Below are 141,844 nucleotides of genomic sequence, written 5' to 3' on the forward strand. Positions count from 1 at the left end.
CTGACGTCACATCTGTGAGACTTTGTCGTTACAAGTTAGGTTTCACACACACTGCCTGATATCCTAGAAACCTGTTCTAGCCTTCTGCCATTTTACATGATCGTACACACTTGCAGGAGGAAGGATGAGGGCGACTTAGATTTTACCCTGAATCTTCGGTCAAACTTCACCACGACGTCAGCGAAGTCGATCCTCTCTCGGCGGCCGACAAACTGTCTGATCTCTGGGTGGGTGTCCATCCCGAGGTAGTCGCCAACAAAGTTCCTGTTGATGCTGTTTCTGCGGCGCTCCTTCTTGTTCAGCAGGACGTCAGAGGCTGGAAGAAACAAAAAATCACTTAGTAGAGAGGAAGACATAACGTCCGCGACAGACTCACTTAACCCACTTATGGAAGACAGTCTTACCTTCCTCCCTCATCTTGACGTACTTGCGGACAGCAATGTGTTTACGCCACGCCTTCTGGATGATCCGAGCGTAACCGTTATACTTCCTCTCCCTCATCTCCTCCAACAAGAAGAGCTGCAGAGAGGAAAATAACACCCAGTTCCTGACAACAGAAAACTTTACTTTTGAAAGTTTACAGCGGGATGAACCACTTCCTGTGTGGGAGTGTTTCGTACCGACTCTGGAGCTTTGATGAAGACTTTGGTCTTGCCCAGCTGGTACTGGTCTTGGTCCATGTGGACGGAGTTGAGGAGGTGCAGGACTCCCTGACGCTCCTCGCCCTTCCAACGAGGCCAGCTCTCCTTTGTCAGGATGGCGTACCTGCAGCACACAAATCTCAGTGAGCATGTTTGAAGAAACAGTGTACAGGATGTTACCCTGTTTGACCTCTGACCTGTGCAGGAACTTGTTGAAGACTCGTCTGTAGGCGTATCCAGCCCGGCGGACTCTGATGTTCTCTTGGAGGCCCAGGTACTCCACCTGGTGTTTGACCCGGTTATCCTCCCAGTCCCGGGGACGTTTGGTCTCGTTGGGTTTGATGCAGCGGATGTAGTGGGGGGTGCACTTCATCAGAGTCTGGACCAGAGTGTTCGCTTGTTTCTAAAAGGAGGGGGGAGAGTTTTACCCTTTGTACCTTACTGCTGTGAGACATCATTGTGACAACCAAAACACCCAAACATCAGCAATCTAAAGCAATTTAAGTCAGAACATCAGGGAACGTCCTGATGAGGTCCTGCCATCCCTCTGCCTTTGTTTTCTGTCATCTAATAAAATGCCCCAAAAAACACATACAAATCTGCAATCTCTAATGCTGATACATGAGCAGTGTAGCTCAGTGACTGCAGGGATGTTTAAATGTGTAAAAGTACAACACACTTTGACCAAACATTGTGAACTAAATGTACCACAACATTGCCCTCTAGTGGAGGCTCTGGTTGAACCTGAACACTGCAGGTGGTAACAAAGCGTTGGAGGATTAAAGGCGTTTACACACCAGGGGCGTGGCGAATAAAGGCACGGCCACACATGCGTGAATGCAGGCAAGTGACCATCGTCTACCGAGGCGATTTTCAAACTAAACGTTCACCATGAGAATTTGCTTCGCAACCGGAAGGGAATGTTTTTTCGCCCCTTCGCTCACATAGAATGGAAGTGAACTGGAGGCGAATATTAATTTTGTGCATGTGCGACGGTGCCTTGATGCCTCGGTTTGAAAGCTCAGAAAATTGACCTTGTTCCAAATAAAAAAAAAAAAAAGATGCGTTGCGAGAAACACGTCCCCCGCAAAACCATTGTTTTCCTATGGCACGGCGCGCCTACCACACGCTCCTGTTTTGTGCCATGCATTGTTTTTCTAGTGCTTTTAAGGCGAGCATAAAAGTTAAAATAATCCCAACTTTTCAGCGCCAGGTACGTAGTCGCACCACTCATCAATGTCACACGTAGCCGAACTTTACACTTCCCTCCTGTTTTTGATGCTGGTAGTTGTGGCTAGCTAGTTAGCTAGTTAGCTGTTGGACTGTGAGAGGGGGAATTCATATCTCATGTCGTGATAGTTTCATGTAGGCTATGGTCTTGAGAGAGACCATATTTTCCTGCTAATCACATTCGGTTGCAAGCACACAGTCACGCTCCACAGGCCACTTCGCTGTTTTGCCCACCGCACTTTGCCTAGGCTTTTTGAAGCGGCCTCGCCTGTAGCGACGCGCCTCTGTGTGATTAGCCCCTGACAGTCTACAGTCTGTTAACGGCCCCTACCGGCTGCAGTCGTCATTACAGCCACAGTCTGAACCAGCCTCCTGATGGTTTCTTACAGTCTGAACAGTAGAGGAGCTAAACGTTTGTCCTGAGGGCGGCGCCAGAGGAAAGATGGTGTTGTCCAATATCCACCAGTCAATCACAATGTCTCTCTCACCTTGATCTTAATGCTGGCGGTGGACGGACGCCCTCTCTTCTCCGCATCCAGGTTCTCAGGGAACAAAGCTCTGATGAACGCACTGACCACAAACACACCACAGACAGGGGTCACTGTGAGGTCATCACGCACGCGCACACACACACACACACACACACACACACACACACACACACACACACACACACACACACACACACACACACACACACACACACACACACACACACACACACACACACACACACACACACACACACACACACACAACTTACAACTCGCTGCTCTGCATCAGCTCGATGATGTCATTAAACAAGACGTCTCTGTTCCTCTCACAGAAACCGTTGACATCATACGACACCTAGTAAGACAGACAGATAGACAGACAGACGAGTGAACACCTGGACGGGTAGACGGGTGAACACCTGGATAGATAGATAGACAGACAGGTGAACACCTGGACAGACAGACAGGTCAACACCTGGACACAGACAGACAGGTGAACACCTGGACACAGACAGACAGGTGAACACCTGGACACAGACAGGTGAACACCTGGACAGACAGACAGGTGAACACCTGGACAGAGAGAGAGGTGTGCTGCGTACCTTCCCGGCGTAGTGATGGACGATGAATCCTTTATTCCAGCTGCTGAAGTGTTCGTGGGATCCAATCTGTCCCTGAAGCTTCTGCAGTAGTGTCTGATCTGCTCCCTCACCTTTAGCGTGCATCGTAGCGCACACGTCATCCAGGATGCTCATGATCCCAGGAGGATTCTGGGTAACGACCAGAGAAATGATGCGATAAAAAACAGGAGCTGTATTTATAGTTATTTATGTTTAACTCTTGTAGTTTGTTGACGTTCGTGATAACTTGGTCTTGTTTTTAACTTTATGTGGTGAAGACAGCTGATTGGCTGACTCACCAGTTTGGACTCGATGAGGTCACAGACCACCTTGTTGTTGAAATACTCGATGGGCTTCCATTGGATCCCCTCCTGGACGTATTCTTCCTGCAGAGATTCAGTTTTCCTGTTAAATCTTTTTATTTTGAAACATTTGTGATAACAGAAGAGAATCAGCCGAGGACCAGAGATAGGAAGTAGAAAGGATAACTGAAAATAATACAGGAAATAACCATTGAAGAAGAAAGAAGTCAGGTCTCATAACACTGATGGAGTCACAGGTTCAGTCAGAATAAGAGGGATAAGTAATGTGATGATGTCATGCTGTGATGATGTCATGCCGTGATGTCATGATGCATCACCTGTTCTGCCTTCAGTGTGAGCTCAATAAAAATCTGCTGCAGCTTCTCGTTCACGAAGTTGATGCAGAACTGCTCAAAGCCGTTTTTCTGGTAAAGAAGAAACCCAAGAGTTATTGAACTAATAATCGGATCAGTCAGTCAATCAATCAATCAATCAATCAATCAATCAATCAAACTGTCAGTCAGTGAATAACAGAAAATATCCCACAGAGAATCTTCTCATCTGTAAAACAGATCTGTATGGCGAGCAATTAAAAAAAAAGTAATTTGTATATATCCCACAAAAAAAATTCGTATGTTATCCACGTAATCGTGAACCAGGAAGTATAAAGAGTGACAAACGCTGTGTAGGGAGGAGGTCGGGGTGGATGGGTCGGTTAAAAAAATACAGACTTTCACCAGGAGACCGCTGTTGGTGCCCCGTGTGAAGACAGAAGTCAACTTTGATTTGTTTGTCATGTCTTATTTTCACCCAAACCACCATCTTTACCTAAACTTAACCGAGTTGCTTCCTGTGAAAACGGAAGCTTAATTTGAAAAGACTGTATGCAGAACGAGCAGAAATTTACACGTGTTGCTGGACATTCGTAGGAAAACGCACAAAAAATGAGGAATAACTTTTCGTAAGATATCATACAAACAGCTGTATGAGGATACGTTGCACTTTTTCAAAGTTCTGTCTGGTGGTTTATTCTTGTTTCAGGGTTCAGAATCGGGTTTACGTTCACTGTTAGAGAACTCATTACGTCAATGAGGATCCTCAGAAGTATAGAAGAACAAATGTGTGTGTGTTTATACCTGGAAGATCTCGAAGCCGTAGATATCGAGGACACCGATGTTGAACTCCTCCTGGTCCTTCTCCATGGCTTTATTAACACACTGTCACACACACACAAACACACATCAAATAATCAATACAGAATCAAACGAAGTTTGAAATCAAATGTGTGCGTGAAGCGTTGAAGTGGACTGACGTCGACGAGGAAGTCGAAGAGTCGGGTGTACAGAGCTTTGGACAGGGCGTCTCTGGAGAAACAGGCCTGCTCGGTGTTCAGGGTGACGGAGATGGACTCGGTCTTCCCGCCCCACTTACTGTCCATAACCCTGCTGGTCAGTTTACTGCAGAGACCGTCCTGAGGGATCCCCAACAGGAAGGACGGGAACGCCAGGACTGACAGGAAGACGGACAGAGACAGTTTCACCATCAGGGACCCAACAGAAAGTCTGTTTACAGACAGTTAAACTGATCAACCCGAGATCTTCAGTACGTTTAAATTCCCTCTTCACGGTTCATATCAATATGTGTTTCATGTTTCGTGATATTGTTTAGTGTGTATTGTGAAGTGTATATTGTGTGGTAACTTACAGTCCTGGCTTTCGACCACAGCGTAATTGTTTTCCTCTCTGAAGCCGATGTTTCCCAGATGAAGAATTCCTGCAACAAGCTGAAGAACTGAATCCTGTTCCTCCACAGATAGACCGACCACTGACATCGCCTCCTGAGAGACAGACAGATAGAGAGACAGTCAGTCAGACAGACAGTCAGATATAGACAGTCAGTCAGTCAGACAGACAGACAGACAGATATAGACAGACAGTTACAGACCATAGTATCAGCGAACTCCTTCTTGTCATTGATGTCCTCCACAATGTAGGTTCCTGATTGGTTGAGGTAGAAATAATAGTCGGGGGTCGTGACCCCGAGGTTCTCCCTCTGCTCCGAACTTGCCCCTTCCAACAGCTGAAGACAGAGTTCAAAAAGAAAAGAAGCGACGGGATTGGCAGAGGAAGGGACGGGATCGGTAGAAGAAGCCACGGGATAGGGAGAGGAAGGGATGGGATCGGGAGAAGAAGCCACGGGATAGGGAGAGGAAGGGATGGGATCGGGAGAAGAAGCGATAAGATTGGGAGAGGAAGTGACGGATCAGGAAAGAAGCGATGGGATCGGGAGAGGAAGCGACGAGATCAGGAGAAGGAACGACGGGATCGGGAGAAGGAATGGGTACCAAATAAATCAGGATTGGGCAAAATGTGAACACGTATTGTAGTACTTATTATAGTACACATTGCAGTACATGATAGTACACATTGCAGTACATGTTGCAGTACCTGGTAGTAGATGTGGAAGCCTCTCTCTTCAGAATTCTGTGAAACTACTCGACTCTTCTCCAATAGAAAGTTGGAGATTTTTCCTCCATCAGGAGCTCCTCCTCGACTGAACTGGATCTCAAAGTATTTACCCTGACAGGAGGAGAGTGTACATGTGTTAGTAGTATACATTAGTAGTATACAGTTTACTACTGCATATACTGTGTATAAATCTGTCTGAATATATTTATACTCACAAATCTGCTGGAGTTGTTGTTGCGGACAGTTTTGGCGTTACCAAAGGCCTCCAGCAGAGGGTTGGACTGCAGGATGATGTCTTTAACATGCTGCACACAAAAGTAACCATGGTAACAGTAGTAATAACAGTAGTACTACCGGTAGTAATAACAGTAGTACTACACCAGTCCAAATCTCTCCTGATTCTAATTCAAACATCTAAACTCTGAGTAACTGGTACACAAGCACAAGCAGTACCATGACTAGTACCACGAGTAGTACATGAGCAGTATCACAAGCAGGACCACGAACAGTACCACGAACAGTACCATAAGCAGTAGCAGTACCACGAACACTACCAGGAGCGGTACATTATGTACTGACCTGGACTTTGTCTCCTCCTCCGGACACTTTGGACACGTAGCTCATGATGTATTTGGCAGCGACAGTTTTTCCAGCTCCGCTCTCACCGCTAACAGGAAACAGGAAACAGCGTCAGTCTCAACACATTCATTTACCTTCAGAAGGTGTGAAGACAGAAAGAAGGATAGTTATCAATAACTGTTAATGATATTTAATAATATTCAGGAGGGCTAACGTTAGCCAGCTTTATGGCACCAATCTGGACTTTTATAGCGGTAGAATGGCGTCACGATGACGTCATGACCCGTTCTCCTTGTTTTCTCGGAGCTCGCTGAAGTGGGCGGGGCTCAGGTGGAACAACATGTGACTCTGAGGTCTAAGTCCCGCCTACCTGATGATGACACACTGGTTCTCGCTGTCAATCATCATGTTTCTGTACACATGGTCAGCCAGAGCGTAGACGTGGGGGGGGTTCTCATACTGAGCCTGGAGGACAAAGAGGATCGAGGATCAATAATCAATAATCAATAATCAGTTATGTAAAGTGTGTATCGTGTGTATTATGTATTATCTCACCGCTCCCTGGTACAGCTCGACTTCTCTGTCTGTGAAATATGGAAGCTGTTTGAACGGATTCACAGAGATCAGAACTGGACCAATGTAGGTCTGACAGAACTGGGTCAAGGACCAGAACTAGAACGAGAACCAGGACCAGGACCAGGACCGGGACCGGAATATATCATACACATTCTCTCAGTTAGTCTTATTTCTGACTCATAATGTGGTTTAAAAAGTATTATAATTAAATATATAATAATGATTATTACAATAATCATTATTATAATTAAATAAATACTGTATATATAATTATAATAATGATCATTAAAAGTGTTTGAGGATACGAAGATGTAGTCGTCCATGTATCTCTTCTTCAGGTTCTCCGTGATGGCGTCTTCGCTGATCTTGGACAGCAGCACCATGTCGTCCACGCCGCTCACCTTCACGTTCTGAGCCAGCCAATGGTAACGCTCCTTACTACCCTGAGGGGTGGGGCATAAACACAGAGACGGTCAGCTGATCACGTCAATCACATCATGGTCATCACCGCTGACCTCTGACCTCTCACTTCTGAGTAGCTCCACCTTTACCAGCTGCTACATTAAAGTGATGACCAAATTAAATATCCCCAAAATATTAGCAATATAACAGAACATTTTTAGTAAAGTATCAAACAAAAATTTGTAAAATATCCAAAATAATTTGAGTAAAACATCAAAGAAATAAGAGTTAAATATATATTATGTAAAAATATAAATATTAATAAATTATCAGACACAAATTTATAAAATCTGTGAAATATTCATAAAATATTCCACAATGTAATTAAAAGTAGCTCCACCTTTACCAGCCGCAACATTAAAGTGATGAACACATTAATGCATCAATAACTAAATCATTTAATATAATATATATTATTCTGCATATTGAGTACTTTTTCTTTTTGTACTTTGGTACATTTTGATGCTGATACTTTTGTACTTTTACTACAGTAACTGTTTACTGAGTACTTCTTCCCCCAAGGACACACACACACACACACACACACACACACTGTGTGTGTATTATCAGCTGATTGGTCGTCTCTCCCTCCTGAAGAATTCCCAGCATTCCTTCTGTCCTGTGGGATCTTGTTGAGGAGCGGCGACACCCCGGCGTGCTCGCCTCGACACGCCTCACTCTGTGTGTGTGTGTGTGTGTGTGTGTGCGTGTAGTCAGATTAAAGTCACAGTTCGTAAACTAATAAATACAATACATAAAATAAAACATAAAATACGTAAAATACATAAAACTGAGCTTCACTTTAAAACTAAACACAGGAAAGAGGTTAAATAATGCTCAAAACTTACGCTAAATTTTGGCGAGGAATACTGTCATGGACATTTTCAAAGGGGTCCCTTGACCTCTGACCTCCAGATATGTGAATGAAAATGTGTTCTATGGGTACCCACGAGTCTCCCCTTCACAGACATGCCCACTTTATGATAATCACATGCAGTTTGGGGCAAGTCATAGTCAAGTCAGCACACTGACAGCTGTTGTTGCCTGTTGGGCTGCAGTTTGCCACGTTATTACATTTGAGTATATGTTTTATGCTAAATGCAGTACCTGTGAGGTTTTCTGGACAATATTTGTCATTGTTTTGTGTTGTTAATTGATTTTCAATAATAAATATATACATACATTTTGCATAAAGCAGCATATTTGTCCACTCCCATGTTGATAAGAGTATTAAATACTTGACCAATCTCCCTTTATTAATATGATGCGAGTTTAAACTGAAGTAATTCAGACGTTAAAATGTCTTTAAAACATCATAAAGTTCATCAAATTATGTAACACCTGCGATTACACCTGCAGTCAAACCTGGAGCTTTGTGGCCCCTGAGGGCCAATATAATAATAATTATTATTATTATTATTATTATTATTATTATTATTATATAAGAACAATAATAATATAATATTAAATAATAAGAAAAAAGTAATCCTTCATATTGCACATAAACACCTGCTGTAAATATATACAGTTTATTATCTTTTACTATATTTACAGTAAACACTTCATATATAAATACAGGAATGACATTATATTATAAATACAGGAAATAAAGTCAGATGAAAAATGATTTGTTTTGTTTTGTTTACAAATTAATTCTATATATTTTTTTCATTTTATTTAATTCAATAAGTTATTTTCTTTAGGTGCTGATTTATAAATAAATTTAAATTATATTTTATTTTTATTCATTAAAGCTCTTAAAAAAAAAACTTGGGATCAGGAAGTTTCAGCAGCGCAGTTCTGATCAGGGATCTGGTCCTGCAGGAGTCTCACAGTTTACCTGAACCCTGCAGGACCAGGACCAGGACCAGGACCAGGACCAGGACTCAAACAGTGTAAAGTCAGATATAAGGTAACTCACCATGTCTGCTGCTCCTCCTGCTTCACTTCCTGCTTCAGAGAAAAGTTGAGAAATCTTCAATCAGTCTCAGGTGGATCCGGATCCAGGTAGACTTGCACTGATCCCGGATCAGCTCAGTCCGGATCAGATGGGTTCAGATCAGTGAATCAGACGGATTCTGTTGATCTCAGCAACATTTTCTTCTCACTTTGATTCCAGTGTTTTTCTTCCTTCAGTCTTCAGTCTCTCAAACTCTCTGCAGGTGTGGGCAGGTAGAGCCCCGCCTCCTCCTCCTCCTGCTGCCGGTGGAACTCTGGGTAATGTAGTCCTGACAACAGACCAGCTGGAGCTCTGCTGACACCAAGTGTCCAGAACCAGGACTACACTCTCTATGTCTGCACACTTCACAACTTCTATCCTGAAATCTATTCATAAAAATGTTCAATTTAAAGAGTTGTTATTTTTTTATTATTATTATATATATTTGTATTATTATTTTAAGAGATATTATTTATATTTTAAATGAATAACAACCTTATATTTTTATGGAATTTATGAGATTCTGTATTTAATGTTTATTGATTGGATGTTAAATGTTTTCTTCAGTTTAATCTGTTAAATATGATTCTGTGATGTTTACATGAGTTATTTTGTGTTAAATAAAAGCAGAAATAAAAGATGTATCTGTTTATATGTAATATTTACATTTGAATTATCTCTCTTTGTATATTTATATATTCATAATATTTGTTTCATTGTCAGCTGTAGGTGTCGAGAGATGCTTTACAGATAAATATCGATTGATCGATTGATTATTGACAGTACAGATACTATAAATAAAGAAACTCAGATTTGATCAGATTCCAGTAAAAACAATATGATCACAGAAATTATATTTTTAATTCATAAGATTCCATTTGAGGAACATGATGAATATTTTCGGTGTTTTCTATTGAATGTCTTTATTTTATTAGTTCATCTGACGGATGTTAGGCCGCCTTGTTTTCTTCTTAATCTGCATTGTTTGTTTGTTATTTCATATATTTAGTTTTATATACATTTAGTTTTTGTTTATATATTTAGTTTTATTATTTAGTTTTATTTTATATTTAGTTTTTATATATTTAGTTTTTGTGTTTATATATTTATTTTGTTTTTATATAATTAGTTTTAGTTTGTATTTATTAAGTCTAGTTTCTATCCATTTAATTTGATTTATTTAGTTTTACTTTGTATTTAGCTTTAGTTTTTATTTTTATTAGTTTCTGCTTCTTGTTATTTAATTCTACAAGACTACACTGCTTGTGAAAAACAACAGGGATTAACTGTGAATCTTTTGTGGTTCAACTCAGCAGAGTTGACTGAAGTTCATTCTGTCTCCTTTTTTTGTTCGTGATATACAGGTGCAGCTCAAAATTAGAATATCACGAAAAAGTTCAATATTCTTTGTCAGTTGTTTAAGAAAGTGAAAATGTAATATATTATAGACTCATTGCACATAAACTAAAATGTTTCAAGCATTTTTTCATTTTAATTTCGATAATTACAGCCTACAGCTCAAAAAAGAAAGAAAAAGGTATCTCAAAATATTAGAATATTTCATTTTGAGTTTTAGTAAATTGCTATTCATACAGAATAAATACCTTGTATCTCTCAGTCTAGTTCAGTACACACAACCACAATCATGGGGAAGGCTGCTGACTTGACAGTTGTCCAGGAGACAATCATTGACACCCTCCACAAGGAGGGTCAGCCACAGAAGGTCATCACTGAAATGGCCGGCTGTTTGCAGAGTGCTGTATCGAAGCATGTTCAGGGAAAGTTGACTGGAAGGGAAAAGCATGGTAGGAAAAGGTGCAGAAGAAACAGGGTTGACCGCAGCCTTGAGAAGATTGTCAAGCAAAGCCAATTCAAGAACTTGGGAGAGCTTCACAATGAGTGGACTGAGGCTGGAGTCAGAGCATCAAGAGCCACCACTCACAGACGTCTTCAGGAGATGGAGACAGCTGTCACATTCCTAGTATCAAGCCACTCCTGAACCAGAGACAACGTCAGAACCATCTTACCTGGGCTAAGGAGATGAAGAACTGGACCATTGCTCATCGAAAAGTCCTCTCTTCAGATGAAAGTAAATTTTGCATTTCATTTGGAAATCAAGGTCCCAGAGTCTGGAGGCAGAGTGGAGAGGTACATAATCCAAATTGCTTGAAGTTCAGTGTGAAGTTTCCGCAGTCGGTGATGATTTGGGGTGCCATGTCATCTGCTGGTGTTGGTCCACTGTGTTTTATCAAGTTCAAAGTCAACGCAGCCGTCTACCAGGACATTTTAGAGCACTTCATGCTTTCGTCTGCTGACAAGCTTTATGGAGATGCCGATTTCCTTTTCCAGCAGGACTTAGCACCTGCCCACAGTGCCAAAACTACTGCTAACTGGTTTGCTGACCATGATATTACTGTGCTTGATTGGCCAGCCAACTTGCCTGACCTGAAGCCCGTAGAGAATCTACGGGGTTTTGTCAAGAGGAAGATGAGAAACATCCAACCCAACAATACCGATGAGATGAAGGCCGCTATCAAAGCAACCTGGGCTTCAATAACACCTCAGCAGTGCCACAGGCTGACCGCCTCCATGCCACGCCGCATTGATGCAGTAATGTGTACATTTATACACTCAATACCAAGTATTGAGTGTATAAATGTACATACTTTACAGAAGTTGGACATTTCTGTATTTTAAATCCTTTTTTTAATTGATCTTATGAAATATTCTAATATTTTTGAGATACCTTTTTCTTTCTTTTTTGAGCTGTAGGCTGTAATTATCAAAATTAAAATGAAAAAATGCTTGAAACATTTTAGTTTATGTGTAATGAGTCCAAAATATATACAATTTTCACTTTTTTAAATAACTGATGAATATTGAACTTTTTTGCGATATTCTATTTCTTTGAGCTGCACCTGTATTATATAGATAGATATCTCATAGATATACATTTTCAAAATAGGATCAGACATCTGGAAAGATCATCTTTAGATCCATCAAACAATCAGGACTTTACTGACGATAGTTTCCGCTTGATTGTGGTAGTGTGGACGCGGCATTAAGATGGAAACACAGTTCGTGTTGGAGACTTTTTCAGACCGTCTTCTTCTTGCTTTCTGCTTTTTTTTTTCTTTCCGTTGGCTTATCATGTCTGAATATTGAGAAATCTTCAGGACCAGGACTCAAACAGTTTAAAGTCATAATGTGAACTCACCATGTCTGCTGCTCCTCCTGTTTCAGAGAAAAGGTGAGAAATCTTCAGTCAGTCTCAGGTGGATCCAGATCCAGGTGAACTTGGACTGATCCTGGATCAGCTGAGTCTGGATCAGGTGGGTTCAGATCAGTGAATCAGACGGATCCTGTTGATTTCGGCAACATGGGTAGCACTTCATTTTACAGGTCCGCACATTTCATGGTAATTAGGTGATAATTAGCAAGGAACCGATTTGAAATTTCTTTGGAATTACTGCCAAATTACCCCAATATTTACCTAAATTTATAAAAAATTACTTTATTATTAACATGATTTAATAATTATACTCCGCTATTTCACAACAGCTGGTAATTTATTTAATACATTTACAGGAAAATAATACAATGTTAATTGATCTGCTTTATTACAATGTCTGCTTATAAATAGATAATAAATGAATCATGATATCAGCTACCAGGTTACATCTGTGTAGACAATCAGTCACAATGGTGATCAGAAGTGTCTTCTATTAGTTTTGGTTTTCCACATCCGATAAAGAGCAGCCACTTCTCAGCCTCAGGTCCCTATTTTGACCTTTAGATGATATTTTAGCATATAATTATTGAATCATGTTTATAATAAAGTAATTTTTGATACATTTTGAGGTAAACATTGGGGTAATTTGGCAGTAATTCCAAAGAAATTTCAAATAGGTTACTAATTATAACCTAATTACCAGGAAATTTGTGGACCTGTAAAATTAAGTGTTACCAACATTTTCTTTCACTTTGTGAAGTTCGTCGGCTGAAAGGTTTTCAAGATCTTAAACATCCATAAATATGCGGAACCAGCAGGTGTGAACTCCCTCCAGGTCTCTGAAACCCACCAGATCCTGGAAAACACTGAGAACGGACCTCAGCATGAATCTGAGGCATCAACGATGATTATTATTATTATATATTATATTATTATTAGGGCTGTTTTCACATTCAAAGCTTCTATTGACGGTTATGTTTTAATGTTCTCTGTGCTGATGAAACATTATCAGATAATATAATCTTCAAAAACTTTAAAAAAACTTTAAATTCCAAAAATCCAAACTAAGAATCGAGTCAGGCTGAAAGTAAAACAATAAAACAGAGATTGGTTGATGATCAGTCATGAAACTGGTTTGTTTTAATGGGTCAGAGGACAAACTGGTCTGGGATCAGTGGTCTACAGTTAGTTAAAACACCACCATGGTCCACCTATCCTCCATCAGCTTCAGTTCCCACGGTAACAGGCTCTTTCTACCTGTAAAAACTGTCCACCTGCTGAGCGTTCACAGTTCAAACTAAAAACCGGGCTGCTCTCTGATTGGCTAAGAGTCCGGCTGAGCAGCCAATCAGGGGCGTCTGCCCAAATATGGAAAATAGGAGAGAAGAAGAAACCAAACAAGACAAACAGGAAACAGAATTCTTCCAAAGAAAAGACAAAAAGATTCAAGAGCGAAGAAGAAGAAGAAGAAAAGAAGCTGGAATAAAAGAAGAAAAGGAGGAGGAGGAGGACTAACAGAGGGAGGCTCATCGTCTCTGCGGTCCAGATATAAAACAGGAGGATCATCAGTCTGAAGACAGTCTGTGCATTTGTTCATGGCAGCTCACACACACACACACACACACACACACACGCACGCTCACACACGCACACACACAGACACACACACACACACACAGAGGGAGGGTGGGGGGGGGGGTCACATGATCCCGTTGGTGAGGTACTGGAAGCCGTCGTACAGCTTGGTAGTCAGCGACCTCATGGATCCGTCCACCAGCTGGTCCACCAGCAGCTGCAGCTGCTCCTCCGTCAGACTCATGTGGAAACGTTCCTTCAGACCCCTCAGGGTGCTGGAGCCGTGGAAGCAGGGAAGCTGGGTGCCTGGGGGGGACGGGACAGGTAAACAACATGTTAACATGTAAACGACATGTAAATAACATGGAAACACCTGACAGGTGTGTGTGTGTGTGTGTGTGTGTGTGTTACCTTGCTGCATGATCTCCACTACCTGCAGCACCCTGTCCATGTGTTTCCTGGCTCCTATCAGACCCTGCAGCATCAACATCTTGTAGTAGTTAAACATGTCGCCGTCTGAACCGCCCATCACCTGACACACACAGAGTACCACGATACAGGGGTTACCATTCATTATATTGCGATACTGTAAGAAAGGCGATATATTTTGATTTTTTTAATCTGATTTTAGGAAAACTGACATAGTATAAAGAACACAACCATATGGATAAAAATCAGAGTAAAAAAAAGTAGTTTTTTTATGCTATCAGAACAGTCGGATCTGCATTTGCATTTATCACAGTCCCTGTAACATCCAACATCATAGCGCTACTTTGAGAGGACACATCTCCTTGCAAATGAAATGAAGTATTGACTGAGTTAATATTTGCATGAAAACTATTAATTAAAAATCAGTATCACAAAACATAATATTGCAATACTCAATATTTTCGATATTTTCTTACACCCCTACTGTGAAGTGAACCAAAACCTCTTCAATGTTTTTTTTGTGTAATTAATTTAAAAAATAATTATGCTGGTTAATATTAAGTTATTCCTTTGACGACTACAACCTTCTAAACGACGACCACAACCTCCTAAAGGACAACCAGAACCTCCTAAACGACGACTACAACCTCCTAGAGGACGACCACAACCTCCTAAACGACGACTACAACCTCCTAGAAGACGACTACAACCTCCTAAAGGACGACCACAACCTCCTAAACGACGACTACAACCTCCTAGAGGACGACTACAATCTCCTAAAGGACAACCACAACCTCCTAAACGACGACTACAACCTCCTAGAAGATGACTACAACCTCCTAAACGACGACTACAACCTCCTAGAGGACGACTACAACCTTCTAAACAACGACCACAACCTCCTAAAGGACAACCAGAACCTCCTAAACGACGACTACAACCTCCTAGAAGACGACTACAACCTCCTAGAGGACGACTACAACCTCCTAGAAGACGACTACAACCTCCTAAAGGATGACCACAACCTCCTAAAGGACAACCACAACCTCCTAAACGACGACTACAACCTCCTGGAGGACGACTACAACCTCTTAGAGGACGACTACAACCTCCTAAAGGACAACCACAATCTCCTAAACGACGACTACAACCTCCTAGAGGACGACTACAACCTCCTAAACGACGACCACAACCTCCTAAACGACGACTACAACCTCCTAGAGGACGACTACAATCTCCTAAAGGACAACCACAACCTCCTAAACGACGACTACAACCTCCTAGAAGATGACTACAACCTCCTAAACGACGACTACAACCTCCTAGAGGACGACTACAACCTTCTAAACAACGACCACAACCTCCTAAAGGACAACCAGAACCTCCTAAACGACGACTACAACCTCCTAGAAGACGACTACAACCTCCTAGAGGACGACTACAACCTCCTAGAAGACTACTACAACCTCCTAAAGGATGACCACAACCTCCTAAAGGACAACCACAACCTCCTAAACGACGACTACAACCTCCTGGAGGACGACTACAACCTCCTAGAGGACGACTACAACCTCCTAAAGGACAACCACAATCTCCTAAACGACGACTACAACCTCCTAGAGGACGACTACAACCTTCTAAACGACGACCACAACCTCCTAAAGGACAACCACAACCTCCTAAATGACGACTACAACCTCCTAAAGGACGACCACAACCTCCTAAAGGACAACCACAACCTCCTAGAGGACGAATACAACCCTCTAAACGACGACCACAACCTTCTAAACGACGACCACAACCTCCTAGAGGACGACTACAACCTCCTAAAGGACAACCACAACCTCCTAAACGACGACTACAACCTCCTAGAAGACTACTACAACCTCCTAGAGGAAGACTACAACCTTCTAAACGACGACCACAACCTCCTAAAGGACAACCACAACCTCCTAAACGACGACTACAACCTCCTAGAAGACGACTACAACCTCCTAGAGGACGACTACAACCTCCTAGAGGACGACTATAACCTCCTAAAGGACAACCACAACCTCCTAGAGGACGACTACAACCGCCTTAAGGACGACCACAACCTCCTAAAGGATGACCACAACCTCCTAGAGGACGACCACAACCTCATAGAGGACAATACAACCTCCTAAAGGACGACTACAACCTCCTAAAGGACGACCACAACCTCCTAAAGGATGACCACAACCTCCTAGAGGACGACTACAACCTCCTTAAGGACGACCACAACCTCCTGAAGGACCACTACAACGTCCTCACGAGGACCCTCTGAAGGAGCCTTAGAACCTCCTCGGTGACCACTAGAACCCCCTAAAGGAACCTTAAAACCTCCTCAGTGATCATTATCTGATCTTACGACTGATGAAAACCTGCTGAAGATGAACTCACATCTACAAACTCTGTGGTGAGTTTGAAGGCGGACGTTTCGAAGCCGAGGTTTTTGGGGGAGCTGGACAGGATGAAGCCGAAGTCGATGTGGATGATGTGACCTTCAGCGTCCAATAGGATGTTTCCATTGTGCCTGAGAGGACAGAGTCAGGGAGGTTAAAAGACTTAATGATCCAGTGTAGCTCTGAGAACCAGCTGTGAGGCTCTGAGTGAATAGGAGGTGGCAGGAGGACATGTGATATCATCACCTCACCTGTCTTTGACCTGCAGCAGGTAACAGATGAGGCTGTATCCGGCGCAGCTCTGGACGAAGTTCCTCTGAGCGGACAGGAAGGCCTCGGTGGTCGGAGCGCCGTGTTCCTGCAGGAAGTAGTCCAGCAGAGACAGCTGGCTCTGTTTCTTCACCTGGTGGAGGGATACGGCGTTCATCACGGGCTCAATCATCCCGCTGTCCGACGACAACACCAGGATCTTATAGGGCTTTATCCAGAGGGGGTTGCGCTCCTGCTCCCAGATAGACTGCACCAGGAAGTGAACAAACAGTTTTATTACTTATACTATATTTCTTTAATGGCAGTAATATTGTTGGTCTCCCTGAACAATAATTGCCAGATTTAGAGGAAGGGAGGTTTGAAGGAAGATGGGGAAGAGGAGGAGGAGGAGTTTACTGTGTTTCATATGGGTGTTTTGATCATGTGCTGTTGGTGATGTCACAGCGTTACCTTGAGCTGCTGCAGCACCTGGGAAGCGAGCAGCTCCTGTCTCAGGTCGTCTCCACATTTCACAATAACAGACAGAAGCCTCCAGTGAGGGAGGTGACCGTAAGGAGATCCTTCTCTGATCCTCCTGCAGGGAAACACACATGAATCAACACTATATTAGTACAGTACAGGAGTAGTAGTACTAGTATAGTAGTAGTACAGTCAGAAATATAAACTACAGTCAGAAATAGGTCAAAGGTTTTCCTGTGAAAAGAGTCACATATTCCTGGGAATTTATAGGAAAAGGACGACTTTCACCACCCTGAGCTTCACTTACCGGACCTTTTCCTCCCAGGGCTCCTTCAGGGCCACAGCTGACGGGTCCTCAGGGTCTCGTTTAAACGTGGTCGGGGCCTGAGCCAACTGCTCCGACAGGCGCCGCCTAAAACATACAGAGAGGACGGCATTAAATACATATTCATTATCTGCTGCAGATGAGGTGGATATTCATTAACTTAAAGTATCTACAGAAAGAAACTGAGAAACAACCTGACAGAGGTTATGTTCACCTCATGTGAATGACTGTAAGCTAACAGAACCGAGACCACCTAAAAAAAACATCTGTAAATATCTGAATCCGGTAGACTGTACTGTGATTTGTATTTAAATTTAATATTAATGAAAGTGTGTGTTCAGTAGGTACTGTGTATATTTCTGACTACTAACTGTACATTACGGATTGTAGTTTATATTTCTGAATGTTTATTTCTAACTGCAGTTTATATTTCTGACTGTATATTTCTTACTGTAGTGTATATTTCAGACTATGTTTTAAACTCTATTTTATATTTCTGACTGAAGTGTATATTTCTAACTGTAGTTTATATTTCTGACTGTAGTGATTTGTGGATTAATATTAAATATCAAAGAATGTGTGTACTTTATCTACTGTATGTACTGTGAGTACTGTGAATATATAGACCTGATGTCTCCAGCAGCGATGAACACTGGCTCTTTGCTCTCCAGACTTGTGATACTGTCCACTGAGAACTGACTGATGTTATCACAGCTGTTGGTGTGGATCTCTGGGAGCTGCAGGGAGGAAAGACAGACAGTCAGTCAGACAGCCAGTTAGACAGACTGACAGACAGACATGAAGCTGATGGTCATGTGGGGTCTGCCAGTCTCTCACTGTTATTAGTGGTTATTAGTTGTGGTGTTCCTCAAGGCTCCGTCCTCGGCCCCCTTTTGTTCTCTCTATAAATTTGTCTACCAGGACATTTAATCATTAATGTTAAAGTGTTCCCACCAGGTTCTAGTTCTCCAGGTCTCTATCAGTTTTCCCGCCCCTCACCTCCACCTGCAGCTCTCCGATGTCGTCCACCGACCACGCCTCGTCATCGTTGTCGTAGTTGGGCACCGTGGAGAAGCTGCCGGCTCTCTGATCCGCTGTCATGCCGCAGTCCGGCAGGTTCTCCACGGAACGAGTGCTCCTGATCCGGTTCTCCGGGATCCGGATAGGGACGCTTGACGTCTCAAAGTTCTCACACTCCAGAACCTCCACATAGATCAGGTACGGAGCCTGAGGGGTCACAGAGGCCAACACAGGTCACGTTACCGTCTGAGTGTGTGATGTCATGTCATTGTTTGGATTCATAACAGAAGCTGATAGGAATATTACACACACACACATACAGTATACATATATATATATACATAGCGTCTCTAACCTTGTCTTTGGAGTTTAAGACGACGGCCTGTGTGTGCGGCACTCGGACCACGTGGTGGTCGAAGGCGGCGGTGGGCAGCCAGACTCGAGCCGGCATCTTGTGGTTGAGCAGCGACAGCTCTGAGATCAGCCGCTGAGTCTTCTGCTCTTTGGTGGGCAGCGTGGCCAGACGCTTACCGATACCCATCAGAGACTTTATGAACTCCCTCTGAGGAGCCAGACGCACCGGCTGAGAGAGAGAGAGGGAGGGAGAGAGACAGACAGAGATAGGGAGGGAGGGAGGGAGAGGGAGAGAGAGGGAGAGAGAGGGAGGGAGGGAGAGAGAGAGAGAGAGAGAGAGAGAGAGAGGGAGGGAGAGAGACAGACAGAGAGAGGGAGGGAGGGAGGGAGGGAGAGAGAGAGAGAGAGGGAGGGAGAGAGAGAGGGAGCGAGGGAGGGAGAGAGAGAGAGAGAGGGAGAGAGAGAGAGAGATAGCCATGAAAACACCTTAGTAGGAATATTGTCTTTTTTGGAATGCGGTCAAAAACCCGAATATTTGATACTGAGAGATCTGCTGATGCATCTGTTGGTTTCTACTGAACACATTAATATTAATAATGTACATAGTGACACACAAACCTGACAAACAAACACAGAGTGAATCAGTGAGAGGAAACCTGACGTCCTGATTGGTTCACCACAACATCACACAGCTGATTGGATCCAACAGAAACATGAAGAATCACTGAAGGGAGTCCACAGACGAGCAGCTCCTCCAGGTGTTCATTTATTCACACCTGAGCTGAACGTCTGTGGACTGAACAAGAACCAGAACCAGAACCCACAGCCTCCATCACAGACTTCATTTCCCATAATGCACCCTGGAGGGAGAACATGACGCTGGTGAACTTACGGGACCAGTCTTAAACTCCAGACTGTCTGAGCTGGAGCTGCTGTCCTGAGGATGTCAGAGGTCAGAGGGTTTAGAGGATGAGGATTCACTTATTTTTTTTGTTTCATTAAAAACTCTGATTTAAGCCGGACATACACTGTACCATTTTAGAAATGTTGTTGTGTACTTCCTACTCCTACTGTACAAGTACTGTAATTTGCGTTAACGCCTTATTATCTCATTTACTTTGACAGACTTAAAAAAAACTTATGATAACATGTTCAGTCATATCGTCCAGCCCTAATGTTTCTGTATCAGAATCCTCAAGACTTGTACTTTTATGGACTTCAGGAGTTCAAACCACTTCTGACACTTAACACTTTATTTATCTTTGTATCAATTCCCTTATTTGTTTACTCTTCTGCTTAATTTTCTCTTTTATTATGCATTTTGTTTTTTGCATTTATTTTTATTTACTTTTTTACTATATTTATTTTTAAATATATATGTCTGTTTATTTATTCACGTTGAATGACAGCCCCCTCATTTGTATAATGAGGCAGAAATGTGTAAAGAAAAGAATACACAAATAAATAAGGGGTGAAATGCAAAGGGAAAACTGTGCAGAAATAAATATTAAAAATATTATTAAATTATATTATTAAATAAATTAAAACAAATATTTTTGCATTTATTTTTAAATGTATATATTTAATTATGTATTAATTTATTTATGCACCCGTTATTATCACATTATCACATGGTGATAACATGTTTGGTCATATTGAAGAAAAAGTGATTGGGACCACATTACCCCCCCTCAGTGACCTATACACTGGCCAGCTCTGTAAGAAAGCCAGCTGTATTTCCAAAGACCCCACCCACCCTGGACATGTACTGTTTGCTCCCCTTCCCTCCGGAAGGAGATACAGGACAATTAAAACACACACAAACAGACTACGAAACAGCTTTTACCCACAGGCTGTCAAGTGTGTAGAACCCCCCCCCCCCCAAAGGCTGAGGACACTAGCTGCTGAACCATAATTTGCACTTTATGATGATCCACTTATTTATTGTTCTACTTGTGACTGAATGTTTTTAATGTTTGTTTTTCACTGCAAAGAGCTGCTAAACTGTTTTTCGTTGTTTTCAATGACAATGACAATAAAGTCTATCTATCTATCTATCTATCTATCTATCTATCTATCTATCTATCTATCTATTGTTCGAACCCCAATGTTTGTATATCAAACTCCTCAAGACTTGTAGTTTTTTACTAAAAACATTTAAATAACAAAGATGAAAAACAAGGCTACTTTATATTTAGTGTCGTCATGGTGAAGAAAATGTTTTTTTGTCGACTAAATTAAACCTATTTAATGAACTCTGGTTTGAACTCAGTTGAGACTCATGTCTACAGGCTGCTACCAGATTTACACCTGAACCATTAAAGAACCAGTGGGTTGAACTGGTCGTAACCTCGTCTCTGTCGTCTCATGTCTATAAACTGCTACCAGATTAACCAGTAAAGAACCAGTGGGTTGAACTGGTCGTAACCTCGTCTCTGTCGTCTCATGTCTACAGGCTGCTACCAGATTAACCAGTAAAGAACCAGTGGGTTGAACTGGTCGTTACCTCGTCTCTGTCGTCTCATGTCTATAGGCTGCTACCAGATTAACCAGTAAAGAACCAGTGGGTTGAACTGGTCGTTACCTCGTCTCTGTCGTCTCATGTCTATAGGCTGCTACCAGATTAACCAGTAAAGACCCAGTGGGTTGAACTGGTCGTTACCTCGTCTCTGTCGTCTCATGTCTATAGGCTGCTACCAGATTAACCAGTAAAGACCCAGTGGGTTGAACTGGTCGTTACCTTGTCTCTGTCGTCTCATGTCTATAGGCTGCTACCAGATTAACCAGTAAAAAACCAGTGGGTTGAACTGGTCGTTACCTCGTCCTGGCTGCTCTCCACCTTCGGGTTGCTGGCCGTCCTCTTCAGGTTGCTGCTCAGACTGATGCTGACTGTAGCGTCGGACTTGGAGCGCTGATGTGTGCGTTTGGAAGGCGACAGGCCGTGCTCTCCTCCAAGGGTCCCGGGGCCGGCGACGGGGGACGCCAAGGGACAGAACGGCGTCAGAGTCAGAGGGTCTCTGCGAGCTCGAGGCCCCGCGGGTTTGAGTTCGTCAGACAGGATGATTTTCCTCAATTTGGTCCCTCGAGAGTGACGCTGGGTGGAGATGTGCATGTCAGAGGAGTAGGCTCCCAGCAGCCAGGCACACTGCAGGCTGAAGGAGATGCTCTGTCTGCAGCGGTACACCTGAACACAACACGCAGGGGTCAAAGGTCACATTACAGTAGAATAGGAGAGCACTTAACTTAACTCACTCAACTTAATCTTTATTTTGGTTTTGAGGAGCTGCAGTGTTTATTCATGGACAAACTGAAACCTACACTGAATATTTTGTTCCAATAACTCCAGAGCGTTGTAAAGTCCAACAGTCAAAATCTATTAAAAAAATATAGATGTAATCATTTAAAAAACTCTTAACATGTTTTAGCCTTTCAAAAACAACATTTCAAAGTTTGCTCTCCAACCTGCTGCACATACACAAAGATAGGCAGCACCTGTATTAACGAGGCGGTTCAGGAGCAATCTAACTATGGAGGACGGAACCTGGCAAAATAAATAAAATAAATGAATAAATAAATATGTCATTAAATGTAGCAAAAATAATATTAAAATAAATGTAGCTATTTATTAATTGATAAAATGTGCCATAAATTGATATTTCTGTTTTAATTTGCTTCTTTATTTATTTACCTTTGTATTAATTCCCTTATTTTTTTATTTACTCTTATGTTTAATTTCCTCCTTTATTTATTTATGCATTTATTTTTATTATTTTTTAAATGTATTTATGCAATTTATATTTATTTTTTAAATGTATGTATTTATTTGTTTACGTTGAATGATAACCCCCTCATTTGCATAATGAGGCAGAAATATATTTTTAAAAAATGTGCCTCATTATGCAATTGCCATTCAACATAAATAAATAAATAAATACATACATTTAAAAAATAAATATAAAATGCAAAAATAAACAAATACATTTAAAACATAATAAAAAATAAATAAATAAAAGAGAAAATTAAACAGAAGAGTAAATAAATGAAGGAATTAATACAAAGATAAATAAATAAAAAAGCAAATTAAAACTTTAAAACAAAATGTTCCTATATTGTGTTACTGTACTACTGTGCCTCGGGGACAAAGTGTTTTGAATTGAATGAGAAACTTTTTGTCACTACTCGCTACAGAATGACCTTTAACACTCAACATAATAGAGCAGTCTGACTGAACAAGCAGATTCAAAGCTGGATGCTGATCACATGCTGTGAAGCCCCGCCCCCTGCTCAGGCCACACCCACCACATATGGCTTGATGGCGTCCCCAACGTCCTCGTCCATGTGGATGTACATGTTGAGCAGCTGCGGCAGGTAGAAGTCCACCTCCTCGTGGGGGAAGCTGAAGAGCCGATTCCCGATGTACGCCTGGACGCCGGGCTCCTTCGAGTTGTGCAGGTAGGAGATCGCCATGGAAACGTCGAACAGCTTGGACTCGAACAGGCGCAGCAGCCACGACTGTTTGGAGGGATTGTGTCTCTGCCGCCGTCGGGCGCTCTTTACCGAGCCGGGTGCTGGGCCCTCAGGGTCGTCCGCCACCTCCTCGCGGATCTTCAACGGTTTCACAGCGACGCTCAGAGCGGCGGCAGGGGATGCGGGGGGCTCCGGGTCTGGCCCCGTCCCGTTATGCAGGTCGGTGACGTCACCGTCCACCTGATTCAGCTTCACCTTCTGCAGCACCTCCTGACACGCCCGGTCGGCCACCTCAGCATCGATCACCAGGCTGAGCTCGCCCACGACCTCACTGATCACACCCAGAGGGGGCGTGACGGCCTGGGGGGCGCCGCCGGAGGACGAGGGGGTGGAGGGGAGGGAGAGGGAAGGGGAGGAGGGGATGGAGGCGCAGGGGCTGTTCTGATCAGAGGGGGCGGGGGAAAGATCCGGCTCTGTGTCCTCCATCATGACCGCTGGGATGCTCCGCCCTCCTCCGCTGAAACAGAGACAGAGGAAAGGTCAAAGGTCATTGTAGGTCAAAAGCCTCTCTGCTCAGTAACACCTGAACATTTCTTTCTGTAGGCTACATATCAGGAGTCATCAACTTCATTTGTCAGGGGCTCCAGACTAATAGCGTACCGTCATCCTGTGTGTGTGTGTGTGTGTGTGTGTGTGTGTGTGTGTGTGTGTGTGTGTGTGTGTGTGTGTGTGTGTGTGTGTGTGTGTGTGTGTGTGTGTGTGTGTGTGTTGAACACAGTCCAGTCAGACAGGCTGTAATCCCACTGAGCAGATTACACAGAGGAGGAAGAGGAGGAAAAGGAGAGTAAAAACATCCAGACTGAGTAGACTGTTTGATGTTCAGATCCGACAACATTCACTAGTTCACAGAGGTTAACTAATCACCATTTTCACTGTTGAATCAATCAATCAATCAATCAGTGTGTCAATAACTGACCTGAATGTGACTAAAGTCCTTCTCAGTTTCTCAGACGTCTCACAAACATATAAACCAGTGAAACAACACCAGAATGTTTTTATGTTAAAAACAGACAGAAACAGTTTCCAGTTTATTGTTTCTGGATGTGTTTTAACACTGCAACACTTTGACTGTCTCACATCATTCAGCATTAAACAGTTACTGAAACGGTTAAACAGCTGCAGAAATGATGCTATACCAATACATATTATTATTATTAGAATAAATTATTTTAATTAAAGCCCGACCGATACAGGATTATTGAGGCCAAAAACAATGTTGATATTTGAGGGTTTAAAGAATCAGTGAATTATATATCGGCTGTTATTAATTCTTTACACAACCCATAACATAAATAATTATTTTGATAAAGTTTCCTTATATTAGTTTTGTGTTTTTTAACAATTGAGGCAGAGAAATGTGCTGATTTGACATTTTACAGTGAAAATAAACTTGTCTCTCTGGTGGACAAACTATATAATGAAGAAACTGTTTCTAAACATTCCTTTACTTCAGTTTGTTGTCAGGTGACATAAACACAGATAAGATATATGTTATATACAGTATACATCCAGGGAATGAAATTAGCACCTACCAAATACAGAGTAAATGTTGGCTGTGGCGGGTAATTTTGAGGTACTTGTTACTTTACTTGAGTATTTCCATTTTTTACTACTAGTCTTATTCTACTACTACTTTCTACTTCTACTCCACTACAATTATCTGACAGCTTTACATACTTTACGGATTCAGATTATTAAAACTAAATCTAATCAACTAATAAATGCTGATGTATTATTATAGATTAAACTACCAGCAGTATATAGTCATTACAAGTAGCTCCACTTTTACCAGCTGCAACAACAAAGTGATGAACAAATAAAATATCACAAAAATATTAGTAAAATAGCAGAAAAATATAAGTTAAATATAAAAATATTAATAAATTATCAGACACACACACATGGAAATTCTTTCATAAAATATGCCAAAAATAATTATAAGTAGCTCCACCTTTACCAGCTGCTACAAGGTATGAACACATTAACGCATCAATAATATAATATTTATTATTCTGAATAATAAGCAGGCCTACTTTTAATGTTGGAACTTACTTTTGTACTTTTTACTACAGTAATTCAGTTTGAATGCAGGACTTTTACTTGTACCAGAGTATTTCTTCACTGTAGTATTACTGCCCTTACTGTTACTGTAGTAAAAGATGTGAGCACTTCTTTAATGTAAACACTTATAGTTTAGAGATGCGCTTTGTTAGCCGACGGACCAGGAGTCAGCTGATGTTAGCCTAGCCTAGCACAGAGCTAACTCTCACAGACAGTAAAGCTCATGAGCTCTTTATTTACAGCTAACCAGCTGTTAGCATTAGCTTAGCCTCTCATACTGTTACTTGGGCTCACTGTAGAGGAACTCAGTTGACTAAGGTGAGTAGAGACGCAGGTACCGTTAACCAGCTAACTAGCCGTTAGCATCGTCCTGTAGCCGGTTAGCTTAGAGATTAGACGGACTACACAGAAGCTAACTAGCTAACGCTACAAGCTAACCCAAACCTCCGTCCACCAAGGCCTATTGAAGGAGGCTTAGAAACGCGTCATAGCTGCGGTGGTATTACGCATGCGCAGTAGAGTCTGGTCTGCCCTCGCTGAAATTGAGCCAATCGCAATGCAGGACCGCAGCTTCAGTCACACTGCGCATGCGTATCACCCATCAAAACAAGACCTATCACCCAGCCTCCTCTCCATAGGCCGTGCCGTCCACTCCACGGTGTTAGCCCGTTAGCATTAGCCGGCAGCTATCAGGCCAACTGTTGCTAACAACTCCGCTCAGCTTGTTTTGAAGCTGCATGCTAAGCTAAGGTTGGCTCCGGTACAACCACAGGTGAGCTCTCCTCGGTGTTTACAGGTGAGTCCGTCTTACCTGGTGACACTTTAGTGGGTTTGAAATGATGTTTTATTCCCAGTTAGTCTCCTCCATTGATCCTCTCTGACCGTCATGTCAGCAGCAGCTAACATCCAGCAGGGGGCGCTGCTGGCTGCCGGCTGCTGCTGCTCTTCTTCTGCTGATGATGATGGTTCTCATGTCGGCTTCTGGCGCAGTAGCTCTACCTGGTGGTCTGGAGGGTAGTCAGGCTAACCACAGCTGGAAGAAGTACTCACATCTTTTACTACAGTAAAAGTACTAATACCTCAATGCAGAAATAATCTGTTACAAGTAAAAGGTAAAAGTACAAAAGTATTACCATCAAAATATACTTAAAGGGACTATTTGTAACTTTCAGAAATGCTTCTTAACAGCGACACCTGTGGCCGTGAAATCAACGAAAGTCAGCGTCGGGCTCGCGCTTGCTCGCTCTAAATATACCTGAACGAGCATCACTCAAAACAGTGAGGAGACACACGTCAGCTAAAACCACAATATCACTCTATATTTCAGCTGCTTGGCAGTAATGTTAGCTGACCAGACCAAGGTCTCTCCATGAACATGATTTAGATCTGATCCTAGTGTTGGCTTTTCCTGCCTAAATGCAGGCTGAGGCAGCGGGGCTCTCCAGCGTGTCTCCCTGCTCTCTCCGCCCGCAGCCGGAGAGCAGAGGAGACACCGGCACCCGGTCGGTAACGAGAAGACAACGTAAATCTCTGTAGAGCTCCGTCACTTCACAAGACACGGGAAAGCTCTGTTGGTCTGGAGGAGCTGCAGCAGTTATTTCTGCACAAACGTCCCCTGTACATTCACTAGATATTCTCAGAGCTAAACTAACTCTTCTGCAGTGTGGAGTGAGCGCGCGTTCACGTCTAGAGGTGGAGCGAGCTGAGCTGTCTGAGTGAAGGCGAGCAGGCAGAGGAGGAGGGTACAGCGGCTACACGCGAACGCGCATATGCGAGCGCGCATGTGTGACGACCCGCTACATTTATGCGCGTACAAAGTTCCAAATAGTCCCTTTAACGTACCAAAGTACCAGTTCAGTATATAGTCAGAGGTGCTGTAATGTAAGGATAGTTTATTTCTTTTTTTAAAGGGACTGTTTGTAAGAATCAGAAACGCTTGTTAATAGCAACACCTGTGGCCGTTAAGTCAACGAAAGTCAGCGTCGGGCTCGTCAGCTAAAACCACAATATCACTCTATATTTCAGCTGCTTGGCAGTAATGTTAGCTGACCAGACCAAGGTCTCTCCATGAATCACTGCTGATCCTAGTGTTGGCTTTTCCTGCCTCAGCCTCCGGGGCTGAAGCAGGAAGAGAAACCTTATTGTCTCCGACCCCAGTCGGAGACGATAACGTTTCTCTCTGTGGAGCCCCGTCACTTCACAAGACACGGGAAACCTCTGTTGGTCTGGAGGAGCTGTAGCAGTTTTTTCTGCACAAACGTCCACTGTACATTCACTAGATATTCTCAGAGCTAAACTAACTCTCCTGCAGTGTGTCATGTGCGCGCATGAACGTGAGGTGGAGCGAGAACGAGCGCAGTGTGTGAGTGAAGGCAAGCAGACAGAAGAGCAGAGTACAGCAGAGACGCCGGTCCTGGAGACCAAAGCTACGGTCTCCCCCGCGTACTATGACCGCCGCCAACACTGTTTAACAGACGGGCTTCACTAGATACAACCAAGAGGTTTTGGTGCTTCCGTGTAGTTTGTGTTGGACAACATTACTGCAGACCAGGTCAGGGGTGAGCTGCGTAGCTGTGGTCGGGGTGGAGGATGCAGTCCTCTACCTCCTACACCGGGCCCACTTGCACCTTGACAAGGGAGGCAGCACAGTCACAATCCTGTTTCTTGACTTCTCCAGCGCCTTCAACACCATCCAGCCCCTTGTACTACAGGACAAGCTGGCCAGGATGCAAGTGGACCCACACCTGGTGACCTGGGTCACGGACTACCTCACCGGCAGACCACAGTATGTCAGGTTGAAGGACATCACATCTGACACTGCGGTCAGCAACACCGGTGTTCCACAGGGGACTGTACTGGCCCCCCTTATCTTCACCCTCTACACGGCGGACTTCAACTACATCTCGGAGTCATGTCACATTTAGAAGTTCGCCGACGACACGGCAATTATGGGATGTGTTAAGGGTGATCAGGAGGAGGAGTACAGGAGGCTGGTGGGGGACTTCGTCGCCTGGTGTCACTCCAACCACCTTCAGCTCAACACCTCAAAAACCAAAGAGATGGTCATAGACTTCAGGAAGTCTAGACCACCCCCACGACCAGTCCAGATCGATGGGGACGAGGTGGAGATCGTGGGTACCTACAAGTACCTCGGGCTGCAGCTGGACAACAAACTGGACTGGACAATAAACACTGAACACCTCTACAGGAAGGGCCAAAGCAGACTGTACTTCCTGAGGAGGCTGGGATCATTTAACATCTGCACAAAACTCCTGTGGATGTTCTACCAATCTGTGGTAGCCAGCACCCTTTTCTACGCTGTGGTGTGCTGGGGGGGCAGCACAACTAAGAGGGACACCTCAAGGCTGGACAAGCTGATCAGGCGGGCCGGCTTTGTGGTCGGCATGGAGCTCGACTCTCTGGTGACGGTTGCAGAGGAAAGAACACTCAACAGACTGGCCATACTGGACAACGCCAACCATCCTCTGCACGCCGTCATCACAAAACAGAGGAGCTTGTTTAGCGGCAGGCTGCTGCTCCCCAAGTGCTCCACAGACAGACTCAGGAAATCCTTTGTCCCCTGAGCCATCAAACTGTACAACACCTCTCTAGGGAGGGGGGACAAAGGTGGACGGTCTGCGGGACAGATAATAATGAACACAGTGCACTTTCATAGACTAAGCTACTGGAGTTACCCTGCACTATATTAATTTTTAACAGTCTCCTCTGCAATATATTCACTTTTTTTAATAGTCGTGTATCACAGCTGTTACCCTGCACTATATTCACTTTTAACAGTTTTCTTCATCTCCTTGTAATTTTATATCTGGTATATTGTTTTGTACTTTGTACTTTGCACTACTAACTTTTTTACTACCTTTTTACAAACATTTGCACTATGGAACTGTGATGCTGGAAACTTAAATTTCCCTCGGGATCAATAAAGTTACTATCTATCTATCTATCTATCTATCTATCTATCTATATTATTACTATAGTATTCTATTTCATCCCTACTGACCGCCAGAGGCAGTGCTTCAACACTAAATATCTTTTCGTTCCGCGCATGCGCAGGTCGAGTATTAATATCAACAAAGTCACGTGTGACCTCGGATGACCCTGGTTAGGTATAAGTTCCGGTGTCATCCACGAGATCAGTCCTATTTCATCTTCTCGCTTGCGCAGTTTAACTACTGTGGTAGCATTAGCTAAAAGCTAAATTACCTATAACTAAACCTAATTGAGCTCGTCGCCGGTAGCCTTGTGACCACCGGTCGGAGTTGCGGAGTTTCGCCCTCCAAAGGCTGCGACGAGCTGCCCATCAAACTGTGTTGTTCGCCGTTCGGTCCTCCGACGGAGGAGACGGCGGACGCACCTATCCTGGTCATCACCAGCGTGATAAGGACATCTTCCCATGTGTACATCACCCGGTGAGATCGATTTACATTGTTTTCTATAACGATAACGTTACTATGCACAGTTAGCAGAGCGTTAGCTCATGCTAAACTAGTGGACAGCGTGCTGTCAGTGAGGAAGCGTCCCAGCTCTCCCCTCGGTGTAGCACTATAACGAACATTGCTTATAGCTTCTGTGTTACGGTTAGCAGCGCATCCTCGCTCAGGCTAACTTGGCGCGACACCAGCAACAGTTAAGTATATTGGTAACAGTTACTGTGCTAGTGAAGACAGTGTGCTCGCTCTCCTCTCACTACACAGGTTGTTTTTTCTGCACGTTCTCTCCAGTTACTACTGTCCTCGCATTAGCAGAGTGCTCTCGCTCAGGCTAATCGGGTAGAATCAGACATCGACAGTTACTGTGCTAGTGAAGACAGTGTGCTCGCTCTCCTCTCACTACACAGACTGTTTCCTGCACGTTATCTTCAGTCAGCAGAGTGCTCTCGCTCAGGCTAATCGGGTAGAATCAGACATCGACAGTTACTGTGCTAGTGAAGACAGTGTGCTTGCTCTCCTCTCACTACACAGACTGTTTCCTGCACGTTATCTTCAGTCAGCAGAGTGCTCTCGCTCAGGCTAATCGGGTAGAATCAGACATCGACAGTTACTGTGCTAGTGAAGAGAGTGTCCTTGCTCTCCTCTCACTACACAGACTGTTTCCTGCACGTTATCTTCAGTCAGCAGAGTGCTCTCGCTCAGACTGACTTCAGCAGCAACTGACAGGGCAGAGTTTCTCCGTGGTTGTCACGATGCTCAACTCTCCAGGCTGCAACACCTGTATAGCTCCTCTTCAACCTGAGGATGGCCATGACCTTTGCCCCTCTTGTCTTGGCCTTGAACATCTGAGGGAGGGCCTCTCGGAGGACCCGTGCATGAACTGCAGCATCATGCCTCGTGCAGTGAGGGCCGCTAGGCTGGCTGAGGTAGAACTCCTGATGGGTTACGCTGGCCTCCCCTCATGGCAGCTGGCCCCAGCCCAAACTACCCGTTCCAAGCGGCGGGCCACAGAGGCTGCGGGTGCGCCATCCAAGAAGCAGGCTAAGTCTGTCAAGCTGTCTTCTAAGGTGGATCTGCTTACGGCTGAGCTGGCCCAGATGAAGTCGCTCCTCCTGGCCCTCCATTCTAGTGCGGGTATGGAGGACGCAGGTACACCAACTTCGCCCATGGCTGAGTCATATTCGGAAGAAGATGCTGTCTCGATGGCGGCTTCAGCCACCCTCTTTAACGAATACAACGTTAACGGGAGCCTCTGGGCGCGGCTCCCGTTCCTCGGCCCATAGTTCTTCGGATGGGATGGGAGACAGTTCCATGGGAGCCATCATTCGCATGGCCTTGGCTCGCCTGCAGCTGGATATACGGCAGCCAGAATCGGCGCCTGCTAGCGCTTTCTTTAGGCGCGCGCCAGCCTCCACCACCTTTACTGTCCCTCCCTCCAAAGAGTATCTTAGGGAGTTACAGGCATGCTGGAGGGATACTAGGGCTTTCTCCCGTCTCCCGTCTGATGGCCGAACCCTGGCAGCAATGCAGGATGCGGCGAAATTTGGCCTTGACCACATGCCAGCTATTGAGCCTGCCATTGCTTCCCTCATAGTCTCCCCTGACGAGGCTCTGAGACCAGAGGCCAGGTGCCCTCGACCCCAATGTCGGGTCACAGACGACCTCCTCTCTAAAGCCTATGATACAGCGGCTCGCATGGGCCGCATCAGCAACTCCCTCTCTCACTTCATGCTTGCCCTCTCAGCCTCTCTACAGCAGGCTGCTCCTGACGTTTCCTCCACCAGCCTCAGTGACGCGTCATTGCAGGCGTTTGCCCTGATGTCGATGGAACTTGGACGTCTGATGTCCATGCTGGTTCAGACTCGTCGCCAGGTTTGGCTGGCGCAGTCGCCCTTGTCTGAGACATGTCGGAGGACCCTCCGTACTGTACCAGTAGAACCAGGGCACCTGTTCGGGACAGCTGCCCTACAGGTACTTGAGCGGACTGTCAAAGCTGACCAGACCAGGCAGCAGTTCTCTGGTCTTCGAAGGGACATGCCCCCCCCCCGCCAGGCCTAGGGGCTCCATGTCTGCCCCCCGAAGCCGCTCCCGGCCACCGGCTCAGCCTAGTGGCCACCACGGACCTCAGCGCTCCACCGAGAGGCAGGTCCGCTACCGTGACAACCCCGCCCACTTGCCCTCCAGGCAACCCTGGGCCGTGGAGCCTAACCGCCGCCCCCCCAGAGCCTTCAGAGGTCGGGGGGCCGGTACTGAGCCCCTAGGGCCGGCTGTCGGTTATTTCTCCCAGCAGCAGCTCAACTGCTGGGCAGCTCACACTTCAGACCCCTGGGTGGTGTCCACCCTAACCCAGGGGTACAAACTTCAATTCCGGCGCCGGCCCCCATCCTCCAGCCGGGTCATAATGACCATCATCAACGACCCGGCAAAAGTCCTAGCCCTGAACCAGGAGCTATCCACACTTCTGGCCAAGGGCGCAATCGAGCCTGTGGACCCCCTGTCACAACCCGGGGGGTTCTACTCAACTTATTTTCTCGTCAAGAAGAAGGGCGGTGGACTTCGCCCAGTCCTAGACTTGAGGGGACTCAACAAGTTCCTGAAAGTCTTGCCATTCCATATGCTGAGCACAGCGGACACTCTTCGTGCTGTCACCAGGTGGGAATGGTTCACATCTGTCGACTTGAAGGATGCTTATTTCCATGTTCCCATTGTGCCTCACCACAGGAGGTTTCTTCGTTTTGTTTTCCAAAACCGTCATTTTCAGTTCAGGGTGCTTCCATTTGGACTCTCCCTGTCCCCACGAGTATTCACCAGGTGCGTTGCGGCGGCCCTCGCCCCTGCAGTCACGCGGCATGAAGATCCTGCCGTATCTAGACGATTGGCTGATCTGTGCGCCATCCCCGCTTCAGGCGGCCCGGGACACGGCCCTCCTTCTCTCCCACATGGCCCAGCTGGGTCTCAGGGTGAACTTGGAGAAGAGCTCTCTGAACCCCTCCCAGAGCATAACCTTTATTGGTATGGCTCTGGACACAGTCACTATGAGGGCTTGTCCGTCACTTCAGCGTGTGGACGACATCCTCCACCACCTTCACATCTTCCAAGGGGGCAGGTCGTTGCCCCACATTCTGTTTCTTCGCCTGCTGGGCAAACTGGCAGCTGCCTCAGCTGTCGTTCCCTTGGGCTTGCTTTCACTGCGCCCTCTGCAGAGATGGTTGAACGGCCTCCACTTGGACGCCAAGCGGCACAGGCACAAGAAGATAAAGGTGTCTCAACAGTGCCTTCTCGCTCTATCCCCATGGAGGGAGAGAGCGTACTTGGAAAGGGGCGTGCCCATGGGCTCCGTTCCATCCCGCAGAGAGACCGTCACAACAGATGCCTGCCTCTCTGGGTGGGGTGCAGTGTGGCAGAACAAGACTGCTCGGGTACAGTGGTCTGCTCTGGACAGCACAGAGCATGTCAATGTGCTGGAGCTACACGCAGTGCACCTAGCACTCAAGCACTTCCTGCCATACCTGAGAGGGAAACATGTGCTCGTCCGGTCGGACAACACCTCGACCGTCTTTTATATAAACCACCAAGGGGGCACCAAATCTGCGAGGTTGCTGCAGACATCCCAGGCTCTCCTGACATGGGCAGCCTCTCGCCTGACCAGCCTACGGGCAATGTATTTACCAGGGGAACGGAACCTTGTTGCAGATTTCCTCTCCCGTCACAAACCCCCACCGGGGGAGTGGCGCCTTCACCCACAGGTGGTACACAAAATATGGAGTCTCTTTAGCAGATTAGAGGTGGATCTCTTTGCCTCAGAGATGTCAACCCACTGCCCCCTCTGGTTCTCCTTGAGGGAGAAGACCAGCCCTCTAGGTCAAGATGCTCTGGCTCACACGTGGCCAGAGGGTCTCCTCTATGCCTTCCCACCGTTCCCTCTGATCCTACCAACGCTTCTCAGAGTGTTTCAGCAGGGCCACAGACTTCTTCTGGTGGCCCCCTTCTGGCCAGCAAGGACATGGTTCTCACTGCTGCACAGGCTCTGCTGCGGGATGCCATGGCGCCTCCCCAGCAGGACAGACCTCTTATCTCAGCTGGGGGGTCAGATCTGGCACCCCGACCCCTGCCGCCTTCAGCTGTGGGTTTGGCCGCTGGAGGGCCCGACCCAATGCTGACTGATTGCATAGAGCCCGTCCGAAAGACTATTCTGAATGCCAGAGCACCATCTACCCACCTGCAGTACGAGAACAGGTGGAAATTGTTCTCTGACTGGTGTACAGTTCAGAAAGAGGACCCAGTACATTGCTCGGTGCCTACAATTCTGAAGTTTCTGCAGTCCCTCCTGGAAGGTGGCCGGTCTCCATCTACACTGAGGGTGTATGTGGCTGCTATTTCATCGCAGCACGATAGGGTCGATAATAACACTGTGGGGAGCAACAGGCTTGTGTCTCTCTTCTTAAAAGGGGCTCTGCGGCTGCGTCCCCCGAGCACTCCGAGGGCTCCCGCATGGGACCTGCCCCTGGTGCTGGACGCTCTATGCTTGCCTCCCTTTGAACCCTTAGTACAGGCAGAGCTGAGGTGGCTGTCGGCCAAAACTTAATTTCTCCTTGCCATCACTTCTGCAAAGCGTGTAGGCGAGCTACATGCCTTGTCAGTGAACAATTCATGTCTGAGGTGGAACTCAGATGTCTCAGGTGTCACTTTGTGGCCAAATACAGCGTTCCTCCCTAAGGTGCTGTCACGCTCACATCACAATCAGCCTATTCGGCTTGCCCAGTTTCAACCCCCTAAAGGAGATGGGGAGGAGAGGGCAAGGCTGTTATGCCCAGTAAGCCTATGTAGAAGCCACCGCATGCATACGGCAGTCAGAGCAACTCTTTATCTGTTACGGCGGTCCCAAGAAGGGCTGTGCTCTCTCAAAGCAGCGCCTGTCCCACTGGATCGTGGAAGTCATTGCCCACGCATACAGGGTGAATGACCGTTCTCCTCCATCTGCAGTAAGGTGCCACTCTACCAGGAGTGTTTCCACATCATGGGCAACCCTGAGAGGGGTCCCCTTGGAGGACATATGTGCCGCGGCCTCATGGACGTCACCGAGCACATTCTCCAGATACTATGGAGTCAATGTGGCCACCCCCCATCCATTGGGCGTGGTCCTTCAGCCGAGTTCATCTGCTTCATCTTTATGAGGTATGTACTCAGGGATTCCTCATGACTCTGTTGTTATAAGTCATCCAGTGTTGAAGCACTGCCTCTGGCGGTCAGTAGGGATGAAATAGAACGATAGTTACGAATGTAACTACGGTTCTATGAATCCTGGATGACCGCCAGAGTTCTTAGTCACTCAGAATCTCGTGATCCCGCGAGAAGATTCTGTAAGACTGATCTCGTGGATGACACCGGAACTTATACCTAACCAGGGTCATCCGAGGTCACACGTGACTTTGTTGATATTAATACTCGACCTGCGCATGCGCGAGACGAAGATATTCAGTGTCGAAGCACTGCCTCTGGCGGTCATCCAGGATTCATAGAACCGTAGTTACATTCGTAACTATCGTTTTATTTATACTTTTCACTCATGTTTTATATTTCTATTATTGTGTTTATATATATATATATATATATATATATATATATATATGTGTGTGTATGTTATTGTATATAGTGTATGTTATTAATGTCCAATAAAGAAATTTGTTGTTGGTTGTGTTAAAGGGACTGTTTGTAACTTCTTACACGTATTGGTCGCAGTCGGAGGACGCGGGGGAGACTGTAGCTTTGGTCTCCAGGGCCGGAGTCTCTGCTCCTCTGCTCCTCTGCCTGCCTGCCTGCCTTCACTCAGCTCGCTCCACCTCACGTGCATGCCGCACACTACACACTGCAGAAGACTTTGTAGCTCTGAGAATATCTAGTGAATGTACAGTGGACGTTTGTGCAGAGATAAATGCTGCAGCTCCTCCAGACCAACAGAGGTTTTCCGTGTCTTGTGAAGTGACGGGGCTCCGCAGCGAGAAACGTTATCGTCTCTGACTGGGTGCCGGTGTCTCCCTCCGGCCGCGGTCGGGAGGCTGAAGCAGGAAAAGCCAACACTAGGATCAGCAGTGATTCATGGAGAGACCTTCGTCTGGTCAGCTAACATTACTGCCAAGCAGGTGAAATATAGAGCGATACTGTGGTTTTAGCTGATGTGTGTCGCCTCACGGTTTTGAGCGATGCTTGTTCATGTCTATTTAGAGCGAGCCCGACGCCGACTTTCGTTGACTTAATGGCCACAGGTGTCGCTGTTAACAAGCATTTCTGATTCTTACAAACAGTCCCTTTAACTTTGTTGTCCCGTTTTTAGCTGTATGTCTATTTCTGTCTATTTCTATATAGTCAAATTCCCTGTGTTCACACTTACTTGACCATTTAAGTTTTTTTTTATTTATTTATTTGTTTGCCTATAATACATTTATTTAAAAAAATATTAGTTCCTCCACCACATTTCAGAGGAAATATTCTACTTTTTACTACATTTATCTGACGGCTGGAATTAATTACTCTAAGGATTTTATTCCAAGTACAATCAGTATTTATATTTTACAAAACTGAGCTTTGTTTAAAGTATTTTATTTATACTTTTCACTCATGTTTTATATTTCTATTATTGTGTTTATATATATATATAAAAATATATAATATATAATTATGTTTATACATATATAAACTGTTTATTATTACTATTATTATTGTATTTTATTTATACTTTTCGTGTTGCGTTTCTATTATTGTGTTTGTATATATAAATATAATATAATATATATATTATATTATTTGTATAAATATTGTAATTTATTTATACATTTCACTCATATCTATTGTGTTTCTATATATATATAATATATTATTGTGCTTATATATAATATATTATCATAGTATTTTATTACTTATGTTCTATATTTCTATTGTGTTTATATGTATATATAATTGTGTTCATATATAATATATTATTACTATAGTGTTTTATTTATACTTTTCACTCGTTTTATATTTCTATTATTGTGTTTATATATATATATATATTATTGTATATTGTGTATGTTATTGTCTGTGGAAAAACCAATAAAGAAATTTGTTGTTGGTTTATGAAATAATGTTTGTGTTAACTTTGTTGTCCCGTTTTTAGCCGTATGTCTATTTCTGTCTATTTCTATGTAGTCAAATTCCATGTGTTCACACTTACTTGACCATTTAAGTTTTTATTTATTCATTTATTTATGTGTTTGCCTATAATACATTTATTTAAAAAAAATACTAGATATTATAATGTGCAGGTGAAAGTATGAGACAGATGACCCTTCAACCAGAACTTTATTTAAACAGCATGTGTTAACAGAGCTAGCAGCAAAGGGTGCTATAGGGGGCAGACAGCCGACTGAGGTCAGAGGTCAACAGAAGACATCCCGAGTCTCAGGCTGACAGCTGATTGGTTTCTTTGTTACACTCACAGGAAACTTTATTTATTCTCATTTAACCTTTATTTTCCCAGGGATATTTCCCATTGAGATTCAAAACCTCTTTTTCAAGGGAGCGCTGGCCAAGATGGCAGCATAGAAGAAATAAACACAGCATGATCTACTGAATCGACCAGATTCAAATATGAATTTGCATGCAGATATCAAATATCACAATAATCAATAGCTGATAGAAACGTCACTTGGATTACCCTTTCCCTTGCAGCAAAAGAAAAGAAACCTAACTTCACCCTCAACACTTGATATGATGTTTAAAAGACAGATTGTTTCTAGGAAAAAACACGCCATTACCTTATTATTAAATTATTTAAAGTAACAATCTGATTAACACACAGCAGCCAGCCACAACATTAATAATATGACACTAAATGATTAATGATAATATGACACTAAATGATTAATGATAATATGACACTAAATTATATAATAATTAAATCAATCACTTTTTCTCAGTTGTTTTGTTAAACGATTCAGATGAAATTCTAAAATTGTAATTTTCTTTTATGTATACTTTACTGTACTTTTTATCTTTATTCTATTTTAACTACTTTACTATTAATTTTACTATTTTAAATCATATTTATGTCTTGAGTTTCTTTGTTTTGTAAATAAACCTGAAGAAGATCTGAGCTCCTCAGTTTCTTATTGTCTTTTATATATTTTTTTGTTTTTCTTGTTTTATTTTCATCATTTTGATTTGATGTTAATGAGTCAATTCTTTAGAGGTGATTGATGAATTCATTTATTGATTAAGAACAGTTATGAAGCGTCATGCTGCTCAGAGGAAAGATTTCTCTTGAACTACATTCAAGTTGATGTGTTTCTAGAGCCAGATGTCAGACGTACAGTCGCCTCCAGGATATCGGAGCTCGTGAGCGAGAGCCGGACCGTCGGGTTCTTTACCGAAATCCACCAGGAAGTTTTCATTCAGGGAGAGACCTCCACGAACAGAGTCCACATCAACCTGCATCATCACGGACCCCTCTCTGCACAGACAGACAGACAGACAGACAGACAGGCAGTCAGTCAGTCAGTCAGACAGACAGACAGTCAGACAGACAGCCCTGTGACCTTTTGTTCTGGGTCTCTATGAAACTGAATCATTTAACTTCTCACTTTAAAATCCCACAACTGTAGTGTATTTATATACATGTATATAATCAGTAGCAGCAGTAGTAGTACAGTAGTATTACAATATATTGCAGTAGTACTGCAGTACTGTGAGTACTCACTTGTTCATGTTGGGGTAGAACTGTTTGTCCCAGCCGCTGTACAGAGACGTCGTCACATAAAGTCTCTGACCGTCTAAACTCAACTGTAACATCTGAGGAGCTCCATGGACACGCCTCCCCTGAGAGACAGACAGGTGGAGAGAGAGAGAGAGAGAGAGACAGACAAAGAGATCAATAATCAATCAGAAAGATCGATAAATAAATAATAAACTCCAGCAGAGGATAGAAGACAGGATGTTGGACAGACAGACAGGTCCATCCTGTCCTGTCTCACTGGCTCCTGTCTCACTGGCTCCTGTCTCACTGCTTCCTGTCTCACTACCTCCTGTCCCGTTGCCTCCCGTTTCGCTGCCTCCCGTTTCGCTGCCTCCCATCTTATTGCCTCCTGTCTCACTGCCTCCCATCTTATTGCCTCCCGTCTCACTGCCTCCCGTCTTATTGCCTCCCGTCTCACTGCTTTCCGTCTCACTGCCTCCCGTCTTATTGCCTCCCGTCTTATTGCCTCCCGTCTCACTGCTTTCCGTCTCACTGCCTCCTGTCTCACTGCTACCCGTCTCACTGCTACCCGTCTCACTGCTTCCCGTCTCACTGCTATCCGTCTCACTGCTTCCTGTCTCACTGCCTCCTGTCTCACTGCCTCCTGTCTGTGGTACCTGGATGATGCGTGGGGGGGGCTGTGGCTTGTTCTCCGGGTCTTCTAGGACTCTGACTGGACCGTCACTAACGATACTTCCTCCCAGAAACACCTGGAACAGACAGACAGGTTAGCTGTCTCACTCTGAGCTCTCGCCTGTTCTGATCACTGGACGGGTGTAACAACGTTCAGACCTGGCCGACCAATCGTGGGTTCTTCCTGTCTGTGATGTCATACTGTCTGATGTCACCGTGGAGCCAATTACTGAAGTAGAGATAACGGTCATCCAACGAGATCAGGATGTCTGTGATCAGACCTGCACAGGTAGACAGACAGATAACTAGTTAGATAGACAGACAGACAGGTAACCAGTCAGACAGACAGACAGACAGACAGACTGACAGACTCACCAGGCATCTCGGGTAGCGCCCATCCCTCTACCTTCTTACTGGGAACACTGATCACCTTCTCTGCAGCCCAGTCTCCCTTCTGAAGACACATAAAGCCAAAATCACAGCACTGCTTTGAGCTAAATGCTAACACCAGCATGCTAACAAGTCTCTCTGGGTTCTACAGCCCTGTGGTACTAACTACAGCCTTACTTGGATCTAGAACCATTTGGTACTAACTATAGCCTTACATGGATCTAGAACCCTGTGGTACTAACTATAGCTTTACTTGGATCTGGAACCCTGTGATACTGACTGGAGTTTTTCTAGGTTCTAGAGCCCTGTGGTACCAACTATAGCCTTACTTGGATTTAGAACCCTGTGGTACCAACTATAGCCTTACTTGGATTTAGAACCCTGTGGTACCAACTATAGCCTTACTTGGATTTAGAACCTTGTGGTACTGACTGGAGTCACACTTGGATCTAGAACCCTATGGTACCAACTATAGCCTTACTTGGATTTAGAACCTTGTGGTACTGACTGGAGTCACACTTGGATCTAGAACCCTGTGGTACTAATTATAGCCTTACATGGATCTAGAACCCTGTGCTACCGACTATAGCCTTACATGGATCTAGAACCCTGTGGTACTAACTATAGCCTTACTTGGATCTAGAACCCTGTGGTACTAACTATAGCTTAACTTGGATCTAGAACCCTGTGGTACTGACTGGAGTTTTTCTGGGTTCTAGAGCCCTGTGGTACCAACTATAGCCTTACATGGATCTAGAACCCTGTAGTACTGACTTGAGTCTCACTTGGATCTAGAACCCTGTGGTACTAACTATAAACTTACTTGGATCTAGAACCCTGTAGTACTGAATGGAGTATCGCTTGGTTCTAGAGTCCTGTGGTACTAACTATAGCCTTACTTGGATCTAAAACCCTGTGGTACTATTTATAGCCTTACATGGATCTAGAACCCTGTGGTACTAACTATAGCTTAACTTTGATCTAGAACCCTGTGGTACTAACTATAGCTTTACTTTGATCTAGAACCTTGTGGTACTGACTGGAGTCTTTCTGGGTTCTAGAGCCCTGTGGTACTATTTATGGCCTTACTTGGATCTAGAACCCTATTGTACTAACTATACCTTTACTTGGATCTAGAACCCTGAGGTACTGACTGGTGTTTTGTAGAATCTGAAGACTATAGACTGCAGAGCACATCCCACGTAGCCCTCGGTGGCATCGGGGTCATGGAGGAACCGGACCTCGAGGGGAATAGCACCCTCCTCACCCAGATCGAGTGTCTGCAGTTTCTTGTGGGTGGTCCAGTCCCAAACGTGGATGGAGCTACCGTAGAGTCCTGGGACACCAACAACAAAGAACCTTGTATGAGCTGAGGATTGATTCAGTTCTCAAAGTTCTCAAATTTTGTCTCAGTTAATGGAGACCCTGGAGTCTAAATAGAGCCCTGTGTTACAGACTCAAATCTTACTGTTATCTACCAACTGGAATCTTAAGGGCAGCAGAACCTAGAACTCTGTGGCACTGGCTGGATTCGTACTGGCATAGGCACCTAGACCCAGTTGCACTGATTGGGGTCCTACTGGGATCAAATCAAAGAACCGTGTCTTCCTGACTGGAGTCTTACTGGGATCATAAACTGGAGCTCTGTGTTACCGACTAGAGACTTACTGAGATCTACAACTCTGTGGTGCTGACTCAAGTCTTACTGGGACCACAATCTGGAGGCCCGTGCTACTGACTGGAGTCTTACTGTTAACTTAACTCTGCAGTACTAACTTAGAGTCTTAGTGGAATAGGAACCTAAAATGCTGCGGTACTTACAGGGATCAGAACCTAAAACCTAGAAGGTCTGGGATAACAATCCATAGATGAGGATACAAGTTAAAGGAAAGAAAGACTGTTTCCTCCTGACTCACCATCTTTGACGTGGGCGGGATTAAAACCGTCAGCCAGAGCTTTGGGTGCGCCCCATTCAGTGCTGATCATCACGTTGTGTCGAGGTTGGTACCAGAAGTCGTATCCAAAGGGCACTGCATCACCCGGGTTCTCCCAGTTACCGACCACCTCGAATGTCTCACCGTCCAGCAGGACAAAACCACCTGAGAGGACGACAGCAGGTGTAACACTGAGACTGTCCATTAGAGACCGTTACAGTAACATCAACAGAGACAATTAAATCGTTTTTACTAAATGTCACACTGTTCCTTTGACATTCCTTCACTTTAGGGTGTTTATAATATATATTATTTCCGTCTGCTGGTTGTCTCACCTTTGCCGTTGCCGGACGGGTCTCCGATACAGCTGATCATGATCTGACCGTTGCCCAGACAGTGGGTGGTGTGAGGGTTCGCCAGGCCGCACTTCCAGTACAGATCGACAGGTTCCACTATCTGAAGACACAACAACATCACATAACCACCACTCAGTACAGGTAATTTCAGCGCCGATAGTCCAAAACAACATCCAGATTACTGCTGACGTGTCACAGATCTGCCTGTTGATCTCTTACAAACAGGATCCTGAGAGACCTGAACTCCCTCCTTTGGGCCAAGGACTCCCTCCCAACCTCGAGGGAATAATCTATCCTGTTGGTGTTATTCTAGGATCCTGACCTGAAACATGGACTCACATCCTGCTGCTTCGCACGTCCCAGTTTGCACCAGAGGAAAAAACTTGCAACCTCCAGTATTGTCTCTTTAGTGGTTTATTAAAGTCTCTGAGGAGGACGGACTGTTTAATGATTACACAGTGACTCAGCAGACTGATGATTTATGAGCTGCAGTCAACAGAGCAACATTTTTCTTCATCACCCCGGTCCAATGTCTTTCACAGATATTAAGTTTTTTAAACAACAGCTGTGATAGTGTTTATCATCCAGTCTGACCTCTGGATGAACCTTCCTCCTCCTCCTCTTCCTCCTCCCCTGCTTTTCTTCCTCTTTTCCAGTTTAGCTTCAGCTTCTCTGCTGTCTGAGTTATTTCTCTGAATTTAAAGAAAACAGCTGCAGTTTCACAAGTCGAGGTTCAGGGCCGAATTAACCGTCAATGAGCCAGGGCGCCTAAATATTACTCGAGGCCCCGGGGCTACGGACATTTTGGAGGCCCTCCCCTCCCTTCAAAATACGCCACGGAAACTTTAACGCAGAACCATCCGTTAATAGACAGCAACAAATGTTATTGATTAATTTTCCACTTCTTGTGCACTATAAACTGATGACAATGAAAGTGGTGCGTACAGTAGACGGGCTACCGCGGAAACACTCGCATGTTATTGATTCACAGTGTATCGAAAATTAACATTATAACTCAGGGAGCGATCGCCTTCTGGTACTTATTCAGCAACTACCTAATGTTTATTTGGCACTCAGTTAGCCTGATAAACATTGTTTTATTGGTGTTTATCATCATGCATTAATAAACAGAATGACTAGTAGATAATTCGTTCATCAAAGATATTATGTCCTGATTTTGCAGGACATGAACATTATATCTATATATTACAGCGCCCTCGTTCTCACCCCCCTCCCCGTGCAGTGTGTTGGCTCATCCTGCCGCATTTTTTTAAGCTTGAGTCTCGTGAGGCCCCCTGGTACTCGGGGCCCGGTAAGCCCAGCGCTATTGACGATGAGGCCCCACTGAACCCCCCATTCTCCTAAATCTCTTTACATCCAGGGCCCCTCGACAGGAGCCTCCTCAAGCTCCTTAACATTTCAGTTTATGTTGTGTTCAATGGTGCATATTAGCAAACTAATTTGCAATTAATGAAATCACAACAAACGAACACAAGGACACAGTGAACCTGGAGCTTTCAGGGGCCCTGAGGATCTGAGGAATCCAGCTCTGGTTAGAACCAACAGGGAAGGTTTCCCCGCTCTGTTGTATAAACACAGGAAGTGAAGTTTTCTTCATGTGAGACTGAATCCATCAGATAAACAAGCAGCAAGTTCTGAGCTGAATGTTTTCATATCAGAAAGAAAAGGAAGTTGTGTTTTCTGCTAACGTCGAGCTAAAGATTAGACTTTGTAGAAACCAGTTTAAATCAGCTCACTTTCTGATCCTGGGTCAGTTTGGGATCAACTCCTCAGACACTTTAGAGGAACCAGGTAGGTGCTATGCTGACTGTGGACTCTGTGATCATGTACAGAGTGACTAATACCCTCTTCCTGATTTGAAGAGCGATGCCAGTGAGCGACGTGTACCTTGTGCATCTGTGGCGCTCTGGGATCGGTCCCGACATCGACCACGTAGACTCTGGAGGAGATGAGCGACGGAAGAATCAGACGGTTTCTTTTCTTGGTGGTGTCGCCGAAGCAGCTGCTGCAGGCATTCCAGCCGGAGTGATGCAGCTCGTCACGAAGGTTCGGCATCGGCAGCCGGTGGATGACCTGCGAGGGCAGAGGTCAAAGGTCTCAACAGGTCGAAGGAGATCAGACGTTATTTATTTGTACAAGACTATGAGAGGAGGATATGTATTGTATTATTTAACAGATAAGTTAGGACCTTTAATAATGTGACAAAGTGAAGCAGAAAGAAAAAAGAAAAACCTGAAGGAGGAAGAGGAAGAGGAGGAAATGACAGCGAGACGTCCGAGTGGTAAACTAATCCAGCAGGAGGAGAGAGCTGCTGAGAGAACAAAGACCAGAAACGAACTGATGCTACGTATCAACAAGCTTCACTGATTAGTAGAAGTAGAGAAAGAACGAGACGGGACGCAGAGGCGGATAGGACGACTCGTTGTACCTGACAGTAGGTGGAGGACTTCGGGTCGACGTCGACGGTGGCGAGGTAGTCGGGTTTTAGGATTTCAGTGTTGCGGTAAATACAGGGCAGGTAGACGATCTCCTCCCGACGACCTTCAACAAGAAAAACTATTAAAACTCTTGCCGTTTTTTATATATACAGTATATATATATATACAGTGTATATATATATATATATACACACACACATGTTGAAGTCCGTCAGACAGACTCACCTTTCATGGCGTCCAGTGGGCTGCGGTATCCTGGTCCACATCCTGAACAGCTGGCTGAGAAAACACATGAAAGGTCATGAAACCACCTCAATACTGTTACTGCAGGAGACGTCACAAAGGTCATAGGTCACATTGATGCATTCTGGGAAACAGTGCGTCAGAGCTCAACTGGAGTGTTTGTTTTATACTCAGCAGGAGTGTTTAATAAGTGAGTCAGAAGGTTCCTAATTACACCTATAATTAAATCATTTACACTCCATGATGAAAACAAATATCACTCTGCAGCAACAACACCACATGAAGCATGAAGCATTTTAATAACCACAATACTAACAAGTCTACAGCCATGCTAGAAGCTCTGCACTTCAACACAGCGGTGCTTTGAGCTAAATGCTAACAGCCGCATGCTAACGCCCGTTTTTAAAAAGGGGACCAGAGGGTGTGCTCTAGTTATCGGGGCATTGCACTGTTCAGCCTCTCCGGGAACATTTATTTCAGGGTGCTCCGAGGATCCGGTGCGATGCAGATTCTGTTCTGGACTTGGAGAAGGCTTACGGCCGTGTCCCCCGAGGACTCCTCTGGGGGGTACCGGGGGCGTTCCTACGAGCCATTCGGTTTGTATTCTCGGCAGGAAGTCAAACACATTTCTGCTGGGTGTTGGCCTCCGCCAGGGTTGTCCCTCGTCACCGATCCTGTTTGTGATTTCCATGGACAGGATCTCAAGGTGCAGCCGGAGGGAGCAGAGTGTCCGGTTTAGGGACCTCAGAATTGCATTTCTGCTCTTTGCAGATGATGTGGTTTTGTTGGTATCATCAGAACGTGACCTCCAGAACGCACTGGGGTGAAGCAGTCAGGACGCGAGACAGCACCTCCAAGTCTGACGCCATGGTTCTCTGCTGGAAAACAGTGCATTGCACCCTCCGGGTTGGGAGTGAGTCTTTGCCCCAAGTGAAGGAGTTCAAGTATCTCTGGGTCTTGGTCACCAGTGAGGGTAAAATGGAGCGTTGGATTGACAGGCAGGTAGTGACTAAAAGAATGAGATCGCAGATACAAGCGGCTGAAATGAGTTTCCTTCGTGGGGTGGCTGGGCTCAGCCTTAGAGATAGGGTATATACACGTATATACATATATGCATACACACATATATAGACAGACAGACCCTTCATGGTGTCCAGTGGTCTGTGGTTTCCCAGTCGACATCCTGAAAACACAACAACACGTGAAAGGTCATAAAAACACCCCGACACCGTTATTACTGCAGGAGTGTTTGTTTTATACACAGTAGGAGCAGGAGTGCTTGTTTTATACATGGTAGTACTTGTTTTATACATGGGAGTACTTGTTTTATACTCGGGAGTACTTGTTCTATTTCATCCTTACTGACCGCTAGAGGCAGTGCTTCGACACTGAATATCTTCGTCTCGCGCATGCGCAGGTCGAGTATTAATATCAACAAAGTCACATGTGACCTCGGATGACCCTGGTTAGGTATAAGTTCCGGTGTCATCCACGAGATCAGTCCTATTTTTTGTCCTATATATTGCGGAGTTTCGCCCTCTAAAGGCTGCGATGAGCCGCCCACAAACTCTCGGAGGACCCGTGCATGAATTGCAGCATCATGCCTCGTGCAGTGAGGGCTGCTAGGCTGGCTAAGGTAGAACTCCCTATGGGTTATGCTGGCCTCCCCTTGTAAGGGCAGCTGGCCCCAGCCCAACTTACCCCTTCCAAGCGGCGGCCTACAGAGGCTGCGGGTGCGCCATCCAAGAAGCAGGCTAAGTCTGTCAAGCTGTCTACTAAGATGGATCTGGTTACGGCTGAGCTGGCCCAGATGAAGTCGTTCCTCCTGGCCCTCCGTTCTAGTGCGGGTACGGAAAACGCAGGTGCACCAACTCCGCCCATGGCTGAGTCATTTTCGGAGGAAGATGCTGTCTCGATGGTGGCTTCAGCCACCCTCTTTAACGAATACAACGTGGAGGAGCCCTCCCATGCCTCTGGGCTTGGCTCTCGTTCCTCGGCCCATAGTTCTTCGGATGGGGTGGGAGACAGTTCCATGGGATCCATCATTCACAGGAGATTCTTCGCTTTGCTTTCCAAAACCGTCATTTTCAGTTCAGGGTGCCTCCATTTGGACTCTCCCTCTCCCCACGAGTATTCACCAGGTGCGTTGCGGCGGCCCTCTCGCCCCTGCAGTCACACGGCATGAAGATCCTGCCGTATCTAGATGATTGGCTGATCTGTGCGCCATCCCCGCTTCAGGCGGCCCTCCTTCTCTCTCACATGGCCCAGCTGGGATTCAGGGTTAACTTGGAGAAGAGCTCTCTGAACCCCTCTCAGAGCATAACCTTTATTGGTATGGCTCTAGACACAGTCACTATGAGGGCTTGTCCGTCATTTCAGCGTGTGGACGACATCCTCCACAACCTTCACCTCTCCCAAGGGGGCAGGTCGTTGCCCCACATTCTATTTCTTCACCTCCTGGGCAAACTGGCAGCTGCTTCAGCTGTCATTCCCTTGGGCCTGCTGTCACTGCGCCCTCTGCAGAGATGGTTGAATGGCCTCCACTTGGACGCCAAGTGGCACAGGCACAAGAAGATAAGGGTGTCTCAACTGTGCCTTCTCACTCTATCCCCATGGCGCTAGAGAGCGAACTTAGCATGGGGCGTGCCAATGGGCTCCGTTCCATCCCGCAGAGAGACCGTCACAACAGATGCCTGCCTCTCTGGGTGGGGTGCAGTGTGGCAGAACAAGACTGCTCGGGTACATTGGTCTGCTCAGGACGGCACAGAGCATGTCAATGTGCTGGAGCTACGCGCAGTGCACCTAGCGCTCAAGCACTTCCTGCCATACCTGAGAGGGAAACATGTGCTCGTCCAGTCGGACAACACCTCGACCGTCTTTTATATAAACCACCAAGGGGGCACCAAATCCGCGAGGTTGCTGCAGGCATCCCAGGCTCTCCTGACATGGGCAGCCTCTCGCCTGACCAGCCTACAGGCAATGTATTTACCAGGGGAACGGAACCATGTTGCAGATTTCCTCTCCCGTCACAAACCTCCCCCGGGGGAGTTGCGCCTTCACCCACAGGTGGTGCATAAAATATGGAGTCTCTTTGGCAGAGCAGAGGTGGATCTCTTTGCCTCGCAGATGTCAACCCACTGCCCCCTCTGGTTCTCCTTGACGGAGAAGACCAGCCCTCTAGGTCAAGATGCTCTGGCTCACACGTGGCCAGAGGGTCTACTCTATGCCTTCCCACCGTTCCCTCTGATCCTACCAACGCTTCTCAGAGTGTTTCAGCAGGGCCACAGACTTCTCCCGGTGGCCCTCTTCTGGCCAGCCAGGACATGGTTCTCACTGCTGCACAGACTCTGCTGCAGGACGCCCTGGCGCCTCCCCAGCAGGACAGACCTCTTACCTCAGTGCGGGCCCTTAGAGCCTATGTAGAAGCCACCGCATGTATACGGCGGTCAGAGCAACTCTTTATCTGTTACGGCGGTTCCAAGAAGGGCTGTGCTCTCTCAAAGCAGCGCCTGTCCCACTGGATCGTGGAAGTCATTGCCCATGCATACAGGGTGAATGACCGTTCTCCTCCATCCGCAGTAAGGTGCCACTCTACCAAGTGTGTTTACACATCATGGGCAACCCTGAGAGGGTTCCCCTCGGAGGACATATGTGCCTTGGCCTCATGGACGTCACCGAGCACATTCTCCAGATACTATAGAGTCAATATGGCCACCCCCCATCCATTGGGCGTGGTCCTTCAGCCGAGTTCCTCTACTTCATCTTTATGAGGTATGTACTCGAGGATTTATCGCGACTCTGTTGTTATCAAGTCATCAAGTGTTGAAGCACTGCCTCTGGCGGTCAGCAAGGATGAAATAGAACGAAAGTTACGAATGTAGCTACGGTTCTATGAATCCTGGATCCCTTGTTTTATACACAGCCGGAGCAGGAGTGTTTATTTTATACACGGGAGTACTTGTTTTATACACAGCCGGAGCAGCAGTGTTTGTTTTATACACAGCCGGAGCAGCAGTGTTTGTTTTATGCACGGGAGTACTTCTTTTATACACAGACGGAGCAGGAGTGTTTGTTTTATACACAGCTGGAGCAGGAGTGTTTGTTTTATAAACGGAAGTACTTGTTTTATACACAGCCGGAGCAGGAGTGTTTGTTTTATACACGGGAGTACTTGTTTTATACACAGCTGGAGCAGGAGTGTTTGTTTTATAAACGGGAGTACTTGTTTTATACAAAGCCGGGGTAGGAGTGTTTGTTTTATACACGGAAGTACTTGTTTTATACACAACCGGAGCAGGAGTGTTTGTTTTATACACGGGAGTACTTGTTTTATACGCAGTCGGAGCAGGAGTGTTTGTTTTATACACGGGAGTACTTGTTTTATACACAGCCGTAGCGTTTGTTTTAGCCACAGCAGGAGTGTTTGTTTTAGCCACAGCAGGAGTGTTTGTTTTAACCACAGCAGGAGTGTTTGTTTTATACACAGCCGTAGCAGGAGTGTTTGTTTTATACACAGGAGTGTTTGTTTTATACACAGCCGTAGCGTTTGTTTTAGCCACAGCAGGAGTGTTTGTTTTAGCCACAGCAGGAGTGTTTGTTTTAACCACAGCAGGAGTGTTTGTTTTATACACAGCCGTAGCAGGAGTGTTTGTTTTAGCCACAGCAGGAGTTTTTGTTTTATTCACAGCAGGAACAGGAGTGTTTGTTTTATACACAGCAGGAGTGTTTTATAAGTGATTTCAGCGATCCAGAGTTGGGAGGTTCCTAATTACACCTGTAATTAAATCTTTTACACTCCATGATGAAAACAAATCTCACTCTGCAGCAACAACACCACATGAAGCATTTTCATAACCAAAATACTAACAAGTCTACAGCCATGCTAGAAGCTCTGCACTTCAACACAGCGGTGCTTTGAGCTAAATGCTAGCATCAGCATGCTAACATGATCACAATGACAATGCTAACATGCTAATGTTTAGCAGGTATACTGTTTGTCATGTTCACCATCTGAAGCCTCTTTCACACACACACATTAGTTCCCAGTAAATTACCGATATAACCTTCAGCCACCGGCAATGATTTTCACTCTTCACACATTCAGAACGTTTCAACTCAGTCTCACAGCAGCTCATGAAATAGTCACATTTTATTTATTTGATTTGTGTACATAGATACGAACTTCCCTTTTTTTTCTGATGCAACTTTCAACAACGTATTTTTGTGTATTTTCCTACAAATGTCCAGCAACATGTGACGCACATTTCAATTTACGCTCAGTCTTTTCAAAATAAAACTACTTAGTTAGGTTTAGGGAAAGATCGCGGTTTGGATTAAAATAACACTGGAAGTGACGTAACTTTAATACGGAAGTTACGTGACAAAAACTACTTAGTTAGCTTTAGGAAAAGATCGCGGTTTGAGTTAAAATAACTCCAGAAATGGCATAACTTAAGTACGGAAATTATGTGACAAATTATTCTTTAGTATTTTGGAGAGATTATTGATCATTTTTATCAACTCTCGAGTGGTAAAAAATGGTTCAATTTATTATCAAATCTGTGTGACAGATGGTTGGGTCTACACAGCTCCAGGTTGTCCTTCTCTACCGCCCCCCTAAAGCCTCCACTATCTTCATGTCTGAGCTGCTTCTCACCTCTGTCTGCTCCATGTCTCCATCTACACTCATGCTCAGTGACTTCAATATTCATGTGGACTCCACCAGCTGCTCGTTTTCAACTGAATTCTTGTCACTGCTGAAATAAAAATCTGGATGTCATCCAACTTCCTTAAACTCAACAGCAACAAAACAGAGCTCATGGTTGTGGCTCCCAAGGCCCTGCTCCGGAAGGTTGGAGATCTACATCTGGACGTCGACGGCTGCTCTTTCTCCCCATCCTCGGAAGTCCGCAACCTGGGTGTCATCCTGGACCCGACTCTCTCATTCCAGTCGCACATCAAGTCCATCACCAAATCCGTTTTCTTCCACCTAAGAAACATCTGTCGAGTCTTGACTCTGGCAATCACTCTCCGACTCCGTGGCAGAAACCCTCATCCATGCCTTTGTCACCTCCCGTTTGGACTACTGCAATGGAGTTCTGTCCGGGGTTCCCAGCAAAGCCCTGCAGGCTCCAGTATGTGCAGAACTCAGCTGCCAGGGTTCTCACCCGCACCAAGCCCTGGCAGCACATCACCCCCACCCTCATCCACCTCCATTGGCTCCCAGTCAAGTCCTGCATCACCTACAAAATCCTCCTCCTCACCTACAAATCCCTCAATGTCCTGGCTCCTCAGTACCTATCTGACCTTCTCCACCCATACACACAGTCCCAGAACCTGAGATCCTCAGGCACGGGTCAGCTCTCCATCCCCCACACAAAACTGCGAACCTTTGGGGACAGAGCTTTCAGTGTGACAGCCCCCACCCCACCCTCTGGAAATCTCTCCCCATAGAGCTCCGTAACGCCCCATCTCTGGACATCTTCAAAAGACTCCTTAAAACCCACCTCTTCACCAAGGGCTATGGCCTCTAGCTACTGTTATGTTCCGTTTGTTGTGTCTATTCATGTCTATGTTAAGTGTCCTTGGGTTTCTTGAAAGGCGCTATATAAATCCAAGTTATTATTATTATTATTATTATTATTATTATTATTATTATTATCAACCCCAAAATTGCTGCAACAATTTATGAGACATAATAGAGCATGGGGATGTCCATCATATACTTCTTTCATAATTTTCTAAACCCTTATATACTTTTACATTAATTTAATTTAATTAATTAATGTTTATTTCTGATTTATGACTAGAAGAACTTGACACACAGTGCTGATGTACATCACTTCTATGTGATATCTACTGTTGACCTGCTATCTCCCCCTAAAGACCCCCTGTACCCTCCTAAAAAATACTGAAACTGGTCTATTGCTGGTCACAGAGGGTTAAAGGAGTGAATCTTTACAGTAAACAGTAACTGCAGCTGATAAATGTGGAGCAGTACAAGTATGAAGAAACAGACAAACAGGTTCTGTCAGTTTAAGTTATTTATACTCACCATTCAGCGTCTGACTCGCACCACAAAACAAGCTGCACAACAGGGATTAAAATAATTATACAAATAATTATGTTGTAAATGTTTATGGCCTTCACAATAAATCATGTGACCAGATGTTATACTGACATGCTCATACACATGTAAAAGTACACGTTTATTAAAGAACCGTGTTTCTACTTTGTTTGTTTTTAGAAATGAATACAAATCTGAAAAGTAGATGGGAGGAGATTATAAGAACCAGCTGACGTGTTGTTATCTGATTTTATCAATATCAGAGATCCACTATCAGACCGGTGACGGAGGTATCACTAGTGCACAGATTTATCAGCTCACTGCTGGAAGAGGACCAGAAATACCCTCTTTTTATTGCAACCCTTGACCGAGTCCACATACCAAACTGAGCTGAACCCAGACCTGAAACTGATCCTCAGCTGATCCACATGATGATGAAAACTAATATTATATATATCATTTATTTTATTTATCAATTTATTTGACAGGGACAATACATGTAGGCATTGCTACACTTAATTAAAGTGCAACAGATGAAATGTATATAGGACTTCTAACTAATTTGCAGACCTTGTCCCTGGTTAGGCTGTCCATACAAAACAAAAAATACATAATACAACATCGTACATTACAATCCGCTCCCGTCCACAGCCGCTTTATCTCGCCATCATATAGCCCTTTCTGATGGTTAACGGAAGCCGTTATCTCTCTTTTCAAAGCCACCAGACTCCATTCAGAAAAACATTAATTTTACCTCTCAGAACAGGGGAGTTGCTGGTCTACCACTGCATGCATCGATTAGTTAGTTTGTGTAATTGTGTGACTGGTGTTTTAAAGGGTTAGTTCGGATTCACCAAAGTCACACAATAATTCAAATAAACTAACCGATCAATGCAGTGGTAGACCAGCAACTCCCGTGTTCCGATAGGTAAAATTACTGTTTTTGTGAATGGAGTCTTGTAGCTTTGAAGAGAGCGATATAATGGCTTCAGTTCCCTGCCAGAAAGGGCTGTCTGATGGTGAGTGAAAATATTCTAAATATAGCATATACTTCAATTGATATTGATTTTTTTGGTGTCTAAAATCCATTTTTTATTTATTTATTAATTTATTTGAAAGGGAAAATACGTGTAGGCATTGTTACACTTAATTAAAGTGCAACCGATGTAATGTATGTATGACTTCAAGCTAATTTGCAGACCTTATCCCTCAAAAAATATAATACAACATCATATATAAAATCACATAATACAACATGGTACATCAAGTAAAGGGTTTGCTATGATTCAATATGTTCAGACTCTCTGCAGCGGATTCATGTGAACTCATATGACCTCCAGCAGTGTTATGTAACACACACACACGCACACACACAGGCACACACACACACTGTTAAAGGAACAGGACCCTGTTTTTCTGCAGCTTTTTGAGCTCCAATCATCCGTCGATTAATCGAGAGAAAATTATAGATTTTTAGTTGAGTCCAGTGTTGGACCACCTGCCTCTGTGGCTGATGGACTCTAAAACCTACCAGCCACTCAGTAGATTACCAGCGGGTTTTTTTTGGATGGTGAGTGAAGCAAATCCAGCAGGCACTTAGGGGGACGTTTTACTGGTAGTCGCTTTCAGTCCAAAATGGCGTAAGCTCTGCTGCTGGGCGCTGATGTTGCAATGGAACAAACTATTGACTTTCACTTCTTATTAATATATGTTCTTTAGCATGGCGTCCCCTAGTGTCCTCGCCGGACCTGGTGGACATGTAGCGCTGGATTTAACATTATAGACATGACCACTGACTATTAATGGAACTATTTAGCCACAAATTCCTAGACTGACCGAACACGGTCCAGACATGTACTGGGTTTGGACCAAGTCTGGTTGGGCTTAGTTCATTTCTATAAAAAAAAAAAAATTAACCAGAAAAACTTGAATTTTTTCCCCCTGAAGCTGTGTTGAAGGACAGTTGGATATTTGAGAGTCAGCGGGTGAACAGGAAACAGTTTTAATGGAAGAAACAATGAAATTCCCATGATCCTCCACAGCGTCAATGTTGGTTTATTGTCTCTTTTAATTCACTTCTCTAAATCTTTTAGTTCTGACACGCCGTCAGTTTTTATTGTTTTTTACTCTTTTTGTTATCTTTGTTCTCCTGACATGTTTTCATCTTTATTTCACTGTGTGAAGCAGCCTGTAACTTCATAACTAACTTTATTATCATGATTATTTATTAACCTGCTGAGAACAAAAGTGTCTCATATTAAATGTTTCATATAAGACTCAAACGTTTAAACTTTAATCTCATATTTGATGAGTTTTAACAGTGAGGATGAAAGTAATAAGAAGTTTGAGTATATTAAACTGCGACATAATGTTAGTGCAGGAAATACACCGAGCCCATCTGAACTATTCAAATCAAATTCAATTTAATTATCAGATCAGGTCTGAATGCAGGTTGTAAAATTCAACATGAAGAGTGAAGTCTCCAATAATAAATGATTAAATTATTAATATTTAGTTGGTTAAAATGGAGCTTTTCTGCAAATACGTTTGTGTGAAATGTTCAGAAAACTTTGCAGGAAACTTCTTAGTTTCTAGAATAAACAAAGACAAAGTGGATCCATGATGAAATACACAAGCAGCTGCAGAGTTTAAAGACTTTAAGTGACATTGTATGAAGTAGATATGATGGACTGCACCTTTAATTCCCTCCTGAGCTGCAGTGAAGTGAGACTCTGCAGCTACAGAAAAGATCTTTTCAGTGAACAATAGGAAACAGTGAAAAGTTCACCAGCACAGCCTGAGCTGCTGCTCTGCTCCAACCATGAGAAAAATGTGTGATTTAAGCAGCTGAGCATTGAGTGAATGAGTGAATGAGTGAGTGAGTGAGTGAGTGATGGTGGGATGATTAAGGAGAGTTCAGCTCACCCATTTTGAAGCTCCTGGTCTGATCAGGTCCTGCAGGTTCTGCTGGCAACCGGTCTGGACTCTGGGATCAAGTTCACTGTGAACTAAACTGGGAGGGAGGAGCCAATCAGAGGAGAGGGGTGGGGCTTACATGCCAGTCAAACAACCTCATGTTAACCCTCTAAAGCCCAGAAACACAATGAGTAGGTTGTAAAATCACTCAAATTCTTGAGATTCTGAATTAACTTTAACAACATTAACAAGAGTTATATATAACAAGAATGCTTTTCATTTAACATTTTATCACCTGTTTTATTAATTTAATTAGAAGCTCATTTTTCAGTTTAATTTCAGTTCATTCAAATTTTGTATTTTTTTAACTTGATTTACTTATTTATTGTTTATTTTCTGCCTTTTATCTTTCAAATGTGGTTAACTGTTTAGTTCCTGGTCATGACCCAGAATTCACTCAGTGAGGTTACAGGTTACAGGTGTGTTAATGATTGTTTGACCTTGAAGTGAGTTACGTGTTGCTCTGCTTTTATAACAATAATAAAACTTCTTAACTTTGTACTTTAACAAATCACTGTCTTATTTTACAGAATTAGATTTTGGACAACTACAGAAATTTTAACTTTTATTGTTTGTTTCATGTTGGGTTGAATAATAACAATAGTATTATTATTATTATTATTGATAATAATAATAATAATAATAATAATAATAATAAAAGCTTTTTAACTTTGTACTTTAACAAATCACTGCCTTATTTTACAGAATTAGATCATGGACCACTACAGAAATTATTTGAACTTTTATTGTTTGTTTCATGTTGGATTGAATAATAATAATAATAGTTATTATTTTTTATTATTAAAATAATAATAAAAATATTATTCTTATTATTCATAATAATAACAATAATAATAATAATAATAGTTTGTTTCAAGTTGGATTGAATCTGTGTGAGAAGAGTGTGTTACCTGGATGTAATTCCAGTTCTATGAGGAGGAGCTCCATCATTAGTAACCAGCGGAGGTGAAGGCCGTGAGGGACGCTCACGTCTCCCAGCTGAGCCTGAATCCTGCTGACTGGCTGAAAAGAAGTTAAGTGGCCCCTGAGCACCACTTGCCAGGGGGTCCCACCGCCGAACCGCACGCCAAAAAGTGTTTCCAAACTGGATGGAGGCGTTGTACCAAAAGTGAGACACAGAACAAGACATCATATCCCCGAGATACACTCAAAGTCTCTATAAAGGTATGAGATGGGAGACGTGAATCAGCCAGATGTTGTTGATGCTCCTATAGAGGTCATGTTGCTCCTGGTCCCACCTGGGGAGCCCCACCCACTGCCTCATAACCTGGGCCACCAGAGAGCACTCCAAAAGATTCCCCAAAAATACATACATAAGTTACGCCACTTCTGTAACTTACGCCACTTCTGGTGTTGTTTTAGCCCAAACCAACATCTTTTCCTGAAGTGAACTAAGTAGTTTTCTGTGAAGATGGAAGTATATTTTGAAAAAACTGGAGTGACAATTGACATGTGTTGCTGGACATTTGTAGGAAAATGCACGAAAAACAAGAAATAACTTTTCGTAAGATACCATCCGAACGGTTGTATGAGCATACGTTGAGCGTAGACGTGGAGACAAACATGGGGGATGTGACCTCAGTTAAACTGGATTCACTGTGTCTCAGGTTGGTTTGTCAGACGGAGGCGAAGGTTTAGATGCTACATGAGATGAAGGATTAGATGATAGATGTGACGACGGATGTGATGTTTCCAGATAAACTGATGATAATCCCATCTAGCGATGTCACGGTACCAGAAATCTAGTAGTCGATACCAATACCAGTGAATTTCCACGATCCTCGGTACCAAATTTGATACCACGGTAAAAACAAAACAAAACAATAAATCCCATGTAATTCAACACGCACTCTTTTATTAAAAACATCTGACCATTACGAAAAACAGACGCATGTAGCCTTTAAGTAATAAATACAAATAATTGACCCATTTTGTTAATTTTGGCGTATCAGCGGCATGTTATCAATTGATAGCCAGACGACGGACACTACATACTGACCATGAATGCATCTGGTCCGTCAGCTCAGAGTAGCAGGAGCAGGAGGCAGAAGATTTGTTGTCAAAGTGAAAGGTAAACGCACCTATTTGGCAATATGTCACAAGTTTATTAACTGGTGGGAAAATTTTCCTCACTGTCACATCACTACCAATGACCATTACAGGTACCGTCGGTACTGTAGAAAAAGAGTACCGTCACTTTTTGAGAATTTTGGCATCGACTTGGTACCGAAGTATCGGTTCTCGTGACATCCCTAATCCCATCACGGAGGAATCTCACTCTGCTGGTTTCTGCTTCCACTGAATAGTCGCTTCTGTCTGAATGAATGACACAATGATGTCCATATTTTTCATTTATTAAAACATAACCGAACACTTGTTGTTGTGACACAATCAGGGTTATAATTGCTGTATATAATTTACATCATGTGGTGCGTTCATGGCTTTTAGCCCGGCTGGTTTCTGTGAATGTGCCACATGATAAACGTCATAAACAAGCAGCAACCAACACCGCTGTATTGAAGTGAACAGGTAACCCTCCAACGTCTCTACAAATAAAAAATCATTACAGTCTTTACACAACAGCAGATTCACTGAGCTCCGTTCTGGTGCGTTATCATATCTGGACCGGATCATGAAGTACAACTTATTCATTCATATCCACCTTATTCCATGAGGCCTTGCGTGAACTATGGGCGTGACTTCCGGTGCGTCGTGTCACTGAACCTGAACCGGTGTTTTCCATGGTAACGATACACTAATCTCTGGTGCGATTGTTTTACTTCCACAGTACCTCACCGGAAGTTATACCCATAATCATTTCTACACTAACGCCCCCGAGAATAAGGCGGATATCATATTTGGGTAAAACTCAACAGCTCACCTGGGCTGGTTGCAACCTGCTTGTCTCATCTTAGCTCGACTTCGCCTCGCTGCCAAAGCTTTCTGTGGTTTCAGTAAATTACAGGGATGATATCCGGCGGTAAACGTCCTATCAGACAACTTTAGCTTTCGTCCATCCTGTCGTCCTCCTCTCCGTCAGCCTCTACGCCTTCAGTCCTGCTCTTCACCGTTATCTTCCACTCATCACCGACCTCCTCTCCTATCACTATCCTGGTCTCTCGTCTCTCTTTGCTCACCTCCTTCCTGTCCTCCTCTGTCTCCTTTCCTTCCTCCTCGCTGTCCTCCTCCAGCTTCTTCACCTCCTCTTTCCTGTCCTCATCTGTCTCCTTCCTGTCTTCCACAGCTCTGATTGGGTCCTTTCCTTCTTGTTCTGTGTCCTCTGGCTTATCCTCCTCCTTTGTTTCCTTCACTTCCTCCTCTATCTCCTTCCTGTCCTCTTTCACCTCCTTTCCTTCTCCTTCTTGGTCCTCCTGTTGCTCCTCTGATGCCTCCTGTCCTTCACCTTGTTCTTGTTCCTCCTGGGTGTACTCTTGGTCTTCCAGCTCCAGCTGCTCCGGAGAATTGGCCTCCAAAGCTTCAGCCCCCAGCAGGATCTCTGTAAGGGTCTTGAGGAGGTCCAACTGGGACTCCTCTGGTTTCTGACTCGTTGTCTCCTCCTTCTCCACCTCCACCTCCTGGTCCTCCTCTTTCCGCCCCGACAGAAGGCCCGTCAGGTGGAACGACTTCTTCCAAAGCTGTGGGAGTTTGTTGAGCTGTGTCAGGGCCTCAACCAGCCAATCGACCAGCAGCTGGGCGACGTTTGCTTGGAGCTGGTGGGGCGACGTCTCCTCCAACTCCTTCGGGTTTCCGGCGGCGAACTTTGCCCAGCGTGACAGTAGGAAGCGCTGTAGAACCGGCTTCACGCAAATCTCCAGGGGCTGAAGACGGAAGGAGCACCCTGCAGGAATCACAGCCGGGAGGGTACCCGATCCACTGATGGAGGAAAGGAACGAATCTCCCATGTGTTCCCGGTGTCGGTCAAGGATCATCAGTGATTTACTGAGCTGAGCCGGACCGGACACATGCGGTAGCCAGACCTTGTTAGTCCAGATATCCAAGGCTTCTTCCACTAACAGACTCTCTTGGCCGGACTCAAGCAGGATGAAGTCTGGCAGGGCTTTCTCAGCCAGCTGCCTGTTCGCCAGCACCACGGAAGGCAACATGGTGCCGTCGGCCAGCACCGTCAGGTACACGGTGACCAGAGGTAAAGACCCGGTGAGCTCCAGTGCCTCTGAACGGCGAGGCTTGTCCTGCACCAACCTCAAATCCACAAAGAAACACAACTCGTCCATCGCAGCCACGGTGCTTTCTGACAGCTTGTTGACCTGGATGACCTTCTGGGTGAACTCCCTGAAGGACTTGATCTTGGCCTCCATGGAAAGCGGCAGAGTGCGAGCCAGCGTGGGCGCCCTGCCGACGCTCCGAACGCCCAGCCGATGCTGCAGCATGAAGCTCACCGCCCAGTCGTAGGAGATGCGGAACGAGTCGCTGAAACCTCCCTTCTTCTTCAGCGTGGAGGCTTTGTGGAAGAGGTTGCTCTCTGTGATCAGAAGCTGCTGCTCACGCATGGACAGCACCCACGCCACCATGCGGTCCCCGCCGTCGGCGTCCACCTTCTGTTCCTGGTCCGTCTGCTTCAAACGTTTCCTGGCCTCCTCCAGGCAGGACCGGATGAGCTGCGTCTCGGTTGAAAACACTCTGGAGGCTTGGCTGAGTCCGTCACACAGAGCGAACAGGGCGATCCTCAGTTTACGGGCGGTGAGGTAATCATCACGCTCTTTAGAGGCCGACGACAGGGTTGCTGGTTGGGCGTGGTCGTTCGTTGTTGACGGCAGGTCAGAACTTGGATGTTTTTCTTCTTTGATAAAATCATCCTTAATATCTTCAGACTCTTCATCAACGTCATCCAGATCATCCAGTTTTTCATTGTCAGAGAAGTCCAGGTCCTCCACCGGTGCCATCGCCCCGTCCACGCTGTCCTCAACCTCCTTCACCTTGATCGCTCCACTACAGAGAACCAAATGTCAATATTATTGACAAGATAGAAGCACAGCAACAACTTCCAACACCGTGTCTTAATTGAATGTGACGCGAGAGTCAGCAGCAAAATCAGCTTAACTCCTCGTTTACTGTATCTGCATATATCACAATATAAAACATGTGTTTTCTGTTTAAAAAGTGGGCTACAAACGTAGATAGCAAGTACTACTAACCCGTCTTTGAAGTGGTTATGTCTCCAGTCTGATCTGGAGCACACAGCTGATATGTACGTGGTTTGCTTACATGACGTAACAGAAGTGCATATTTAACGTATTCAGTGTGGACAGAGCGTCCGATGCTACGTGATGCGGCGCGATAGTCTGATGCTCGCACCCAGTTAGGACACGGGGTTACAAAACATTGCTCATGTTTCCGTCAACTCTTCAACTCAAGTTATCATTAGAGCCAAAGCTGTAATACTTACACCCAAAAACAAATGTTCCAAAATGGACAGGAAATCAAATACGTTAGAGAAATAAATGTTGTGTCATTTTGTGGAAAGATTACCTTATTTTGTCCTTGAGGAATCCAACTCTTGTTGATCCTGTTAAAAACATCAAACATCCATTTTTAGTTGTGCAAAGTTACAGAGAGGTGAAGTCCCGTCCCTTCCGGTGGACCACCGTGGGACCTTATTTCAGAAAAAATATGAACGGTAGTCAACGGAGAGATATGATCCTGTCTGAGTTGCTCCATGAATCAAACAGATGATGTTTGAACATTTAAAACATAATTATTCAAGTCCAGAAAGTCTGAGTTTGTCGACTTGATAAATTATCTTTTAAATGTACAAACATCATCTTTGTGATTCATGGAGCAACTCAAACAGGATCAATAAATATTTATTTCTCTCCGTTGACTACGGTTAATATTTTTCCTGAAATAAGGTCCCATGGTGGTCTACAGGAAGGGGCGGGACTTCACCTCTCTATACCAATAAAATTAGTAATAAACCACCGTGTTAACAGTTTGAAATCACCTGTATAAATACTGACCTTTGTTTAGAGGCGACAGGCCGTGATATTCCCAGAAGCAGCTCGGCTGTTTACACAGGTTGGCTTTACAGACGAGGCAGCCGTACACGCTCTCATGGCGGATGTTCTTCAGATGGCAGCTCTTACATCTCTTGGAGATGCTGCTGATCTTCCCCATCCTGTGTCTTTGGTTGACTGGTTGCTTCGCCACCTCCACCCTCGTCACGCGGGTGCTGGCGATCTCCATGGTCTCAAAGTATTTCTGAGCACACTTGGCGAGCTGGTTGCCCAAACGCTTGCGGAAGTTGACCTGAGTAAAGAGGCCGTCTTGCACCCAGACGGGTGGGTTCTCTTTGCGGCTCTCTCGCAGCACGATGAAGGCGTTGACGATGCTCAGGTTGATCAGAAACCAGAAGAGGCCTCGCCAGTGTCGGTCCTGAGGGATTCCTCCCAGCGGGTTGCAGGCCAGCAGCTGTTTACAGATGTCAACGCCTCGCATGTTCTCTTGCAGGAGGCGGAATGCCATGGGACGGTTTATGGGGTCCAGTTCGCCCACTTTGGTCTGAGACCTCCTCCAAACAGTGTCCAGTTCACCCGGAGCTGCATTAGTGGACAGGCAGCCCATCTCTTTGGTGTCCCTCCAGCGGGTGGCCAGCAAGGGGCCAAACTGTCTCTGCAGGAAGTCCCCAGGTTTGTCCAGCCGGCCCTCGTCCCAGAGTGCTCTGGGCAGGATGGGGTTGGGTGGAGGGAAGGAGCTGGAGGCGTAGATGCCCTGGTCTAGAAGCTTCTGCATGAGAGGGACAGATGTGAGCGAACTAGCCAGATAAAGTTGGTGTTGTTTGTCCTCCATGTCCTTCACCAGCTCCGGCACCACCGTGAAGCCCGGCTCCTGGCCCACCTTCTCCCCTACCTGGATGAAGAAGCGGTGGCAGTAGCCGGACTTGGAGTCGCAGAGCAGCCACACCTGAGGCTGGGTCTTTGGACCCCCCTTGGCGTGGCTCTCCTCCTCCAGGCCGGGCAGCAGCGCCCGGTCGATGGACAGGCAGCAGTTCGGCCTGTAGGCGTTCCACATCGCTCCGCCCAGGATCTTCAGCATCGGCCTGAAGACGTGCAGCGAGTCGCTGGGGTCGCTGGTGCCGCGATACTCGTCTGTGGCAAAGCTGCCCATGCGGACGTTGGCGGCAATCTGCTTGAAGCGTTTGAAGCTCATGGCGCGGTAGAAGGTGTAGCTGTTGTCGTAGTGATTCCAGGACCAGTAGTGCGACGGGTCGGGAAGGTTCTGGATCCCCATCAGAATGACCAGGCCGATGAAACCTTTGATCTCGTGGATGGTGACGGGGACCCAATCTGGGTAGCTGGAGCCCAGGAACTGGCAGGTCTTGACGTGGGCGTTGGTCTCCTTGGTGATCAGCTCCATGAGTGCCGCGGGGAAGACCAGGTTAAAGAAGTCAATGGCGTCGGTGTTCTTGGACAGGAGGTGACATGGCCCGTTGCTCTGTGTGAACGAGACGATGCTGGACTCGGAGCTCTCTGACGGATGTTTCCAACAATCTGCTGACCTCCAGGACGGATCAGGCAGGTCCTGGTTCTGGACCGTTTCTTTCTCTTCTGAGGAGCGCTGCTCTTCATGTTGGCAGAACTGGATGTCCGGTTCAACGTAGGCTGAAAACAAAGACAAGTTAAAACTAAATTTAAACACAATTTATCATTATTTCTAGAAAATTAGGGCTGTCAAAGTTAATGTGATAACGCGTTAACGCAACATCGTTTTAATGCCACTAATTTCTTTAATGCATTAACGCAACTTGTGATTTTTAAGTTGTAGCGGGCTCAGTTTTAAAGCTAGAGTGAAGATACTGGTATCATATAAAACTACAGTTTCCAAAAAAAAAGTCTGGAAAATGTTCAATAAAAGTCTGAAAAAAAGTCTTGAAAATGTTTAAAGAGGATGTCCACAAAATGTTTGTTTTTTTCAGACAAAAACCCTCACACATTCACATATCTTGAGGTCAGAGGTCAAGGGACCCTAGTTTAGTTTCATATGATACCAGTATCTTCACTCTAGATCTAAAACTTACTAGAGCCTCTGAAACACAGTAAAGTCAGTCGGGATCGCGGGTCTAAGGGGGTTAAAGTTAAACTGTGAAAACAGGTCGACACCAGCGTCGATTATCAGTTGAAATATTTACTTTGGACACAAAAACAGACAAGTGAACATGTGACCAGCTGGAAGTCTGTGTTATATAACAGAGCTGATAAAGTGAGTCTGCTGCTGCTGCCAGGAATCATTTATCAGACGCACACCAAGGAAAACATGACTTACAGACGTAGGCAAAGTTGTTGGTAACGTTCCGTTAAAGAGAGAAAAACCCCCAATGGTCACTGAAATAACTTGAAACTGACAAAAGTAATAATAAATAAAAATTCACTGAAAATTAACTAATGAAAATCAGATATTGTTTTTGAATTATGGTTCAGCAGAATCATTTAAAAAAACAAACTAATGAAACTGGCCTAGACAAAAATGATGGTAACATTAACTTAATATTTAGTTGCACAACCTTTTGAGGCAATCACTGCAATCAAGTGATTTCTGTAACTCTCAATGAGACTTCTGCACCTGTCGACAGGTATGTTGGCCCACTCCTCGTGAGCAAACTGCTCCAGCTGTCTCAGGTTTGAAGGGTGCCTTCTCCAGACTGCATGTTTCAGCTCCTTCCACAGATGTTCAATAGGATTTAGATCAGGGCTCATAGAAGGCCACTTCAGAATAGTCCAATGTTTTGTTCTTAGCCATTCTTGGGTGTTTTTAGCTGTGTTTTGGGTCATTATCCTGTTGGAGGACCCATGACCTGCAACTGAGACCAAGCTTTCTGACACTGGGCAGCACATTTCGCTCCAGAATGCCTTGATAGTCTTGAGATTTCATTGCACCCTGCACAGATTCAAGACACCCTGTGCCAGATGCAACAAAGCAGCCCCATAACATAACCGAGCCTCCTCCATGTTTCACTGTAGGTACAGTGTTCTTTTCTTTGGATGCTTCATCTCTTCGTCTGTGAACATAGAGCTGATGTGACTTGCCAAAAAGCTCCAGTTTTGTCTCATCTGTCCAAAGGACATTCTCCCAGAAGCTTTGTGGCTTGTCAATATGCATTTTGGAAAATTCCAGTCTCGCTTTTTTATGATTTGGTGTCCTCCTCGGTTGTCTTCCATTAAGTCCACTTTGGCTCAAACAGTGACGGATGGTGCGATCGGACACTGATGTACCTTGACCTTGGAGTTCACCTCTAATCTCTTTGGAAGTTGTTCTGGGCTCTTTGGTTACCATTCGTATTATCCGTCTCTTCAATATGTCATCAATTTTCCTCTTGCGGCCACGTCCAGGGAGGTTGGCTACAGTCCCATGGACCTTAAACTTCTGAATAATATGTGCAGCTGTAGTCACAGGAACATCAAGCTGCTTGGAGATGGTCTTATAGTCTTTACCTTTAACATGAAGGTCTATAATGTTCTTTCTGATCTCCTGAGACAACTCTCTCCTTATATTAGCTTTCTGTGGTCCATGTTCAGTGTGGTACACACCATGATACCAAACAGCACAGTGACTTCTTTTCACCCTTTAAATAGGCAGACTGACTGATTGAAGGTTTGAAGATACCTGTGATGCTATTTACAGGACACACCTTAGTTTAATATGTCCCTATGGTCACATTATTTTACATCTTTTCTAGGGGTACCATCATTTTTGTCTAGGCCAGTTTCATTAGTTTGTTTTTTAAAATGATTCTGTTGAACCACAATTCAAAAACAATATCTGATTTTCATTAGTTCATTTTCAGTAAATTTTTATTTATTATTACTTTTGTCAGTTTCAAGTTATTTCAGTGACCATTGTGGGTTTTTCTTTCTTTAACGGAAGGGTACCAACAATTTTGCCTACGTCTGTATGACTCAAAGGGAAAGTTCAGATGTTTAGAAGCATGAGGTACTTCACCATAGTCGGTGTATTACCTACAGTAAATGGAGATTAGAGCAAAGCAATGTACTGCAGTGGACGAGGGGCAGTAGCTAAACACATTTTAGACACATAAATGAATCTATATCAGTATTAGTGTACACTATATTTAGAATTTTTTCACTGCTTTACCTCGCTGTCAGACAGCCCTTTCTATCAGCCATTACATTGCTGTCTTCAAAGCCACCAGACTCCATTCACAAAAAAATTTATTTTAGCTCTCAGAACACAGGAGTTGTTGTTCTACCGCTGCATCGATCAGTTAGTTTGTTTGTGTTACGTTGTGTTCACACCAAGAGTGAATTTTCGCCTCGCTTTACTCTGTGAGTCGGACCGCTGGTATCATTTGTGTTCATTCTCGCTAGATGCGCCGGAGAGGAGGAGGAGCTTGTCTCCATAGATACCAACAAATATTCTTTCCTCCATCAACCATGGAAGAAATAACCACTGTTGCTGTTTTGTACATGTTGGTGAAGTCCCAGATATGTCAGAAAACAAAACGCCGTCGTGTCTGGGTTCATAACATCACCCGGCGGCGAGCTGTATTTACATACAGTACCATTAAACTGTCTGTATCCAGCAGCCACACGTCACTACTGAGGTATGAACCCAAAATAAACAGATTGAGCTGTGATTTAATATCAATGAACAGATCAAAATGGTGCTGAAATAACTACATAATGATGCTGATTAGTAAAAAGTCTGAATTCATGCTTTGTCAGGTCTGTTACCAAGACGACAAGCAAACAACTTTTAAAATGCTTGTTTTCTGAATGGAGTTTGGATGGATCAGTGCCAGGCTATGCAGCTGCTCCATCGACACTCAACATAAAGTCATCTAGGCATAAATACGGCAGTGACGTTGTTGTTTCTACCATAGACAGTCTGTGGTTTCTACACAGAGTTTGGTCCGGTCTCTGTACAGATATGATGTACTATCGTAGCTCTGGGTGACCACAGACACATACAAGATTTATTTCCTCCATTTCTGATTCAACAACGTCAGGACGTAAGTGATGACAGGAGGACGAAGACCGAAAGTATTCATTTTCTCTGTTTAACCCAGTTTATGGTTCTTTCTCTGAAGAGATGAGGAGATTAATTAGTGTGTTAACCCTTCAGTGTGTGGTGCAGTCTTACTCCGGGGTCGACAGGTGGCGCTGTGGTGCTCCGGGTTCATCAGCAGGTGATCAGCCATCTGATCAGCGGTCTGAGGTGTGAAGTCACAGTGAGAGCACTGCAGCAGGAACACACTGAGACACAGGAGACACCTCCAGTCATCATCTCAGGGACATAATAACTATAAAACTATTATATTTACATATACATTTTCAGCAAATCAATCAGCAACTAACTTTGATTATTCACTAAAGGTTTAAACTATTTAACAGAAAACACTTCAGTAGCCCCGTTCACACAGACACTCAACCCACCATACCGCCGTATAGAAGATCCACCGTTACGCCGTTACTTTTGTTTTTTACCGTGGTATCAAAATCGTGGAATTTCACCGGTATTGATATCGACTACTAAATATCTGGTACTAGGAGAGAGTTTATTTTCCCACTGGTTAATAAAGTTGTGACAACAGCTCAATATCTGTAGAGCTTTGCTCTTTAACGCTGGATGGCGGGGTGTGTAGGGCGCCTTCAGTTCAACTTTCGTTGCGCCATGTTCCGGCTGTGACCCGGATTTGTCCTCTGCACTGCTTCATACCAAAATTAAATAATAATTAAAAAAATAAAATAATAAATTAATTTTAAAAAAGGAAAAAAAAAGATAAATACATTTAAAACAAATAATAAATAATAAAAAATTATTAAAAAAATAAGTAAATAAAATAAAAAATAATAAGTAAATAATAAAAATAATAATAAAGTAAAAAATAAATAAAATAATTTTGACTGTCAATTTATTAAAATATTTGACCTCAAATTAATCACACATTTTTTATCTGTTCAAAATGTACCTTAAAGGGAGATTTGTCAAGTATTTAATACTCTAAATCAACATGGGAGTGAGCAAATAAGCTGCTTTATGCAACATATGTATATGTTTATTATTGGAAATCAATTAACACAAAATAATGACAAATATTGTCTAGAAACCCTCACAGGTACTGCATTTAGCATAAAAAATATGCTCAAATCATAAAATGGCAGCAGCCCAACAGGCAACAACAGCTGTCAGTGTGTCAGTGTGCTGACTTGACTATGACTTGCCCCAAACTGCATGTGATTATCATAAAGTGGGCATGTCTGTAAAGGGGAGAGTCGTGGGTACCCATAGAACCCATTTTCACTCACATATCTTCATATTCATTAATGTCATATTCATTAATGATGGAGGAGTTTAAGTGATGAAGAGCGACACCTGCAGGTCAGACAGAGCCACTGCACATTAACAGCAGATTAAAGATTAACAGTCACACTGTGATGGACTGTAACGTTTAGTAAAGAAAAGTGACAGCTGAAGAGTTTCTATCTGAAGTCCTGCTGGAGACGTTAAGAAAGTCTGATAATTATTGATAAGATCTGATTATTTCTATTTAATTTGACTCTATCCTGTTTTTCTATTCACTATGGAGGACGGAACCTGCCAAAATAAAAAATAAATGACTCAATAAATAAATAAATAAATGTCATTAAATGTAGCAAAAATAAAATATATATAATATATATATATATAAAAATGTACAGTAACCATTAACTAATTGATCAAATGTAACATAAATTGATATTTGATTTAATTGCATTTTTATTTATTTATTTTTGTATTAATTCCCTTATTTATTTACTTTTCTGTTTGAATTCTCCATATATTTACGTATGTATTTATTTTTCATTAATTAATATTATTTAATATCATCAATTTTTTAATTTATTTATTTATGCATTAATTTTTTATTTGTTTATTTATTTTTGCATCATTCATTTCGCATTTATATATTATATTTATTTTTAAATGTATGTACCTATTTATGTATTTATTTATTTATTTCTGTATGATTTTCCCTTTGCATTTCACCCCTCATTTCCCCAAACGTATTGATTTCTGTATTCTCTCCTTTATACTTTTCTGCCTCATTATGCAAATGAGGAGGCTAAATAAATAAAAAAGCAAATTAAAACTGAATTATCAATTTATGTCACATTTTATCAATTAATTAATGGCTACATTTATTTTTTATATTATTTTTGCTACATTTAATGACATATTTAATTTGTGTGTAAAAATAGTAGAGCTGGGACATATGGATCAGTGATTGATCAGTGATCAGTGATTGATCAGTGATTGATTAGTGGTTGATCAGTGATCAGTGATTGATCAGAAAAGGGTCTCACCATGGAGGAGGCAGTCTGTGCAGAGGAAGAACTTTTTCTTTGGAGCGCGGTACGTGATGACTGAAACAACAACAACAACAAGAATCACAATCAGCTGAGCTGACAGTAATACTATTACTGCAGTACAGTGAGCATTACTGTGAGTATTACTGCAGTACTGTGTGCTCTTACTGGATCATGTGTGCAGCGTAGGCTCTGGAGCAGCAGCTGCTGTACGGACACAGCAGACAGTGGACGTGAGTCGGGTAGTGAGCCGAGAAATCAGAGGCGTTGGTTCCACACTCCAAACACACCAACCGGTCTCCGTCATACGAGGAACTCCTGCACGACACCAGACCAGGACACAGTTTACCTCCGTACAAGTACTACCACGTCTACCTCAGTACAGGTACTACCACGTCTACCTCAATACAGGTACTAACACGTCTACCTCGGTACAGTTACTACCACGTCACCTGTTGATGTGAACTCTATTTATCTGGGTCTCACCTGTTGACGTGGACTCTAATATTCTGGGTTTGACCTGTTGATGTGGTCTCTATTATTCAGGGTCTCACCTGTAGACTCTGCGGTTGGCCGGTCTCTTGGTTGGTGATCGAGGTGATTTGTGGAAGGGGGGGCTCTTCTGGATCGGCAACTTCTCTGTCTTGATGTTGATTGGCTGGATGAGGGAGGCGGGGCTCTGGAGCAGCCGGGTCCCCGCTAACGTCAGAGGCCTGATCTTTCCATAAGTCCTGATCGTCACCTGGAGACACATGACGGGGTCAGGACTCGAGTCCTGACTATCGTTGTAAGGGGTTATGGGTTTAATGAGCTGACCTTTGACCCTGGCGGCAGTCCTTCCAGCTGAGCAGGTCGACGGAAGCTGCGATGGTTTTCCAGTTTGTGCTGCATCTTGTCCTTCAGGAAGACGAACTGAAGACGACACCTGTTACAGTGGAAGGCCTGGTTCACCTGAGACACAGAAGACAAAGGGACACAGAGACAGACGGGTTGGTGTGAAAATACTGAACCAAACAACCAGCGGCGGTTCTAGGAATCTTTACTTGTAGTGGAGTATTTTCACAGTGTGGTATTAGTACTTTTACTGAAGGATCTGAATACTTCTTACCCCACTGACTACAGGAACAAACATGTACATGAGACAGGTGCGAGTGATTACCTGATGTCTCATCAGGTGCTGCTGGTAGCTGACGGGGTTTCTGGTCACCTTCAGGCAGAAAAGACACATCAGGAAGCGAGAGTCTCTGTGGAAGCTGGCGAAATGCTGCACGACGTCCGAGTAGAAGGACGAGCGATACGAACACACCTGCAGATCACACCTGAGTTAACGAGGCCTGAGGACAGACAGGTTAATGACGTCAGAGGTCAGAGGTCGGACTCACCTGGCAGACGTAGGGCATCTCTCCTGGTTTGTGGTTGGACTTCATGTGGTTCAAGAAAGCCGGCTCGTTCTCAAACGCCCACTCACAAATACGACACATACCTGAAAGAGAGAGAGACAGGTAAGACCTGAATCAAGTCCTAGTAAAGACAGGTAAGCCCTGAGTCAAGTCCTAGTAAAGACAGGTAAGCCCTGAGTCAAGTCCTAGTAAAGACAGGTAAGACCTGAGTCAAGTCCTAGTAAAGACAGGTAAGACCTGAGTCAAGTCCTGGTAAAGTTGCATGCCAATTCAAGTCAGACAAGTCCCAAAAGAAGACAAAAAAGTCCCAAGTAAAGTCCAGGAACACATCAGTGTTATATCTGCAGGTGTGTGAGCAGGTACGGTTCTTACAGGAGGAGAGGGCGGGGCCATGCACCTGGTCCTGGTGGCTCTGCAGCTGAGCCGGAGACGAGAACTGTCGGTAACAGAACTTGCAGCACTTCCTCTCATCACCTGCTCCTCTTCCTCCAATCAGCTCTGAGTGGTGGAGCATGTGCTGCATCAACCTACACACACACACCACACACACAGGTGAACATACAGACCACTGCACCTGCATCCACACAGCCCAGATGTGTCCAGGTGTGTCCAGGTGCTCGTTGGTCCCACCTCAGGTTGTTCTCGGCCAGGTATGTGCACACCTGGCAGGAGAAGCTGGAGGTTTTGATCCCCAGTGGGAGTGGCTTCCTCAGACTCAGGTCGCCCTCAAACGTCCCGTAGTAGAACTCCTCCACGCTCATCACCACCCTGGGGGGGTCGGAGGCCGGCGCCGAGGTCACACTGTAGGTGGTGACGACGGAGGGGGCGTGGCCAGGAGCTGCTGTACCGGGCGACGCACAGAAACTGTCATGGAGAGTGGTAACCATGGCAACACAATGAAGTCGTACTGTACGAGTTTGGGCCAGCTGTCATGAAGTAAGCTCGATGCTGACCCTCAACACTTCCTGCACCCTACACAATAAAAGTCCAGCAGCTCATAATGAATTCTGGAGCTAAAACCACTTTGTTTTTGGATCATCGTTGGATAAATAAGTGGTTTTGAAGCATTAACCAGAGGATTCACATAATCAACTTCAAGAACTATATGAATAATTCTGGTATCGCAATAAAGTAACACAAACAAACTGTAAACGTTTAGAGTGAATATCTCTTTGGAATGATTAGAATTGGTCCGATACCAGTTGCGGAAAGGCGTCCAATACTGCCCAAAATTCGGGATCGGGTATCAGTGAGTACGCCAGTCTATGTGGCTAGCTATTCCCCTGTAGGGATGTCACGAGAACCGATACTTCGGTACCAAGTCGATGCCAAAATTCTAAAAAGGTGACGGTACTTTTTTTTTACATTACCGACGGTACCATACGATGCCTGTAATGGTCATTGGTATTGCTGTGACAGTGAGGATAATTTCCCCACCGGTTAATAAACTTGTGACAACACCGGTGTCACCGTTTACACCGGACATTTTACGAGAAAGATTACGGTCAACATGTGCTGGTGCGTTTGCTTTTCGCCTCGACAACAAATCCTCTGCCTCCTGCTCCTACTCTGAGCTGACGGACCAGATGCGTTCACGGTCAGTATGTAGTGTCCGTCGTCTGACTATCGTTTGATAACATGCTGCTGATACGCAAAAATGAACAAAATGGGTCAATTATTTTTTTTTAAATTACTCTTTTTGTGAATGGAGTAATGGAGGTAAAAGGCTGTCTGACAGCGAGGTAAAGGGCTGTCTGATGGAGAGGTAAAAGGCTGTCTGACAGCGAGGTAAAGGGCTGTCTGATGGCGAAGTAAAGGACTGTCTGACAGCGAGATAAAGGGCTGTCTGATGGCGAGGTAAAGGGCTGTCGGATGGCGAGGTAAAGGGCTGTCGGATGGCGAGGTAAAGGGCTGACTGATGGCGAGGTAAAGGGCTGACTGATGGCGAGGTAAAGGGCTGTCTGATGGCGAGGTAAAGGGCCGTCTGATGGCGAGGTAAAGAACTGTCTGATGGCGAGGTAAAGGGCTGTCGGATGGCGAGGTAAAGGGCTGTCTGATGGCGAGGTAAAGAACTGTCTGATGGCGAGGTAAAGGGCTGTCGGATGGCGAGGTAAAGAACTGTCTGATGGCGAGGTAAAGGGCTGTCGGATGGCGAGGTAAAGAGGTGAAAATATTCTAAATATAGAGTACGCTTAAACTGATATACATTTTTTTAGGTGTCTAAAATCTGTTTTTCTGCTGCTCCCGTCCACAGCCCTTTCTGACGGTGAACTGAAGCCGTTATATTGCACTCGTACCGCTGCTGAACGGAGTGAATCTGGTGACTCCATTGGCCGAGCCAGAGGGGAGGGCGGGGGAACCTGCCAGCTTCAAGGAGTTGACTCCGCCCACCTGGGTCATCTGAAGGTTAACTGAAAAAAAAAGAAAAAAAAGATCGATCAGTAATCAGTCAATGAATCAATCAGTTCTGATCAGATATAGATAATCTGACTTACCGGGTCCTGGCGTGCTGGTTCGGATGGTCAGCGTGGTGGGCAGCTGCATGGCGGTGAAGCCAGGCTGGGTGGAGCCTCTTGAGGGGGTGGGGCCTGGTTTGGTTTGGACCAACTGGCCCTGGGAAAGGACCGGAGACATACCCACGCTGGGCCGGACCAACTGACCCAACGACTGCGCTGTGGGGGACAGGAAACTGCAGCGATGAGCGACCAGATCAATAATCATAATTCTTATTGATTAATGTGTGATGGAGTTCAGGTGTCCTACACTGGATCAGGGTGAGAGGCTGGACCGTCTGACCCGGCTGCAGGTTGAACAGCAGAGGAGTGCCGCGGTTCATCATCGGGAAACCCTGTACAGTGAACACATGACATCACAGACATGAACAGAAGCTCCATCAGAGTAAAATATCAACACATGACTCAACTCACACTGATGACCGCTAGGGGGAAAAAATAGATTCACCTATGTATCACAATTTGTTTTTTTACGATTTTGAAATAGATTTTTTAACGCCAGAATCAATAAATTTACTTCATTTGAGTCTATGTGGAGGTAGAAGGAAGTTACCGCTTTTATTGTTGTAGTCTGAGTAACGTGACGTCATATCAGTTCCATATCTGTCAACCAAAACAAACCGCAGCGAGCCGAAACGACAAAGTAGAAAATGTGCGGTCGAGCCGGCCGTCACTCTCATCTCCGTGGTCAAATGGGCCGAAGCTACAACTGTAGAGCATCCATATACTGACATTTGTGTTAAATGCATTAAAACGGCCCCAATGGAGCTGACCATGGATGTATAAAGAGAACGGAGCTGACGGGAGAGCTAGAGACGACCTTGGAGAAGTTAGAGGAAGTAGACACGAGGGACTACGTCTGGTTTTCAAAATAAGGTGTTAACAAAGGGAACTGCATATACAAAATACATATATGTAAATAAGATTGATTGGATTATATTCACCAGAAGTATAAAACATTACATGTCCCTTATAAATTAAAAGGAAACGCAACTAATATGTGAGGGAAATGTCTTTATTCTTTGATTTTTGGGTTACTGGAAAAATGTAATAAATAATTCCTGACAATGACTGATATATTTGACTTCAGGACATCTCTGACTACATGCATGCTGAAAATCAAACATTTTGATTTTATTAATTTATATATTTTCCAAAGTAAAAGTCCCTAGAAGTGTATGATTCAACTTTTCCCCATGGTGTAGTGTTAAAAAAGTTAACAAAAATCACAATAAATCATAATATTGAATCGCAATACTTAAAGTCACAATACATTAAGAATCAACACCCAAATATCTTGATAGTATAGAATCAGGAGATAGGTGAATCATCACAGCTCTAGCGCTACATGAGCTCAATAAGTGTGTATGAACACTAACATAAAGGTGTGTTTATTTTGTGTACCTGCGTGGTGAGGAGGATGGGCGAAGCGTGGCGCATCCCGGGGGCTGCTGGGAGGAGGTACGTCCCACCTGCCGTCTGCGTCAGGATGAGGGGCGTGGCCTGATGCATCAGAGGCGGGGCTGCAGTAGGTGTGGAGGAAGCAGTGAGGTGGGAGACGGAGGAGGAGGTGATGATGGAGGGAGGAGGAGGAGGCCTCACAGAGGAGCAGATGATCTGAACGAGAGGTGAAGCTGAGGAGCAAGAAAACAAAGACTGAGAACAACGCCCCCCGCCACACACACACACACACACACACACACACACACACACACTCAGATACCTGTCGGAGGTGGCATGGGTGGAGGAGTCCTGGGGGGCGGAGTCTCAGTGGCTGGAAGAGGAGATGGAGAATCCTCCACTAGAGAAACAGACAGGTGTTGTTATTCTTGGTCATTACACGGCTTGGTTGAATACTCCATTCTGATTGGTTAATCATGGCGTTCTGCGGTCTGTTATTTCATTATAACAGACCGTTTCTATGGGTGCAGCTCTGATGTTGGACTCTGGAGGAGCGTTATTGTGTCAAATGATCGCCCTGTGGGGGTTTATTTCACAACAATGACCGGCTCACTATACATCATCCCTTACATGTGTGTTTCTCACCTGGCTCGCAGTAGCTGTCAAAGTCCATCTCGTCTTCCTCCACACTGTCATCCACCTGTTGCCATGGCTCCAGCTCCTCCTCATCACACTCCATAAACAACTCTGTATCCATGTTTCTACGGAAACCATGAGAAACTGTCAGCGTCAAGACGACAAAGAACGTACATTATTAAGAAGTGGAAGCCAATTGCAACATCAGCGCCCAGCAGCAGAGCTACACTTCCGCCATTTTGGACTGAAAGCGACTACCGGACGCTTTGCGGGTAGTTTAATCTATAATAATACATCAGCGTTTATTATTATATACTGCTGGTAGTTTAATCTATAATAATACATCAGCGTTTATTATTATAGACTGCTGGTAGTTTAATCTATAATAATACATCAGCGTTTATTATTATAGACTGCTTGTAGTTTAATCTATAATAATACATCAGCGTTCATTATTATATACTGCTGGTAGTTTAATCTATAATAATACATCAGCGTTTATTATTATAGACTGCTGGTAGTTTAATCTATAATAATACATCAGCGTTTATTATTATAGACTGCTTGTAGTTTAATCTATAATAATACATCAGCGTTCATTATTATATACTGCTGGTAGTTTAATCTATAATAATACATCAGCGTTTATTATTATAGACTGCTGGTAGTTTAATCTATAATAATACATCAGCGTTTATTATTATAGACTGCTGGTAGTTTAATCTATAATAATACATCAGCGTTTATTATTATAGACTGCTGGTAGTTTAATCTATAATAATACATCAGCGTTCATTATTATATACTGCTGGTAGTTTAATCTATAATAATACATCAGCGTTTATTACCAATACTGCTGGTAGTTTAATCTATAATAATACATCAGCGTTCATTATTATATACTGCGGGTAGTTTAATCTATAATAATACATCAGCGTTCATTATTATATACTGCTGGTAGTTTAATCTATAATAATACATCAGCGTTTATTAGTTGATTTTATTTTGTTTTAATAATCTGAATCTGTAATGTAACTAAAGTTATTTAAATAAATGTAGTGAAGTAAAAAGTACAGTATTTCCCTCTGACATGTAGTGGAGTAGAAGTATAATGGAAATACAAAGTACAAATACCTTAAAATTGTACAGTACTGGAGTAAATGTACTTAGTTACTTTCAAAATACAATAAACACTGTAATTATATATTGTTATCATTATATCTGGATATAAATATCTGGAGAAGTGTTGTCTTTGTGTTCAGGTGCATCAGTCATTAGTATTGTTTTAAATAAATAAATAAAGTAAATGTAAAAGTAATGTAACGTGATATATAAAGCAACACGACAGTAGTGTGCGTGTAGTGTTGCGCTGCGGCCGCAGGCGGCGCTCCGCTGCTCCTCCTCCTCCTCGGGCTTTGTGTTCGTTTCCCCGCGGGAGGAGCGCTCACGTCCCGGCAGCAGGAAACTTTCAGCAGTACAGACACATTAGAGGGTCCAGTTAGATAATTTAGACCTGAACCCGGGTAACTGTGACCACAGCACCGGGCTGACAGCGCGGTCTGCACCGCCCCGCCGCACCGCGCCGCCGGCAGCAGCGGGCTGCAACACCGAGCGCTACCTGGCGGGCCAGCGGAGCGGAGCTGCGTGTTAACCCGGGTTGGACCAGGCTGGACCAGGCTGGACCGAGCCGGACCGGACCGAGCCGTGCCGCGCTGGGCTTACCTGCCGCTGGAGCTGCAGAGCACCGACGGGTTCGCACGGTTCTTCTTCAGGCGCGCTCCGGTTCAGGAGGCTGGAGGCGGGACTTCCAGCTGCTGTTGGCGTCGGAGCCGTGGATTGGCTCACAGCGGTTGTACGTCACTTCCGGCTCAGACAGCGCGGCCTCTGATTGGTCGGTGGGAGTTTCCCTCCAGCTGCAGAGAGCTGCGGGTTTTCAGGCTGGAGGGTTAAAAAGCTCCGCAGCGGGCGGCGGAACTCCGGTAAACCGGACAGACAACAACAACAACAACAACACAACTAACAAACACAACAACACAACAACACAGAGCCAGAGAGGCGCCAAAACAACACCACAGTCTCAGGGCACGACGCCATCTTGTTTTTGTTGCTTTGTAGCGGGGCGGAGCTACAGAGTGACGTCACGAGACTGGAAAAAATCTTCAAATTAGTATTTAATAAAACAGATTTACAGGATGAAGTACTGGAGTCAGGGTCTGAAATTAAGTCTTTTCCTCACATGCCACTGTGGCAGGTCACTTAACATTTCTACTAGCCACACAATTTCTTTGTCTGCCACTTCCGAAAACTATGCAGAACGCTTTAGAATTGTAAACACCAGGACTGTCTGGTGATACTACACCTATCATGATATAGGGGTTACAATTCAATATAATGCGATATATTGTGGTACTGTAAGCAAGGCAATATATTGTGATTTTTTAAAATCTAATTTTAGAAAAACGGTCATGGTATTAAAAAACACACCATATGCATACAATTTGAGTAACATTTTTAAATTTTTTATGAAATCAGAATAGTAGGATTTGCATTTCTCTTTGCAAATAAAATAAAGTATTGACTTTAGTTAATCTTTGCTTGTGAACTATTAATTAAAAATCAATACAGGGTTTTTGAGAATCAATGCCGTATCACTAAACAACATTGCAACACTCGATATTTTCAATATTTTCTCCCACCCCTAGTAAACACTGAGTCAGTGGTAACAGACAGTAGAAATATGGATCATGTAATTTTTTAATATAAGGAAACTCTATCTGCCATGGTGGCAAGGTGACCTGAAAGTTTTACCTGCCACAGCCAACATTTACCCTGTATTTGGCAGGTGGCAGGTGCTAATTTCATTCCCTGACTGGAGTGATTGATGTTTTTATACAGTTAATGATTATTACATTATAACTATTTAATTCATCTTAAATTCAATACAGAAATTATAAAACACAACAGCGCCCAAACTGTAACATACTTTTAATTAAAACTAGTTAATCAGTGGAGGAATGTAACTAAGAACATTTACTCAAGCACTGTACTTAACAACAAATTCAAGGTACTTGTACTTTACTCATGTATTTCCATGTCCTGCTACTTTCTTATATACATTTATTTTATTTATTTATTTAAAACAATACTAATAACAGATGCATCTGAACAGAAAGACAACACTTCATCACTTCATATCCAGATATAATAATAATAATAATATATAATTACAGTGTTTATTGTATTTTGAAAAGTAACTAAGTACATTTACTCAAGTACTGTACAATTTTAAGGTACTTGTACTTTGTATTTCCATTTTCTACTACTTTCTACTTCTACTCCACTACATCTCAGAGGGAAATATTGTACTTTTTACTGCTCTACATTTATTTAATAACTTTAGTTACTTTTCAGATTCAGATTATTAAAACAAAATTTAATCAACTAATAAATGATGATGTATTATTATAGATCGAATTTCCAGCAGTATATAATAATAAATGGTGATGTATTATTATAGATTAAATTAAAGTGATGAACACATTAATGCACCAATAATTAAAATACAATAATTTAATATAGATTTTTTTGCATAATTAGTACTTTTACTTTTAATTATTGGTGCTTCTTACAAAAAAGAAATAAAGTTAAGTATAATTCAAGTATATTCTGAAGTATACTTTATTTAATATACTAATATCAATGTACTAATAGTATACTTGTAAGTGTACTACTTCAATGTTTCTTGGGACAAAATCTTTATTTTATAAAAGTATACTTTAAATACAATATACTTTAAATGTAAGACGTTGAGTACACAACTAGTTTACATCCAAGTTGTATTTTGTACTGCAACTATAATATGAACTATACTACAAGTGAATTGATATAGGTATACTGTTAGTTTACTAGTTATATACTTGTAGCCCACTTTTTAGTTTATGAAAGTACACTTGAAAGTATACTCTCAGTAAACTACTGTTTAATAGTTTTTACTGCAAGTATAATTGTTAGTTTCCTATAAGTGAATTTATAGTACTTAACCAAATGTACTTATACTTTTCTGTATACTTTTCAGTATAAACCAAGTATACTTGTACTTTTCAGTAATAATAACAATAGTAATAGTAGTAGTAATCTTAAAGTAAATGTGTAGTTCCTGGAGAGACATGTTGTAGATCCAGTGATCCTTCCTGTCCATGAGCTCCCTAACTGATCACAGAGCAGCTATGTTCTGGATAATCTGCTCTAATCTCAGTTAATCTGTCCCCTCCCCCGTCCTCTGGGTCCTGGTCTCTCCTCAGTCTGTTCTGACCTGGAGGGATGAGAGCTGCAGGTCCGGGAGGATTCCTGGTGCTACCGTGGCCCGGCAGCGGCGGCTCAGACCCGGACCCGGAGCCGATGGAGGAGGGCCGGGGGGGGCTGCTGCTGAGATGTGGCGCTCTGCTGGGACTCACTTTGATCTGTAAGATTTATCTTCTGAATCATGATCAATAACTTGTTATTGCAGAGAACAGAGCGTTTATATTTTTACTTCATGTGAAACATTTATTTATTATTTTCTGTACCAGGACGTTGAACCCGTTAGACTTTTACATTTATGTTAAATCAGTTATAAGTAAGTGGAAAAACAGAATGTGTACATGTGTATACAACAACACAGTCTCACGGCAATTACAGTACATAGACGCAAATTTCAAATTTTTTTCGTGATGCTCAGCACGACTTTAAACAATGTATTTTTCTTGTGCTTTTCCCTACGAATGTCCAGCAACAGGTGACGTGATTTTCCTCTCCAGTCTTCAAAATAAAACTACTTAGTTAGGTTTAGGAAAAGATCAACTTGGTTAGGCAACAAAACTACTTAGTTAGGTTTAGGCAACAAACTACTTACTTAGGTTTAGACAACAAACTACTTAGTTAGGTTTAACGGTACTGTATGTAACAATTTACATGTATTAATCACTTTGTATTGCCATTGTGTGAACAGATTGTAAAACTGAGACATTCCCCGATTTTCTCTGTTGCCTATAACAGCCTTTGGACTGATTTCTATGTAAAGGACTCGGGATGATTTTGCTTCGTAATGTTAGCTGATGAAGTAATTTGCAAATGGCAAGCTATTTGATATCATGGAGATTGGACATTACACATAGCAACGGTGATATATGATTATAATGTAAGGTCACGTCACTGTTTTGGCCGATGCCCAGGATGATCGCTTGCGCCTACGTGCAACAGGATGCTGACTACAGTTCACTTAACTGCCACCAGTGTCATTAATAACAAGGATTTAATGAAAGTTACGTATAGTACCTTTAAGAAAAGATTGACTTGGTTAGGTTTAGGCAACAAAAATACTTAGTTAGGTTTAGGAAAAGATCAACTTGGTTGGGTTTAGGAAACAAACTACTTACTTAGGTTTAGGAAAAGATCGACTTGGTTAGGTTTAGGCAACAAACTACTTAGTTAGGTTTAGGAAAAGATCGACTTAGTTAGATTTAGGCAACAAACTATTTAGATAGATTCAGGAAAAGATCGACTTGGTTAGGTTTAGGCAACAAACTACTTTGTTAGGTTTAGGAAAAGATCAACTTGGTTAGGTTCAGGGCGACAAAACTACTTAGTTAGGTTTAGGAAAAGATCGACTTGGTTAGGTTTAGGCAACAAACTACTTAGTTAAGTTTAGGAAAAGATCGACTTGGTTAGGTTTAGGCAACAAACTACTAAAATAGGTTCAGGCCACAGACTTCTTAGTTAGGTTTAGGCAACAAACTACTTAGTTAGGTTTAGGAAAAGATCAACTTGGTTAGGTTTAGGCAACAAAACTACTAAGTTAGGTTTAGGAAAAGATCGACTTGGTTAGGTTTAGGCAACAAACTACTTAGGTTTAGAAAAAGATTGACTTAGTTAGGTTTAGGCAACAAACTACTTAGGTTTAGGAAAAGATCGACCTGGTTAGGTTTAGGCAACAAACAAATAAATCAACGTTGACTTCTAGTGTCACACGAGGCACCAACAGTTGTCTCCTGGTGAAAGTTTTTAGACCCTCCCATCCTCCCAGACCTCCACCCTACGCGGCGTTCGCCGCTCTCTATGCTTACCGTTTCCCAATTACGTGGATTAAATACAAATAGATTTCGTGCTGACCATCAGGAAAAAAAATTGAAATTCCTGTCTATGTACACAAATCAATACATGAAATTTTGTGACTATTTCACGAACTTCTATGCATGAGGGCTGGTGAATGACACGATAATGTGCATGGCAAAACCGTGCAATAAGAAATCCGTTCTTGCTTTAAGTGTGTGATTTGAACGCCATGTGGTCTGTACTGAATGCAAAGTAAACGCATCCAGGTAAATATGATACGCTCAGAGCTAGTGTTGTAAAAAAAAAAGAGAGAAAGACGGATGATGGAGGGGTGTCAACAAACACAGGTTACTTATAATATATATATATTATATTAATTATGTATGTTATATATATTATAACAACAAAGTTGTGTGACGGTGTGTGCAGGTGTGGCGGTGTTGAGGAAGTGGATTGCAGGTGGAGTGTGTCGTTGTTCGGCACGTCTGGATGGAAAGACGGTTTTGATCACCGGAGCAAACACCGGCATCGGCAAAGAGACCACCAGAGACCTGGCACGCAGAGGTTGTCTTTTCTTTTTACTCACGTTGGGACATACATGTATACAGTGATGTTGTGGGGACATACAGTATATGTATACAGTGATGTTGTGGGGACATACATTGTTACAGTGACGTTGTGGGGCCATACATGTTTACACAAAAATGTGCTGATTTAAGATCACATGCTTCATTTACACATACTCCGGCAGCATGATGACATCAGCAGAGGTCAGAGGTCATAGTAAAGTTCAGTAAATCTCAGAGAAGCTGAAAGCACCTGAGCCGATTACAAGGATTAATACTTCCTGTGTGTGTGTTGAATCAAACGCACCCTGTCACCACCCGGTTGGAGACTTGGTGTGTTTGATTGGTTGCAGGGGCCCGAGTGATGATGGGTGTGTTTGATTGGTTGCAGGGGCCCGGGTTGTGATGGCGTGCAGGGACCTGACCCGCGCGGAGCGTGCGGCGGAGGAGATCCGTCAGTCGACAGGAAACGGTAACGTGGTGATCAGACACCTGGACCTCGCCTCTGTTTACTCCATCAGACAGTTTGCTAAAGACTTCCTGGACAGTGAAGACAGACTGGACATCCTCATCAACAATGCAGGTGAGCTCACCTGTCTGTATCTACACCTGGCTGTCTCTTTCTACCTGTCTGTCTCTCTCTACCTGTCTCTCTCTACCTGTCTGTCTGCAGGAGTGATGATGTGTCCAAGATGGCTGACGGAAGACGGTTTTGAGACTCAGCTGGCTGTTAATCATCTGGGTCACTTCCTGCTGACCAATCTGCTGCTGCCAAAGCTGAAGAGCTCCGCCCCCAGCCGTGTGGTCACCGTGTCGTCCATCGCCCACAAGGGGGGTACGACCTCTGACCTCTGACACCTGATGTTTCTCTGTGACAAAGAATTTATATTGATTAGAGGTGAAAGCTAATAGAGGGCTGCAGGAATGAGTCCTAAAACAGAAATGAGTCAGCACGATATCACTTCCTCTTCCCTTGTCTGGAAGTCAGTGGGTTTTTAGTTAGATGTCTGAAATAAGGTCTATGGTGAACACAAGCTGAAGAGATTTTAAAGTTTTTTTCTACGATATAAAATATATCGATAAATATCCCACTCGTGAATTTTGAAGCTTTTACGTGTGTTAAAAAAGGAGGTTGCTAACAGGTGTCTAAGTGAGACTACTAAACGTCATCACGCTGACTCGTCCTCCTTTCCAGCCTCGTTGTGTATACTCGCACTCATGTGACTGTGGTGTAGTTGGTTTATAGCCTAACGTTAGCTTTTTACATCTGGCGATTGCATTCACACTTCATAAATAATAAATTGGTGTTCATTAGTGGAGATTATCTTGTTGAACAAAACGTGTCAGTATCATAAACGTGTCTTTGCTTCTATACTTGTTGGTAGTGATGTTTCTGATGTTTGTTTTGATTCAGTCTTGATGTTTTTTCTTCAGGCCGTATCGACTTTGACGATTTGTTCTTCAGCAAAAAGACGTACAGTTCTCTTGAGAGCTACAGACAGAGCAAACTGGCCAACGTCCTGTTCTCCAGAGAACTCGCCCGACGACTCAGAGGTCCCCACAAACACTCAACACACTCAGAGGTCCCCACAAACACTAAACGCTAGACACACTAATGGTGTGCTCACACCAAGAGCAAAGCGAACCTATCGCGATTACATACAAATTCAATGCAAAGAGGCGAATAGATGCGAATTTGCACCGTGCGACGCTGTGTGGTGAAAGCCTATCAGCGTTGAGATTGTCCTCCTGACGTCCTGACGTCCTGATGTTGTTGAATCAGAAATGGAAGAAATAAATCTTGTATGTGTCTGTGGTCACCCAGAGCTACAATAGTACATCATATCTGTACAGAGACCGGACCAAACTCTGTGTAGAAACCACAGACTGTCTATGGTAGAAACAACAACGTCGCTGCCGTATTTATGCCTAGATGACTTTATGTTGAGTGTTGATGGAGCAGCTGCATAGCCTGGCACTGATCCATCCAAACTCCATTCAGAAAACAAGCATTATAAAGTTGTTTGCTTGTCGTCTTGCAGACAGACCTGACAAAGCATGAATTCAGACTTTTTACAAATCAACATCATTATGTAGTTATTTCAGCATCATTTTGATCCGTTTACAACAACATTGCTGCCGTATTTATGTCTAGATGACATTATGTTGAATGTTGATGGAGCAGCTACAATGTTAGCATAGCCTGGCATTGATCATTCCGAACTCTATTTAAAAAATTCGCTTCACTCTGAACACAGCATTAGAGGTCCCCACAAACACTAAACACACTCAGACGTCCCCACAAACACTAAACACCAGTAAAAATCTATGAATGGACTGACAGTAGCCTGTGTTTTCTACCTCCTGATACTGACCTCAGTGTCTGTCTTCAGGCTTTGGGGTGTCGTCGTTCTGTCTACACCCGGGTGTGATCCGAACCGAACTGGGTCGTCACGTTCAGGGCTGGTTCCCCCTGCTGGGGGCGCTGCTGAGCCTCCCCTCCCTGCTGCTCATGAAGACTCCCCGTCAGGGCAGTCAAACCACCGTGTACTGCGCCGTGACGCCAAGTCTGGAGGGCCAATCTGGACGATACTTCAGGTAGGGCGGTTGATTTAGTCTGCATCCTTTAGTTCAGCTTTTTCATTAGCTGTAATCACAGCTAAGTCATCAGAGTGTATAATGGGTGCATATTATTCTGTAATACAGTGACATCACCAGAATGACTTTTCAACATTTTATTACACAAAATAAAAACTACAAATGAATTAATTAATTACACATTTAGTCGCAATTAATCGCGATTCTCCATAGTTAATCACGATTAATTGCACATTTTTTATCTGTTCAAAATGTACCTTTAAGGGAGATTTTGGGCCATTGAAAATGGTCATGCTAGTTTTTTCTCGCCAAAATTTAGCGCAAGTTTGGAGCGTTATTTAAACTCCGTCACGACAAGCTAATATGACATGGTTGGTACCAATGGATTCCTTAGGTTTTCTAGTTTCATATGATACCATTATCTTCACTCTATTTCTTTAATGAATTTGCGTTAACGTGTTATTATCGCATTAACTTTGACAGCCCTAATATAAATGTATCCAGATGTCTTCATGAAATAGAAGTTTGGTGACGTATCGAGTACCTACAGGGATAGTTTGTGAACTACAGTAGCTGGTGAGCTAACTGCTAATATGCTAGTCAGCCAGGAACATGCTAACAGTAGTTAGTCACAATAGTTCTTTGAGCTTCTTTTTTTTGTTGTAGATTCGGGTCAGTCTCCCTGGAATGAATCAATGTGACATCCTCATAAGTCACGAAAACGTTAATTTGTGTTTGTTGTCAGTGACTGTGCAGAGAAGGAAGCAGCCCCAGAGGGGCGGGACGACGTTGTGGCGAGGAAGCTGTGGGATGAGAGCGCCCGATTGGTCGGATTAAAGGAAACATGCTGACCTCGGCCCTGATGTCTGTGTGCAGCAGGGAAACAGGAAGTGAAGCATCCAAAGACTGTGGCTCCGCCATCAGGTGGAGGACGGGACGACCACGCACATCACTTAAATACTCACTGTGATTGACAGATGACAGGAGCCAATCAGAGGTGTCCCAGAGGTCAGGATGGGAGAAATAATAATATGATAAATAATAATCAATAATTTGAGTATATCAGATTTAGTTTGCTGTTTTATCATCACTTTGTAAACCATAATTAAAATATAATGAGATACAAAGAGTTTGTATTTTTCGTTCGTTTATTTTCCATAAAAACATGGAACTCTTTTAAACAGCTGTGATGTTCTGTGACATGTTCGTATGAAGTGGGGTGTTCGAGAACGCGGTGCCTGATTGGACGGTATTTTACTGTTGACCTTTGACCTGCTGTGATGTCACAGGTGATATTAAAGGTTAAATAAAGGTTGGACTGAATGTTCTTTTAGTTTCAAGATACAGTTTCCCCCAGAGCAGTGTTAAAACATAATCATGTTCCCTTGTTGTTCCATTTAAGTTCCCTTTATGTTCCTCTGTGTTCCCCTTAAATTAATCTTTTTCTTTTGCTATATTTTTCCTTTATGTGTCCTAAATATTTATTTCAGGTTTCTTTGATTTTTCCGTAATGTTTCCTTCATGCTCCCTCTAGTTTTCCCCTTGTGTTTCCTTACTGTTTTAATTTTCCCTTAACTTTCCTTCATCTTTTCTTTATTCTCTCTTTATGTCCTCCTCCTTTTTTCTTTTTCTTTTCTTAATGTTCCCTTTATGTTACCTTAATGTTTGCTCAACTTGAGTCATTGCTATTTGAGGATGTTTGTCTTCAGCTGTATGAATATGAAGAGCTCTGTTTGGTTTATTAAAGGCTGACAGACGTTAATACTGTTTAATATTTTGTATATTCAGGAAATCAGATTCAGTAGCTTTTTGTTTAACAGTGTGTTTGTGAATTTAGATCAGATAAATGAGCTGACATGATGAAGCAGTTTCATGTTTCTAACTCTGTAACATGAGGACTTTTGATGATGAAGATGACAGGACATAACATGATTGTATATTTCCGAATAAAGGATATGATTATGTTTCATATAAAGTCTCTTATTTTGTAATGAACAGTAATATTTATATAAAATAATGTGAACTGAAGGTTTGATGAAGCTTTAGACTGATGATCAACAGCTGTCTGGTAATAAAACAAGTTTATAGAGTTTTAAACTAAACGTTTTACATGGAGTATGTGTACAGTGTAGCACTGATACTATTATATATTAGAGTATTATTACTCATGCATTAATGTAAAAGAAGGATTTTACTGTTGTAGTTGGTTGAGCTCAATCTCATTTTGAACTATTAACTAATGATTATTTTCATTGAGAATTAATCTGCTGATTATATTCTAGATTAATCGATTGTTTGGTTTATAAAAATAGTGAAATATAGATAAAATAGAGTTCAGTATTACTAATACATTAACATTATAGCATTTTTACTAATGCATTAACATTATTAACATTACTGATACATTAACATTATTAACATTGTTACTAATACATTAACAATATTACAATTATTACTGATAAATTAACATTATTAACATTATTGCTAATACATTAACATTAAGATAAAGAAGAATATAAAATCTTTTTTATTGAATTTGTGTATCCAGTTATTTATTTATCTTTTTAAACTGCATTTTCAAATGGATTTTTAAATTCGATTATTTATTTATGAATTCAATCATGTAATTTTAAATGATATACTTATTGACTGTTTTATGGTATTTTTGTAAAACAATTTAATTTGAACTATTTATTTATGGATTTCATTGTAAATTCTTTTTATAATTCTTCTTTTTATTGCCCATTAAAATTTCAAACAATGAATTACTTTGTAATTTAGTCCATTTATTCATAGATTAATACATACATTTGTAAACAACTATTAATGCTTATTTGTGTTGTACAATTAGTTATTAAACATTAAATGCTTTATTACTATTTCTGTGACTCCATACAGTCAGTCACTGAATATAAAATGAAAAACATTAGTTTAAATCATAGTAGTTTAGTTTTTAGATAGTTTACATCATTAAATTATTCAACTGATATACTGTTAACAGGAATTTTACATTTACAGTTTAGAACATTTCAGTGAGAAAAATTTAGATTTTGAAAATGTCCAGATGTGTATGTGGTACTGTGCTGGTACTGGCACTGGTGCTAGTACTGTGAGTTCATTTTAATACATACAGTATATTCCTATGAAGTTGTAGAGTTGTAGAGCGCTGACGTACCAGCAGGAGGCAGCAGAGTCACAGTAACGTTGAACTAAAGAAGAAGTTCTGTTGTGACTTCACTTCTGAGATCTGCTGAACAGAAAAGAACCAAATTCATTTGATCCTTTTTGATTTTATCACCTGGTTTTGCCACTTTACTATTTGTAACATCTGTTTTGAAAAGTACCGTATAAATACATTTATTATTATTATTATAATTATTATTATTATTATAACATGAAAATGACTTTGACTTTGATCAGTAACAACACAAAAATAAAACTGTACATAAAAAAATGGAGATTAAACGAGTTAATAACTCAGTTTGTGAACGACAATCACAAAAAAGAAACTGAGATGACAGAAACGTGGCTGTGGCTGGATACGCTGACTCTGTGATGAGATCATACAGTAGATGACATCATATCTGTAACAAGGAAAATTACTTCATTCATGATGAATCATAAATTGAAGCTGAAAACTTTCCAGGAAGTTAAACTTGTGCTGACATAAAGAAAGTTTTCAGTTCTTCTAATTACGTGATATTTAATGATGGTGAGGCCAGATTTTATTTGAGTGTTGTTCATGTTCATAATGAATCAGAATATAAATAGCAGGCATAGGTTAATTCAGTTCAAAGTGATTCACCGTTTTCATTATTCTAAAGTCATTTTACATAAATTTTACCCCTCTGTGTCTCCAATTTATGATAAATGTAAATCAAATGATGGTACATTGCTGCATTTATTTTGGGACTGTCCATTAATTTATCAGTTTTGGTCAAGAATCTTCTTTTTTTCTGGGGTTTATCAAAGGACTCTCTCTCTGAGATTTGGCTCTTTTTGGATCCTCAGTGGACTCCTCAACTCTCCCTTTACATATTCAAACAGCTCTATTGATGGGCATGGTATTAGCAAAAAAACGTATTCTCAAAGACTGGAAGACACCAACTCCACCGTGCTTCAGAAACTGGTTGCATGAATTGGTCTCAGTTATCCACATGGAGAAATTGCGAGCCAATAATTTAAAATGTCAACATAAATGGGAAGAATCTTGGGGTCCCCTTTTCGCAATATTTGGACTCAGTTTGACGATATTTCTATTCATATATTGATTGTTTTGTTTTTCCTTTTCTCTGTTCTGCTGTTGAATACTCCCACTATGGATGGCTTGCATTTAACTATCACATGGATGATACTGTATGTAACGATATGTATGTTTTGTCCTTGACATGCGGTTTAGATAATTCTCTCTTAGGTATTTGTATTACTCCTCCCCGGGTGTAAAAGAGTGTGTGTGTGTGTGTGTGTGTGCGTGTGTGAGTGTGCGTGAACTTTCGGGTTTGGTTGGGGGTTTTGATTTTTGTTTGATGAATGTGTTGTCGTTAAAATTTGTCAATAAAAATAATATAAAAATAAATAAATAAATAATGAATCAGAATATAACTGATTTTAGTATTTATTAAGGTGAGAAGAATTAACTGTCTATATATGTAGTATGTATAGAGAAGTAGTAAATATGTGTGTATATACTGTATATATATATATATATATATATATATATATATAAACTGGAAAAACAAAGTTCGGAAACTTGTGTTTGGTCGATTATTTCTCTGTTGTTACAATGCTAATGGTCATTGTATTTTACATCGTTGGAAAGCCTGTTTATTTACCTTCGCAATGATGTCCCACTTGTAAGGATCATGCATTTGTGGGATGAGCAACACAGCTGATTATGTGGGTAGTGCCCAAGAAAAATGTGCCAAAATGCTCTGCCAATGGTAAACAGTGTATTCTCATAAGGCTACCAGGAAGCCTGCAATGACTGCCCTTCACCGTCAGGCCCGTTTGCGCTGGTGTCAACAACACAGACAATGGAACCTGAACATGTGGGGGAATGTCATGTTCAGTGATGAGTCCAGGTTCTGTCTGCCAAAGTTGGACGGCAGGTCAAAGTATGGAGACGACGCGGAGAACGCTGTGCTGATTGTTGCACCGATGGAGTAACAGCTTTTGGTGGAGGCTGTGTCATGGTGTGGGGCGGCATCTCCCTCTCTGGCAAAACAAGACTTGTCATCATTGAAGGCCATCTCAATGCAGTGAGATATCGGGATGAGATTCTGCAGCCAGTGGCGATCCCATATCTCCACAATCTGGCCCCTAACTTCATCCTCCAAGATGACAACGCTCGCCCCCACAGAGCCAGGGTTATCACAGACTACCTCCACAATGTGGGAGTAGAGAGAATGGAACGGGCTGCCAAGAGTCCACACCTCAACCCAATTCAACATGTGGGATCAGGTTGGGCGTGCTGTACGTGTTAGAGTGACCAACACAACTTCGTTGGCTGACCTGCAACGAATCCTGGTTGAGGAATGGAACGCCATCCCACAGCAACGTGTGACCAGGTTGGTGACCAGCATGAGGAGGAGGTGCCAGACTGTTGTGGCTGCGTATGGATCTTCCACCGCTACTGAGGCTCCTGATCGTGTATTAAATGAATAAAGTGTAAAATAGCCAATATGTCATGTTTGTTCCTTGTTACTGATAGAGAGTTCAATCATCCAATCCACCAAACAACTCAAAACAAGAGTCAACACCAACAGGAGAATACACTGTTTACCATTGACGGAGCATTTTGGCAAATTTTTCTTGGGCGCTACCCACATAATCAGCTGTGCTGCTCATCCCACAAATGCATGATCCTTACAAGTGGGACATCATTGCGAAGGTAAATAAACAGGCTTTCCAACGATGTAAAATACAATGACCATTAGCATTGTAACAACAGAGAAATAATCCACCAAACACAAGTTTCCGAACTTTGTTTTTCAAGTATATATAGTAAATACACCGAGGTGTAACAGTTTGCAAAAAGTAGAGTAAAAAGTACTATATTTCCCTCTGAGATGTAGTGGAGTAGAAGTAGAAAGTAGCAGAAAATTAAAATACTCAAGTAAAGTACCTCAAAATTGTACTTAAGTAAAGTACTTGAGAGTAAAGGTTACTTTCCACCTGTGTTGTGCAAAACAAACATGCACACAATGCAGAAACAGAATGTACGTAATGAAAACGTGAATATAAATCATTAAATATGGAAATTTTATTTGTGACTTTTTATCTGTTGAGTTTAATTTTGCCAGATTTCTCTTTCACTCTGTTTGTCGACGTGTCGATGAAATGAAGAAATAACTGAACCTGGATCAGTTCTGATAGTCGACCAGCAGGACTCATCAGCTGCTGTTGTTGTTGTTGTGATTTTGTGCGTGTTGTGCCTTTAATGAAGCGTGTCAGTAGATAATCTGCAGATCAGCCTCCGTCTCTCAGTCTGACCCAGTTTGATGATCTGAGCTCAGAGTGAAACCGACTCCAGATCAGATCAGCCTGTAAACATCTGCCAACATCCAGACCACTCTGAACCGGATTACACTGATCCAGATGTGAGCTGAGGATCACAGACTGGATCCAGACTGACCCACAATATAAAGCCTCATTGTCTAGCAATTCTTTGTATTTTATTGTTGACTTGTCGGGTATTATACAATTAAAACTATCTCAAGCTGTAAATGTTGTTCTGTGCGATTCACGATATATGTGAATATGTACATATACACAAAGATATTATTAAATAGATATATTATATAGATATATTATTTGATGGTCAAACTACAACGTTCAAACTCGTAGTGGAGTGTAACTAAGTACTGTAGTAAAGTACAATTTTGAGGTACTCGCTACTTTATATTTCTACCCTACTACATCTCAGAAGGAAATATTGTACTATTTACTCCACTACATTTGTCTGACTTATTACTACTTCCTTAAGAAATCAATAATTTGACACAGAAACAGTCCGCCAGAGTCCGACATCAAAACTGTGTCCATAGCAACGGTCCGTAACAGACCATAGACCGCCACAGTTGACCAATCAAAATCGAGTATTCAACAAAGCCGTGTAACAAATAATAAAACCCTGACAACATTTATCTAACTGTACATTTTACTACTAAATAAGTAAAGTAACGTGAATGCAGGACGACTTTTAACTGTACTGGAGTATTTTTACAGTTTGGTATTATAAATAGGGCTGTCCAAGTTAACGCGATAATAACGCATTAACGCAAATTTGTTTTAATGCCACTAATTTCTTTAACACATTAACACAACTTGGGATTTATAGGTAGGAAGGAGGCTAAATAATGCTCCAAAGTTGGGCTAAACTTTGGCGAGGAAAAACTGTCATTGCCATTTTCGAAGGGGTCCCTTGACCTCTGACCTCCAGATATGTGAATGAAAATGGGTTCTGTGGGTACCCACGAGTCTCCCCTTTACAGACATGCCCACTTTATAATAATCACATGCAGTTTGGGGCAAATCATAGTCAAGTCAGCACACTGACACACTGACAGCTGTTGTTGCCTGTTGAGCTGCAATTTGCCATGTTGTGATTTGAGCATATTTTTATGCTAAATGCAGTACCTGTGAGGGTTTCTGGACAATATTAGTCATTGTTTTGTGTTGTTAACTGATTGACAATAATAAATATATACATACATTTGCATAAAGCAGCATATTTGTACACTCACATGTTGATAAGAGTTTTAAATACTTGAAAAGAAATCTTCCTCTAAGGTATATTTTTTAACAGATAAAAATGTGCGATTAATTTTAATAAATTGAAAGCCCTAATTATTTTATTTATCTTACTTTATTATTATTTTATTGTTTTATTTTATTTATTATATATCTATATTATTTTATTATTATTTATTTAGTATTTATTTATTATTATTATTATTATTATTATCATTAATAACAGTATTAAATACTTGACAAATCTCCCTTTAAGGTACATTTAGAACAGATAAATAATGTGTGATTAATCGTGATTAAATATTTTAACCGACTAACAGCCCCGGTTATAAACTTGTATCATGAGAAGAAGACAGACGGCTCGGTGTCCGCCGGTAGGGGTCGCTGTGGGGCTACCGAGGAGCCGCTGAGCCAGCAGGGAGTCCGGTGGAGGAGGAGGAGGAGGAGGAGTAACCGGACACCGACTCTCAGAGCGGCTCCTGGCCGGTCACAACGCAGCGGAGCCCGGCGGCAGCAGCACTGAGCAGCGGGGCGACGAGCAGAGTCAGTCCGAGGACCAGCAGCTGAGGAGCGGCGCGGCGCGGCTGAGGCGGAGGCTCCGGTCCTCCGGTCCTCCTGCGGGACTTTAACGGCTCTTAACGGTTCTTCTCTCCTCTTCTCCCGCTGCTCTTTGTGGCACATAACGGAGTTACCGTGAAAGTGGGTGAAGTACCGGCAGCCTGACAGCCAACAGCATGAAGAAGAACAACTCCGGTAAACGGGTGAGTGTTAACGGAACCCACACCGGCGGCTCGTGACGGTCCGTTTTATCCCGTTAAACCGGAGCTCGAGGAACAAAAGCCTCCAGGATTAGTTTTAAGCCTTTATTTTGAAGGCGACAACGGCCCCTTTGCTAGCTGCTTTAAAACTACACTTCCGGTTTTCAGAATAAGAGCGCTGTTGGTGTTGAAACAGTTTTAAAGATGAAAAATAAAAACTCAAAACGGATTAAAACATGTTGTGTTTCAGATCCGGAGAGAAACTTTAATAGTTGTGACAGTTAAAGAGGAAACGTTGAGCGGTGTGACGTTAATGTGTTGATCAGCTCCGGTTTCATCCGTCAACCGGAGGAGAACTCTCTTATATAACACCGACACTCACTCTCCAGTTAAACTCTGGTTCACCCCGATGATCAATACTCTACCATATCAATCATCTGGTCATCTGGAGCTTTACCTACACAGGTTTCAAATACAATCATGTATGTTAGAAACAGCATCTCTGAGTAGCTTTTTATTTATTTATTATATATATATATATATATATATATATATGAATAATCATTTTTATTATTATTTTATTTATTTACATTTTTATTTATTAATTATATATATATATATAAAATATCATTATTAATCATTATTATTATTAGTATATTATATATCATATATTTATTTATTTACATTTTCGTTTTATATTTTTATTTACTATAAATATATACATATAAATTATCATTATTAATTATTATAAGCAGAAATATATTATATATATTTATTTATTTACATTTTCTTTTTATTTATTTATTCATTTTATATATATAAAATATATAATTATTAATCATTATTAATAGTAGTATACTATATATTATATATATTTATTTATTAACATTTTCGTTTTATATTTGTATTTACTATATGTATATATATATACACAAATTATCATTATTAATCATTATTAGCAGTAGTATATTATATATATTTATTTATTTACATTTTCGTTTGATCTTTTTATTTATTATATATATATAAATTATCATTATTAGTAATATTTTATTTGTGTACATTTTCTTTTTATTTATTATATATATGAATAAAAATCATTATAAGTAGTAGTATTTTATTTATTTACATTTTCTATTTATTTATTATAAATATATTATGATTATTATTATTAGTATTTTATTTATTACATTTTGTTTTTATTTATATATTTTTCTTTTCCTGTCCTATTTACCCATTTTCTATTTCCTTTATGTCTTGACTTACCTTTTCTGTTTACTATTATCTTTATTTTTATTATAGTATAATTGTTATTATATTATATAAATATTATATTATAGTAAGGTCTGGCTATTATCTGAACTATTTGGATGCCATCATAGTTTCTGTTCTGATTCATCAAACATTTTAAAGAAGTTAAGATGAATAAAATGCAGTAAAAAAGTGAATTTTAAGATAAAAATATATGATTAAAGAACAATAAGTTGAGTTTTCTCTCCTCAGCTTTGCACACTCAGGAAGTACAGCTGTGTAGTCATTAGTTCTGTCCTCCACCAAAGTAATTCTTAGTCGACTAACACCCATATGATTTAGTCGACTAATCGATTAGTTGGTTTATTCTGTGAAACTGAGTTTCTCCACAAAGAAAAGCTCCACTTTAAATCTGGTGTTTACCAGAGATGTGCTCAAAAGTTTCTTAGAAATAAAAGATTCATTCACTATTAGAAAAGCATTAAAAACGTCTAATCAACTAAAGAAATCTTAGAGGACTGAAACCAAAACGACCGATTGGTCAACGAGGAGGAAGCAGGCCTGATTGTATTGTAGTTTTTCCGTGTAGTTCAGTGGTATAAAAGTTTCTTCAGGTGGTCGGAGACGCTGCGGCTGCAGAATGTGACTGAATCTTAATAACAAAAGAAGAGGGTGAATGAGGAGCTGCAGCCTTTTATTATTCACTTCAACTCACAACAACAGTCAGAAAACATCAGAAATCACACAAGGAACATTCAGCCTGCAGGACGTCAGTTTAACACCCAAACAAAATGCTTTAACAACCTCCATGTAGAATAAAACTGAACAGTTTGTTCAGACTTTATTGAGCCGCCGAGGAAGGATTCACATGTTTCAGGTCATTTGAAATAAACATCATGTAAATTACAATTCATATACGCAATTTGTGCAAATATACAAGAGCAGAAATAATGAGTCCAACTGTGCAATAAATGATGAATAAAATAATACATTTTCAATTAAAACTTTTTAGAGAAGTTTCGGAGGATTTTAATAGCAGTATTTCATATTTTTAATTATTTACAGACTACTTATATATACTTACAGTATATTTTAGTATATATTATTAAGTTTTACTAAGATTAAGTTATAAAACTTTATATATAAGCTATATATGTTTTATATATAAATACATATATTTATATATTTTATACACATTTTATCATTTTCATTTTTCATTTTTGGAGTAGTTGATGAATTTTAATTAACTCTTCATGAACTGAGCAGCAACATGGACATCAGACTTGTTTTCTCTTCAGTAATAAAAGTCAGCTTTTTTTAGTGGAATTTGGTAAAAACTAATGATGAATAAAATAATAAAATGTCAATTAATTAAAACTTTATAGAGAACTCACGGATGACTGAGCTTCTCACCCTATCTCTAAGGGAGATGCCAGCCACCCTCCTGAGGAAACCCATTTTGGCCGCTTGTACCCGCCATCTAGTTCTTTGGGTCCTGACCCAGCCCTCATGACCAAAGGTGAGAGTAGGAACGAAGATTGACCGTTAGATCGAGAGCTTTGCCTTCCGGCTCAGCTCTCTTTTCGTCACAACGGTGCGGTAAAGCGAATGCAATACCACCCCCTGCAGCTCCGATTCTCTGGCCAATCTCACGTTCCATAGTCCCCTCAATCACGAACAAGACCCCGAGGTACTTGAATTCCTTCACTTGGGGTAAGGACTCATTCCCTACCCGGAGTAGGCAATCCATCGGTTTCCTGCTGAGAACTATGGCCTCAGATTTAGAGGTACTGATCCTCATCTCGGCCGCTTCTCACTCGGCTGCGAACCAATCCAGTGAGTGCTAGAGGTTGCAGACCGATGATGCCAACAGGACCACATCATCTGCAAAAAGCAGCGATGAGATCCTCAGCACACCAAACTGCAAACCCACCTCCCCCTGACTACGCCTCGATATCTTGTCCATAAATATCACAAACAGGATTGGTGACAAAGCGCAGCCCTTGCGGAGACCAACCCCCACCGGAAACGAGTCCGACTTATTGCCGAGAACCCGAACACAGCTCTCGCTTTGGGCGTACAGAGATTGGATGGCCCTGAAAAGTACACCCCTCACCCCATACTCCCGCAGCACCCCCCACAGTATCTCCCGGGGGACCCGGTCATACGCCTTCTCCAAGTCCACAAAACACATGTAGACTGGATAGGCATACTCCCAGGCCCCCTCCAGGATCTTTGCGAGAGTGAAGAGCTGGTCCGTTCTTCCACGGCGAGGACGGAATCTGCATTGTTCCTCTTCGATCCGAGGTCAGACTTTCAGCCGAACCCTCCTTTCCAGCACCTTGAAGTAGACTTTACCAGGGAGGCTGAGTAGTGTGATACCCCTGTAATTGGCACACACTCTCTGGTCTCCCTTTTTGAACAGGGGAACCACCACCCCGGTCTGCCACTCCTTAGGCACTGTCACCGACTTCCACGCAATGTTGAAGAGACGTGTCATAGATATATAATGACCTGATGAATTTTAATTAACTCTTCATTTTAAAGTCACGTTGTATGATGAACTGAATCAGACGTCAAACTTGTTTTCTCTTCAGTAATAAAATTCAGCTTTTTTATGTATTTTAGTGAAAACTACAAACTAAAATCTGACTTTGACACATTTTAAATGTATTGACGACGACTGAAGAGACAGAAAAAATGAAGCTGTGTGATAAAGTATTAAATAGTTCACCTGCTCTGATGATGCTCCTCTGACAGCTTCCTTTTTCCTGTTTCCTGTTCAGGGTCCGCAGGACTCGGCGCCGCAGCTCGCTCAGCCCGATAAGGTCGGCTGGATCCGGAAGTTCTGCGGGAAGGGGATCTTCAGAGAGATCTGGAAGAACCGGTTTGTGGTTCTGAGGGGAGATCAGCTGTTCATCTGTGAGAAAGAGGTGAGTCAGAGGGGAGACTAATTGATTATAGATTCATTATTGGAAATGATCAGCGGAGACGTTGAGGCCTTTAATTATCACCTTGTGACGAGGTGTCGGAGCTGATGAGAGAAAGATGGCGTTGTCTTGGAGACGGATGGCAGAGTGGTGGGGTCTTCCTCTGTGATGTCATCACAACTCGTTAACTGTAACATTTAAAGGGACAGTGCAGCTTTTTATTTTACCAATGATTTAACATTTAGACATCCCTCTGAATCTCTTTTTGTTTAAAGTTTGACTCTGAGAACTGAAGAGACATCTGGTGTGAAACAAGGAATCCAGTAATAACAGAATCTATAGATTCATCAATAACAAACATATTCAGTATTCTGTTGTTGTTTTGGTTCTGACTTGGAAACAGAAAGTTTCTCCTGCACTTTCTACAGCGTAGTTCTGCCGGAGTCAAGTTTCAGTCTGAGCTGCAGACACACAGAGAGCTCCGGTTTCACTGCAGCACCACACATAGGGTGGAACATCCTCACAGAACCTCTATCTGCTGCACAACGTCCTGTTAGAACCTCTATCTGCTGCAAAACGTCCTGTTACAACCTCTATCTGCTGCACAACGTCCTGTTAGAACCTCTACCTGCTGCAGAACGTCCTGTTATAACCTCTATCTGCTGCACAACGTCCTGTTAGAACCTCTATCGGCTGCACAATGTCCTGTTAGAACCTTTATCTGCTGCACAACATCCTGTTAGAACCTCTATCGGCTGCACAACGTCCTGTTAGAACCTTTATCTGCTGCAGAACGTCCTGTTAGAACCTCTATCTGCTGCAGAACGTCCTGTTAGAACCTTTATCTGCTGCACAATGTCCTGTTAGAACCTTTATCTGCTGCACAACGTCCTGTTAGAACCTTTATCTGCTGCAGAACGTCCTGTTAGAACCTTTATCTGCTGCACAACGTCCTGTTAGAACCTCTATCGGCTGCACAACATCCTGTAAGAACCTTTATCTGCTGCAGAACGTCCTTTTAGAACCTCTATCTGCTGCAGAACGTCCTGTTAGAACCTTTATCTGCTGCACAACGTCCTGTTTGAACCTTTACCTGCTGCACAACGTCCTGTTTGAACCTTTACCTGCTGCACAACGTCCTGTTAGAACCTTTACCTGCTGCACAACGTCCTGTTTGAACCTTTACCTGCTGCACAACGTCCTGTTAGAACCTTTATCTGCTGCACAACGTCCTGTTAGAACCTTTATCTGCTGCACAACGTCCTGTTAGAACCTTTACCTGCTGCACAACGTCCTGTTAGAACCTTTATCTGCTGCACAACGTCCTGTTAGAACCTTTACCTGCTGCACAACGTCCTGTTAGAACCTTTATCTGCTGCAGAACGTCCTGTTAGAACCTTTATCTGCTGCACAACGTCCTGTTAGAACCTTTATCTGCTGCAGAACGTCCTGTTAGAACCTTCATTATTTACAAAAAGTCCTAATAGAATATTTATTCACTCTTGAATATAATGTTGAAACCTTTAGTATCAGCTTAGCTAGTGCTAGGCTATGCTAGCAGTTTCCCCCTGCTTCCAGTCTTTGTGCTAAGCTATGCTAACAGAGCGAGAGCTGTTCTTTAGGTCGTTTTTATCTCAAATCTTCACGTCAGCTGCAGGAAACCAAAGAGTTCAGAGTTTTATGGAAGTTCATCAGTTCCTCTCTGACATCAGCTGTCACATGATTAACTGTCACATCGTACATCAAAGTGTCATGAAAACCTTCTCACAACCATATTAGGACGTCTGTCTGTCTCTGTGTGGGTCGACTAGTTTCAGACTCTGTTCTTCTTCTGTGGTTCATGAGAAGCTGTCACCAGCTCCACTTCCTGTCTCACCAGGAATAGAAACCCTGTGTGATACCAGAGAAACCACACACAAACACACACACACACACACACACACAAACACACACACACACACACACACACACACACACACAAACACACTGACCACATCTGCTTTAGATTTAACAAAAATAAAAAACTTCCTGTGAGAGCTGATTTCTGGCGTCTCTTCTTCTTCAGGTGTCAGCAGCAGTTGTATTTCTGTTTATTTTCCATCAACAAATTAATAAACTGGTAATGATTCATTGAGACGAGTTTACTAGTTTAGTGATCAGTAAATTGTTTAGTTTACGAAACAACCGAAGGTCAAATCACAACCTTCCTTAAAGCCCAAAGTGGCGTCTTTAATTAGGTCATTGTGTCCGACCAACAGTACTATCTGATAGAAACAGCTGTAAATCCTCAAATTTTAAATTACTGAAACAATTATTCAAATATCAAAATAGTTGTAGATTAGGGGTCGACTCAGGAAGAAGAACGAGTAAGAAACGTAATGGATGAATGGTTGCAGGTCTACGGATTAATATAAGCCGTGTCACAGGTGTTTACTACACTTTACCTGAGTTATTATGACGTCATCCTAAAAACATTTAATGAGAACTTATTTGCATTAAAACACATTTTAAGTTAAACATGCTGTCAGGTGAGACAGGAAGTAGTTAAACATGTTTATTTCATGGCTTTGTTGAATACTCGATTCTGATTGGTCAATCACGGCTTTTGTGGGTCTGTTATTCCTTTATAACAGACCGTTTCTGTGTATAATAGACCGTTGCTACGTGTAGCAGACCGTTGCTACGTATAGCAGACCGTTGTTACGTATAGCAGACTGTTGCTACGTATAACAGACCGTTGCTATGGGCGCAGTTTTGATGTCGGACTCTGGAGGACCATTTTCGTGTCAAATTATTGATTTCTTCAGTAAGTAGCCGTGTAATAAGCGGGATAATGTACAGCTGTGTTGTGAATGACCAGCTAGCTGTACATTATCCCTTACTTACATAACATGTTTCTCTCACAGCGAGTCAAAAGGTCAGAGGTCACTGACAGGAGGCTACTTGGTTATGTAAGCAGCTCCACTGAATATTGATCATTGATTATTTGACTGATGATGCAGGCAGAGTGATGTCAGCATCAAGAGTTGTTATATTACACACACACACACACACACACACACACACACACACACACGCACACACACACAGAGCAGTATTCATACCTGTCGCCACAACCACTGAGGCTCTCTGTTAGCTTTAGTTAGCTGTGTGTGTGTGTGTGTGTGTGTGTGTGTGTGTGTGTGTGTGTGTGGTGGGCGTGGCCTCTCTCCCAGGAAGTCTCAGTTTAAATCTGCTTAATAATGGATGCTGTTTCCATGGAGATAAATGAGCTGAAGGTTACCTGCAGAAACCACTGAGGTGCCGCAGGAGACATGCTAACACCTGCTGTGTGTGTTTGTGTGTGTGTGTTACACAGCTACCTGTAGCAGCAGCTCCTATTATTATTGTTAATAATAATAACAATAATAATAACAGTGTATAAATAACAATGTTCAGATACTCTGTTCACTACCAGAGGCCTGTACTACGAAGCAGGATTTTGCGTTATCGAGGTAACTTCAGGGTTAACTCTGGGTTTTCCGTCCTACGAAGGTGGATCACGTCTTACCGGGGTAGATCTCCATGGTAACTTATGCTGAACAGCTAACCTGCTCTGGAGCAGGTTATGTTCCAGATAAGAGATCAACTCGTATAAAAGCACCGCCTACTGACCAATCAGAGCTCAGTGCAGTGATTGTATGTTAATATTACACACATATGAAGAAGTTTAAGTCAAAATCCAGACTAAAAACAACACAGTTTAAACTGACAGATGCAGGAAGGACAGCTGGCTGTGTGCTGTGGGTGTTTACCACTTTGAATTATATTCTCATTCTTATTTTTGAACTTCCTCTTGAGTCCGTTTCACAACGCCTGAGAGGGGGGAAGGTTCAAATAGTCATACACGCTGCAGTATTATTACTGGACATGATTAGGCGTAATCCAGTCATCCATGATACATTAGAAAGCCATTTATATCTAGACAACTATATCTGACTTTTGAGTGTTCCGTTAAATTAATAAGTCTGTTAATTTACTCATTCACACATCTGGAGTTTTTTCTTTTGCTAGCTGTCCTTCCTGCATTTGGCAGCTTCAACTGTGTTACTATTAGCCTAGATTTTGTGATTAATTTCTTCGTATTTGTCTAATATAGTTTACTCTCTGTAAAATATGCCGCTTTGTCTGTCTGTCTGCAAGTCTGTGGACTTGTCCATGTCTGTGATTGGTCATATACTGCAAACACAGCCTCGTTCATGTGAACGCGCTCACAGTCAGACAGAAACCCTGGGTTGATTTACCGAGTTGATAACCAGCGTCGTAGGACCGTTTAGCGGGATCTTGTTTGTTAGGGTTAGCGTAGTACAGGCCTCTGCTCAGGTACTCTGTTCACTACCTGCTCAGGTAGTCAGGGTGTGTTAGCTTAGTATCAGTCTGTGCTACCTGTGTGTGTCTACAGGTGAAGGAGCTGGGCCGGGCTGACGAGGTGTTGGATCTGTCGGACTATGAGCGCTGTGAGGAGATCAGGAAGAACAAGAGTCGCAGCAAAAAGAACCACAGCAAGTTCAGACTGCAACGCTGCAGCACGCCGGGCAACACGGTACACCTGTCTGTCTGTCTGTCTGTCTGTCTGTCTGTCTGTCTGTCTGTCTGTCTGTCTGTGAGAATAAACTGAATCTATTAAAACGATCAAGTTTCCAAATTCAGCTCAAATTTTTACTAAATTTTGATAAAATTATGAAAATAAAACCTGAATGAAGTTGTGTTTCATCCTCTCCTGTTGAGTGAATATCAGTATATTAGTAGTATTATAGTATAGTATACAGTAGTACATCCTCAGACAGGAAACACTTTATATATTTAGATCACTTTCTACTCAAAGTGTGAATATAAACAGACTCAGTGACTGTAAACAGGTGGAGCTTCTGCACACACAAAACTTTTTTTATTCCTAATTCTAATGTTTTAGATGCCCTCCCAAGTTTTTCTTACCGTTAACCTAACTATTAATTTTTTTATTAATATTAATAATAACAACATTTTTAGGCCCGCCACCACCCCCCTCTTTGGAGGACTACATTTACTTTGTTTTCATTGTTTTTCAAATTAATAGCCAAAGAAGGAAAAGAAAAGTGATAATACCAACAAAAAAAGAAATAAACAGAAAATAGCAGGTTGAATAAGCCGACTACCTTAACGACATATAAACAAACAAACAACAACGACAAAAAACGTTCAACAGTAGATATGGACACATAATATATGTAACCAGACAAATATCAACAATGACAGAGAACAACCAACTGACAGAACAGAAACATCGAAAATAAGACCCTTTTTTCTATGTCCTATTAGGTTTTTCATATCCTAAACCTAATATTTTGTCTTTATTTTACGCCCAACCAGGTTTATTAGGCCCTAACCCTGACCTCTACCTCACCCCTGGTTTCTGATTTTGGTTCTTTCCTTCTGAATGTGGGTCGGACTCCCATAATAATAAACATAACTACTTTTTCTGTCGTTAGTTAGTCTTCACTCTAACATGAAATGATTTACGTTATGATGGCGACGTGCATTTTGTCCCCAAAAGGAAGGCGAGTCCCCACAATGTGACTGTGTTAACAGGTTTATGTCCCCACAACATGAGTAATACACACACACACACACACACACACACACATATCTGCAGGCCATCCCACAAATACCCAGAATGCCCTGGGGAGGGATCATGTGTCCTGCAGACAGGTGGCAGCTTCTATTACACACACACACACACACACACACACATTGAAGCCTCAGTGGGAGACACATCACCAGATGGCCGAGTGTGTGTGTGTGTGTGTGTGTGTGTTCTGTGCTGTGATTGGTCATCCAGTGTTCTCATGTGTGATGTCATCATTTCCTCAGTGTATTTTCTGACATTAATAACAATCAGCTTTATAAACATTAAAGCTGCTAAATTTGAAATTCAGATCGTATCTATGGTCGCCTCAACATGGCGACGGCTAGCAGCTAATAGTGCTAAAGAACGTATATTAATAAGAAGTGAAAGTCAATTGTTCGTTTCATTGCAACATCAGCGCCCAGCAGCAGAGCTACGCGTACACCATTTTGGACTGTAAGTGACTACTTGACACCGGTAAATCATCCGCCTACAAAGTGCCGTACAAAAGTAAAACTAGATTATTTCTATTCTATTGAAATGTCCTGTGTTGAACTATAATATATTATAAATATAACAAGCATTTTCAGTCTAAAATGGCGGCAGCAGCTGTTGTCAAAAAAAGACCAGAGTTTCGTCTCTTTGCTTGGATACTCTTCAGGTAAACTAGTTAATACTTTATCACACAGCTTCATCTGCTTTTGTCTCTTCAGTCGTCGTCAACAAATTTGAAATGTGTCAAAGTCAGATTTTAGTTTGTAGTTTTCAAAACAAGTCTGACATCTGACTCAGTTCATCATAAAACGTGAGTTTAAAATGAAGAGTTAATTGAAATATATCAGGTGATTATCTATCTACTACTAAAAAATGGAATATTAAAAATTATAAAATATGTATAAAATAAATTAAAAAAACAGAGTTTCGCCTCTTTGCTTCGATACTCTTCTGTCTCCAATGACCACTTGTGATCTGATCACTCGAGACACGTTTTAAACCCAGATGTAAACAGGGTCTAACGCTGCATGTGGACTTTGTGTTGTTTGTAGGCTCCTAACCTGGTCTTCCTGGCGGTTAGTCCGGAGGAGAAAGAGTCCTGGATCAACGTCCTGAACGCCGCCATCACACGAGCCAAAAACAGAATCCTGGATGAGGTACGGAGAGAAACACAGAGTCCGTTATCGTCTCTGTTCGTCATTAACGACGAGGGGCGGGAAAAAAGTAGATTCACCATATGTATCACAATTTATTTTTTATTTTGTACAATTTTGAAATAGATTTTTTAATGCCAGAATCAATATATTTGCTTCATTTGAGTCTATGTGGAGGTAGAAGGAAGTTACCACTTTTATTGTTGTAGTAGCCTACACTCCATTAAATTCTGTTGATTTCATGCTACTAGCACTACTAGCTGCTGGCCGATAGCCGGTTGTTTGGGAATAGAACGTTAATACATCCACCATGGTACAGGCTTACAGCATAGAGCTCATGGGTGTATTATAAGATAATAAAAGTGATGAATTACAGCCAATAGATCCATTATTACAGCCGCATACAGCTAGCAGGAAGCTAGCAGAACCGGATATGTCATATGAGCGTGCAGGGCGGTGCAGTCCCGTGGGTCTGATGCACGTTCATTATGGCGAGGAAAATAACTCTGGATTTACAGACGTCTCTTTATACATCCATGGTTACAGGCTCATTGGTGTTTTCAGTCCAAAATGGCGGCAGTGCTACCGCAGTACCATCTAGCGGCTGTTGTCAAAAAGGCACCAGAGTTTCGTCTCTTTGCTTCTAGTCTGTTTGGTCTAAGTCACACTGAATGATATCATGATATTGAGTTATAAAGGCGAGGAGGACGGAGAGTTTTGTGCGTTTTAAATCTTGATCAGCTCCACCTGCAGACAAACTACAATAACTGACTTCCTGTTGTGTTTAAATACCTTCAGCTCTGGTTCAGAGCGGCGCTGAGCTGATTTATATTTGACATGTATGATTTTAGGAAGCAGGACTTCCTGTAACTGATGTTCATCGTGTTTATTTCAGTGTTCATCACCGACAGTAACAGGAAGTGTGTCGGAGCTGCTGTCAACGTTCAGTCCACAACCTTCGCCTTTTCCACCAGTCAATACTCTGATCAATACTCTGATCAATACTCTCTCTATCACATACACACTGTGTTCCAGTCTGAAGGAACGCCTCAATGAACCACATCCATGTCATATTGTTGTTGTGGCGTTTTTCATCAGCAGTTTCCTGGAAAAGTCTTGAAATACTTCTGAAATAACAGTATGTATGTTTATATATATATATATATGTATATATATGTGTATGTGTGTATATATATGTGTATGTATATATATGTGTGTATATATATGTGTATGTATGTATATGTGTGTATATATATGTGTATGTATATATATGTGTATATATATATATATGTATATATATATATATGTATATATATATATATATATACACATATATATATACATATATATATATATATATATTTCCCCGGGAGATCGCACCCGGTGGCTGACAGAATCCCATAGTGGAAGCCTATAGAGCGCAACAGGAATGAGTCCTAACCGTACAGTGTGAGCACATAAATCGTGAGCTTTAGCTTTACATCACAACCGATCTACTCGTACAACAACATTTCTAGAATGGTAAAGTGTGATCGCCCAGCTTTAGACTGAATATATTTTTGCTTTATAAAAAGATAAACTACCTTTTACCTGAAGTTCTGCTTGTGTTGTTTCCAGGTGACAGTCGAAGACTCTCAGCTGTCTCATATGACTCGAGATCGAGTGAGGATTCCTCACAACCGACGCCTGCCGACCAGAGGTCACCTGCTGGCTGTGGTCAGTCTGATCCTCCTTCATCACCTCCTCTTCCTCCATCGTCACCTCTTCCCTCCTCTATCACAAACCCTGAAACACAAAATGTCCAGGATTTCATCTGAGATATTTGCAAATGTGTCGAAACATAATGAGAATAAAATGTCCAGATATTAATGAGAACAAAAGGAGCAGTCAGGATGAGAACAGGATATCTGTCTAGATCCACTTACTGGCTTGTTCTGGACCTTTTGACTGAATCACATGGTCTTCATCAGCGGAAATTAAATGTTGTACATTTAGGACCTCTGGTTCAGTTCGACCTTTGAAACAATCTCGTCCACTTCATTACTTGTTCTGGAGCTTTTGACCTTATCACACAGTCCTCCCGGTCCTTTAAAGACAACCTGGATGAGTTGCTCCAAATTATGGAAAGTGTTTGAACATCTATAAGCAAACTGAATCTGCTGATGAAGACTGTGATACGGTCAAAAGCTCAAGAACAAGCAAAGCAAGTAAGTGGACCTTGAGTTGAGATTGTTTCAGGTAGTAAAAACTGGAGGGACAGAGTGTGATTCTAGATATGTGAAGGTTTTTATTAGGACTGTCAACGTTAACGTAATAATAACGTGTTAGCATAAGTTTGTTTTAACGCCACTAATTTATTTAACACATTAACGCAACTCATGATTTTTAGGTTGCAGAGGCTCAGTTTTAAAGCTATAGTGAAGATACTGGTATCGTATGAACCTATAAAACCGAATGAATCCATTGCTACCAACGATGTCATACTAGATTGTCATGAAGGAGGTTAAATAACCTTAAAAAAAAAGTCTGAAAATCTTTTGAAAAAAATGTCCGCAAAAAAGTCTGAAAAATGTTTTTTAAAAAAGCCAGAAAAATGTTTGAAAAAAAAGTCCAACAAAAAGTCTGAAGAAGTCCAAAAAACAAAGTCTGAAAAATGTCCAAACAATTCTGAAAAATCTTCAAAGAAATGTCCAAAAAATGTTCTAAAAAAATTCTGAAGAATGTTCCAAAAAGGTTGGAAAAATGTTCGAAAAAAAAGTCCAAATAAAGTCTGAAATAAAATGTTCAAAAAACAAGTCTGCAAAATGTTCGACAAAAAAGTCTGAAAAAAAGAATCTGAAAAAAGTCCGAAATAAAGTCTGAAAAATGTTCGAAAAATGTTTGAAAGAAAAAGTCTGAAAAAAGTAAAAAAGAAAAAGTTTGAGAAAAGTCTGAAAAAAATGCTCGAAAAAAAGTCCGACAAATAGTTTAAAAAGCCTGAAAAAAAATCTGAAAAATGTTCGAAAAAAAGTAGAGGGTTTGTAGACAATATTTGTCATTGCTTTGTGTTGTTAATTGATTTACAATAATAAATATATACATACATTTTCGTAGAGCAGCATATTTGCCCACTCCCATATTGAAAAGAGTATTAAATAATTGAGAAATCTCCCTTTAAGGTACATTTTGAACAGATAAAAAAAAATATGAGATTAATCCTGATTAAATATTTTAATCAATTGACAGCTCTAGTTTATATGAATGAATGTTTTGGTAGCGGTGGACTGACCCGCCTCCTCTCTGTCCGTCAGGCCTCCACCTCCTCCTCAGACGGGATGCTGACTCTGGATCTGATCCAGGAGGAGGACGCTTCGTCTTCTCATGGCGCCAACGGCTGTGACAGGTTCAAGGTCGATTTGGACAAATCTATGTCCCACCTCAGCCCGGATTGTCCCAGGTCCAAAACCGACGGCGCTCTCTCTGCCAGGACCGTCGAGGCTTCTGGGAAATCCCAGAGTCTTCCCCGTCAGGTGGAGGTGGCGTGGGAGAAGACGGGCCAAACCCCCCAGCCTGGAAAAAGCCTGACGACGGCAGAGAAAAACCGCTGCGCCTCCATGGACGAGATCCTGACGCACTCAGAGACTAAATCTGCTAAGAACAAGACGGTGGCGACCCGTTCACCGGCCTCAACGCCGACCCGCACCACGGTGCCCATCAGCCACCTGCAGGAGCTGATCAGCCAGAAGCTGGAGAAGACGGAGCGGCTGCTGACGGAGGCGCGAGGGGAGGCTGAGGGGAAGATGAAGGGGAAGGAGTCGACTGAAGCTGAGAGACTCCTGAAGGAGGCGGCGGTGGCGTGGAGCCAGGCCCGGGATGTGCTGGAGGAGGTGAAGGAGCTGAGAGCGTTGTACCAACAACTGGACTCCTCCACCCCCGTCACCCCCTCCAACAGCACCAAACTGAACCCAGACCGCAAGAGCCCAATGTGAGCCGCATGGTTCTGATTCCTTCTGGTACAAACCGGTTCATACTGGTTCAGTCCAGGTAGCGCCAACGCTGAACGCTGCTTCTGCTGGTTGGACTTCAGATGAAGCTGCTGAGAACACGATCAACCACTTTTAAATTATTTGGAATAAATCAGTCTCCCAGCAGTCAGGAGGGACCAGGACCAGGACCAGGACCAGGACCTGACGATACCGCTCAGCGCTCAGCTGCTCAATGCCTCTCCACTAAATATCTTCCTCGCTTTGTAGCATAAATTTAACTTAACGTGTCCTTTGGAAGTTTCCTTAAATACTTTTATAATCTCTAGACGTCTGTTTTCGGTTGCACAAACACTTGAGGAAGCTTTAAGGAAAACTTCTCGTCAAAGTGAAAGAAAATGTGCCAAGATGAGAAAAACCATCACTTTGGATCCTTTTTATTTGGCTTTATGAATATTCAACATGTTGGAGATGTGTTGTTATGTCTTTAGAGAAATCTAAAGTAGATGAAGTTTTATGCAGCTGACGGTACAAATGCAGAGTAAATACTGTATGAATGCTGTGGAGGTCAGAGGTCAGAGGTGGAGGAGGTCCAGTCAGCTTCAGGATTCATTCCTGGTTGTTATACGTCGTACAAACTACAGACTGAGACCTTAAAGGTACTATATGGAATCATTTACATGCATTAATTGCTTGTGTTGCCATTGTGTGAACAGATTGTAGTTTAAAAACTGAGACCTTCCACGACTTTCTCGGTTGTCTTTAACAGCCTGCGGACTGATTTCTATGTAAAGGACTCGGGACGGTTTTGCTTGGTAACGCTATCTGATGAAGTCATTTGCAAATGGCGAGTTAGTTAGCATCATTGAGATTAGACATAACAGATAGTAACGGTGATATGTGATTGTAATGTAACATCATGTCACTGTTTTGGCCGATGCCCAGGATGATCGCTCGCCCTGACGGAGTGACTACTGAGTGCTTAACGGCCACCGGTGTGATTAATAACAAGGATTTTCTAAAAGTTACATATAGTACCTTTAAAACCTGCTGAGAGCTCTTCCTCTTCCATTTGGACTCAGAACCAGTGTCTTCAGGTTTTCATCCAGGGATTGGGTAGAAAGGTCACAGCTCAGGTAAAGTTGTTGGACCATTAACAGATAATATGAAGAACCAACAGCAGCTTCCATCCTCCAAACCGTCCGTCCAACTCGGACTCTTCTTCTTTCTGAATGTGAATGTTGTCGGCGGTGAACCAGCCATGACTCCGGTGGACATGTTTGAAGAGAACTGGACTCATGTTTGAATCCAGAAATCCTCAAATCACCTGAAACATGAGTAAACCCAACAAGACCAGATGTCGGCGTTTGATTGTTCGTCTCTACGGGTCAGGAGAAGCATCAGCTCACAATAGAGAGGCCAAGTCCTCATGCAGTGAGCTAATGCTTTTAGGGCTGCATCTAATCATAATTTCCACCATCTAATCATGTATTTATTATTATTAAATACATTTGGAGTCATTTAGCTCGCTAGCTAACAAACACCAGCTCCTAAAGTCTTTATCTGGTGCACACAAGATTTAAAAATATAGATAGTCTCTATGGACTCTGGGGCTTTGTGGTAATACCATTTGCACATGAATGTTCATGTCTTTTTAGTACAGTTTGTTGAATATAATAACATAGATACAATAAAATATAAAACTACTCGTCAAAATTACAAAACAATGTCGGCAAAATGGGAAAAAACGGGAAAGCCTCCTGTTATTCCCATTTAGACATTTAGGTAATACCTCAAAGTCATATTTTACTTACCATTTTATTTTCATCATTTCATCTGTATTTTTCTTCTGGTGGTGGAAATCAGCGTCCTAAAGTCCTGATCCGTTGAGAAGAACAATGAAACACTGAAAAGAGACATTAAAACCTCCTGAAGTTGGTTTCTGTTGTTTGTGTTGATGGAAGCATTAAAAAAGTGACGTCACACCAAAGACACAAAACAAATCATTTAAAATCTTCATCTGGATTCAGAGATTTAACCACAGATTCAAAAAGAAAACACACAGACAATAAAGGAATATTCCAACATTTTGGAAGTCTGTAAATTGGAGGAGGTTAAATATCACTGTGTTTTCATCACTGATGTACAACATGATCCAACCTGTCGAGGGTTTGACCTCTGACCTCTGACCTCTAGTTCAGCCTCGTTTTGTGAAGAAAATAGTATTTTCAAAAATCAGCTATGCAAATGTTGTATGTGGAAGAAAATACATCCGGCGGGTTTGTTAGAGTTCAGTGATGAGAAACTCTGAATGTAAACACAAAGTTTGAGCAGGTTACGTTTCTGAAAATGAAACTTCAAAATGTTTTCATTTTCAAATGGTTCGAAAACCCCATCTGAATTTAAACTGTGACTTAATGATGCTTGTATAAATGGAAAATCAGGTTATATTGCTTATATACTGTATGGTCACAGAACGCCCATACAAGTTAAATGAAATTTAGATTATTGCATTTTCATTTTATATTTTACTCAAATAACACAGACATATGTGGACAATTATAAATCTATTATGGAATTACATTTTCACATTTACATTATCATTTTAATAAATTCCCCTGTGGGCTTCCATAATTAATAGTTCAGGTAAAATCTATAAATCATCCTGTTTTCACTGATCTGTTTACTTCCCGTCTCCATCGTCTGTTTGTTTCTGTGGCACTGAGCCGCTGCTGTAGCCTTAAAGCCAGAGGGGATGATGGGAGATGTAGTCCTGTAGTGATGTGACGCTGTGAGTCCTGATCAGTTCATGTGCTAAAAATAAAACCTGCAAACTGAACCTGGATCAGTGTCGTCTCAATAAACTGTTAACGAGGAATCCTGCCGGCTTTAATTAGACCTCTGACACCGTGTGTGTGTTGCTAGGCGACCAGCTGTCCTGAACAACACCTTCAGTTCACACCTGCAGACGGAAAATACTCACCTGTGTTTTAAAGGATCAGTTAGTTCGTCTCTAAACTCTGTCTGACTTCCTGTCTGTCTCTCAGCTCCATTGGTTCCCTAAGAAAAATTACAGCATTACTAATAATTATTAAACATTATTAATTATCATTTCATGGTGTGTTAACAGTAAAATAACTATTAAAGGGACTGTTTGTAAGAATCAGAAATGCTTGTTAACAGCGACACCTGTGGCCGTTAAATCAACGAAAGTCAGCGTCGGGCTCGCGCTTGCTTGCTCTAAATAGACATGAACGGCGACACACATCAGCTAAAACCACAATATCACTCTATATTTCAGCTGCTTGGCAGTAATGTTAGCTGACCAGACGAAGGTCTCTCCATGAATCAATGCTGATCGTAGTGTTGGTTTTTCCAGGAAGAGAAACGTTATCGCCTCCCGACTGCGCCCGCAGGGAGACACCGGCTCCCGGTCGGAGACGATAACGTTTCTCTCTGTGGAGCCCCGTCACTTCACAAGACACGGGAAACCTCTGTTGGTCTGGAGGAGCTGCAGCAGTTATTTCTGCACAAACGTCCACTATACATTCACTAAATATTCTCAGAGCTAAACTAACTATTCTGCAGTGTGGCGTGAGTGCGCATGCACGTCTAGTAGAGGTGGAGCGAGAGAGCGAGAGAGCGAGAGAGCGAGACAGCGAGAGCGCGCGCGATGTGTGTGAGTGAAGGCAAGCAGGCAGAGGAGGAGAGACTCCGGCCACACGCGAGCGCGCACATGCGAGCGCGCATGGGATCCGGTAGATTTATACCTGTAAAAAGTTACAAACAGTCCCTTTAACTAAGTTTAATTAACTATCAATTTATAAATGGTTATTATAAAGTGTTACCGAATATTTTCACCTCTTTACCTCGCTGTCAGACAGCCCTTTCTGACGGGAACTTTAGCCGTTATATCACACCAGACTCCATTCACAAAAACATTAATTTTCCCTCTCAGAACACGGGAGCTGGTCTACTGCTGCATTGATCGGTTAGTTAGTTTGTGTTATTGTGTGACTTTGGTGAAACGACACTAACCCTTTAAAACATAAATAACACAAACAAACTAACCAATGGATGCAGCGGTAGACCAGCAACACTGACTATGGAGAAGCACCTCCTGAACTATCTGAACTATCCCTTTAAAGCTGATGTCCAGTGTGAACAGGAGGAAGGATTCAGTGTTTTAAGAACAATTGAACTTTTCATCAGGTCACGGCGAGACTTCGCATGCAAACATGATGCAAACTCTCTGCTTTACATTTAACACGTTACCATGGCGACGGCAGCCAAAAGACGCAGTGTGAGTACAAATGTGTAGGGGGCGGAGCTTCAGAGGGGCGGAGCTTCAGAGAATCAGCGACTGCGTTTCTCTAATTTGTTTGTCAGGTGAAGTCTCTACTGATCCAAACAAATTAGAGCAAAACTATTTAAATACACACACACACATGAATTTAAGGTCCACTTACTATGTTATTCCAGTACTTTCAACATGGTCTTCCTCATGTGTGATGAACAGGAAGTAGCTCCATCACTGAAGAAGACTGTGTGATGCTTCTGAAAGCTCCAGAACACATTAGTCAGTAAACGTCGAGTTAAACTGAACATTCACACTCAACATCCGACAGAAACATCCAGACGCTGCAGACGGGACGACGGATACCTACAGATGATCATAACATCATAAACAACTTAAGCGATGGATCGTTTCTGTCGAAGACACAAAAACTTAGTTTTAATCATTTAAACACTTCCTGTCAGCTGAGTCAGCAGGTACACAACCAAGGAGGGTGAAGAGAGGTCACGCGTCATCATGGCATCATCATGGCGTCATATCTTTGGGGTCCAACACATGAGCAGTAAAATCTGATCTGCACTCGCCAAAATCCAGCCAATAGCAGCACAGCTCCAGTTCCACTGCGTGTGCGTCAGACCCCACAGCTCCAGACGACGTCACAGCCTCTTTCAATACGTCATGCACAGTACAGCGTTCACAGGTCGCCATGGAAACCACACTCCATCTCCAATACACAGGGTGTGATGTAATCTCATTGACTGTCTTATTGACTGACCTGCTTCTGTGTGTATGTGTGTGTGTGTGTGTGTGTGTGTGTGGACTGCCTTAACTACAGTAGAAAAAAAAATGTTAGAGTAATAAATGATAATAAATGATGAATAAATGATCAATAATCAGTCTGTAGAACATCACTGTTGTTTTCTAGTTTAGCCGCATTTTATTTTATGAAAAAATATTTCTGTAATAATTTAAGGTCTGAAATAATTTAAATTTCAATAATATAAAAATAAATAAAATTAAAAACAATATAAACAAATAAAAAATGTATATGAAATCTTAAAAATACAAAACAAAATTCAACGTTGGATAAAAATGAACTGAAGGAGGAAAAAATGAGAAACTACAAATTAAGTCTGTATGTATATATATACATTATATATATATATACACAAATATACATATACAACCCATGTATATACTGTATATATATATATATATATATATATATATATATACACACACAAACATAAATATAATATATATATATATGCTTCAGCTCAGCCCACCACATTTCTGAACTTCCATATAAGGAGAACAGGAAGCTTCACAGAGGATCTCACACAGACACACACACACGTTGGGGAGGTGTGTGTGTGTGTGTCTGTGTGATCCAGACACAAACTGATATCAGAACGTATTGATTACTGATCGTCTGACAACTTTGACATTAATGTAGCTAGCAACATGTCACACGATGACATCACATGACCTCTGACCTGTAGTGCAGCCAGTTGAGTGTGACAACATCATCAGGGGTCATGTCAGCAGCTGACAGTGAGGAAACAGCTCATCATCACATCAAACTGAAACAATATATATCGTGCTGTAATATAAATATTTATATTATGTATAAATATTTATATTACAGCTGAACATTTCATTTATTGACAAAAGAAAAGCTAAACTAGAGATGAAATAAGTAAAGTGTTAAAAACATTTAAATGCTTAAATTATTTCAAATAAAAATATAAAAGCAGCTAAAACGTTAAATGACAGAAAATGTATGAAAAGATTCTAGTAGAAATAAAAGTAAAGTTAAAATCTATTGAGTTTGTGTTGAGTTGATCTGCAGAGCCACCATGTGGTGAAAACATTTATTACACACAGATAATAAACAGCAGATCAACATTAGAAAATTAGTAAATGTTCTTTCTTTGTTTTCTCTGTAATTAAAACTTAAATTTATTTATTCTTTCACATTCGGATTTTTATTTTCAACCAACAGAATCAAGTAAAACTCCAAAAGTCACAAACCGAGTTCAGATGAGATTAACTTTTTATTTAAGTATTTATTATTAATAATAAATAAACTTCATGTTTAAGCCAATTATCGAGTATAAACTTGCTTTTCTGTTCTGAGTTTTAGATTTTTGGTCGAACAAAACAAATCTGAAGACATCAGATTGGACATTTTTAACTGTTACATTATAAATTATAAAATGTTTAAAGTATCGATTAACGGAATCTAGATTAAATAAGCGACTATCAGAATCAATAAGTGGCAGATTAATCTCTCGATAATAGTAATAAATATTTGGAGGAAACGTTGAGATTTAATTTGTTTTTATTGAAAAACACTCGTTACAGCGACACAAGAAGAAGAAGACGGGAATAAAAAAATAAAATGAACTCAAGAGAGATTCACACAGGACGCCAAAAATCCAGAGACCACTTCACTTCTATTTACACAGACCAGAGTCAGGATTCAGGACCCACAGAGACCAGGAGGAGCAGAGACCAGAGTCTGGATTCACAGAGACCAGGAGGAGCAGGTACCACGGTCTAGATCCACAGAGACCAGGAGGAGCAGGTACCACTGTCTAGATCCACAGAGACCAGAGTCTGGATCCAAAGAGACCAGTAGGAGCAGAGACCAGAGTCTAGAGCCACAAAGACCAGTAGGAGCAGAGACCAGTGGGAACAGAGACCAGAGTCTGGACCCACAGAGACCAATAGGAGCAGAAACCAGAGTCTAGATTCACAGAGAACCGACTCTGGATCCACGAAGACCAGGAGGAGCATGGAGCCGCAGACCAACAGGTGGTGGGGGGGTCAAAATACAGAGAAATTCACCCCAAATGCACTGCCGTCAAAATCATCCAATCAGAGAGCTGAGGCTCATGGGTAATGTAGTCTTTACAGTCACAGACCGGACTACAGGATTAAGAAGGTGGAATTTGACCACCTGCTGAACAGACGTGAACCTCCAGTCTGGTTCAAATTGTGATTATTGATGATAAAACGGTTTGATAACTGATGACACACGCAGTCTAGTGTTTGTCATAAAAGAGACGTAAATAGGAAGTCGAACTGAGTTGAAAACATTAGAAGTGTGAACTCCTAGTCCGGATCAATAATCAATAAAACGAAAAGGTCAAACAGGTAGATATAGTTTGTCTGATGCAGTAACATGTGAGCAGTTTGTGTATTTATACACAGTTGGTACTCTGTACAGTACTTCAGTTAAAGTACTGAGTCACTTTCCAACATGTAAGTCTGTTAATCAGAGAAGTTGTGAATAAAGTTTTCAGACTGATGGTATAAAATTTGCAGTTTCTTCAATGGAGTTTGGAACAGTCAGAGAACCAATCGCAACACTGAGTATTGATCTGTGATCCGATCACATGTTACCAGGAAAACGATGACATCATCAGTCAAATGACAGCCATGTATAACGAGTGTTTGGTGAGAACTGATCCTGAACCTGCTCTCCGTTTCCTGTCTATCTGCGGCGACTCCCGGTGGGGTCAGAGGTCCCTCTAGGAGGAGTAGGGGAGGGGGGGGTGGTTACAGGTGGCGAAGGTGATTCAACTATTCATCATCATCATCGTCACCATCATCCTCTGCATCTCTCTTCCTCTTCTCCCCTTGAACATCTGCACCGTCCACATCTGTGAGACACAAAATTATTTTCAAATTAAAGCCACGATTCCTCTTTAATATCAGAGAATCACTAAGTCTGAGATTTCCAGAATAAAAGTCAACCTTTCAAGGCATAATATTATAAAAATCACAACATGAGAACAAAGTTAGAAAAGAGAATAAATCGTTACTGTATCTACCCAACAGAAACAAACTGACTCCGACCATTTATTAGCTTTTGATCAGGTTACATGATCTTCCTCAGCAGATGAAGTTGGTATATATTAAGTAGTATAGTAAATATTCAAATTTATATGTATTCTGAGCATCTTAAAAGATTTATCTTTCATCTGCAGAGGCAAGTCATGTAATACGACTGAAAGCTCCAGAACAGCTATTGAATGGTTGAGATTATTTGGTCTGTTATGGATATCTTATAATAACTGTACTAGAAAACTGAAAAAAGTCAGAAAAATGGGTTCTATGGGTACCCACGAGTCTCCCCTTTACAGACATGCCCACTTTATGATAATCACATGCAGTTTGAGGCAAGTCATAGTCAAGTCAGCACACTGACACACTGACAGCTGTTGTTGCCTGTTGGGCTGCAGTTTGCCATGTTATGATTTGAGCATATTGTTTTATGCTAAATGCAGTACCTGTGAGGGTTTCTGGACAATATTTGTCATTGTTTTGTGTTGTTAATTGATTTCCAATAATAAATATATACATACATTTGCATAAAGCAGCATATTTGTCCACTCCCATGTTGATAAGAGTATTAAATACTTGATAAATCTCCCCTTAAGGTACATTTGGAAGAGATAACAAATGTACGATTAATTTGCAATTAATCGTGATTAAACATTTTAATGGATTGACAGCCCTACATAAAATATAAAACGAGAAAATTATTTAAACAAACAAAACAATAAATATTAAAAACTTCTTTCCATTATTGCACATATAGAGTCAAACCTTTCAAAAGAAAACAACTCTGTATCACAGCAGAGCTTTTAAAACACAAACCTCCGTCTTCCTCCTCCTCCTCGTCGTCCTCCTCTTCTTCAACATAGTCTCCATCGTCTTCCTCATCCTGAGAGAAAGAACAAACACGAGTTGCCGTTTGTGTTTGAGTGAGTGAAGAGCGCTGCTCGCTGGTCACAGAGTGGAACAGCTGAACTGAACATGAGGTCGACTCACCTGGATTCCCTCCTTCATCAGGTACGACAGGCCGACCTCGTCCTCGTCTCCCTCAGAGCTGTCAGCATCCTCATCCTCATCCTCTTCATCGTCATCATCATCGTCGTCGTCATTGTCGTCTTTAGGTGGACCGGCTTCATCGTCGTCGTCGTCTGGAACAAAATGTCAGGTTTTACTTTTAAATGTGTTTCACCAGCTACAAGTAAAATAAAGTTAGAAGTTGATTAAAAACAAACGATGAATCTTTTAGTTTCAATCGCTGACCTTAATGTCACTGTGATCACTAGTTTACATTAAGTCATGTTTCACACAACAACTTCCTGTTTTCTGATATCCAAAGCTTTTCCAGAGTTGCGTTTGTTTTACAGTTTGTGCGGTCACCAAACACACCTGCAACTTACGTCTTATTAAAAAGTAAGAGGCTCCATCTAGTGGCGCAACGGCATACTGCAGCAAATTTACACAACATTTTACAATTCATGTCCTCGGCTTCTGCAGGTATAAAATACGACATATTTAATCTGTTAAATTATTATCGATTAATCACAAGGGCTGGGATGATACACCTATCTCCAGATTCAATACCATCATGATACTTGGGTGCCGATCTGATCCGTATTCCGATTTTTGAGTATTGTGATTTTTGTCAACACTAGATCCTAGTGACGGGAAAGCTAGCAATGACGAATAATTCCTGACAATGACTGATATATTTGACTTCAGGACATCTCTGACTACATACATGCTGAAAATCAAACATTTTTACAGTATTCATTTAGATATTTTCCAAAGTAAAAGTCCCTAGAAGTGTATGATTCAACTTTTCCCCATGGTCTAGTGTTAACAAAGTTAACAAAAATCACAATAAATCGTAATATCGAATCACAATACACATCGAACCACCACCAAAGTATTGTGATAGTATCGAATCAGGATAGGTGTATCGTCCCAGCCCTAGCGACAACGGGGAATTATTCTATAATATTATTGCTAGTATCAACGTTACCAGTTATCTAATGTTAGACAGTTTGATGTTAACGGTAATGTTATAGTTAACGCCCGCTACGTTACCCATGAGGAGTCAAAACTCTGCAACAGCTTGAATCCTGTTACTAATGTTAACCACGTATTTACTCCTCTTCATCCCCTCTGGGTAATAAGGCTGCAATGAGATCTCTGCATCCCATTTTGACACTTTCTACCCCATGACATCACTAATTTGAGTTTCAGCACTCTTGTTTTTGGATTTGGGAGAGAATTGTTCATGTTTACTAATATTTTTTTGGACTGTCTTGAATAACATGTATGAATTATGAAACTGGGCGTTGTTGCCCTTTAAACATGGCGTTGGTTCATCAGCAGGCGGAGTCTCACCGTTGTCGCCCTCTGAGTCAGGCACCTCATTGTCCTCTTGGTCGTATCCGTCCAGGAAGGTGATCTGAGGCAGCAGCTCGAAGATGCTCTCTCTGTAGTCGTCTAGCGTGGACACCTCACAGCTGTACAGGTCCAGACTCTTCAGGTTCTTCAGGTTTTGCTGCAGAACAGAAAGTCACCATGCTGATGAGGAGGAGGAGAACGCACAGAAACGTTCAAACCATAAATCTAAACATAGATCAGAAGCTCTTATTGTGAAAAGCTTGGTTTGAATGAGTCTAACAAACTGAACCAGGATGAATCTGATCAGAGGTCAGCCAGTCAGGTCTGGTTTATTTTATGACTTCAGACCTGAGACATCGAGCACAGAAGAAAAACAGACCAATGATCAGACAGCGAATTAAATATTAGAGCAAAAACATGACTTTAGTTCCACAACAAGAGCGTCTCACATTAATATGACTGACGTTCACAGAGCAGCAGGAAAGAGGAACCTGAAAATTAACCTGAGACCAGGACCAGGTGAGTCTGGAGGACAAGTTCAAACTGATTTGAAGCTCCTTTATGAGACAGAAGTAACTGATAATAACTGTACTTATTAAGGCTGGGACGATCTCCTGATTCGATACCATAACAATACTTGGGTGCCGACTCGATATGTATTGTGATTTATTGCAGTATTGCAACTCGATGTTATGATTTATTGTGATTTTTGTAAACTTTTTTAACACTAAACCATGGGTAAAAGTTGAATCGTACACTTCTAGGGACTTTTACTTTGGAAAATATATATTAACAAGGGTGATAAAAATCAGCAGCAAAATCATCGGAGCTCAGCAGAAATGTCTGTCTGAATTGTACAACAAACAGCTGACAAAGAAAGCGCAATCCATAATTTCGGACAGTACCAACCCCCTGCATTCAGAACCAAGTTTCTGCCCTCTGGTTCCCGTCTCAGACAACCATCAGTCAAAACTAACCGATAAAATTCTCTTTCATACCCTCGGCCATTTCACTGCTCAACTCTGTAAAGTATAGGTAGTATCAGCACTTCCACCCATGCCTGTTCTTTTTTCTTTTCACTAACTTATATGGTAATATTGTAACTCTTTTAATAATTTTATACTTCAAAGTTTCACCTTTTTTTGTGTTTTAGTATGTGGGGATGTATGTGTATATTGTCTTATTGTTGTGAGATGTTGTTGTTGCTACTCCGGCAAAACCAATTGCCCTTCGGGGACAAATAAAGATCTTGAACTTGAACACAGCTACAAATATCACGACGCTCAGCTGTTGTGGGATCAGCATTGCACACCTCAAACACACCATGTGTGCTGACTGAGCGGTGTCTCACCTGAGGAGTTTACCTGAGATTTACAGGGAAGAGATGAAACTCACCAGCGTCTCGATGCTGCTCAGCTCCTTGATCTTGTTCCCGCTCAGGTTCAGGTACGTCAGGTTGGGACATTTCTCCGCCAGCTTGTCCAGACCTCCCACGATGATGTTATCACTCACCTCCAACTGAAACACACACAGAGACAAACACCTGTCAGAGCAACACACACCTGTCAGAGCTCAGCTACCAACAACTGCATCACTATGAGACAACAAGAAACCAACGCAAAAGATAAACTGAGACACAAATCAAATGTATAAATAACTGAGGTTGCGTCCGAAATTCAACACTAACTTCTGTTATTTAGTACCTAAATAGTACGTGAGATATTTTAGTATGCCCGAAACCTTAGTATGAAACCAATAGTACGTGAATCATGTACTATTTCCAGTGAAATATTACAGTACGCAACGTTGGACACTACGACGGCATAAATATCCCAAAATGCAATGCGGTAGTGACGACAACATTCATGACAGACGTTTACGGACAGCTCTGTAACATCAATAACGCATCAATTTAACTATAAGTATAAGATTTCCCTTTGATAGGTGTAATATATACTTTAAATTAATTCATACTTTGATTGTCACAAACCGTCGTTTTGGTCACATGAGGATGACGTGGGTTACCATGGTTACACGTCTCCAACCGACAAGGAGGCTCTCCAGAAGTGACGACATAAATTACTGCTCAGATACATACAACTGTTTATACACACACCAAAGTATGTTGAACAATAGTACAACTATTGAGTATGTAGTGCATAGTATGACATTTCGGACGAAGCCCGAGTCAGGACTAAACAGTGTTGCATTGTGGGAACAGGTAGTTTGTGGCTGACCTTGCGTAGTTTGGGCAGCGAGGGCAGTTTGGAGAGCGAGGAGAGGCCAACGTTCACCATGCTGAGGATCTCCAGTTCCTTGTACTCATCTGTCAGACCTTCGACCTCTCCGTCGCTGGAGCGGCAGTTATCCACCACCATCTCTGCCACCTGAACACAACAACAGATCATGTGACCACGCGTCTTCTTCTTCATCTAGCAGAAACACTGAAGTTACAGAATGAAGAAATAGAGGAAGTCAGTGAATTCAAGTTTTTATGAGTGGTTTTGGATCCGCAGCTCAGATTTTATAAACATATGAGGAGAATTTTGAAAACAGTTAAGACCAACCTTAATTGTTTTACATTAATCAGACATTACATACCCACTCAGGAAGTCAAGTTATTTATGCACTCTTTGATTTTCTCTCATTTTTCATATTGTATGACGTGGGCTCAACTGAGTTTTGAGAGCTTTACTCATTTTAGTCTTCAACTGTGTTAACAGTCTAGCCTCAGAGCCTCTGTCCAGATATATCCAAAGACAAGACAGTAATAGAGTAACTAGGAGCATGGTGAATGGCAACTATAAAACACCACATCGTAGAACTACATTTGGTCAATCAGCTTTCTCCGTAAAGGGCTGTCAACTCTGGAACACATGACCACACTAAAATCTAATTAATTCCTGATATAAAGTCCTTAACAACAAAGGTTAAGTGCTGGCTAAAAGCAAACCAGAGCTGTATCCATTTTTAGCAAATGTACTGTAAATTACCAAGGTGTATTAGTGTATTGTGGTAGGCTATGTGTATTGTATGATGTGTATTTTATTGTATTTCCATATTTGTAGTGTATTGGTGTTTTATCATATTAGATAGTTTCATGTTTTAATTACACTATACATGTAAAAGCCCAACTAGGGATAAGAGTTGAAAATTAGCAATAAACTCTCTGTGCAGCACATCAGTTTCATGCATCATCCCTATGTAATAAAAATATAAATCAAATCAAGACAGTTTCAGTCACGATCAACCAGAAGCTGGTGTTTTAACACATTGAATAAAAAGGTTTTGCATCACAAAACGTTATAAACACTTCAATATAACAGTAATATTACTATAAAAAGTTGTGAAACAAGTTCTACACATGACAACATTAATACGGTTTAAGGTTTTCAACCAGTTTCAGAGTTACAACAAAATGTAAAAAGTGTGACTTTTAGTGATTATCCTCGATCCAGACCTAAAAAACAACAATTCAGTCAGTTTAAAACCCAATTTCAGATTGGTGAAAAATAGAAAACAGGAGAAAAACTATTCTGTTTTCTTCATCCAGACCACATAAGACCGGATGCGGTTCACAAAACACTGCAAACCTGGACTACATTTACCAATATATTGTTTAAAAACATTGTTCATATTAGTAAAAACTTCTTTGTGTTTTTGTCTGATCTGGATGGATAAAACACACAGAACATGACGGAGTGATTCATCCCATCTAACAAACACTCTTTGATGAACCATCAGTGTGACCGGATGAGTGACAGAAACACACACAGCTGCTGTGTGCGCGCATCTACTGACCAACTGTCGGTAGGACACCGCGACCCTTCACGACCACCGGCTGCACAGAGTCACATTAAATCGGTTGTATGGAGGGGAATCGCTGTTAACTGGTGTCGTGAAAACGTGACTTTTCATCTCTGGATTCAACCAAACTCCCTTCAGAAAACAACTCTTTCTAGAATGCTGTGAACCAGCCACTGCTCAGTAAACTACACAGTGAGCGGGCGGGAACAGCAGGGCGAATCAACACTAAAAGTTCACACTGTAATCAAATGAAGCACTATTGTTGGGTTAAATGTGAGCCGAACTGACCAGCAGGACCTGAAGAATTGTAAAACATATTTAAATCAGGCTGGGGCTGAATATACATTTGGCCTTTAACTAAATAAAGGTATAAAATGCGGTTTTGAGAATGGATTGTGGTTGTTGACGCGCCATCAGATTGCGAGCATCGTGTAACTATTTAACACACTGGAGGTTAAAATGGTAGCCAGGGTCGGTCTGCGCGGTGAACCGGGAGGGGTTAAACAATAACGGGAACCAAAGAAAACACACTACGGGGGTGTTTGTTTCTTTACCACCGAGAATGAGCACCGACCGTCTGCCGGCTCATCCCAACCACCGACCACCGAGCAGCGGTCTGTCATGAGGGCTGGCTGCTCCTGAGGTTAGCCCGTTAGCTCGGTGGCTCGCTGGAGGAGGGAGGCTGAGCTCCGGGGAGTCCCCCACTACCACCACCCCACCACCGGGCTTCTCCAGCAGCGGCCGCGGGACTTCCCTCCATGTCGGAGCCGAGCTGAAGTTGTTTTTCTGGGTCAAAATGTCGGAAGAGAGCTCGCCGTCCCGCTCTCCCGCTGCATGTCTCCAGCGTCGTCATGACATCCTCCTCTGTCTACAGACATAAATACATTAAAGTGTTGTAGTTACTCACCTCCGCTGGGCTCCGGTTCCTCAGCTCCAGGCTCACCCGCTTCTTCATCTCCATGCTGGAGTCCGAACAGTAAAACATTAACAAAGGAAACAGAAAATAAACGGCGGCTCTGTGCGGCGCCTTCCTTCAGAGGAGACCAGCGATCACTACACCTCCATGTTCGCTCAGCAACCGACCTCCACAGCTTGACCACGCCCCTTCATTATGAATATTCATATAGCTCCAGATGCTGCGCTCCTATTGGTCCGATGAGGATCCACTCACCGAGCCCCGCCCACAACCGCTCATTATGCAAGACTCTGCTCTACGATTGGTTGGAACGGGTAAAGGCGTTACTTCATTGCGACCAATGAGAAGGCGAACATGAAACATTTAAACTTTACATACGCCCATTCTTTGTCCCCATTGGCGCCATATTTTACTGATAGTTCCCAAGTTCGCTCCTTTTTTTCATTCATAAACAACAAGAAGAACTGTTTATGACATGGGGTTTATATATATGGTAGAAAATGTAACAACGGTTTTATTAGAAATCATCTTGAGAGGCCCTTTTTGGATTTTTATGACTCTGCAGGAACCCCTTGAGGAAGAGTAGAGTGGAAAACATGAAAGTCATATTACAGTCGTGAGCAGCCCCCCTTCTTTTTTCTCTCTTTATCTTATTTTTATTTATTTATTTATTTTTTAATTTATTTATTTTCTTTTTCTATTTTTATAAGTTGTTTTCCTAAGTATTCCCCCACTGTCTTTTGTTTATTGTATATCTTTCCTTCATGTACCTAAAAGTATTCTGTAACCGGTGACCCTATTGATGGGTGGGTGGGTAGGAAGGGGGATAGGGAAGGGAATTTGGACTGAACTTTGTAAACAGATCTGATGAATGATATCTACTTTGTTTGATTTATACATGTTTTGTATCTGTTATTTTTGTGGGATAAAATCTTTGAAAATCAATAAAACATATTTACAAAAAAAAAAAGAAATCATCTTGAACATATTACTACTCCCATATGTAAATATAGGTGGCTATATTTACATAGAAAACAATGGAACACTATATTTCTGTCACCTCATAAATATATAATTCCAAATAGAATCAAGGAGTTTCTATTTAAGATTGTACACAGGTAGTACCCTGCTAAAGATAATATTACATACAATAACTATAACACTAGATGCACGTTTTGTAATTGTGAAGGGGAAACTATTGAACATGTATTTGTATTTGTAGATTGTTTCACATTTCTTATATATATATGTATAGATATATATATATACATATATTAATGATAATGGGTGAAATCCCAGTTATTAGGAGACGGTTAGTAACATGAAAACAACGAGGTTTCAGATTCATTTCCCAATCGTGAGAAAAATAACAGCCTAAATTTAAAGAAAAGTAAAGAAAATAAAGTTCAGAAAATAAAATCCTGAGAAAAGTATAATATAATAATATAGTTATAATAACGATAAAGTCAAAACTCAAAGAATAAATAAAAATAAAGTTAAAGGGACTATTTGTAACTTTGTACGCGCATAAATGTAGCGGGTCGTCACACATGCGCGCTCACATGCGCGTTCGCGTGTGGCCGCTGCCTCTCCAACTCTGCCTGCCTGCCTTCGCTCAGAGAGGGCGCGCGTTCTCAGCTCGCTCCACCTCTAGACGTGAACGCGCGCTCACTCCTCACTGCAGAAGAGTTAGTTTAGCTCTGAGAATATCTAGTGAATGTACAGTGGACGTTTGAGCAGAAAAAAATGCTGCAGCTCCTCCAGACCAACAGAGGTTTTCCGTGTCTTGTGAAGTGGCGGAGCTCCTTAGCTAGTAACGTTACCCTCTCGTTACCGACCGGGTGCCGGTGTCTCCTCTGCTCTCCGGCTGCGGGAGGAGAGAGCAGGGAGACACGCTTCAGAGCGCCGCTGCTTCAGCCTGCACTTAAGCAGGAAAAGCCAACACTAGGATCAGATCTAAATCATGTTCATGGAGAGACCTTCATCTGGTCAGCTAACATTACTGCCAAGCAGCTGAAATATAGAGTGATATTGTGGTTTTAGCTGACGTGTGTCGCCTCACTGTTTTGAGCGATGCTCGTTCAGGTATATTGAGAGCGAGCAAACGCGAGCCCGACGCTGACTTTCGTTGATTTCACGGCCACAGGTGTCGCTGTTAAGAAGCATTTCTGAAAGTTACAAATAGTCCCTTTAATGATTTTATAGATGATCTTTTTTGTGTCTAGTTGTTTTGTGTAGATAAATAATATTCAAGTTGAAGGGCCACAGTGCCTTTGAGCAAAGCACTGACACAAGAAGGAAAATAAAGAAGAAGCAGTTGATTTTTTTTATCAGAAAAGTTTTATTTTGAATAAACAGCAGATGTTACAGTTATAGACCCTTTCAGTATAAAAGCCTTTAAAATATAAAATGTGATTTAAAAAAAAAAAAGATGACTGAATAAATAATCTGAGTAAAGAGGAAGTGATGTCATCAAGAGCAGGGAATGAATCTTTGGTAGATAATCAATAAATATAAATAACCAATAAAGGACTGAACCAAACAGGAAGTCATAAGCTGGTTTTTGGCAGGTAGTTTGTTTTTTCTTACGTTTTCCAGTTAAAGGGTCAGTTCACCCAAACTACAAAAACATTTTAATGCTACAGGTGTAAAAACGTCTTCTCACATAGCCAGACGTCAGCACTAAAGAATCGTCACATCATCATTCTGTTATCTTTAAACCAATCACAATCATCTTGGCTATCGCTAAACACGTTAGGCAGCGACAGACATAGACATACAGTATATACATAGACATATATACATAGATGTATGTAGATATATGTATATACTGTATGTCTATGTATATATGTCTATGGTTCTCAGCCCCGGTCTTCACCCGTCAGGCTGCCTGACTCTCTGATTGGTGGAGCTGGTTTCTCCTCTTAATGTCATTTGGCAAAAACAATAATTTGACTTTAACATCAATTTAAGAAAATGCAGTAAAACTTTTTATAAAAATACAACATCATCAGATAGGTCATGTGATAACTTTTGTTGAAACATAATTTATATATGTACATTCACAATTTTTCATAAAAGAAGCCAAACTCTAAACTGCAGGTGCTGGGGGGAGGGGGGGGGGGGGGAATTGAACAACTTTGATCTTTGATTGATTGATCTTTAAAAAACAGGAAACTGTGAACTGACCCTTTAATGTGCAACACTGGATGCTGGTATCCATGGAAACTCGTTTGACTGACAGGAGGGATGTGATGCTGTGGTTGGCTGATTGTCTGAAGCCTTTCTGAACAGAACAATGAGCTGCGGCGTGTGGGCGGAGCTTATGACTCCTGACAGGTAGGTGGCGTCAGGTACGTCATCTGTCTTCCAAACAGCTTCGTCTCTCAACTGGGGATGAATCCTGTGCTGTGATTGGCTGTCCTGTGTGCTAAACCTCGCCCACCTGCAGCCTACAGATTAAACATACACACACACACCTGCTGCAGTGTGTCAGAGTGTGTGTTCTCGCGGTGGCAGCGTGTGCAGCACCTGGTCGAGCAGCTGCAGCGCTCGGTGCAGGTGGACTTCCATCCAGCAGGGGGTGTCCTTGATGCTCTGACGCGGGTAGTCGCACCCCCAACCTTTAACGAAGCTCAGACGCACAATGCACAACCTGCGCAGGTCGTCCACGCCCAGACCTGCCGTCGAACACACACCTGGATGGAGACAGGAAGTCACACCTTCACTCAGCTGCCTCAGACACAAAGGCAAGAACAACTACAACAACAACAACAACAACAACCAAAGCAACAACCAAAGCAACAACCATAGCAACAACCACACCAACAACAAAAACAACAAGCACTACAACCACAGCAACCACACAATTACAACAACAACCACAACCATAGCAACAACCACAGCAACAACAACGAGCACTACAACCACAGCAACCGCACAACAACAACAACAACAACATCAACAACAACAACCACAACCATAGCAACAACAACTACAACCACAGCAACAACAACCACAACCACAGCAGCAACAACAACAACAATCACAACCACAGCATCAACTACAACAACATAAAAAATAATCACAACTACAGCAACAACTACAACAATCACAACCACAGCAGTAAAACAACAACCACAACCATTATTATTATTGGGGCTACTATTAGGAAAATAAAATTAATTTAAAAAAGTCATTATTTTACAAAACAAGTTATAATTTTATGAGAGAAAGTCATGATATTATGAGGATCAATTTGTAGTATTACGATCAAATATTATTGTTGTATTTCAACAATAAAATGTCACGTATGCATGTTATGATTGGATTACATGTGTGTTTCTCTGACATCACACTCAGATGTCTCCGGTGTGTCCAGCAGGCAGAGCTGCTGCAGCCTCCATACTGACACACAGCAGAGAGACAGACAGGTGATACTCACTGACTGCAGGGGCGATCCCCCCCACGCTGTTCGGTCCGGGAATTGCACCGACAACCGCCGCTGCCTGAGTTGCCACTGCTGCCTGAGCTGCTGCCGCTTGCTGCTGCATCTGTCTGTGACACTGCCTCAGGTCAAACACCTGGAGAGAGAGAGAAAGGTGAGAGACAGACAGGTGAGAGACAGACAGACAGGTTAGGGCGGCTGTAGCTCAGTAGAGCGGTCGTCCTTTAACCACAAGGTAAATACATTTTGGGCAAATAAATAATGGGTTAAATGCAAAAATAAATACATAAATAAATACACACATTTATTGGTAGGAATGAATAAGTCTGATAGTGTTGTAATGTGGCTCGTGAGGTTCTGGTAATGTCCGTCATCCACAGAGAAGAACAGCAGAGAGTCGTCTGCATATCGACACACTCACCTTGATGTAAGCTCCGGGGTAGATCTTATGGACTCCGTCTCCCGGCGCTCGGCCTGCCTCACGGTCCAGGTACAAACTCTGGACGAACACCGAGTGGTCGCTTAGGCAACGCATCCAGATGTCCCCCTCCCCCCGACACTCCAGCTGGACCCCCCGACCGATGTGGAGTCTGCAGGAAAACAACCATAGAAGAAGAACTGGTTGTTTCAGACTGCTGACATTACACCTCCTCCTCCTGCTACCACCAGTACTGTTTCTGGTCAGACGGGTCAGAGGGGTCAGAGGGGTCACCTGGCTCGGTGGCTGGCGGCGGTGCGGTGGACGTTACTCAGCTGTCCCAAACAGAAACGGTCTCCTCCCGAAGGATCCACATAACCGTCCACCGTCACCAGAGGACAGCTGGACTGGACCTTAAACATCTCCCCGACCTGAACATCCAACTCAAAGTACGAGATGGAGCACCAGAACTCCGGACCTGAGAGACAAAGTTAGACAGTTCAACAGAGACAAAGCAAGACAGGGAGGGATTAAGTGAGACAGTTGAACAGAGACATAGAGACAAAGTGAGAGGAGGTAAAAAGAGAGGACATATCTGGAAAGTGAGGACATTTTTGAAAAATTAGGACATTTCTGGAAAGTGAGGACATTTTATGAAAGTGAGGACATTTTTGGAAAATGAGGATATTTCGGAAAATTTGGACATTTTTGGAAAGTGAGGATACTTCTGGGAAGTGAGGACATTTCTGGGAAGTGAGGCCATTTTTGGAAAATGAGGATATTTTATGAAAATGAGGAAATTTTTTATAAGTGGGAACATTTTATGAAAGTAAGGACATTTTTGGAAAATTATGACATTTTTTATAATTGAGGATATTTTATGAAAATGAGGACATTTCTTGGAAGTGAGGACATTTTTGAGGGGTGATAATATTTTTGGAAAATGAGGACATTTCCAAACACATTAGAGTTGGTACCTGGGTGGTTGGACACTGGTTGTGGATACGGAGCAGTACTGTGATGCTGTGACCCTGCAGGAACAAACACGTAGACTCAGTATGATGTACTACTGCACAGTACTACAGTAAAGTACTACTATTGCAGTACGTTAGTTGGATATTTCCCATGATGTCATACAGAAGTGTGTGTTGGGGGCGTGGTGATGATTATGATGTAATGGAGGCTGCTGGTGGCTCCGCCCACTCTGTCCTGCAGGGCTGTAGGGGGCGGGGCTATTACCTGGCCAGGTGGCTGCAGAGACACACAGGACATGGGTCAGTCTCATATCACTACTGTTCCTGTGGTGGTACTACTACTACTACTACTACTACTACTACTACTACTACTTCTGGTGCTAGCGCTACTATTCCTGCTACTACTACTGCTAATGCTACTATTCCTGCTACTACTACTGCTGTTAATGCTATTCATTTGACTACTACTATTGTAACTTCTCCCTTTAGTACCATTAGTAGTACTGGTACTCTTGATGCTGACCCCACCAGCTGTACTTCAGTTTATCTCAAGTGTACTTCAGTAATGTACAAGTGTTTGCAGGTACACTACCAGTTTTGGGGGGGCTGCTGTAGTCGGGCTGGTGTGGGGAGGTGGGGGTGTGAGGGTGAGGAGGCTGAGGGATGTGAGGGGGGTTTTGGTGAGGTGGGGAGGCGTGGCCCCCGTGGTTCTGAGGCTGGGCGATCTGAAGGAGGCCGGGGCCCTCGCTGTTGATACCTCCGACACCCCCGACACCTCCACCGTTTCTCCCGCAGCCACCAGCTGACAGAGCTGCAGTCGTCATGGAGCTGCTGCCTGCAGGACAGAAAGCAGTCATGATGACATCACAGTGTTAGCTGGAGGCTAAACAAAGGAAAGCCTGGAGGCTAACACTAGCAGTGGACTAAAGTTACACATCTAAAATGTCATCTTGCTGTATTGTTGGGTGCCAGAATCCAGATATCACATACATTTGAGATGACAAACTGTGATTCGAGGCTCTAGCGAGCTACAATGTCCGACCAAATGTTTCAGAGATGGAGAGTAAATGTTGTTAATATTTAGCCTTCTGCTAACAACAGCCCTGAGCCATTGGCTGCTGTTAGCAGAAGACTAAACTATTAACAACCCTTTCTCTCCTTCTCTGAAACGCTTCGTCGATATTGTACGACTCTCTTTTTGACTGACTTTACTAAAGGATAGTTAACTATAGACATCCAAAGATTTATACGCCCTCAATTTATTTATTTATTTATTTAATTTAGCCCGCTGGTCGGACGGCTGGCTACTTAGCTAGCTTAGCTTGCTAATTCCGCCATGCTGTCATGAAACACAGAAAATGAGGTGAACAAAGTTGTCACTCATCTGGTGATAGCACTGTGCTTTCCTACGCTGTGACAAGAGTGTGTGGATGAAGCATTAAGTTGTTAAATTTTACTCATTTAGCAACTGGCTAGTTAGCTAGCTACCTTGCTAATTCCACCATGCTACAGAAAATGAGCCCAACAGCGGACAGCGCTGGGTCACGGTCCCTCTGCCTCACTCCTCGCCGCTAGGAGACTACTTCACCGGGAGGAGAGCAGACATTAGCTAGCTGGCTCTTCAGTCTCCGGACAAACTAGCTAGCTAACTAGCCAGTTCCAGAGACAGACAATCTAGCTAGTTAACTAACGTTAGCCAGCCGTTTACTCCTCCTGAAGGAGTCTCCAGCGGTGTAGGGGTCGGCTAATCTGGTCTCATTGGTTAATGTTAACTTTCTCAACTAACACTCGTGATCCTGGAGAGTGAGTGACAGAACATATATTGAGAGAAACTACTATTTTCTTCAGTTATTGTTAAAAAAAGCCAGCGTTAACTAACGTGTTCAGAGAATTATTCTGCCTCCACTTAACGCTCTGCCCACTAAACACCTCATCATGGTTACTAACAGGAAAGAGGGCTGTATGAAATAAAATAGATTTGATTGACAGTCTGACCTGGAGGAGAGAGAGGCATGCTTGGATACATGCTGACAGGGCGGGGCTGGCTGTAGGGGTCAGTGTGGGGGGGCAGGTCAATCTGCAGACAGTCCTGCATGTACTCCTCCTTTATCAGAGACTGAGGACCTGAAGGAAGACAGGGGGCGAAGTCAACATGGTGACCAATCAACAGTAGAGGGCGTCGGGTACTCATGAATATTAATGAGCAGGGTGTTTACCTGCTGCGGGGGACGCCACCCTCTCGTAGTGGTAGGGGTTCACACACACGCTGTCGTACTTCAGGTCGAACGCAAACTGACAGAACTTGACATGTTTCAGCTCGTTCTTATGGAGGTCGGGCCAACGCCACAGACGGGCGTAGATCACATGAGGGAAACCTTTCCTACCCGCAACCTGGTGACAGACAGACAGGTGAGAGACAGACAGGTGAGAGGCAGACAGACAGACAGACAGACAGGTGAGAGACAGGCAGACAGACAGACATACAGACAGACAGACAGGTGAGAGACAGGTGAGAGACAGACAGACAGAGAGATAGGCAGGTGAGAGACAGACAGACAGGTGAGAGACAGACAGACAGACAGGTGAGAGATAGACAGGTGAGAGACAGGCAGACAGACAGACAGACAGGTGAGAGATAGACAGGTGAGAGACAAACAGGTGAGAGACAGACAAACAGACAGAAAACATCCTTCATGGACATTTAAATAAATTCTGTGAGAACAAACTGAGTCATGGTGAGCAGAGGTTACCATGGAAACAGTGTGTGTGTGTGTGTGTGTGTGTGTGTATGTGTGCGTACCAGGTGATGCAGTTAACCCGTCACGCCAAACCACGACCATGACATCATGTCTGACCTCACATCTGTCTGTCTCTTTCTGTGTGTGTGAGACAGCCAGACCTCAACACACTGCAAGAAAATCATCTTTCTGTTTATTTTAAACTTGTTCTTTTTCTGTTGGAGTTGTTTCAGCTGAACAGAAAGTGATTGATCCAGACGTTAAAGGTTCTGATTGATTAGTGATCGGAGAATAAACAATGAGATGATAACCAGACAGATTTAACACATAAAGAGACAATTCAAATGAAATCAGGTGAAAATGAAGTTGATTATTAAACAGGTGAAATAGTGTCACCTCATTGGATAATAACATGTACAGGTGTTTTCAGCCTATCAGAGCAGAGTGTGTTCTGTGTGCACAGGTGAAGGGCAGGGATAAGAGTCTGCAGACAAAACACACACACGCACGCATACACGCACGCATACACGCACACACACGCACATACGCACACACACGCACAGACTCTGAAAACACACTGTAAAAGAACATCCGTCTTAACGAGTCACTCAGCTTTAACACTCTTACCATCAGAAACAAAACAAATCAGTGGGGAGACAAAACTTTTTGTTCTTTGATAAAAAGCTACAGGAAAAAACTGAAGGACAACTAAGACTCCCAGGGTGCCGTCGTCATCTTGGTTTTTGGACATCACCATCTTGGTTTCTGGCCGTCACCATCTTGGTCTTTAGCCGTCACCATCTTGGTCTTTAGCCGTCGCCGTCTTGGTTTTTGGCCGTTGCCATCTCTGTTTTTAGCCGTCGCCATCTTGGTTTTTGTCCGTTGTTGTTTTTGGGGAGTTTCATTTATAACTTAACATCAGATTTCATAAACTCTTCATATGTTTTGTGTAAAAGTATGAATCTGTAAAGTAACTAAAGCCGTCAGATAAATGTAGTGGAGTAGAAATCAGAATGAAAAGAGTAAAGTAAAGTACAAGTACCTCAAATTTGTAGGTGCAGTACTTGAGTAAATGTACTTACATCTCTGTTGTTTACTAGCTGATTTAGTAAATCACTGGTCTGAAACCAGTTAGTAGTTACTGAGAACTTTTTACAGTGTAAAAACTCTGTGGTGAGATCCAAGAACAAACTCTAGACGTGTACACATTCCCGTCTGTCTACACACACACACGCACACGCACACACGCACACACACACACACACACACACACACACACACACACACACACACACACACACTGTCTGGCTTAAGTTAACCCGGCCCCTTTCCTGTGTTTCAGACAAAACAAGCCAGCCTGCCCTTCCTCCTCCTCCTCCTCTTCTCTCTGCTCACTGACACTCTCATATCAGTTCTCTGTTTGGGTGTTTGAAGGTTCTTCAGAAGGTTCCTTTGATCCATTAACAGACTCCACTGGTTCATGATGAGGATCCAAAGGTTCTTCAGGGGGCTGTGGGATGTCTGGAGTTTTCAGGGTTCTACAGTTGTTTACAGGGTTCTTAAAGTGACCATCTGCACACTGAAAAGATGCTGCAGGTCCTGGATCAGGGTCTGGATGTCAAAGGCTTCTTCCAGAGAAACTTAAAGAAGTATTCACCGCTGTAAACATGGTGTTTTCATAAAACTGGACTATTTAAGCCCCCTCCAGTGTATTTTGGCATTTCTATGTTACTTAATATTTATTTGAGTCATTTCCTGACTAAGTTCATTAGCCACACTGTTTGCCAAACATTTTTTTTGACAAATAATTGAATTATTGGTTAAGGTTGTTGCTCTCCTCCACCTTAGTTTGGTGTGTTTATTTTCACAATGACATATGTGTGTGTGGTGAACGGGTGAAATCATAGCAGTGAATTACACGAAATCCCACCGACAGAATCAACACAACACACTGACTGCCTCTCTGACTCGCTCTCTTCTTTAACGTCTCCTCCTGCTGGAGATAAATTAACAAAAAGCAGCCAATGCCAGAGGTTTGCAGACCTCTAACAGGTCCGGACGACGGGGACCAAAACTTTCAGCCCGGAAGGAAACCAGAGAAAAGTCCTGTTAGAGAAATAAATGAAACTCAGTGCAGCCTGGTGTGGTGTCGGTGCAGGAGCTAAGGCGAGAGCGGCCGGTGCTGGTGGACGGTGCACCTCCAAAACATCCCGAAACTGCATTGCAAAAGGCGGACCTTGGTAACATGTCTAATTAAGATCCAAAGGTCTGAGACATTTGAGAAGCTGGAACCAGAAAATGTTTGACTAGGTGATTAATTTCCTTGTGATTGACTAGGGTTAGGGGGGTTAGTTAGTTATCTAAAGGACTCTCTGGTGCTTGATGTAACCAGATGGAGCTCAAATAGATTAATAGAAAATGTGAATGTTAATTTTTCAGCTGCATCACGCATATCTTCACATATTCATCACGTGAAAAGCAGAAATCAAACCTTTAGCTGTAGTTTGATGTGACGTAGCTCGTCTCCTACCTGCAGCCGTCCGTCCAGCGTCCTCTGGATGGTGACACACTTGCTGGGATGGACGCCGTTGGTGGTGACGGCGGTGATGAGCGAGTCCAGCTCGTCCTTCTTCTCCTTCAGCTTCTTCACCAGACTCTCGATCGCCCGCTTGGCGAAGCCCTCGTTCTCGGCTCCCTGCCGGTGGCACATCAGGCTGTGGACGATGCTGAGGCAGGCGTCGGCACTGCTGGGGGCGGGGCCGAGCACCGACATGATCACCTGACAAGAAATGTATCTGCATTAATTTAAATAATCCAGTCATTGTTTACGTCATGTTTTAAGCAAAAATGACAAAAAGATCACTTCTTCCAAATTCCCAAAAGTCAATATTTGCTGATTTTCTTCTTCTGTGTTAATAAACTGAATGTTTAATCTAGTCATCAAGAAAATAATTGATTGATTAATCAATAATGACAATAATGTTTAGTTAGACTGTATAGAAGAAGTAGATGAAGTGGTCACGGTGACGTCACCCAATGGTTTGTGGTCTGCCGTTTTGAAGCCTCGAGTTCGACATTTTGGCCGTCGCCAACTTTGTTTTCAGCCGTCTCCATCTTGGTGTTTTGTCTGTCGCATCTTGGTTTCTGGCCGTCTCATCTTGGTTTTCAGCCGCCACCATCTTGCTTTTTGTTCGTCGCCATCTTGGTGATTTGTCCGTCGCAAACTTGGTGTTTTGTCTGTTGCCATCTAGGTTTACAGCCGTCACCATCTTGCTTTTTGTTCATCGCAATCTTGGTGATTTGTCCGTCGCCATATTGTTTTTTGACCATCACCATCTTGGTTTTTGGCTGTCGCCATCGCCCAATGCTGGGATGTGAGGCGATCCCTTGCAATAAAAAATGCCCCTGTAGCTCCCCCCATGTTCCCTGAGCCTCAGCAATCACTACTTTAACTAAGTACATAAATACTGTTTCAGTACCAGTGGCACCATTAACTACAGTAATAGTGCAGTAATACAGTGATACAGTACAATAATACAGTAATATAGTAGAGTAATAGTAAAGTAGTACAGAGGAACACATGAGGTTTTTGCTGCATCTCTTCTGTAAAAATGCACCAAAACAGGAACAAATCTTGATCTTATTGATCTGATCAGATTCTACCGATCAGTGATCAATATAAAGAAATGAACTGAGCTCTCCATCTGCATCAGGCCTGTTTTCATTTTCACCGTGTTGCATCATCACTGTCTAACCTCCACATGTTCTCACTGATCCTTTCATTACTGATTAATCCATTGATTTGATTGGATTCAGTAAATTATATTCAATAAGATGATGTCAGATATCCATATTTAGTTGTCAGTGATGTCATCAAACTGCTTAATTAGTCTGGCCATCATTCAGATTCATTGATTGATTTTGTGGTTGATTGACTAATTGATTAATGATGTAATGATCACTGCAGCTGATAATCAGTGAAGACAGTGTTTGAGTGGCAGGCAGGCAGACAGGCAGACAGGCAGGCAGACAGGCAGACAGGCAGGCAGACAGGCAGACAGACAGGCAGGCAGGCAGACAGACAGACAGACAGACAGGCGCATCAACAGTTGTCAGATATAAAAAGTATCCGGACACAGTGAGCCCTCAGCGGGCTCTGTCAGCTCCACTCACCGGGACTCGGCTCTCTCCGCTCGGCTGTGATCCGCTGGCTGCGTCGGTTAGACCGGCTGTCTGTGTGTCTCTGTCTGTCGGTCCGTGTGTCCTCCGCCTGGTCCAGACTGGAGTCTGTCTGCAGACTCATGAGAGTCAGCACGGATGGGGGGGTGGGGGGGGGGGGTCTGTGTCATGCTAACCAGACAGCCAGACATAACAGGAAGTCAGGCGACTCCATAAAAATAAGAGCAGCTTCATCCAGCTGCATGTCAGACTGCAGAGGAAGAAGAATCACTGTTATTATGTTATATGCCGCTTAAACACATTTTCTGACACACTGAACACCAGTGGTGGAATGTAACTAAGTACATTTACTCAAGTACTGTACTTAAGTACAATTTTAAGGTACTTGTAGGCTAGTACTTCCATTTTCTGCTACCCTGTACTTCTACTTCTCCTTTTGGAGGCAAATATTGTACTTTTATTCCACTACATTTATCTGACAGCTTTAGTTACTTTACAGATATTAAAACAAAATATAATAAATGATGATATATTATTATAGATTAAACTAAAAAAAATATATATATATGTATATATATATATACATATATATATATTTTTATCTTACTACTTAAAGGGACTGTTTGTAACTTCTTACAGGTATAAATTATCCGGGTCGGTGTCCCATGCGCGCTCGCATATTACAGTTAAAGTTATATCTAGTGAAGCCCGTCGGTTAAACAGTGTTGGCTGCGGTCGTAGTACGCGGGGGAGACCGTAGCTTTGGTCTCCAGGGCCGGAATCTCTGCTCCTCTGCTCCTCTGCCTGCTTGCCTTCACTCAGCTCGCTCCATCTTGCGTTCATGCGCGCTCACTCCACACTGCAGAAGAGTTAGTTTAGCTCTGAGAATATCTAGTAAATGTACAGTGGACGTTTGTGCAGAAATAACTGCTGCAGCTCCTCCAGACCAACAGAGGTTTCCCGTGTCTTGTGAAGTGACGGGGCTCCGCAGCGAGAAACGTTATCGTCTCTGACCAAAACTCCGGTGTCTCCCCTGTTCCCTCCGGCTGCGGTCGGGAGGCTGAAGCAGCAAAGCCAACACTAGGATCAGCAGTGATTCATGGAGAGACCTTCATCTGGTCAGCTAACATTACTGCCAAGCAGCTGAAATATAGAATGATAATGTGGTTTTTGGCTGACGTGAGTCGCCTCTCTGTTTTGAGCGATGCTCGTTCATGTCTATTTAGAGCGAGCACAAGCGCGAGCCCGACGCTGACTTTTGTTGACTTAACGGCCACAGGTGTCGCTGTTAACAAGGATTTCTGATTCTTACAAACAGTCCCTTTCATTTTTAACCGTAATTTCCTTTGTAGATATGTTATTGTACGTTATTTTGTCTAGGCAGGGGGTGGAGGAAGTGAAAATGCTCTATGTTAAATATCTGTGAATAATGTTCTTTTTCTTAAATAAAAATATTATCATTATAGATTAAACTACCAGCAGATGAACAAATAAAATGTCCCAAAATATTAGTAAAATATCCCAAAAATAGTCAAATACCCTAAACAAAATTAGTAAAATATCCTAAACAAAATTAATAAAATAAACGAAAAACCTAAATACAATATCCTTAAAATACTATTAAATATTATAAATTAATAATATCTAAAAAAAATAGAAGTTGTTTATCAGAAAAACAATCAATGATCAGACAAAAATGAGTAAAATATGCTAAAAAAAAAGAAGTAAAATATCCTAAAAAAATAATACAATATTCATAAATAGTAAAATATCCTTAAAAAGATATTAGTAAAATATACAAATTACAATAGTAACATATCCTTAAATTATTAGTAAGAATATCTCAAAAATATAAGTAAGATATCAGCTAAATATAAGTTATATATCAGAAAAACATGAATCGATTATCAGACAAAACTTTGTAAAATATGCAAAAGAATATTCAAAATAATTACAAGTTGCTCCAGCTGCAACATTAAAGTGATGAACACATTAATGCATCAATAATTAGAATAATATAATACATTATTAACATTTTGAATGCAGGACTTTAACTTCTAACAGAGTATTTCTACACCTATAACACTATAATGCATCAATTATTATAATACAATAATATGATATACATTATTCTGCTTGGGTAATTGTTTTGTTATTAAACTGCTGTTTCCAAACTGTCACAACCAACAAATCAATAACCTTTAAACTTCCGGTCAAGTTGAGCTTTTATTTTGAATGTTTGTAACCTCCTATCACTAAGTTTGTTTGTGGGCGTGTCTTCTGTTGGTGGGAGAGAGACAGCCAATCGCTGCTCTCCTCTGTGCTGATTGACAGGTCGTCCGACAGACAGACTGTGGCGCCATTTAGTGGTAGAGAGAGAGACCTGCTGGTACTTATAAACCAATCAATAAATAATAAATAATACTAAATAAACGCACAGAAAATATAAAGACATCATGTAATTAATAATTATAAAAGTATTATTATTATTATTATTATTATTATTATTATTACTACTACTAATAATAATAACAATAATTATTATTATTAATATATCAATAATATAATAATATAATAATTATTATTATTATATTATTATTATAATGTCTGTCTTTTACTTTTTACAGGTTTTATCCACTAACCTGCATGTTTTTATTAACAGCACAAAACAACATTACAGCTTTTAAATTTGATGGTTACTTTTCATGAATATAATCATTAAGTAATTAATACTGTACATTCATCTTCATCATTCTTATTCATTTCTTATTTAAACCATTCTGGCATTTATATTAAATACACTTAATAATCCAACTTCTCAGCATTTTGTATTTACTTTTTTTTTTGCTGCTACATTTTGCACGTCTTAATGCCAATAATTTTTTTATATTTCATATTGTTGATATTCTCATTTTCTTATTTTTGATTTTAGTACTTATATTTCTTTACATATATTTTTTTTATATTGTAGCATTACGTACATCATTTCCTGTAGTACAGTCCTGTAATATTCTTGCACGTGTTGTATTTTGCACATCTACATTTGAACATTTACTACCTCAGTTATTTTTTATTTAAGAACAAAACATTGTAACTTTGACACAATGTATATAGTAGGTTATTCTATGTTTATAATTGTAGTAGTCTGGTATATTTATAATGAATTCCAATATTCTTTATATTTTGTATTCTATGGATATATTTCTCTAGTGTTGACATGTACATTTAATGTACTGCTCCTGTGCATTTCCCAATTTGGGATCAATAAAGTACACCTATCTATCTATCTATCTATTTCATTTACATGTTTCATACTCCTTTATTTCTATTTTCTTAAATTTTTTTTATGTTTATACAAGAACAACTGTAATGCAATAAAGTATTTCTGATTCTGATATAGATTCACAGGAAACCTTCGCGCTTTACTTCAAATAGTTTCTGTTAATTTGCAGATTAAAACATATATTTAAAGGAACTGTTTGTAACTTCTTACAGGTATAAATCACTCGGGTCGCTCGCATATGCGCGCTCGCGTGTGGCTATGCTGTTCAGACTCAGACTCCAACACAAACTAAACGTAAGCACCAAAACCGCAAAGTTATATCTAGTGAAGTCGTCTGTTAAACAGTGTTGGCTGCGGTCGTAGTACGCGGGGGAGACCGTAGCTTTGGTCTCCAGGGCCGCAGTCTCTGCTGTGCTCTGCTCGTCTGCCTGCCTTCACTTAGCTTGCTCCACCTCAAGTTTATGCGTGCACACTACACACTGCAGGAGACTTCGTAGCTCTGAGAATATCTAGTGAATGTACAGAGGACGATTGTGCAGAAATAAATGCTGCAGCTCCTCCAGACCAACAGAGGTTTCCCGTGTCTTGTGAAGTGACGGGGCTCCGCAGCGAGAAACATTATCGTCTCCGACCGAGTGCCGGTGTCTTCCCTGTTTCCTCCGGCCGCGGTCGGGAGGCTGACGCAGGAAAAGCCAACACTAGGATCAGCAGTGATTCATGGAGAGACCTTCGTCTGGTCAGCTAACATTACTGCCAAGCAGGTGAAATATAGAGTGATATTGTGTTTTAGCTGACGTGTGTCGCCTCACTGTGTTGAGCGATGCTCGTTCATGTCTATTTAGAGCGAGCACAAGCAGGAGCCCGGCGCTGACTTTTGTTGACTTAACGGCCACAGGTGTTGCTGTAAACAAGCATTTCTTATTCTTACAAACAGTCCCTTTAAGGTTAAACTACCAAACTGCATGAAGTTAAAATTAGATCCACCAGCAATGACATTAAAATGTTAAGATGTGTATATATCGGGTATCACAACTGATGAAAGTACTGTAATATGTATTTAATTGCAGTATTATGAACACAGCTCCAGTGTTTACACTCAAATATAGATAATAAACCAACCTGGACTGACATGTTGCCAGTTTGGACAAAAAGCTGCATTAAGACTAGAGAAGCTCAAACTGAAGGTGACCGTTAGCTGCTGTTAGCTGTAACTATAACAGCTATAACAGTGACCTCAAAAACATTTTCTTTTTCACTTTAAAGCTTTAGTCTGAACTGTTGTTGAAGTCGGAGCCGCACAAACCGGAGACACGCTGACCGGTGAGCGACCGGTGATGCTACTGTAGAGATGTTGCTAAGCTAACTAGCTTCATTAGCGCTTAAACTTCAGAGTTCATTAACGAGACCCCTGAAGAGTTTATCAAGTTTATCTGCGGAAGCTAAATGATGCAGGCTTGACAATATTTGTGAGGTAACATTAACTAACTAACTAGTCGGGAAGACTGAAAGGTAACAAGACGATTAGCATTACAAACAGTTAGTGAGCTAGCTGATTAGCATTACAAACAGTTAGTGAGCTAGCTGATTAGCATTACAACCAGTTAGTCAGCTAGCTGATTAGCATTACAAACATTGACATAACCTGATATCTTCAGGTGGAATTTCATTCATTCATTCATTCATTCTCACTGTGCAATATCATTTTACACTTGTGCATTTTTGTTAATAGTCTGTTTTTTGTCAATACTGTATATACTGCTCCTATTTTTATACTTCCTTCTATTTAAATGGTTCATATATTGTGACACTTTGTTTAGCTCTTTTTTTTACTGTGTTAGCTGATGCATCTTGTTTTTTGCACTATCCCCTGCTGCTGTACACTGCACATGTCCCCACTGCGGGACTAATAAAGGAATATCTCATCCTATCTTATGACAGTTATCAGATTAGCATTGCGGCCAGTCGACCTCACCTGAGACTGAGGTAATTAACAGGTGTGTCCGCTTCGTAGTAAATTAACTTAAAGGTTAAAGATAAACTCTGTCCCTCACATTTGTAGTTACAGCTTTCCTTCATTAACAGTTATAACTTAAACTAAAGAAATGTCGCTATCCTGTAAAGTATTTAAGTTAATGTTAGCTGGAAACTCAAACCGTGCCGCTGTTGTACGGACAGAGCATGTCGACGAATCTGTGTGTGGAGAATCCCCTTTACAAATTGGTGAAACGTAATGTTTCATAGTTAATCGGCGAAATTAAAACACTAAATACACCAAAGTTTAAGACCCGTGAATCGTTGTGGTCTTCTCTCTAATTCGGCCTGTTATTTGAAGCTTGCTGCTTATTTAAATAGCTGCTGATTGTGTTTGTGTGTCTGTTATTCCAACTGGGTTCAACGGAGTCCCTCGTGTTTGTCCTCTCGATAATTAACGGGGCGTATGTTTGTTAATTAGCTCGCAGGTGAACAGGATTTGGCTGAGCTGTGTTTCTCCAATCATCAACGTTGAGTGACTTTCAGAAGGATGAATGAGGGAAACAGGAAGCTGATGGATTCATCAAAACCAGGCAGGTTTTACCTGAGAAGCACCTCAGCAGTTTCTCTCCATGAGCGGTGAGACACACAATTTGGTCACATCTGTGTAGTAATTTATATAAATCCAATAAGATTTGATTTAATTTTATATCCCGTAATGTCTCTTAGATCTATGAGAAGTATTTTTTCTTTGCCATGGATCATTATAACTCATTATAATATCCTTCAGTTCATCCAAAGACATACAGATATTATTACATTATAACCTGTAACTCTGTGTGTCATGTTGAAGCTTCTCTCAGGTGGTGGCGGACCAGCTGACCCGGTCCAGGATGAGGACCTTTGACCCTGTCCTGCTGCATCAGAGGAGGAGGCATGGCGCCCCGAAGGTGGTGCTGCTGGTGAGGAGAGGGAGGTCATCGCTGCTCCACCTGCAGGTGAGTCACAGAGCTGTAGACCAATGAGAACGACAGGTCACTTCTGTCTCGTGGTGATGTCAGAGCGGTGTGTGCTGTGACAAGAAATAGTGTGACAGGTTGTAAGTAGCCCAACCTTAACCCTCCTAAACATTCCTGGTTGACGCTCCTAAACGTTCCTGGTTGACCCTCCTAAACATACCTGGTTGACCCTCCTAAACATACCTGGTTGACCTCTGATCTCCGTCCCGGTCCAGACCCGTGACTCGTCTGTGGGGGTGAGGCAGCATCTGAGGAGAGGGAGCGTCTGGACTCGACTCGGCTGGCAGCGGGGGACTCGCCGCCTCCCGGCCTCCAGACCT

The 141,844-nt window shown here is 42.3% G+C and overlaps 9 protein-coding genes across 22 annotated transcripts in view; 3 read left to right on the plus strand and 6 right to left on the minus strand.

Moving 5' to 3' along the window:
* myo1eb (myosin IEb) overlaps positions 1-9,569 on the minus strand; it is a 14,571-nt gene extending 5,002 nt beyond the window's left edge. Inside the window, exons 1-20 of the mRNA XM_074654342.1 lie at positions 9,294-9,569; positions 7,216-7,353; positions 6,890-6,979; positions 6,705-6,799; positions 6,335-6,422; positions 5,971-6,060; positions 5,735-5,866; positions 5,232-5,366; positions 4,992-5,124; positions 4,600-4,796; positions 4,424-4,504; positions 3,626-3,712; positions 3,285-3,371; positions 2,968-3,135; positions 2,635-2,720; positions 2,360-2,441; positions 839-1,044; positions 621-765; positions 405-519; positions 147-316 (exon numbers count right to left, since the gene is read on the minus strand). Coding sequence (XP_074510443.1) covers positions 147-316; positions 405-519; positions 621-765; positions 839-1,044; positions 2,360-2,441; positions 2,635-2,720; positions 2,968-3,135; positions 3,285-3,371; positions 3,626-3,712; positions 4,424-4,504; positions 4,600-4,796; positions 4,992-5,124; positions 5,232-5,366; positions 5,735-5,866; positions 5,971-6,060; positions 6,335-6,422; positions 6,705-6,799; positions 6,890-6,979; positions 7,216-7,353; positions 9,294-9,296 — 2,328 coding nt within the window. The 5' untranslated portion in view covers positions 9,297-9,569. The remainder of the gene's footprint in view (positions 1-146; positions 317-404; positions 520-620; positions 766-838; positions 1,045-2,359; positions 2,442-2,634; positions 2,721-2,967; positions 3,136-3,284; positions 3,372-3,625; positions 3,713-4,423; positions 4,505-4,599; positions 4,797-4,991; positions 5,125-5,231; positions 5,367-5,734; positions 5,867-5,970; positions 6,061-6,334; positions 6,423-6,704; positions 6,800-6,889; positions 6,980-7,215; positions 7,354-9,293) is intronic.
* A 4,081-nt stretch (positions 9,570-13,650) lies between these two features.
* On the minus strand, positions 13,651-26,950 carry pi4kb (phosphatidylinositol 4-kinase, catalytic, beta). 3 transcript variants are annotated; one of them, XM_074654346.1, is made up of 12 exons: positions 26,798-26,950; positions 23,698-24,382; positions 22,217-22,582; positions 19,400-19,627; positions 19,024-19,251; positions 18,652-18,761; positions 18,007-18,111; positions 17,691-17,814; positions 17,222-17,487; positions 16,969-17,101; positions 14,530-14,650; positions 13,651-14,424 (listed from the first exon to the last, which is right to left on the minus strand). In XM_074654346.1, exons 2-12 carry the CDS (start codon positions 24,352-24,354, stop codon positions 14,243-14,245), a joined length of 2,520 nt encoding a protein of 839 aa, XP_074510447.1. In that variant the 5' UTR covers positions 24,355-24,382; positions 26,798-26,950; the 3' UTR covers positions 13,651-14,242. The 3 variants fall into 3 exon arrangements, with proteins under 3 accessions (XP_074510447.1, XP_074510448.1, XP_074510449.1); XM_074654347.1 differs by lacking the exon at positions 26,798-26,950 and adding an exon at positions 25,978-26,505; XM_074654348.1 differs by lacking the exon at positions 26,798-26,950 and adding an exon at positions 25,458-26,456.
* A 10,808-nt stretch (positions 26,951-37,758) lies between these two features.
* On the minus strand, positions 37,759-55,326 carry selenbp1 (selenium binding protein 1). 3 transcript variants are annotated; one of them, XM_074654349.1, is made up of 13 exons: positions 50,879-50,948; positions 46,364-46,405; positions 45,205-45,258; positions 44,970-45,082; positions 44,429-44,614; positions 42,500-42,620; positions 42,147-42,329; positions 41,385-41,566; positions 40,216-40,294; positions 40,000-40,121; positions 39,825-39,917; positions 39,172-39,290; positions 37,759-38,925 (listed from the first exon to the last, which is right to left on the minus strand). In XM_074654349.1, exons 1-13 carry the CDS (start codon positions 50,931-50,933, stop codon positions 38,763-38,765), a joined length of 1,512 nt encoding a protein of 503 aa, XP_074510450.1. In that variant the 5' UTR covers positions 50,934-50,948; the 3' UTR covers positions 37,759-38,762. The 3 variants fall into 3 exon arrangements, with proteins under 3 accessions (XP_074510450.1, XP_074510452.1, XP_074510451.1); XM_074654351.1 differs by lacking the exons at positions 46,364-46,405; positions 50,879-50,948 and adding an exon at positions 55,214-55,326; XM_074654350.1 differs by lacking the exon at positions 46,364-46,405.
* Positions 55,327-57,623: 2,297 nt separating this feature from the next.
* On the minus strand, positions 57,624-76,415 carry pogzb (pogo transposable element derived with ZNF domain b). Of its 4 annotated transcripts, XR_012596326.1 has the most exons (20): positions 76,277-76,415; positions 74,564-74,679; positions 74,241-74,318; positions 73,922-74,151; positions 72,768-72,852; positions 72,500-72,676; positions 72,302-72,415; positions 70,635-70,845; positions 70,377-70,531; positions 69,987-70,087; positions 69,764-69,910; positions 69,421-69,555; positions 69,159-69,346; positions 68,773-68,922; positions 68,602-68,661; positions 66,398-66,510; positions 61,261-62,901; positions 60,773-60,809; positions 58,167-60,232; positions 57,624-57,831 (listed from the first exon to the last, which is right to left on the minus strand). XR_012596326.1 is itself a non-coding variant. In XM_074654344.1 (19 exons), exons 2-19 carry the CDS (start codon positions 74,673-74,675, stop codon positions 58,288-58,290), a joined length of 5,676 nt encoding a protein of 1,891 aa, XP_074510445.1. In that variant the 5' UTR covers positions 74,676-74,679; positions 76,277-76,415; the 3' UTR covers positions 57,624-58,287. The 4 variants fall into 4 exon arrangements, 3 of the variants coding, with proteins under 3 accessions (XP_074510445.1, XP_074510444.1, XP_074510446.1); XM_074654344.1 differs by having other exon boundaries at positions 57,624-60,232; positions 70,635-70,842; XM_074654343.1 differs by having other exon boundaries at positions 57,624-60,232.
* Positions 74,750-84,729, plus strand: LOC141779497 (retinol dehydrogenase 13). 2 transcript variants are annotated; one of them, XM_074654354.1, is made up of 8 exons: positions 74,750-74,826; positions 78,856-79,016; positions 81,074-81,208; positions 81,602-81,793; positions 81,884-82,045; positions 82,645-82,764; positions 83,604-83,808; positions 84,554-84,729. In XM_074654354.1, the coding sequence occupies exons 2-8, from the start codon at positions 78,875-78,877 to the stop codon at positions 84,657-84,659; spliced, it is 1,062 nt and encodes a 353-aa protein (XP_074510455.1). In that variant the 5' UTR covers positions 74,750-74,826; positions 78,856-78,874; the 3' UTR covers positions 84,660-84,729. The 2 variants fall into 2 exon arrangements, with proteins under 2 accessions (XP_074510455.1, XP_074510454.1); XM_074654353.1 differs by lacking the exon at positions 74,750-74,826 and adding an exon at positions 76,394-76,533.
* Positions 84,730-92,043: 7,314 nt separating this feature from the next.
* Positions 92,044-110,364, plus strand: LOC141779494 (pleckstrin homology domain-containing family O member 1-like). The gene is made up of 6 exons (XM_074654352.1): positions 92,044-92,321; positions 96,356-96,502; positions 100,941-101,081; positions 103,190-103,294; positions 104,909-105,007; positions 106,582-110,364. Exons 1-6 carry the CDS (start codon positions 92,295-92,297, stop codon positions 107,257-107,259), a joined length of 1,197 nt encoding a protein of 398 aa, XP_074510453.1. The 5' UTR covers positions 92,044-92,294; the 3' UTR covers positions 107,260-110,364.
* Positions 110,365-113,876: 3,512 nt separating this feature from the next.
* On the minus strand, positions 113,877-122,671 carry LOC141779518 (acidic leucine-rich nuclear phosphoprotein 32 family member E-like). The gene is made up of 7 exons (XM_074654395.1): positions 122,487-122,671; positions 120,010-120,159; positions 119,168-119,290; positions 117,770-117,929; positions 116,396-116,547; positions 116,222-116,288; positions 113,877-115,221 (listed from the first exon to the last, which is right to left on the minus strand). Exons 1-7 carry the CDS (start codon positions 122,562-122,564, stop codon positions 115,142-115,144), a joined length of 810 nt encoding a protein of 269 aa, XP_074510496.1. The 5' UTR covers positions 122,565-122,671; the 3' UTR covers positions 113,877-115,141.
* Positions 122,672-124,816: 2,145 nt separating this feature from the next.
* On the minus strand, positions 124,817-140,942 carry LOC141779513 (mothers against decapentaplegic homolog 4-like). 3 transcript variants are annotated; one of them, XM_074654387.1, is made up of 12 exons: positions 140,507-140,942; positions 135,246-135,501; positions 133,603-133,851; positions 130,551-130,725; positions 130,330-130,458; positions 128,927-129,169; positions 128,498-128,611; positions 128,338-128,391; positions 127,655-127,838; positions 127,364-127,532; positions 126,940-127,078; positions 124,817-126,193 (listed from the first exon to the last, which is right to left on the minus strand). In XM_074654387.1, the coding sequence occupies exons 3-12, from the start codon at positions 133,843-133,845 to the stop codon at positions 125,988-125,990; spliced, it is 1,656 nt and encodes a 551-aa protein (XP_074510488.1). In that variant the 5' UTR covers positions 133,846-133,851; positions 135,246-135,501; positions 140,507-140,942; the 3' UTR covers positions 124,817-125,987. The 3 variants fall into 3 exon arrangements, with proteins under 3 accessions (XP_074510488.1, XP_074510487.1, XP_074510486.1); XM_074654386.1 differs by lacking the exons at positions 135,246-135,501; positions 140,507-140,942 and having other exon boundaries at positions 130,551-131,210; positions 133,603-133,741; XM_074654385.1 differs by lacking the exons at positions 135,246-135,501; positions 140,507-140,942 and having other exon boundaries at positions 130,551-133,746.
* The window catches only part of LOC141779524 (uncharacterized), a 6,242-nt gene continuing 3,448 nt past the window's right edge, over positions 139,051-141,844 (plus strand). For 2 of the 4 annotated variants that reach the window (XM_074654403.1, XM_074654406.1), the window contains exons 1-4: positions 139,713-139,854; positions 140,987-141,144; positions 141,359-141,503; positions 141,740-141,844. The exon at positions 141,740-141,844 is cut by the window's right edge and continues 64 nt beyond it. In XM_074654403.1, coding sequence (XP_074510504.1) covers positions 141,056-141,144; positions 141,359-141,503; positions 141,740-141,844 — 339 coding nt within the window. In that variant the 5' untranslated portion in view covers positions 139,713-139,854; positions 140,987-141,055. Of the gene's footprint in view, positions 139,296-139,579; positions 139,855-140,986; positions 141,145-141,358; positions 141,504-141,739 lie in introns of those variants that run through there. The other 2 variants (XM_074654404.1, XM_074654405.1) reach the window with 2 other exon arrangements.

Source organism: Sebastes fasciatus, chromosome 12, assembly GCF_043250625.1.
Source record: "Sebastes fasciatus isolate fSebFas1 chromosome 12, fSebFas1.pri, whole genome shotgun sequence".
Lineage (NCBI taxonomy): Eukaryota > Metazoa > Chordata > Actinopteri > Perciformes > Sebastidae > Sebastes > Sebastes fasciatus.

What these genes read in the sequence shown, in the direction of transcription:
- pi4kb (XM_074654346.1), bottom strand. Translation starts at nt 24,354, where the DNA reads ATGATGGAGGACACAGAGCCGGATCTTTCCCCCGCCCCCTCTGATCAG. An exon ending in ACGCCATCAAGCCATATGTG is followed by an intron (nt 22,583 to 23,697) that starts GTGGGTGTGGCC and finishes TGTTGTGTTCAG; the next exon opens with GTGTACCGCTGCAGACAGAG. An exon ending in AGGTGCTGCAGCAGCTCAAG is followed by an intron (nt 17,488 to 17,690) that starts GTAACGCTGTGA and finishes TTCCTGGTGCAG; the next exon opens with TCTATCTGGGAGCAGGAGCG.
- selenbp1 (XM_074654349.1), bottom strand. Translation starts at nt 50,933, where the DNA reads ATGAATATTGAAGTCACTGAGCATGAGTGTAGATGGAGACATGGAGCA. An exon ending in GAGACATGGAGCAGACAGAG is followed by an intron (nt 46,406 to 50,878) that starts GTGAGAAGCAGC and finishes TTGTGTTTTCAG; the next exon opens with GATGTCGACTGGGAAACCAC. An exon ending in AGTCCTCCACCTACTGTCAG is followed by an intron (nt 44,615 to 44,969) that starts GTACAACGAGTC and finishes CTGCCCTCGCAG; the next exon opens with GTCATCCACCGGCTGCCGAT.
- pogzb (XM_074654343.1), bottom strand. Translation starts at nt 74,675, where the DNA reads ATGGATACAGAGTTGTTTATGGAGTGTGATGAGGAGGAGCTGGAGCCA. An exon ending in CTGGCCGAGAACAACCTGAG is followed by an intron (nt 70,532 to 70,634) that starts GTGGGACCAACG and finishes GTGTGTGTGTAG; the next exon opens with GTTGATGCAGCACATGCTCC. An exon ending in CGCCACCTGTCGACCCCGGA is followed by an intron (nt 62,902 to 66,397) that starts GTAAGACTGCAC and finishes CTTTGTTTTCAG; the next exon opens with CCTACGTTGAACCGGACATC.
- LOC141779497 (XM_074654354.1), top strand. Translation starts at nt 78,875, where the DNA reads ATGAGAGCTGCAGGTCCGGGAGGATTCCTGGTGCTACCGTGGCCCGGC. An exon ending in GTCCATCGCCCACAAGGGGG is followed by an intron (nt 82,046 to 82,644) that starts GTACGACCTCTG and finishes TTTTTTCTTCAG; the next exon opens with GCCGTATCGACTTTGACGAT. An exon ending in ACTCGCCCGACGACTCAGAG is followed by an intron (nt 82,765 to 83,603) that starts GTCCCCACAAAC and finishes GTCTGTCTTCAG; the next exon opens with GCTTTGGGGTGTCGTCGTTC.
- LOC141779494 (XM_074654352.1), top strand. Translation starts at nt 92,295, where the DNA reads ATGAAGAAGAACAACTCCGGTAAACGG. An exon ending in GCAGCACGCCGGGCAACACG is followed by an intron (nt 101,082 to 103,189) that starts GTACACCTGTCT and finishes TGTTGTTTGTAG; the next exon opens with GCTCCTAACCTGGTCTTCCT. An exon ending in GAGGTCACCTGCTGGCTGTG is followed by an intron (nt 105,008 to 106,581) that starts GTCAGTCTGATC and finishes TCTGTCCGTCAG; the next exon opens with GCCTCCACCTCCTCCTCAGA.
- LOC141779518 (XM_074654395.1), bottom strand. Translation starts at nt 122,564, where the DNA reads ATGTTTTACTGTTCGGACTCCAGCATGGAGATGAAGAAGCGGGTGAGC. An exon ending in CGCTGCCCAAACTACGCAAG is followed by an intron (nt 119,291 to 120,009) that starts GTCAGCCACAAA and finishes TGTGTGTTTCAG; the next exon opens with TTGGAGGTGAGTGATAACAT. An exon ending in TGATGAAGGAGGGAATCCAG is followed by an intron (nt 116,289 to 116,395) that starts GTGAGTCGACCT and finishes TCTTTCTCTCAG; the next exon opens with GATGAGGAAGACGATGGAGA.
- LOC141779513 (XM_074654385.1), bottom strand. Translation starts at nt 131,022, where the DNA reads ATGTTTTCTGTCTGTTTGTCTGTCTCTCACCTGTTTGTCTCTCACCTG. An exon ending in CAGCAGCCCCCCCAAAACTG is followed by an intron (nt 128,612 to 128,926) that starts GTAGTGTACCTG and finishes GTGTCTCTGCAG; the next exon opens with CCACCTGGCCAGGTAATAGC. An exon ending in GCCGCCAGCCACCGAGCCAG is followed by an intron (nt 127,533 to 127,654) that starts GTGACCCCTCTG and finishes GTTTTCCTGCAG; the next exon opens with ACTCCACATCGGTCGGGGGG.